This window comes from Lissotriton vulgaris, chromosome 3_1 (genome assembly GCF_964263255.1).
Source record: "Lissotriton vulgaris chromosome 3_1, aLisVul1.2, whole genome shotgun sequence".
NCBI classification, from domain to species: Eukaryota; Metazoa; Chordata; class Amphibia; order Caudata; family Salamandridae; genus Lissotriton; species Lissotriton vulgaris.
This window is the reverse complement of record NC_141689.1, coordinates 262,256,423-262,400,601: the sequence shown is the minus strand read 5'-3', so window position 1 is coordinate 262,400,601 and position 144,179 is coordinate 262,256,423.

Sequence of the window (144,179 nt, the reverse complement as noted above, 5' to 3'; positions counted from 1 at the left end):
TGTATCAATCAAAAACTTTCTATCTTTTCCTAATACTTGGCTATGTACGTAAGGACCTTCTTGATCTACAGGAACCTCAATAAGAGGCAAGCCAACTTCCCTCTCTAGGCTGTTTCATGTGTATCGCTGGTAATCGGGATAATATGTTTGCGCATACTGGTACATCTGTTGTGTTGCATGTTGTGTTGCGGCAATGGGCTGTGGCTGTGGTACTGCTACGGTCTGTACTGTCTGTTGTGAAGCTTGCATAGGCTGGATATTCTGTGATACTTGTTGTTGGGCCTGGTCCTGTCTAGGAGGACGCGGCCTTTCTTTAGTTTTACCTGTAGCTATATTATGTTTCAATACTGCACAATCGTTGATATAGTGACCTGGCTGTTTACAATAGTTGCATATCCCTTTAACAGGAGCTGCTGAATTATTGGACTGTGTCATACCCTTTTTCTGACCGTCAGCTGGAACTGACTGAGCAACTAACATTTTCGTTTTCGTGTCTTTCATACGTCTTTGTTCGTGATCATGTTCTTCCCTAATTCTGTTCTGGTGGTACTGTAACATTTGTAACATTTGTGAAGGCGTGTTTGCTTGCCATGTGCTCTCGACTTTCAGAACACGATTCTTAACTTGGGGCAGAGAATTTTCGACCAATTTGGATACAAAAAGATGTGGATATGACTCGCTACTTGCTTTCAAGCCACTATTAATAACAAAACATTTCTCAAATCGGGAATAAAAATCACTAGTATCTTCATCTGGTTTCTGTTTGCAGGCTGAGATTGCATCCCAGTCCTCCTTTTTCGTTGCTAACAAACGTGGCAATACTTGTACTAACAATCCTGGTAATGCTTTAGTTTTATCCCCAAGCCCTAAACATGGGGTTCTGGTATTTTCTTCGTTCTCTAATGCAGCCCAATCAATCTTTTGCTCTCCCACCTCCCATTCTTTTTCCTTGAGTTTCTCGTAAATACCGGCAGGCAATAATACTTTCAATATTTTCATGATGTCGGGATAGGTATAATCACCCATGAGTAACATGTCTTTTATTTCACGGTGGAAACCTGCTGGATCTTTGTCATGACTAGGCACTAATTTCTTAATTTCTAACAGTTCCATTTTAGTTATGGGTGTGTACACAAACACACGTCTAAAGGTATTATCATCATTCCTAACTGGATGTACTTCTCGCAAGGGATTCTGTCTGTCTATGTAATACATTTTTCTTTCTGGAGGTGGAGCTGGAACAAACTGTGTATTCAGAAAAACACTATACCTGTGTTGATGTTCTAGAATTACTTTAATTAAGTCGGTACCTAGACCTCTCCATCTATTCGAGAGTAGCTCCATTAAAATATCAGGTAGGGGACCTGGATCAGAATGTTGGCTTTTATACAATATAAGGAGATGCTGAATCATGTATATTCCAGTTAATTTCTGTTCATCAGGGGAAAGGTTCAAAAAGGTCTGCGCTAAGCCGTCATCACTATATTTATCGGAACTGTCAGCCCATTGGACTGCTGATCTGGCTAATTCTTGTTCATCCATGGAATCGAGTACATGATACCCCATTCGTTCTTGAAGTATTTTATCGGTAGCCTGAAATAGGTGTTCTGGCGTCTTCGTGTTTGACATGGCTGCTTGAAAAAGTCTCTTACTTTCTGGGCGTACCGGACGCATTGAATTATTAAAAGGTCTTCCCTTGCCTACATATGCTATCGTTTCTCTAGCTGGTAATTGCAATGTTCCTGTTGTCGTTTCTGGTTGCTCTTCCTCCCCCGAGGACTCAGTCTTGTCTGTATCTATTTCTCTTTCAGGCTGTCTTCTTTCATGTATTTGTTCTACTGCTTTTCGGATCCTTCGGTACATATTTTCTATACTACTCTGTTTATCATGTTTTCCGTCTGCTATATTCTGACCCCATTTGTTAAGTGCTTTAATTTCTTCCTGGTCTACACCAGGCCTATCTTGGTCTCTCATCAAGCAGTTTATGAAGAAACGTAATATCATTTTTTGAGTGTCAACTTTCTGGTATGCCATGGCCTTGCCAATACTTTCAGGACCTTCCCCCGTTTGGACAAAATGATATATTCTGTCTAGATGATCAATCATTCCAGGTAGTAACATTAAATAATTTGCAACTCGTCGTAGACGTACTGATGATAGCATCATTCTGTCGTCTTTACCGGGTACTGGATCATATCTACAATCTGTAAGAGGCTCTTTGAGTATGTCGTAACTCGCTGTTTGAGGTGTACGTTGTTGAGCTAAATCCCTATAAGTCAATCGATGTGTTTGTGGTGGTGTTTGAAAACCTCCTGCTGCCCCTCCCGAAGTGCCAGGTCCAAAAGGATTTAGTGGGTTAATGGTAGGGAGAATAGGTGCCGGAAGGGCAGGGAGAATAGGCGCAGGATGTGGAACGGGAGGAGGAGTTTGTTGTTGCGGAAGTGGGTGAAGATTATCTCGGGGTGGAGTGCCATCAGCAGGTGGTGTGCGTGGTGGCGGAACATTAACACATTCGGGGGCTACATCGTCTAAATAGGAAGAAAGGAATATGTCTTTTGTGGCCTTGTGACGTACTTTAGTCGGGAGCAATGGAGGGGGCAGATTCTTCGGTATTTCCGGAGTGGCCTTAGGTAAACCCTCGGCCAGAAGAGGATACATACCATTCATAAGAGCGTTTCGTTGTCGGTCTACTTGTTCTGTTTTTACTCGTATCCCCTCTTCAACTAATACATTTTCGCGGGCTTTGTCTGAATCCTCTCTACTTTTCTCTGCTTTTCTGAGTGCTTTTTCTGTCCGTCTGTGTGATTCTTTACGCCATAATTCAATGGCATCTTTCTGTGACTGTCTGGCTTTCTTTTTCCATAACGCTTCTTCTACTCTCATGATGCACTCGGCATCCCATGTCCCAGTAGCGGGCCATCTCTGATTCTCTGCTAGATCTTTGGTGTAATCCACCCACAAATCGAGATATAATACAGCATCTAGGCCGTGTTTGTGGTACATAAAATACCCTGGAGTGTCCCTGGGTGGAATGGGAACAGCTTCCTCTAGTATCCCTTTTCTAGTTCCTATCTGTCTTAGTTTAGAGAATAGCGGCATGTTTCAGCCGTATTACTTGGTACTTGATACTTACTTGGATTTGGACACAATTAATACAATAAACACAATAATGTAGATCGAACAATCACTCATACCACGACATTAAAACACATTTAAACATTTTGAAAACGAACAACAATAATTAAAATGAAACTATCTACCTGCATACTCGATATACTGCTAAACAGTACAGATACACTGCTAAACAGTGCAGACCGTGGCTGTGTACCCAACCCCGTCTTGACCGAGCACAAACGAATGCACTCGTCTAGATGCGTCCCCAGCAACGGTACTCACCGGGAAGCACAGAACAGAAGGCCTCGGAAACTTGATACTGGACTGGACTCTGGACTCGACTGGACTGGACTCGACTCGATTCGTGACGTAGGTACTTCGGAACTTCGGAACTGGTGGGCCTCTGAATACCTCGGACTTTGCTCTCTCAGCTAGGCTCTGGTCGGGATCCTCCGCACTCCTCACCGCCTCGTCTGGGTGTCGATCGCAGCCTCAGTCACCTCCGTTGGCCTGAGGGAGATACAGGAAATCCTGCGGGTACGCGTAGTTGTCCTTCACGGCTGTGGCAGGGGACCGGGCCTGCAACGCACCGCCGGCGCGTGGGGTGGGGGAGGGGTCCCTGTTCGGGCGCCAATTATGTGGTAAATTTAAATTACCTATGCGGAATTTATGCGGTAAAGTTCAATAAGAATAACTCAGTCAAAAATAAGAGACAGAATCCGTGGTATTTGAGGTTTTAAAAGGGGTTTTATTCTTTGAAAAGGAATTGGTTATTGGTTCGAACCAGGTATCATGTTCCATCACCACAAGGGTTCAGGAAGGGAATGGATATGGACATGTACAATGATTTATTAACGGAACATCATATATATAGTCAATGCATTTACAATAGAGATTGATGCAGAAGGCGTAACAGCTGAGAGAAACGAGATAAGAACATGTGTACGTAACAGAAGGCGTGCACAAGGGCGTACACGGAGGTGTGTGCTAGACCACGTCACTTGAAACGTAACACAGGTGGGTGGATCCCTAGAAGAATCCTGCAGTGTCAGCGGAAATACATGGCAGAGATGCGCGCGCAGCAGCATAACGTGTGATTGACGTGGAACTGACGTGGAACTGGAGGGTGAAGGGGACTTGACATTTAGCCCTACATGAGGAGACAGAAGTCTGGGGTGTCAGAACAACCTAAACCCAAATCATATCTATATCTTGTGTTTAAGGAACTGTATTATCTAGAAGGAAAGGTCTCTCGGGCAGAGGCTATTCTATACTGACTGCTAGTGCGTGCATATGCGACTACGTGTCTACGTGTAAAGCAAGGGGGCCTACCATGGTAACAGGAGCTATGAATTACTTGCATGGAGACAGTGAGGCCGGGCCCTTTGCTCTGCAGCTGGGAAGGATGTTTACCTAAACTACTAGACAGGAATGTATTTTCGAGGAGCGGAACAGATAACTTGAAGGCTGAATACAGTCTTGGCAGGAAGTCAGGCCGAGCCAGGCACCGCTCGCCGCACAGGGAGTAAGGCAGAGGTCAGGAAGCAACTGACTGTAGCTTTCAGAAACAGAAGGCAGAAAGGGCTCGATGGCAGGAATCAGGGCCTAACTCACCAGAGCTAGTAAAACATGAAAAGTGCACCATGTAAAGACGTTGGCAAGGCACACTTAGGAACCGAATATCCGACCCATTCATGGTGGATCTGAAAGAGGACATGTTAACGTTGGACGCAAATGTATTTGCGTCTTCATAGCTGGAAGTGGAGGGAACATACATGTACTCGAAGCATGTACATGGAGCCGTTGGGGTCTACGATAGGGGACACAATTGACCATAAAATTCAAATTACCTCACCCCGGACTACAAGACCTTGTGGGAGAGAGTTTAGCACCCAGGACGAGGAAGGCTTATGAAGGGGCGTTCCGTTCTTATTTGTCCTTTTTGGGTTCAGCTAGGGGGGAGCTGTGGGGCCAAGAGGAGTACGTCCTGAATTTTTTGTTATCATTACATCAGGCAGGCAAATCAGTGGCTACGGCCAGTAGGCACCGGGCCGCCATTTCTTTCATGGCACGGGCCCATGGCATACAGGATCCCACGGCGTCTTTCTTGGTGCAGAAGGCGCTGCGTGGGTGGCAACGCCGTGAGGGTTGCAGAGTGGATGAAAGACATCCGATAGGTCTTGAAAGGTTGGCCCTGTTACTGTCCGTACTCCCTGCGACATGTTCGTCTCAATCAGAGACAGTGCTATTCCGGGCCGCTTTTGCATTAGCATTCCATGGGGCTATGCGGGTAAGCGAGCTGGTAGCGAGGAACAAGCAGGATACGGGGGGAGGTCTGTGCCGTGAGCACATTCAAATTAAGGGGGAGACAATGGTAGTCTCATTTGTCAGGTCCAAGACCGATCAGAAAGCGATCGGGGACAGTGTAGTGGTTCAGCGGATTCCGGGATCTCCCATGTGCCCTGTAGCATGCGTTGAGGAGTATTTGGCGCAGAGGGCGGCATCATGGGAGGGAAACTTGCTGAGGCACGCCGACGCCACCCCGCTGACTAGGTTTCAGTTTCAGCGGGTGCTAACGATGGCGATCGCAGCGGCGGGCTTGAACCCGTGCGAGTTTGGGACCCATTCCTTCAGGATAGGGGCTGCTACAGAGGCTACAGCCAGGGGTCTGAGTGTGGAAAAAGTGAAACAGTTGGGGCGTTGGTCCTCGAATTGTTATAAAAGGTATGTGCGGTTGCACATGTTGTGAAGCCTATGTCTTGTACTCACGCTTCTTGTTTTGTTTGGTTTACAGTGTCGCGAGCTTACGAAGCGGGGCGGACTGTGCAGTCGACCCGACACCTGGGAACCAGCGGTCAAAGATCACCGGCTGAGGAAAGAGTGGTGTGGGTCGTGGGCCACTCATACGTGAGGCGTGCCGCAGACGTATTCAAAGCAGGTGACATGATTCACATGGCTGGGGAATACGGGTACAGGGTGACCTTCTACGGAAGGGGCGGGCTCTGTATTGACCAGTTTCAAAGTTTTATCGAGGGTTTGTTAGGGCGGACAAGGTCACCGCCATCTGTAATCATAGTGCATCTTGGGGGCAATGATTTGGTGACCACTGGTAGACGAATACTTCTCGAGTTGATACTATCCACAGTGAGTTGGTTGGCGAGAAGGGTTCCAGGGTGCACGATTGCATGGTCCCATATGATTCCACGAAAAGTGTGGCGGGGGGCTATTTCGGTGGCTGCTGTAAATCATTCAGTGAAGAAGGTGAATAACAAGCTTGGTAGATTGTTCCGTACTAGTACATTGCATTCTATTCCGCATGGGTGTATCAGGGGGGACCAAATGTATATTGAGGATGGAGTTCATTTGTCCCGGGTGGGGAATGCTTTACTCATAGGAGACTTCGTAGCTTGGTTAAAGAGTTTGCAGCCATGACCTTTTAAGTAGGAGTTTTTGTGGGGGGTCCGGATAGCCGGTCAACTATCCGGCCTGTGGCGGTAAGGTCATGATCGGTGAGCAGGAATTAGAAGATCCCTAGAGGTAGGGCGTCACCCATTATGGATGGGAGCGCCCGGGGGGAGGCGGCCATTGGCCCCTCAAACGGGGAGGCGGTCCCCTCTAAGGATGGGGACGCCAAAAGGGAAGGCGGCCATAGGCCCCTCCCTGGGGAGGAGGGGCTAGGGCCCCTCCTGGGAATTTCCCGGGGCCAGGACATCTGCGACGGCAGATGTGGTAAGTTGTGTGGGGTGGGAGGGGGGTCTACGCTACCTTCTAGACACCTCACACGAGTCCTCGGACGACCACTAAAGATGGCGTCGAGTTATCAAGGGGCCCCCGCTAAGACAAGGGAAATTGGAAGTTGGCACAGAGGTACAGTCCTTTGTGCGACCCCCCTCACAAGTGAGGGGGGAGTTCTGGTAGTGGGGATCTGACACCGGTTACGACCTTGCCGTTGGCCCGTAAATGTTAGGATGTACAATTTCAAAGTTTGAGTAATGCATTTGCAGGATGTTTAGTATCGGCTAGGAGAACCTTTGTATTAGAGATGTGTTAAGGTCAGCCAAGAACATCGTAATGTGTAAATGAAATTGTACATGATATGAAACTGTTATTTTGACGTTTTTAATTTTGTTTCATATTTTAATAAATACGGCCGGGAGGGTAACTCCCTCCCGCCTTCCACAAGTTCAGAACCGTTTCCGTTTTCCCATCCTTGGGGATTGTGTTGAGAGGGGGTGGCGGGTATCTCAGCCATATGGAAAGGGGCGACCACTCGGTCCCCCCGAACGTATGGTGGAGTGCCCCGATCCCCCCGGGAAGCCATTTTGGGCGGGAGGCGAGTCTCGGCTGGTATGCCCGAAGCGGCGTAGCCGGGGCGCGCCTTTTCCCGCCCAAGAGGGGGTTGTCCTAGACACCAGCACCGCTAGCCACGCCCCGGAGGCGGATTGGAGGTGGGTCCACGCCCGCCCGAAGAAGGATAAAAGGAGCGACAAACCAAGGAAGCATCCTCTTGTTCCTGTGCTCTGAAGCTGCACCTCCCCGTTGCACGTGAGCTCGAGACGGAACGAAGAGTCAATTTTGACCCACCCACCAGCCCCTGATGACAGCGATTTGTTGGAATAAAGTCGAGTATCATGATATTGTTTTTCTTACAGGTTGTTTTGAATAAAGTTGGTAATTTGGTGTGTAATAAAGTGATAATTTTTTCCTTTTCAGCATGTTTTATTCAGCAAAGTAGTTGCACCGGATGCTCGGTAGAGATTATACTTCGATTTGCTTAAGTATAAATTGTTTTTTCTCCATTTTAGTCTTAGATTGTCGTATTTATTTTTGGTCGGGCGGTAAGGTCATGATCGGTGAGCAGGAATTAGAAGATCCCTAGAGGTAGGGCGTCACCCATTATGGATGGGAGCGCCCGGGGGGAGGCGGCCATTGGCCCCTCAAACGGGGAGGCGGTCCCCTCTAAGGATGGGGACGCCGAAAGGGAAGGCGGCCATAGGCCCCTCCCTGGGGAGGAGGGGCTAGGGCCCCTCTTGGGAATTTCCCGGGGCCAGGACATCTGCGACGGCAGATGTGGTAAGTTGTGTGGGGTGGGAGGGGGGTCTACGCTACCTTCTAGACACCTCACACGAGTCCTCGGACGACCACTAAAGATGGCGTCGAGTTATCAAGGGGCCCCCGCTAAGACAAGGGAAATTGGAAGTTGGCACAGAGCTACAGTCCTTTGTGCGACCCCCCTCACAAGTGAGGGGGGAGTTCTGGTAGTGGGGATCTGACACCGGTTACGACCTTGCCGTTGGCCCGTAAATGTTAGGATGTACAATTTCAAAGTTTGAGTAATGCATTTGCAGGATGTTTAGTATCGGCTAGGAGAACCTTTGTATTAGAGATGTGTTAAGGTCAGCCAAGAACATCGTAATGTGTAAATGAAATTGTACATGATATGAAACTGTTATTTTGACGTTTTTAATTTTGTTTCATATTTTAATAAATACGGCCGGGAGGGTAACTCCCTCCCGCCTTCCACAAGTTCAGAACCGTTTCCGTTTTCCCATCCTTGGGGATTGTGTTGAGAGGGGGTGGCGGGTATCTCAGCCATATGTTTGTTTGGCATATGCGGTGACTATTCATAAATCTCAAGGTTTAAGTGTAGATTGTGCTTTGGTGAATATTGGAAGTACTGTGTTTAAAGAGGGTATGGCATATGTTGCTTTATCTCGAGTCAGAACTTTATCTGGATATACCTGATTGATTTTGATGACACAAAGATTAGTGCAGATGTAAATTGTGTAAAAGAGTATACTAGGTTAAGAAGAGAACATGCTCCAAATTTACCTCAATATCCAGTATTTGAAAAGCATGTGGTAAGTCGAAAAAGAAGATATGAGAAAAATTGTAGAGAGGTTGCAGAGAAAAGAAAAAAACTAGATGAACCAGTGATAGTAACCAAAAAGAAAAAGGATTTTATTGAAGAGGTTGTTGGTTTTCAGTTTGAAAACAGTTCTGGTGTCAACTGCTATGCTAATGTAGTGGTTAATGTAGTTTTTGTTCTTGAAACTTTACTACAACAAATTGTTGAAAATCAGGACAAAAGATTTTGTTGTTTGTTGAATTCTGTGTTTGAGAAATGTAGTAGTGATAAAACTAAAATAGAAAGTGTTTCTGATATTCGAAATGTTTTAGACATATATTATGTTTTAAATCAATTTTTACAGAATATTAAGCAAGATTGTCAGGAATTTCTGATGTATATGCTTGTTGTATTGCAAGATGAAGGTATAGATATTGAAAATCTTTTTGGCCTTTCTTATAAATGGCAACATGACTGTGACAATTGTTCGTTTTCAAGTAGTACTAAAATAGACACTGAAAGATTTATACATTTGACTTTACCAGACTGCAAAACAGTCTTTTAATAATCTAGTTAGAGTAGCCAATCAAAACATGGTGTGTACCCAATGTAACTCACAAATGTTATCAACATTATTTATACAAAAATATGGACAGTATGTAATTTTAATGCTGCAACGATGCAGATATGATGGAAGAAAACTGACAACTTTAATAAGAAAAATTGTGGCTTCTCAACTATCAATATCAAAGAGAACTTTTGTAACTGTAGCCATTATTTTCAATGATGGTCCTTTTACAACATCAGGACATTACACAGCTAATTTAAAATGTTCCAAAGGCTGGACTCATTGTAATGATACTCAATTGATTTTTAAACAACATTTGCCTTATGACTTACCAATTCTTACCTAGTGTTTTTACAACCCACATTTTAGGGAAAATATTTCGCCTGGGAAAATTACTGCTGCTAAGAAAGGGTAGTCTGGTGTTGAAAAGTACTTTGTGAATGAGGGTGATCAAGTTCAAAATATTCTTGTAGTTGACGTAGAGGTAAATGTAAATGTAAATGTAAATGTCAAGGTATTTGCAGAGCGCACTTCCACCAAGCGGTTTCCTGGCGCTATTACTCATAACGCTGTGGAACCCTTCCTGGCTTTCCCTGTGAGGTGTCCACTCCTGGGCACCCCCAGGGTGAAGCCAGGCATCCTAGCGCTGTTGGGGACGGTGTGTAGGTTAAGCAGGCTATAATAGGTAGTGTTAGTGTATCAGATAGTGGGTGATGTGGCTATCACAGATGTTGATCATCAGTGAGGCAGAGATGTTTTAGATTTGTTGTAGTTGTTGGAGATGTTGGTGACATGTTTTATTCCCTTGTAGAGGTTTCTTTTAATGGTATACAGCTCCCTGCTAAGATAAAGGATGAGCAGAGTATCATCGGCATATCAGATGATGCTGAGATTCTGATAGCATGCAAGTTGTTTAGGGTTCTATGTACATGATAAATAGCTTCGGGTGGAGGTATAACCTTTGTTAGATGGTACAAAAGATGTTGGTGCTTTTGATTCAGAAGGTTGGTTAACGGACGCTTAAGAGTACTGTTAAGTATCTTCCAAACTAAGGATTTCACATATACTATTTGGCCATGAGGAATGGTATTTGAAACAAAAAATGACTATTTCAGGTAAATGTTGTTAGCATATGTTTGTACATAACTTTATTTAGAGTCTATAAAAAAGAAGTAATAACATTTTGTTACTTTGTGATTGTTGGAAATATCCCATACTTACGTAAGAAATTGCTGTTAAAAAAACATTTAAGATATGTTTTTTCTAATTTTTACATTCTTAATGAAAATGTTGAATGGGTTTTTTAAAGACAATCTTATTGATTGTCTTTTTTTTTTTGCCCGCTGTCAAATGATGAATACTATTGAACTCACTGTTTTGAGTGGAAATCAATATATTCTGAGAACAGGAAAATAAAATACATAACATATTGTAAACATTATTTTGTATTGTGAAATACATATTATAAATCAATTTTGTCTTCTCTTCCACAGATATTATATTTATAAAAAATATATTATTAACTTTTCATTGCTTATAAGGTAAGTATGACAAACAAAAAATACTTTCACATCACTCTCTTAATTGTCTTTCCCTTTTTTCACTTTCTTCACTCTGTCTCTTACTCCACTTCCTTTGCTCATGTTACTCCCCTTCCCTCACTCTGTTTACTCCCCTTAATTCACCTTTACACTCCTACTCTCACCATCAGTACCCTTCCCTCACCCTCACTTACCTTCTCCTGCTCCCTCTTTCTCTCTGTGTCCCTCACTTCTCTTTTCTTTCTTCCTCCATCACTACCCTTCATTTGCTCTATCCCACACTCTTTTCTCTCTCTCCTCACTCTCTTTCCTTCACACAATCCCTCACTCACTTTCAGTCACTCCCCTTCTCTTATTCCCTCACTTCCTTTTGCTTACCCCCTTCCTTTATTCCTTCCCTCACTCCCCTTTCCTCCATCCGTCTCTAAGGGGCAGATGTATCAAGAAATCATTTTGCACTTCTCTAATAGCGATTGTTAAGGAATCGCTATTTGAGAAGTGCAAAATGGTATGTATGTAGAATTTTGCTATTTTTTAGCGATTCCTTAAAATTCCTTAATTGCGATTAGCAAATTGCTAATCGCAATTAAGGAATAATTTTCCCATTCATTTCTATGGGCCAGGAGGCCCATAGGAATGATTGTGCAGTAATTCTCAAATTGCGAATTCGCAATTTGCTAATCGCAATTTGAGAATTATTTCAAAGGTGCAGGGGTGTCTCAAAGACACCCTGCTGCACCCCTCAAATCTACATGTGTGTGCATGTGGCACACATACATGCCCTATGGGCATGTATGAGTGTCACATGCCACCCGTACAAATGCCAATTAGGGCATTTTTGAAAAAAATCCAATTTACCACCAACTACAAGTTGATGGTAAAATGCGATTTTTTAACACAAATTCGCACACCAAAAATGTGTCATACATATCATTTAAGGAATCGCAAAATTTGTGATTCCTTAAATGCTATGCAAAAGAAGGAATCGCAAATAATTGCGATTAAATAAATTGCGATTATTTCATACATGTGAAATATCGCAAAACGGCCGTTTGCGAGTCGCAAAGGCCGACATTCTGTGATTTTCAGCCTTTGCGAGTCGCAAAAGCCTTGATACATCTGGCCCTAAGTCTCTTCCTCTGTCTCAGTCACTATAACTGCCTCACCCCCTCACAGTCCCTCACTCGCCATCTTTTTCTCTCTCTCACTGTCTCCCTCTCTCTCCAATCTTCCTTTTCTTTCCTCTCTCTTTCCATAAATCCTTCTCTCTCATCACTACTTTTTCCTCTATCTTAATATGCCTCTTTTTCCCTCACTCCTTTTCCCTTACCCTCATATCCCTTCCCTCACTGTCACTGCCCTTCACTCAATCTCACTCCTCTTCTCCTACTTCATATTCTCCTCTCTGTGCATCACTCCCATTCCCTTTCTCCTGCTCCCATTCCCTCACTCCCCCTCACTCTCTTTCCATCACTCCATCTGTCAGTACCCTTCCCTTACTCCCCTTTCCTCATCTACTTTTGCTAACTCCTATTCTTTTAGTCCCTCACTCCCCTTCACTCCATTTCTCTCTTCCTCTCTCCCTCTGTCTCACTTAGTCTTACCGCCTCACTCCCTCGGTCACTCGCTCTCCCTCTCTTTCTCTCTCACTCTCTCCCTTACTCTCTCTCCCTCACCCTTCCTCTCTTTCCCTTTCTGTTTCCTTCACTCCTACTTTATCCCTCAGTCCCCTTTCCTGTCTCTTAATCTTCTTCCTTCTCTCTCATTCCCCTTTCGTCACCCTCATACCCCTTCTCTCACTGTTACTGCCTTTCACTCACCCTTAGTACTTTTCCCTCACTCCCCTTCCCTCACTCCCCTTCCTTCACTCCTCTTTCCTCACTCCCTCACTCCATCTCACTTACTCCTCTTCGTTCACTCCCTCCCTCACTTTTCTTTCCTCCATGTTTCTCTCCCTGTCTCCCTCACTCTAACTGCCTCACTCCATCTCAGTTCCTTGCACTTCCTCTCTCTCACTCTCTCCCTCTCTCTCCCTTATCCTTAATCTCCTTTCCTCTCTCTTTCTATCTCTCCTCCTCTCTTCCTTACTCACTTTGCCTCTCTCTTAATTTTCTTCCTTCTCGTTCATTCCCCCTTCCTTCACCCTCATACCCTCTATAACTGTCACTGCCCTTCACTCACCTTCATTCCCCTTACGCCTCTCCACTTCCTCCTATCTGTATCTCCCACCCCTTCCCTTTCCCGCTCCCTTTCCCTCACTTCCCGTCGCTCTGCTTCTCTCACTCCATTCCTTACTCCCCTTCCCTCATTCCCCTTCCTTAACTCCCTCCATCCCCTCACTCCCCTTCTCTCTCTCTCACTCCCATTCCCTCACTTTCCCTTACCCCCCTTTTGTCATCCTCGTACCCCTTCTCTCACCGTTAATCCACCTCCCTTACCTTTACTCCCCTTACCCTGCTCTACTTCCCTTATTCCCGTTCCCTGTCTCCATCCCCCACTCCCCTTCTCTCACTCCTCCTCTCACACTCTCCTTTCCTTACTGCCCTTCCCTTACTATTTCACTCCTCTTACCTCACTCCTCTACCCTTAGTCCACTTCTTTCAGTCACTCTCTGACTTCCCTTTCCTCACTCACCATACTCCCCTTTCCTCACTCATTCCCTAAGTCTCTTCCTCCCCTTCACTCAATCATTTCAGTCATTCATTTATATACTACACATTCATTAAAAAAAATTATGATACAGTATATTAGAAATATAGCTCTTCTTGGAGAAGTGAAGTTAGTTCTGGAAAGAACTGTTTTTTTGTCTTTTTTGATTTGTATTTTTTTTGTAGTTTTATAACAAATTTACATTTTTTAAATTTTTTTTAAACAAAAAAGTAAACAGGTAACGAAAAACTACTCAACAGAAACAGGAACAAAATTAATAAAAGAAAAAAAAATAACGACAAGAGCATCTGTGCTGCCTCTCCTTTTGCACAGTTAAATCAATACTCTGTTCACCATAACATAATATTTCATTGCAAAATTTGCAATGAATTGTAAGATTTCCGAATTCTGGACGGATGTCTGGCCCAGCAGTTGATGTAGATACACCCGGTGCAGATGAAGATGTGCTGGGGACAGCAGCTGCAGGATTTTCTCTCATATGCTGAGTTGATGCCCAAGCATAGTTGTTACGGTAAACGTTTTTTGACATGACGGACCATAGTGTGTATACTAAACGAATTATGTTTAGTGGGATCTCCTCTTGACAGAATTGAGCTACAGATTTTATATGTAACTTTTGGGGCATTTACTTTGTTTTGCCCTTCTGGATATGAAAAGAATTTCCAAATAAGAGTCTTTGGTCTTCTTCACTTTAGGTTCCTCGGGTACAAACTCCACATCACTATCTGAAGATTCCTGTGGCTGCTGCTGTTCTGCCATGTTGAAATCTTGAAGAAAATACTGAAGATCCTTCTCCAAAGAAAGTGAAACAGATTATGAGGGAAGTGGGTGGGGTTTTTGAACCAATCAAAAGTGTTGTTTTCAAGTCACATGACTTTCACGTGCGGGCAAGGTGTGCGCACGCATGCGCGCACGGGTTTCGCACGTCACATATGAATGACGCACCCTTGAGGCAATAGTGGAGAACCTGAAAAGGGGGCAGGGTGGAGACTCCCTGATTCCCTAGGTCTTCTCAGGGGTCCCTGAAGGACCCCGAAGGCCCAAAAAAAATGTAAATAAATAAATAGAAATCGCGAGGTGCGCCACGTTGCACGCACCCTCGAGGCAGAAGTGAGTCAAAAACAAAAGTGGAGAGCAAGAAAAGGGGGCAGGGTATACACTTCCTGACCCCCTAGGCCTTCTCAGGGGGTCCCTAAAGGACCCCGAAGGGCAAAAAAACCATTTAAAAGAAAAAAAATTACGAGGTGCGCGCACGTTGCACGCACCCTCGAGGCAGAAGTGAGTCAAAAACAAAAAAAGTGGAGAATGTGAAAATGGGGCAGGGTAGAGACTCCCTGACCCCCTAGGCCTTCACCAAAAAAAAAAATAATAAGGCCAGAATTATTTAAAAAATAAAAAAAATGTACATAATAATACAAAAATCAAAATTAAAATTTTAATATTGTTAAAAATATAGAACATTTGTATAATAAAACAAAAAAGACAAATATTGATACATTTTAAAATTTGCATTTAAAAAACCTTTCAAATTGACTGAAAAAACCAGCTGGACATTTCTCTCATACAAAACCTTTCAAATTCCCCCGTTATAGTTAGTTCAGCTAACTATAACTCGTGCGCCCGCAATGCATTTCTGATGACGTCACATATTACATCACTCACGACATGGTCAATGACATCACTCATGACATTACTGATGACATCTCAAATGACATCCCTGATGACATCACTGATGACATCATCCAGTGAATGTGCGTCTTTCTGAAAAATAAATATTTTTTATATATGTATATCTAAAGGTCGATGGAAGAATAAATGGGTAAATAAGTGTCTAAATTGATGTTTTTGTGTGAAATTGATTGGTTAACTGACTAATTAAGTGTATCTTAGTGAATTCATATATTAGCCAGTAATGTTTAAATATTTAAATATATGCATCAGTGTCTCACTTTGTGTATAAGTGACTGCATGGGTTGGTGAGTAGCTACATGAGTGTGTATATGGGTTATGAGGTTTTTTTTGAGTATCAGCATGAGTGTCTGTATGGTTTGGTGGGGGGTATTACTTAGTGCATAGATGCATGAATGTCTGACTCACGGTTTGTATGTGTTTTGAAGACAGCATGTGTGCAGCACTGTATGGGTGGATGAGTGTGTGTATGGGTGTGTTAGTGAGTGAATGACTGTCTCAATAGTATCTTTATGAGTAACTACATATGTTTTAATCTAGTATATGTGAGTATTGATGTATATAATTGAGTATATGTGAGAGTGAGAGATTGGAAGAGTTCCTGTTTAAATAAGTATGTGTTTGTATAAGTGATTGTTTAAGAGAGTATGCGTAATTTTCCGTAGAAGTAAGTGTGGTAGTGTGTGTATAGATGTATATGCAAATAAATGGATGTTTGAGCATGTGTGTGAGTAACTCTATGGATGACTGTCGGTATGTAACAGGATGTATAGGTGTATCAGTACATATAATGAGTGAGTACATGTATGAGTGACTATATAAAACTGTTAGTGAATGAGTGGATGTGTATATAGATGGTGGAATTACTGAATAGATTGTTGTAACTGGTATTGGTATCTCAATTTTTTGGAAAATGTTAGTTTCTATTTTTGAATGTGTGTATCAAAGGTCATATTACGCTGAGAGGCCACTCTTTCACAAGGAGGATGTCCAGATGATAGTGTCCAGATCCGAGCCCCTCCAGGTAAACATCAACTGGGTGTTGTCCGCATATGCTATAATTTTTGCTCCTAACTCTTCTGCCAGATAAATCAAAGGGGTCAGATATATATTAAAAAGCAGGGGGCTCAATGTAGAGCCCGTAGAGAGTTTCCTGACAGAGGATGACAAAGGAGCAAATGCAGACCTGCTGCATATGACCATCCAGGAAAGATTTGACCCACTCCATGCCGGACCGGCAACGCCGATAGGAGATAGCCGGGCAAAGAGCAGCTGGTGAGGCACTGTATCGAAGGCGGCAGAGAGGTCAAGTAAAATCAAGGCCACCCTGATGCTACCATCCAGGCACTCTCTGATCGCTCCCGACATCCCCACCAGATTGGTCTCCATGCTATACATGCAGATTGGGCCGGGTGTAAAGCACCCGATGTTTCAACAAAGGTTTCAAGCTGCCGGAAAACCACCTTCTCACAAACTTTGGCCAGGGCTGGTAAGAGAGAAATAGGCCGATAGATAGCTGGAACCACAGGGTCCTGCGAATGTTTCTTGAGACAGGGTAACAGCTTAGCCTGTTTCCATTGCACGGGAACCATGGCGGTCTGAAGGGAGAGATTAACAATCATCACTACTTGAGGGCAGACCTCCTGGGCCACCCCAGCTAATACTCGAGCGGGGCAAGGATCAGTAGGGGAGCCCGAGGCTCCTAGCAGGGAGAGATGGAAGTAATAGGCAATCTGTTATATTTAGGCATAGTGATAGGGAAGGTCACAGTCACGGTACTAGCCCGTAGTTTAAAACACTGAAGGAGTAGGCAGACAGGATTAGAGGCCGTCCACAAGCAACCCCACCCAAGAGAAGCTCCCACCTGGTGAGCAGTGAGAGGCGCGGCGTGACCCCCCCAAAAGCCGCATGAGCTGCAATGGCACTTCCGAAGAAACCAAAATGCCAAGCCAGTAACACGGTACCTGGGTGAGCAAAAACCGCACCCCAAGCAGCTACAAATGCCGGTGTTGATACAACCCAGTACACAGTTCATTCACCTCCCAGTGTGATCAGGAACATATAATTATCAAGCGGTCAATCACTCACCGGCGTGTATAACCCCCGACACCGGGATGGTAGAAGGTTGTCGGTGGCGGGTCTAGATGTAGTCAGTGAGACCGCAGTGCCCGGGGGTCACGTGGGCAGAAAGTGTCACAAAGGCACTGTGATCGAAACGCTAGCAATGGGATAGCGGGCTGGCGGCCATCTTGGAGTGAGGTAATTGTACTGCAAGGTGTAATTTGGGTTTTGATTAAACTGCATGGACCTGATGTCACAGGTTGATTAATGTGGGCATCTGTGCGCCTCGGAGTGCTGATAAAAGTACTCACTGATACTCAGACCAGATGTATAGGTTATGGCGTGAGAGTTATATATATATCGCATCCATAAACCAAGCCGCATCGCTGTGGGCATCACAGCGTGCTGCCACAAGTAATCAGTATCAGGGACCAATACTACACACCGATGGTGAGTAGAGAGCGGGTATAAGAATGGTGTCAGTGGTCCATCATTCATACCACTGGGGATGTAGTCCCCCATAGGCAGTCAAGAGATCGGCTCAGCGGCCATCTGTGTGTAGTCTGTGCACACACACTGTGCAGGAACCACAAGGGTAGTGGCCAGTCACTGTCAGGAGACCCCACAGAGTCCTCTGTGTGTTGGTGTTGTGTTTCTTAGGTCTGGTGTGTACCAAAGTGTCTTTTAGGTGCAAGTTCTTTTATATGCAAACCTAGGCTTTGGAAGTTGTAGATCACCTGTGTTCAAGATGTGCCAGTGTTTTAAGATGATCTTCTTAATCGTGGCAGAATCGGGGGTAAATGAAGTAAAATAGGTGAGATTGTCTGTGGTCGGTTTTTGATGGACCTCAAGTAATGTCTCCCACGGGTTATTCCTAGCTCTTTTCAAGGAGTATCTTACTTGTTTCTCAGGGTAGCCTCTAGCCTTGAGGTCAGACAGATGCCAGAGTGTTTGCTTCTGTTCTGTAGTCAGAGATCAATGTGCAATTACCTCTGATTCGCAAAAATTGACCAACAAGCAGGATATTCCTCAGTATGGCCGGGATGCCTATCACCCCCTCCCAACACAATCCCCAAGGATGGGAAGACGGACGCAGTTCTGAACTTTTGGAAGGCGGGAGGGAGTTACCCTCCCGGCCGTATTTATTAAAAATATGAAACAAAATTAAAACATTAAAATAACAGTTTCATATCATGTACAATTTTTAATTTATACATTTCACTGCAGTCACGTTTATTGGCTAACCTTAACAAATCTCTAATACAAAGGTTCTCCTAGCCGAGTCTAAATATCCTGCAAATGCATACTTTCTAAATAAAAATTGTACATCCTAACATTACGGGCCAACGGCAAGGTCGTAACCGGTGTCAGATCCCTACCACCAGAACTCCCCCCTCACGGTGTGAGGGGCGGTCGCACAGAGGACTGTACCTCTGTGCCAACTTCCAATTTCCCTTGTCTTAGCGGGGGCCCCTTATTTAACTCGACGCCATCTTAGTGGTCGTCCGAGGACTTGTGTGAGGTGTCTAGAAGGTAGCGTGGAAACCCCTCCCACCACACACTGTTCACCACATCCGCCGTCGCGGATATCCTGGCCTCGGGAAATTCCTAGGAGGGGCATCGAGCCGCCTCCTCCCCTGGGAGGGGCCTATGACCACCTTCCCTTCGGCGACCCCATACTTAGTGGGTGCCGCCTCCCCTTGTGAGGGGCCAATGGCTGCCTCCCACCGGGTGCTCCAATCCATAATGGGTGACGCCCCCTCTAGGGATCTTGAAATTACTGCTCACCGATCATGACCTTACCGCCCGACCAAAATAAATACGACGTTTTTGAACCTAATGAAGAGAGCGATAAAAGCGGTTACCTGGACATTGTCCTATTCATCCACTTATCTACACATGCTAAACATTCGATTAGACTGTGATACTCCGCTCAACTGGATGAGAAAAAATTGTTATGAAGCAAATTACTTTATTGCAGTTCAAACAATTCACATCTTTATTACACACTAAAAAACCTTGGAAAAAAGATACTATCAACGCAAATCCACTTCATTGCATTACTAACGTGCCATAAGGGGCTGGTGGGTGGGTCAAAATTGCTCCTTGTTCCGTCTAGGGCTCACGTGCAACGAGAGGGTGCAGCTTCCAAGCACAGGAACAAGAGGATGCCTCTCTGGATTGTTGCTCCTTTTATTCCTCTTCGGGAGGGCGTGTACCCTCCTCTGGTACGCCTACGGGGCGTGACCAACGGTGTAGGTGTCTAGGACAACCCCTTCTTGGGCGGGAAAAGGCGCGCCCCGGCTACGCCGCTTCGGGCATACCAGCCGAGACACGCCCCCCGCCCAAAATGGTTTCCCGGGGGGATCCGGGCACCCTGCCATACGTTCGGGGGGACCGAGTGGTCGCCCCTTTCCATATGGCCGGGATGCCTATCACCCCCTCCCAACACAATCCCCAAGGATGGGAAGACGGACGCAGTTCTGAACTTTTGGAAGGCGGGAGGGAGTTACCCTCCCGGCCGTATTTATTAAAAATATGAAACAAAATTAAAACATTAAAATAACAGTTTCATATCATGTACAATTTTTAATTTATACATTTCACTGCAGTCACGTTTATTGGCTAACCTTAACAAATCTCTAATACAAAGGTTCTCCTAGCCGAGTCTAAACATCCTGCAAATGCATACTTTCTAAATAAAAATTGTACATCCTAACATTACGGGCCAACGGCAAGGTCGTAACCGGTGTCAGATCCCTACCACCAGAACTCCCCCCTCACGGTGTGAGGGGCGGTCGCACAGAGGACTGTACCTCTGTGCCAACTTCCAATTTCCCTTGTCTTAGCGGGGGCCCCTTATTTAACTCGACGCCATCTTAGTGGTAGTCCGAGGACTTGTGTGAGGTGTCTAGAAGGTAGCGTGGACCCCCCTCCCACCCCACACTGTTCACCACATCCGCCGTCGCGGATATCCTGGCCCCGGGAAATTCCTAGGAGGGGCATCGAGCCGCCTCCTCCCCTGGGAGGGGCCTATGGCCGTCTTCCCTTCGGCGACCCCATACTTAGTGGGTGCCGCCTCCCTTTGTGAGGGGCCAATGGCCGCCTCCCCCCGGGCGCTCCAATCCATAATGGGTGACGCCCCCTCTAGGGATCTTGAAATTACTGCTCACCAATCATGACCTTACCGCCACAGGCCGGATAGTTGACCGGCTATCCGGACCCCCCACACTCCTACTAAAGGTCATGACTATACAAACCCCGTAACCATGCTATGAAGTCTCCTATGAGTAAGACATTCCCCTCCCGGGACAAATGAACCCCGTCTTCGAGATACTTGTTATCCCCCCGGATACATCCATGCGGAATACAGTGCAACTGTCCTGACCGAAACAATCTACCCAGCTTGTTATTAACTTTCTTGACTGAATGATTCAAAGCTGACACAGAGAGGGCCCCCCGCCACACCTTCCTTGGAATCATGTGTGACCACGCTATCGTGCACCCCGGAATCCTCTTTGCCAACCAGCTAACAGTGGATAGGACCCCCTCGAGGAGTACTCGCCGACCGAGCGCCACCAAGTCATTGCCCCCCAGGTGCACTATGATTATAGAAGGCGGTGACCTTTTCCGCCCTAACAGTTCCTCGACAAAAGACTGAAACCGGTCAATACAGAGCCCGCCCCTTCCATGGAAGGTCACCCTGTACCCGTATTCCCCAGCTGCGTGAATCATGTCACCTGCTTTGATTACGTCCGCGGCACGCCTCACGTATGAGTGGCCCACGACCCACACCACTCTTTCCTCAGCCAGTGATCTTTGACCGCTGGTTCCCAGGTGTCGGGTCGACTGCACAGTCCGCCCCGCCTCGCAAGCTCGCGAAACTGTAAACCAAACAAAAGACAAGAAGCGTGAGTGCATGACATTAGCTTCACAACATGTGCAACCGCACATACCTTTTATAACAGTTCGAGGACCATCGTCCCAATTGTTTCACCATTTCCACACTTTGACCCCTGGCTGTAGCCTCTGTAGCAGCCCCTATCCTGAAGGAATGGGTCCCAAAATCGCTCGGGTCCAAGCCCGCTGCCGCGATTGCCAAAGTTAACACCCGCTGAAACTGAAACCTTGTCAGTGGGGTGGCGTCAGTGTGTCTCAGCAAGCTTCCCCCCCATGCTACCGCCCTTTGCGCCAGGTATTGCTCAACGCACTGCACTGGGCACATGGGGGATCCTCGCACGCGCTGGACCACAATACTGTCCCCCATCGCACCCTGGTCAGTTTTAGACCTGGCTATTGTGATTACCATTGAATCACCCTTGATCTGAACGTGCTCCCGACATAGACCTCCCCCCACATCCTTCTTATTTCTTGCCACCAGCTCGCTCACCCGCATAGCCCCATGGAATGCTAATGCGAAAGCGGCCCGGAACAGCACTACTTCGGACTGGGAGGAACATGTCGCGGGGAGCACTGACATCAACAGGGACAATCTTTCTAACCCAATCGGGCGCCTCTCGTCTACTCTATGACCCTTGAGGCGTTGCCACCCTCGTAGTGCCTTCTTAACCAAAAAGGACGATGTAGGGTCCTTGATGCCGTAAGCCTGCGCCATGAATGCAATGGCGGCCCGGTGCCTATTGGCCGTCGCAGCTGATCGGCCTGCCTTGTGCAGTGCTACTAAAAACTTCAGTACATACTCCTCCTGTCCCCACTTATCCCCTCCTGCTGGAACCAAAAATGCACAATAGGAACGAAACGCTCCTTTGTACGCCTTCCATGTCCTGGGGGCTAAGCTGGCTCCCACGAGGTCCTGTAATCCGGGGCACCGAGTGACCAGAGAGCTTCGGGAAATGGTGCCAACACTAGATCCGCAGAAGGTAGATAACCCCTGAAGGCCTGCATGTGGGAACGAGAGAGTGCATCAGCCGCCTGGTTCAATATACCCGGCACATGCCTTGCCCTAAACTGAACGTTCAATCTCATGCACAGTAGGACAATTTCCTTTAATAATCTCAAAAGCAACTTGCAGCGTGCTGCCTGGTTATTTATGCATTCAACAACGGTCATGTTATCGGACCAAAATACCACTGAGCGGTCACGGAAATCGTCCGGCCATGCCTTCAGGGCCACCAAAATGGGGAACAACTCAAGAAACCCAATGTTACCTGTAGCCCACTGGTGTGCCACCACGTCGGCCATGTTTGCGCCGACCATCGATTACCAAAGATGGCGCCAAATCCCACGCTCCCTGCCGAGTCGGTCCACAAACCCAGCTCGTCCGAGGATGCTGATGGCTTGCTCCATACCACTCGACCGTTGAAATCCGCCAGAAATGCCAACCATATGCGCATATCCTGGCGAACCTCTGCAGACAGTCTCGTGCGGTGGTGTCCTTCTTTGAGACCGACCATGGCTTGTGCAATAGAGCAGGAAAAGGGACCGGGCCATTGGTATCAATCTGAGGGCGAAGTTAAGCTGGCCCACCGCTTGCTGCAACTGATGGAGAGTTACCTTCTCTGTGCTAATGCACAATTCTAGCGAGGCCCTACATGTTGTTACGTTGTCCCTGGGCAAACGGAAGCATCCCTCCACTGAATCGAGCTCAATTCCAAGAAACTCGAGTGAAGTAGATGGCCCCACTGTTTTCCCCGGTGCCAATGGCACGCCGAACCGTTTCATGAGATTGCAAAATTCCAGTAAAGCCTGTGCACATTCTGTGTCACCGGCAGGCCCCAAGAACAAAAAATCATCTAGGTAGTGCATAACCTGTGTATAGCCCGTAGCTCTGGTGAACACTCATTGCAGAAAACAGCTGAATTTCTCAAAATAAGCACAAGAGATGGAGCAGCCCATTGGCATACATCTATCCATGTAATAGCGTCCTTGAAACACAAAACCTAACAGACGCTGATCTTGAGGATGTACCGGGAGCAACCGGAATGCTGACTCAATATCTGATTTAGCCATCAGCGCTCCGGGCCCCAGGCGATTCAACATGGCGACGGCCTCATCAAAGGATGCGTACCGCACCGAACAGACTCCAGGATCCATCGCATCGTTTACCGAAAGACCCCTAGGAGCCGACAAGTTATGAATTAACCGAAACTCACCTGGGTCCTTCTTGGGGACTACTCCCAACGGTGAACAAATGAAATTAGGAACAGGTGGGTGCCTATATGGGCCGGCAACCCGGCCCCGGGCAACTTCCTTTGCAATCTTGTTTTCTACCACCATCGGGTGCTGCTGAACGGACAGTTGATTTCTGCACAGTGAGTCCCCACGAAAATCCCCCGCCGGGATGTGGAAGCCATATGAAAAGCCGTCTCGTAACACCCCAGCGGAGACATGATCAGGGTATTCGTTTAGCCAGGGGATCATTGCCATGATATCTACGGGGGTAGGTAGTGGTACCCCTTGGCCGATATTAGACCTGTTTGGTACCTCCTCTACCCCCGGTATCCCCATCCTTGGCTCTGCACGAACTCTCCGGGTGTGAAGAATGTCCGCAACCTGCACACTCATGCCTGAACTTACATGTCCCATGTGGCCTTGTGCACTTGCCTCTAGTAAAATTCCAACAAACCCCTTTTCTACCCCCATTCCCACTACTCCTGGGTTGGTGATCACCTGCGGGGTTTGCTCGAAAGGGCGCCGCCGCTTGATGGCGGGAAGGCGCCGACCCATACTCGCCAAGCGAGGACGACTTCGTCGTGCCCGGCAAGAGCTGTTTCTGCCAAGAGACGGAGTCGAGACAGTCCCACGTCAGAGACGAATCGTGCTCCTTGGCCTTACGAAACTTACTATCATAACCCCTCCATAGATCGCCCTCATACGTTTCATAGAAATCCATTATACGTGTCTGGTAACAGGCTAATTCAGTCATAATCTCTGGCTTGCGTTCACCCATAATAGCAGTTAACATCCCAAAGACCTTGGCCCAATTCGAGATCGTCTCATCCACCCTAAAGCCCGCCATTTTTGCGCGCCACACACTGGGATGCAACAAATCCTTCTGAGCCTTAACATACTCTATCTCGTGATGATCAGTCAGGAGCGAAAACATATTTACATATTTATCAGCCCAAATCATCTCTTTCGTGGCCAGAGGAATATGCTGAACTACTTTCTCCCTCCTTGAGGGCAAAGACCCCCCATTTGCCATTGGCAATGGCTGCTTACCAGACTCCATAGCCGGTCCTGCTGATTTTCCACCGCTAGCCGCTGGTTCTTCCGAGGGAATCTGTGAGGGGACAAGAGGGACATTCGCCTTCGCAGCATCTCGCGATTGCCGCAACTGCTTCATTAGCAACCTAGCCTCTTTGGCTGTGTCTCCGGGCGCCGCTGCACCCTCGGTATTCTTTCCAAGCCATGCGGCCAACTGGGCGGCCAACTCCGGAGGCATTTCCTCCTCGCTGGTGGGAGTAACTACTACCGGAATCGGCTGGCCCTCATCCGGGATCGGTATAGGTACCGGGGCCTCGACTGGACTAACCGGGCTTACCGGGGGTGACTCGGGAACTGGGGACTCCCCCCCTGCCGCCCTATTCCTGGCCCTTTTACCTCTCCCTGCGGGGACTACTCCCGGCAATGCTGGTCCGATTACCTTCTTTGGTCTGCCCGTATTATTCATTGCCGCCATTTTCTTTTTCATGTCCGCCATGTCTTTCATCAGCATGCGGAGCATCTGTTCCGTCCCTGCCTTCTTTCCGACCTTCTTGCCAGGCATCGTTGTCAGAAACTCGACCCTTGCTGCTTAGCTGCTCGACGAGGTCCTGGATCCGGTGGAGAAGGCTCCTGGAAGAGAAACACAAAAATTACAAGTTCTCAAAATTGCTCCTTGTTCCGTCTAGGGCTCACGTGCAGCGAGAGGGTGCAGCTTCCAAGCACAGGAACAAGAGGATGCTTCTCTGGATTGTTGCTCCTTTTATTCCTCTTCGGGAGGGCGTGTACCCTCCTCTGGTACGCCTACGGGGCGTGACCAACGGTGTAGGTGTCTAGGACAACCCCTTCTTGGGCGGGAAAAGGCGCGCCCCGGCTACGCCGCTTCGGGCATACCAGCCGAGACACGCCCCCCGCCCAAAATGGTTTCCCGGGGGGATCCGGGCACCCTGCCATACGTTCGGGGGGACTGAGTGGTCGCCCCTTTCCATGCTTTGGGGTGGTGACTAGTGTACAAAAGTAAACTGTATCGATCAGTTGTTTTTTTGTACAGCGAGGTGCTGAGATTACCTGACGTGAGTGTGATATTGATGTCAATTAATGGTATACAGGTATCAGAAATGGTGTGGGAGAATTTGAGGTAGTCATTCTGATCATTGATCCACCTCATGAATTTGTCGCAGACGGACCGTGTCCCATGCCAGAAAATCAGGATGTAGTCAATAAAGCGTTCCCATAATTTCAAGTTATTATGGGATGGGTTGGTGGTACTCAGGATAGCATCTTTTTCAAAAGCTGCCATTTAGATACATGTTAAGCTTGGAGCAAACGTGCTCCCCATAGATGAGTCCTGGCTCAGATTGAATAGTTGTTGTTTGAACTCAAAAAGGTTTTCTGTCAGAGCCAGTGTCGCGTATTCCATATTGAAGGGAATGGGTATGGATGATGACCATTCCCGGGCGTTGAGAGCGGTTTCTACGAGCACTAGGGTGGGTCTCTGGGTAATATTCGTGTAGAGATCGTCTACGTCAAGGGTGACGAGGAGGTCAATCTCTCCTGCGTTCGGTGTTTCATCAATGATCTTTAAAATGTCGGTGGTGTCTCTCACAAACAACAATGTTTCTTTAACTATTGGTTGTAGGAAGCTGTCACAGAAAATGGAAAGTGGCTCAAGGATGGAGCCAATTACGGAGACGATAAGATGGCCAGGAACCTGGGAAACACTTTTTTGATTTTTAGTAAAGGTGTAAAAGTAGGGTAGAAAAAAACAACGATATAAAAAGAGGGCCGAGAGAATTATTTTTAATGACCAAATGAACTCCAAACCCCCATAAAATGAACAAATAAGAAAACTAGGAGAACACTGGTCAACAAAATGGTGAGACTGTTAAGATAGAAAAACCCCAATGGACTCAGTTCCACTATACTGAGACACGTCCCATCAGCCCACCTCACTGGCGGAGCATCATCATTTGGGACTGAGATATATAGATACAGAGAAGAGCAACCCTCAATGACGGGGACTTTGCTCACACTACATCTAGAGGACACTAAACTGTCCAAGTTCTTAGTAGAGTGGTGCTGAAAAATGTTGAAAAGTGCAGTGCATGAAAAAGTGTGGGTTAAAAATAGCTACCGGAAAACACCACCATCTTTTATTTAGTGTTTGCCAAGTGCCAAGATTAAAAAGAAGTGAAAAAACCACATAAATTGAAATAATAACTATCTCAAGGCAATAGAATCAGGGTCGACATGTTTCAGCCTTAATGGTTAATGGTAACCTGGCTTTCTTCAGGACCTAGTTTGAAAAATGCTACTGCTGGGCGAGGTGAGGTCTACTCCCACATAAAACTGGGTGAGTACTTACATTTGGTCAATGGAACTATGCATTCAGCACCCTATATGCATTTATCTTTCAAGGTTTTTGCTTCTGTATAACTTCAATACAGTATAGCTTTTTTTGAGACAGTTAGCTAGTTTTCTAACCTTCAATGTTTTTATGATTATCACTATTTTGGTTACAGGAATGGATGAGCACCCTACATATTCTGGATACTGAAACAGTCACTTGTAATCCAGGTCTTTGGTAGGGTTATCGTACCAGTTCTTATTAATTACATTTACACTGAAATTCTTCTTCATTGCAGTAGCATTTTTCAAACTAGGTCCTGAAGAAAGCCAGGTTAACATTAACCATTATGGCTGAAACATGTTACTTGTAAAAGTAGGGTATCCTCGCTTCCTTGGCAATCAAAAAATCTGCTTCTTTGCAGCTGATCCAACCATTGGACTCTGCCTCATAGACCAATGTGGAGATCTTGGTAGCCAGGCGTGGGGTGGGATCGGTCATGATCCGGGTGTAGTGTCTCGCGTTAGAGAGTTGGCGGTTGCATTTTGCATCGTAGTCAATGGTGGATTTCACCACCGTGGCCCCACCTTTGTCAGCTTGTTTTATTGTAATGGTTTCATTCTCTGCTAGGCCCCTAACTGTAGTCTCCTCCAAGTTGGAGAGATTATGTAAAGGTGCCTGTCTGTGCGGTAAGTCTAGCTCTTTAGGAACAGCTTGTTCGAAGGCTAGAACTTCTACCGGGACCATATTGTTGTGTGGTGTAAAAGATGACGGATTCCTCAGTCCTGAGTCATCCTGTTCTCTGGGGGTTGCATCCTTAAAGAAGGCTTTAAGTTGTACAGTCTGACACCAGTTGTATATCTCGCACTGTTCTTTAAATATGTCTATTTTGGGCGTAGGAACAAAGCCTAAGCCCATCTGTAGTATCGCTTTCTCAGAATCAGTGAGGGTATGATGAGAAAGATTCACCACTAATTTCTTCTGTCTCGGGTTTTGCTCCGAGTGTCCATGACACTGGTCGGTTGGGCTTGCCGATGGACTTGTTTTTGTGAGCCTCTTCTGTTACGCCCTCTTCCTCTACCCCATCCTCTGTCTAAAAAAGGTGGATTACTGTTGTTGAAGAATTGGGGTGGACCCAGTTGGTATTGGGGGAACTGGCAGTTCGGTGGTGGTGGCCTGTGATACAACGGAGACCTTTGGTATGGAGGTCCATTGTAATATTGGTTGGGGCATTAGGGCATTGGTTCCTTCTGGGCTTATTGCTCCCCAACTCCCTGTACTGGAATTGCTGTCACTCGAGTCTCTTCTCTCTGAATTGACATCAGAAGAGTAACTCATTTTAGCTGATGTGTATACACCTTTTCTTTAGAAAATCTCTGAATATCTTTTTGAAGTTTGTTAATTTTTTGCTTCATTAGATAATCTTTGTTGTCCACAATTTCTGCATTAATTTCCGCAACCTTGGTTTTGCAAGCTGTAATTTGGATGGTGGTTTTGAGGGCTCCTTCGGCAATCTGGATCCTGACCAGAAAGACATCTGCCAGTCTTTTGGCCCTGTTGATAATCAATACCAACCAGTCCCTAGTGCATTTCCACGCGACTAGGGACCATTCTTTTTTGAAGATGACATCAAGAAACAATCTCGGAAAATGGTTAACTATCAAGCCTGTTGGAGGGATGTTTGCTCGCAGGTATTGAGTCATGAGGGCACCGTGGAGAGGGATCTTGAGCCATTCACTTTTCAAGGAAGTTAATGAGTTCCAATCATCTGAATTGGAGCCAGATGCTGAACTTCCATTAGTCCCCAACAGTGAGGGGGTCCTATCTAGGATGTCCGTGACTACATCATCACGAAGCTCAATCCTTTGGTGAAGATCCATAGTTGCTTAGTGTAGTCGAATGGGCCAGTAAGGACTACCACGATTTTTCTACTACCTGCACACTGGTTCTTTTTCATCAATGCTATGAGTTTTTAAGAACTTGAGCACAGAATACATTGAGTACACTATATTGGTACCTGTCCGGAGGTGGTTGGGACGTTGGGGTTTGAACTGGGTGCTGTTGGTTCTACAGGTGGAGCTGATGAAAAGAGGAACACAGGCGCCTTCAGTAGCGGTTTTAACGAAGGCTTTATTGGGACGTAAGTTTTTTTCATGAAACACAGTCTTGTGAAATGGGACAAAGAAAAGTATTCCTCTTGCGATGACTCTTTGGCTTCGGGATGTCAGGTGGTCGTGGTCCACACCGGGATTCGTCTTTTGGTTCCGCTCCGGTACCGGCAATGGAAAGGAAACGAGGGTCAGGACAAAATAATAATGTGATACTTTCTCAAGGGACCGGGAGTGAGGGAATAACCGTCGTGAGCTCGTGCACTACTTAAATCTACCCCTAACAGGTGGGGAAAGGAAATGCTCGTGCAGGGGTGGAGGATAGAGGGCTTTTCTACAGAAACATTCACTGCTGCTTCTTCCGCCCGACCCAACCCGCTACCCGGCCCGTACCTCTTGGAGCCACGCTCCTCCCGTGGGAACGTGGCGGGGCGAAGCGTGAAACCGTTGGCCTCCTGGCGTGTCGTTCTCCTTCTGCTCCGAGTCCTGGAAACTCCCGTCGCGTTCCACGTGTGCCTCCGCTCCTTGGGAAACGCCGTCCGATGAGGATTCTGTCTTTCCGGCTTTTGACGCCGTTACGCTCTCAGGGGGTGGAGACTCGTTACCTTGGTCAGAAGTTTTAAAGGGACCTTCCGAATTACTGATTGGAATCCAGACTGAGTCGTCCTCTTCGGTCCACGACGCTGGTGTATTCTGTGGGGACAAGGGGCACGGTAAAAGAGGTGTGGCTGTCCACTATTCGGCAGTAGTCTGAGGTTCCGGCCCCTGTGCCCCGTCACAGTACCATTGTTTATTCCACTGTAATTAATTGTGTGACACAGCGTCCTTGATATGGTTTTTTCACGAGCACGTTCGCCGTGCCGGACATTGAGAGTTGGTTCACAGAGACAATGTATGTTTGTAAAAATGTGATTTAAACATGTCATCCTCACCCACTTTTTTGTCCTACTTACAAGTCGACAACCAGAGAACTGGGTATGTAGATTCAGTTTACTTTTTAAGTGCAGATTGTGTTCATTTGGTCCTGAGGAAGTGTCCTGATCATAATGACATCCGAGACACGAAACATGTTGATCACCTGAGACACATCGCGATTCGTTTTTTGCCCCTCTCTTCTTTTACATTAGGCAGCTTACCTTCAGAATACAATCTTGGTAAGGACTAACTGACCTCTTTTAATTTACATATTGTCCTACATCTACACACACTAAGACCCCTCACCCCCACTGCACCGACCGGCAGAAACAAAAGATCCCCGATAAAGAGCCCCGGGCCCGGGTGCCCGTCAGGTATCGCAGCGCCGACCTGATGAGGGGCAGGCTCAAATAATGAAGCATGACACCTAGCTTGCTGGGTGTGTGAGAGCCCTAGTTCCTACAATGAGAATTCCCTCTCCTACACATACACAATAGTGATCCCCAGTGACCCACTTGTCTCTACCATCTTCAGCCCTCCCTACCGACCACCACAGAGGAACTCCGTACTCTCTTTGTACACAGCCTTGCTGGGGCATATAAACTGGACCTCAGTAAACTAGCCCTCCTTTGTTTGATATAACTAGGAAGTGTTGGCAATCATTTTGTGATTCCGTTGAAATGAGTAAGGGGAAAAAAGGCCGAAAAGAGTCGGAAAAAAGAGGATAGGAGCACTGTAACCTCTGTGGGGGAGTGCAAAGCAAAGTAGTCACTACTACCGGTCTGAAAGTGCGGTGTAGCTCAGAGTGACATGGTGTTGAGATGCTGCTACACTCAGGTATGAAACTGAGAGCCTAAACTGTGAGCTCATTGCTGTAAAGTGATGTGCTCTGGTCTTTATAGCATAGCTGTGCAAGTAGTGTTAGCAGGCGTTTACACCATACAGAGAGTGGAAAGCGAACTACTGACCCCTACCGTGCATTTATCTATACTATACTGGAAGTGGGAAGCGAAGTACTCACCCCTACCGGTGTGAAGACTCAGGAATCAAACCAAGCTGATTGCTGTAAAGTGATGGGCTCTGGGCGGTGTAGCATACTGGCCGCTGTAGTATAACTGTAAGTAGTGCTAGTATGCGTTTATACAATAGAGGGAGGGAGAAGCAAACTACTCACCCCTACTGGTTTGAAGACTCAGGGATTAAACCTTGAGCCTAAACCGTGAGCTCATTGCTGTCAAGTGATGTGCTCTGGGCGCTGTAGCATACCTATGAAAGTAATGTTAGTTTGCGTTTATACAATACAGGGAGTGGGAAGCGAACTACTCACCCCTACCGGTCTCAAGCCTCCTGGATAAAACCATGAGCTCATTGCTGTAAAGTCATGTGCTCTGTGTAGTATTCCAAGGTAAGTCATAGTAGAATGTTAGTATGTAATGCTACTAGAATGTAAGTATGTAATGTTAAAATGTAGGGCTGTCATGAGGGGAATCTTGGGGAGTTTGTACACGGTGCTGGAGAAGATGGCTGATTTGCTGTATGGGGTACAAAAGGGGGTGGTGATGGACGGAGCATCTGAATCAATCAAACACTCACACCCAGTCAAAAGATCTGGGTATAATCCATCACCGTTCTTTAGCCCACTCGGCCACCCTAGTTCAGACATGGCTATATGCAAATCAGTCTGACCCTAAGCCTCATGGGAACAGTCCAGCCAGAACTGCCAAGCCATGTCTTCCCTGGACCGGAAACAAGCTTCGAAGAACCGGTTTCTGGCATTCCAGCCGTCTTCAGCCCGGCTTGCTTGAATCCAGTGGCAAAGTGAGCAAGGGACTCACGCCTGAGCATGCCCTGCCACACTTGCAGTATGCTCCTGTTGGTGGCTGTTTGATAGGATATATATTTTTTGATTTTGGGCTTCCTCTGCCTCTTCACTACACTCTGGTTGCTGTACTACACGTGTGCAAGTAGTGTTATTATGTGTTTATTCTAATTATGTAGTTATGCAGTAACCAATGCATCATGGCCCTATAGGAGCGTCACCTCCCAGGCGCAGCTCATGCAATGTCCCGGGGTGTGCATCCGCTGGACATTTATGTTTGCCATTACAGGAGCATGACTTCCACCCTGTGATAGTAAATCCTTGTTTGGCTCTTTGAAGCGAGAAGAGGAAAACCTCGTATTGTTTCAATAAAGCGGATCTGGATGGTAAAAAAAAAATGAAGCGGTGTCTCACCTGTTCATTGAAGCCCCCTGGTGGGTACTGTTCCGGGCCCAATCCTATTATTATATTGTGGGGTCTCTGCAGCACTCGGGACCTTAGTTTCACATGAAAATTAGGTGCGGGAGGGCACAGAGACATTTCACAGCCTAGGGGATCGCTACGTCCCCAGGTATTGTTTACTCATTGTTCGGGGGGCATCGAGGCCAACTCAAGTCCGGGGATCATCACCCTCTGGGGCTTTATTTAAATATGCAGGGTGGGTCTCACCAGTCTCTGAATCCTCTCTGGCCCCAGGCAGTGCCTTATTGGTTAAGTAATCACACGGGCAGTACTCATGATGTTATAAAGTGATACACTCATAGAACCCTTGCAGTTGTAGAATTACCCAGGCTTTATTTATGTAATAGTCTGATGGTTTATATTTGGTAGGTGCACTGCAAAATTACACATGTTTTCCCTCATAACCTCCTATCAATCGCCAATTTTCACAATAAACTACAGACAAGTGTTGTCAGGAAAAGAAGACCTATACACTCATTTATTTCTTGGTAAAAATAATAACCTTTATTAAAAGACACCAATAAATGGAAACGCAACTTTATTCGAACAAACAGCAGTATAACATGAAATAAATGGGTGAGGCTCCTCCGGAAGCAGCCTAAGAAACCTGCAAGGCAAAAAAAGAAACATAAGTATGTGTGCCATGTCCAAGAGAAAAAGAAAGGTAGTCAGAATGAAAGGAATAAAGTGAGAATGGGACAGAGAGCAAGTGGGTGGAAGGGAGAATGGGTGTGAGAGTCAAAAGAACAGAGGGAGGAGAAGACAGAGCGTCAGCCTACTGCACCCAGCCCCCACTGTTCACCTCCTGTCACCCATGTGTCTGGGATGCTGGGGTCTGCGAGAAAGAGTGTGATCCAGAAAGTCCTTAAAATGAAAGAGCAATATGGATGAGGCCAGAGATTACATTATTATCTACGGCAACATCGCTTGCCTGCACCTGTGCCACCAGGCTGTTGCACCACAGCCCCTTCCACCGCACTCTGCTCAATTGCAGCTCCTGTTCACCGAGGCTTCACTGCTCACCTGCCACCACCGGTGTGTCCAACGACGTGCCGGTGCGAGCTCCGACTCCGGGGTGCCTCTCTCAGGGTGGCACAGCAGGTATCCGGTCGGGGACGATGTCTTGATACCACGATGGAAGGCGTCAGAATGTTCAGGGCATAATCGCGGCCTGAGCACCCACTCCACCCATTTTGGCGCAACCAACTCAGTATCTGAAAAGGGAGAAATAATATAATGCTGGAAACGTCTTGAGGTAAATAAGCATTTATTTCAATCTTATTAGAGAACACTAGTTGAGTGCATCCTTCCTTCATGAAGTGGGATCTACCAACTGTTAGTAGCAATTGTGGTTCAATATCCACAATTAATGTTGGAGGACTGAATGATAGGGATAAAAGAAACAGGGCTGAGGAAATGCTCCAAGCATTTAGGGCTGACATTATATGTCAGGAAGAGACACACATTCCCTGGCAGAAAAGAGGGGTTAATATTATACTGGGGTACTCTCAAGTTATTTGCTCATCTCAAACCACCAACACTAGAGGCGTGGCTATACATGTCTCTTCATGACTTTTACCAATTAATTGAGTTAAGACAGATAAATGAGGCCGGTGGACCATGGCTCTCATACCTAATCAATGCACTGTTTGTACAGTATATGGCTCCAACATCGATGATGCAGAATTGTGGGTAAAACTGGAGACGGAATTAGCATCTTGGCCAATGCCTCTAATTATATTTGGGGATCTGAATATACATGTGGATACTAGGGAGTAATGTAATGTAATGTAATGTAAAAATGTAAAAAATATTTATAGAGCGCAACATACACCGGACGGTTTCTTGGCGCTGAGTGGGGTATGGGAGGGTATACAGGGAGGAAGCCTCAGGTCTATAAAGCCCCAAACTCTCTTACTGAAAGCCATGGCCTGGTAGATATGTGGGCATGTAAAAGAATGGGGGATTCAGGATTTACTTACTTTTCATGCCTGCATAGGAACTATGTAAGCCTTGATTACTTTTAGGCTTCAGCCCCTCTCGCAGAGGGAGCACAGATTAAAAGACTCCCTAAGGTTCTTTCGGACCATAATCTACTGGTTATGAGCATAGAGGTCCCTACAGACATAAAGGACTATACAAAATGGACATTCAACAAAAAACTATCAGCTATAGAAGGATTTTTGGAGCACATCAGGGGCTGGACTACACAGTTTTATGATATGAATAGATATAGTGCATCTAGAGAAATGGTTTGGGATGCATATAAGGCAGGGCTCAGGGGCGAAATAAAAAGCTTTGAGGTATTCCATCAAAAGCAACAAAGGGGAGAAATACGGGCATTGACAGAAGAATTGAGCTTGAATGAGAGACAACATATGGCTGCCATAATACAGAGGCAGACAGATCTACAAACTAGCCTAGAGCTAAAAATAATTAAGGTTAAGGCCAAAATTAATGGAATTTATAACAAAAAGTGGCTGAAAGATTTCAAACGGCAACACCGGATAACTATGAGTATGGGGAGATGATGGGGAAACATCTGGAATTGCGAATGAAACAAAAGGGCAGTGGAAAATAATATTTTACAATTAAGAGGGAAGGATGGAAAAATAGCTACAGATCTATCAGGAATATTAAAAATACTTACTGACTTTTATCAGAATCTCTACCGCTCCAGGGATTCCATATCTGATGGAATGGGGGAAGCAGTGGAGAATGAGACTCCTAAGCTCCCAGAGCTAGAAGCAGATATTACTATGAATGAGGAGGTCCTTGAAGTGTTAGGGACAATGGCTTCAGGTGAGGCATCAGGCCCGGACGGAATCCCATTGGAGACAGAACTAATTCCAATATTGTTGGATCTGTTTTTGTCGGTACAATATAAGGGGATCCCACCACGGTCTTGGCATGAAACTAATATTGTGATATTTTTGAAGAAGGGAAAGGAGCCAGAAAATCCTGCTGCATATAGACCAATATCCTTAATTATTACGGATGAGAAACTGTACTCCAAGATATTAGCTCTGAGATTACCCAAGGTAATCAGGACTCTAGTGAGCCCATGGCAGCATGGCTTTATCCCTGGCAGAAGTACAACGGATCACGTTAGAAGGCTTATTTCTTTATTTGATATTGCCGCAGGCACAGGGTCACAGATGTCTCTGATATTGCTGGATGCACAAACAGCATTCTATAAAGTAGAGTGTGCATACCTGTGGCAAAATTTAAGATTTAAGGGATTTGGTATAAGAATAATAACTGCTATTTATGCGATGTATGTCGAGGCACATGCTAAAATTCAACTAATGGGAAAGGAGTCAGGCAGCATTAAGATCACGCGGGGGACGAGGCAGGGGTGCCCATGCTCCCTTATTTTCTTTGCCCTCTACATAGACCCTTTGATAGAACCTTGTTGGCAGATCATGCTATTAAACCAATAATGACCCTGGGCTATAATACAAAAGTACTAGCCTATGCAGACGACATCGCAGTTGTAACCCCAGACCTGCAAAGTGCCATGGACAAGATTGAAAGGCTTGCAGTAGAATTTGGTAAACAATCAGGCTATAGCCTCAACACTGATAAGACACTAATTGTATGCACTAGAAATACGCAATTCCAGGTTCCACGTAGGACAGATGCCGCCATCTATTTAGCAATAGCTATAACCTCGGAGGTGGGCTTGACCTGGGAAATAAATTCGGCTCCGCTCTTTAAAAAAATGGAGGGGGACCTCAAGAGACTGGATAATTTACACCTATCTTTTATTGGTAGAGCAAATGTCATTAAAATGACGATGTTTCCTAAGGTGTTTTATTTATGTAGGTGCATACCCGTGGAGCCGGAAAATTCAATATTTAAAAAGATAGAGGGAGTGTTTTTTCTATTTATATGGGGCTATAAGAAAATTAGGAGATCATTAAAACTTATGACCTTACCGCAACACTGGGGGGGGGGGCTGGCAGTCCCTAATCTTATATATTATTTCTGGGCAGTAACGCTGCAACACATGAGTATATTATTTAGGCCTCAAAGCTGGGATCCGGGCGGGGTAGTTAAGGTGGATAAGGAGACTCCGCCATCTATCTATGAGCTTGCAGTTGGTAAACTCGCTCCAGGGCTAGTGTTAAGGCAGCTGGAAGGCAGATATTATAAGAAAACACGTCTCAAGATTATAAGAGCTGCCTGGAATATATGGCAAAAGATTGGCAAAAACATGGAAATACCTAAAATTCATGGATATACGTTGCTGTGGCGCTCATCGGCCTTTCCGGCCCCATTTTATGATAATACAAGTAAAATATGAGAAAAGGCAGGAATTAAACAGATAGTAGATATTGCCGACCAGAATGGGGTTGCGTCATTAGAGGAACTCCAGATATGATATGGGCTAAACTCGAGTACTTTTTTTAAGTATATACAAGCGAGGGAGTTCATAAATAAGCTGGCCTCGCAATTCACTAACTTGGCTCGAATCTCGTTAGAACTTTTAACAAAAAAACTGATTTGTATCAAGGATGTGTATACAAAATTGTTGGAGGCCACCCCGGATGACAGCTGTAAAGAAGAAGGTGCATGGGCTGTTGAATTGCACAACCCGGACATAGATATTTGTAGCTCATTAGAGCTCTCCAAGGAAACCTTTTTAAGTGCAAATCTCAAAGCACAACCCTTTAAAACACTGTTCAGGATGTACTTTACCCCAGTTAAACTTTGGGTGTGGGGGAAATGGGATAACGATAAATGTCCAAGATATGATCAGGGCCCAGCTGATATAATTCATTTGTTTGCCGATTGTTGTAAATTTTTAGGCCTGAAGTAGGGTTTTGGACAGTTTCTATGTCAAATTCTGGGGCGGTCAGTATCTTTAACACTAACCATGCTGATATTTGGCTTTGATGAAAGATTACAGCTAGAACCTCCTCAAGGCTACTTATGCTCAATGGTGACAGCTGTCTATCGTATATTGATTGCTACTATGTGGAAGGAGGTAGACCCACCAACATATTAGGCATGGTATGCTAGATTGTATCATATATTTAATTTAGAGATTGCGCTGTATAAATGTAAAGGTCAGAGGGGGAGGGCAAGGGGCCGACAGATATAAGGTTTATTGATGGAAGAGTAATAGAAGGGCAGGAGAATGTTTGGATATTTAGTATGTTTTTTCGACAATAGTATATGCCCTTATTGTCTGGTTCACCCTTTTGGTATTCTTTGTTCTTTTCCTTGTTTTTCTCTCTTTTCGGGTTCTGTTGCTTTCCCTTTTGTTTTTTTTCTGGCAAATGTGGTTTGATTTACTTTGTTCTGTTTTTTGGGAATATGTAACTACTGGTATGACGTATATCAACAATTTGTAACTACTACTTCCTGGAAATAAATAATAAAACATTTTTTTTTAAAAGGAAGGCGTCAGAATGCCCAGGGCATAATCACGGCCTGAGCACCCACTCCGCCAATTTTGGCTCAACCAACTCAGTGTCTGAAAAGGGAGAAATAATATAATTCTGGAAACGTCTTGAGGTAAATAAAGGTTTATTTCAAGCTTAATAGAGAACAACAGTTGAGTGCATCCTTCCTTCATGAAATACGATCTACCAACTGTTAGTAGCAATTGTGGTTCAATGAGAAGTTGGAGTGCACGAGAATACACAAGGTTAAATAATATTATCTTATGCTAACGTTCACATACAAAGGAACAGAGTGCAGGGTAGAAGCATACTGTGCATGTGTAATGCAGTGGCGCAAGCCTCTGTGCATGTACACTTAGTAATCAGCTCACTACAGTGCCCGAAAAACCAACGCCACGTGTCTGTAGGGCAGTGCTGACCGCTGGCTCAGGCATACAGTACAGTCCAGCAGGTCCTTAAAATGAAACAGAGATGTGACAGAATGAGGTCAGAGATCACATCATTACGCACAGCAATATCGCTTTTTCGCACATGCGCACCCAGGCTGATGCACCCTACCCCTCCCGCTGCACCATGCTCAATTGCAGTCCCTGGGCACCCAGGCCCCACTGCTCAGCTGCTGTCATTATTGTGTGTCCAGACACGACGGCCAGCAGAGTCCACAATTCAAATAAAGTTTTGATTGCCAGGATGGTGTATACGTCATGGATCCCTTTTTTTATTGCGCATTGTTATTTGCGAGGTGGATGCGGCCATATCACCTGAGGCAGTGTGGAAGAACTGGGACATGTGGCGTCATAGTTATTCTATTTATCCGTACGCAAAGTGGGCTGGGCTTGCGTATGCCAGGCCAGCGTAGGAGTATAAATAATTGTACCGGGGACCTGGGCATTTTTCAGTTCCTGCCTGGCTATGAAGTGTAGTTATGTGAGTGTCCTTGTTGCAGTTTTGACATCGCACAATCCGCAATTTACATTCATGTAGCATGTACCAGGAGGGCAGCAACTATCGCTAAGGAGATACTGTGCAAAAACATTGTCGTTGTCAAGCTTTTGGATCTGTGCAAACACGCATGTCAATGATGTGCGGTATTATTGAAAGTGTTACTATCGCGAAGCGCACACATGTGAATGTACTCGGAAGGAGGGAGGATTAGCAGTGAGGCTACGTCATACACAGTGATAATGCTCATTACAGTCAAGCAATGCATGTTAACTATGAATCTGAAAGTCTCATTTGACACACTACTATACTGGTAAAGACTGACAACAAAGCATACTGCAACACAAATCTACACATTACTCTTTACTGTTCGTCACATTTGATCTAGGATGTGAACTCTGCCCATGGCTGATTATACCCCTTCGAGCTACCATTACCCAGGCCGAAAGGCAGCACAATAATGCACACACAAAAACACACACACTAGGGCCATCGTGTAACACACATTTGTTTTTTGATTTAACGTTTCAGATGCATGGCCATCACACATTGACGGCTACTGTACAGACCATGAATATTGATCAAGATGATTGTTGCATGTTGTGTGTAGTATAAGATATGTGTACACAGCAAAAAACCTTTCAAAAAAGCTCTCTAAGCAGAAGAAGTGTCTCATCAAATGCTGTAGAGAGAAGAATTAAAATGTGTTACAATGGGAAATGTTATGAACCAATCAAATGCTTTTTTTAAGCTCACATGGCAATTGCGCACTGAGCGCACAAAGAGGCCGTACCCGACGCGATTTTGAGACAATATATTTACCGTAATATAAGTTTATAACAGTTAGAAATATATACATGTTTAAAATATTTTAAATTATCGCTTGCTCTCATATACACTGTAAACTTATTTAGATATAGTTTCGAGACATAAAAAAAAATGGGGGAATGGGGTACCCGTCATGACCAAAGGATGGGGAGCTCGCACAGCTAATATAATCCAAGTTGTAGGATTGTGATGGATTGTGGTGTGCTACTCGGGGAAAACACTGTCTGGCCAGGCAGTGTGGAGTGAATAACTGGAGGATAGCTCCCCCGCCTAGGGAGAGAACGCGTCTCACGCACCGTTCCTTTATATAGTGCATGTTCACGAGTGAATCTTCTTAAAACACGGACTGATTTTCCGATTGTTTTTCCGTATTTCTCTTGTTGGGAACCTCGCTCAGTTATTCGTTTTTATCACCACGTGGCATCTTTAATCTTCCCCACTTTGGGGTCTCACCTTGTTTTTTCATCTACCTTCTCTTTACTTCCTGCCGTATTATTATGCTTACTTCACATGATATATTTTTGTTTGAGGTATTACTGTATACATAAGACATTACAGCTTGGTCTTTTGCTTTTTGTTGTAGAGTAATCCCCTGACGATGGGCCCCGCCCGAAATGCATTGGGATGTGTGATAATGAATATATCTTAATTCATGAACCTGATATGGATTACAATCACTGTCACTTGTTACAAACAGTGATACACCTTTAACACGTTCAAATAAATATGGAAAGCTGGACATTTTCAATCTGAATATGAAATTTTGATGATTTATTGCTTATTGAACTAGACCTTTTGGTCCCACTCATGTGCTCAGGGGCGTTCTCTCCCTAGGCGGGGGAGCTATTCTCCAGTACCCGTCATGACACCATACGTCTATAAAGTAACACAGGGTCTGGCAGCGTGCTCTTGTCGCATACGCAACGCGCAGCAGGCGCGACCCCGTATGTACATGACGTAATGTGCGGCTTGGTACGCGTACCCGTCGCATACCAAAGTAGCAGCTGGTGCGACCTTATATGTATATGATGTTACGTGGGACACAGTGCCACGAACCCGTCAGATATGAAATGCGCATAATTTACAAGTTTAGCAATATGGCAGATAGGATTTGCGTGCTGATGGAGCTTGGTACCCTCCCGGAACGTGACTCCAGTTAAAAAAAATATATATATATATTCCTTTTTTTTGGGAATATATAAAACATTACATAATTTTTAAAGTTAAAGAAAAAGGATAATAGAGTTCCAAAATATTACAAAAATATAGGTTTTATAAATATTAAAATATGAAATTAACATTTAAAAAACTTGTGAAATTCACTGAAAAATCCATAGGTTTTACAGACGTTATAGTTAGGAATTAGAATTTCAAAAACCTTTCAAATTCACTGAAAAACCAAAGGTTTCAGGGACGTTATAGTTAGTTGGACATTTGACTCATAGAACCAGAGAAATTCGCCTGTTATTGTTAGTTGAGCTAACTATAACTTGCGCACCCGCAATGCACTGCTGATGACGTTACATATTACATCACTCATGACATGGTCAGTGACATCACTGACGACATCTCAAATTACATCACTGAAGACATCATCTACGTGATAATCTGATGCACATACTGATGTCCTAATATAAACTTTGATGCACTCACTCTAAAATACATTTTTGAAACCATACACACAACAATGCCAGATACTACATACCACTCACTATTTCCTGTGTGTACACACACATCCAGTCACTTATACATGCAGTTATTCATCAATACAGTACTATAATATGCACTAATACACCTATACATAGTCGCACTCCACCACTCATCCATAGAGTTACTCACACACCTAGTCAGTCATTCAAAGAATCAATCACATACCCATTTACTCATGTATACAGTTATACACACCAAGTCAGTTATTTATACACACACCACATCACTTATTTATGCAGATACTAACACATACTTACTGTCTTATACAATGACTGATACAAGCAGACACTCATTAATACACCCACTCTTCAAATAACTTACTCTCACGTATAGTCATTTATACGCTCCTACACGCACATATACTGCCTTAAAACATATGTAGTTAATCACACATATACAACTGAGACATTCATTCACTCACCAACACACCCCTACATACACTAACTCACTCATACAGCCCTTCCCAGATGCACTTTTGAATCCATACAACCAGTGAATCACCCACTCAGACATCTATGCACAGTCACACACCCCCCACCCATCCACACAGAAACTCAGGCACCAATACAGATACTCAGGCAACAAATCAATAACCCATATTGACTCGCATGTAGCTACTCACCAACCCATGCAACCTCTTACACACCAACTGAGAGACTAATACAGACTTTCACACAGTTTAGTTACTAACCCATGCATTAAGACACCTTCTATCACTCACTTTTACAGTCAGGCATTCGCCTATTAAATAATCCCTTCAGGCATTTGTAAATCCACTCATTCTTCAATATACATTGGCATAGATATATATGAAAAATATTTAAACTTTACAGAAACACACATTCACTGGATGATGTCATCAGTAAGGTCATTTGAGATGTCATCAGTGATGTTAGTGACCATGTCCTGAGTGATGTAATGTGTGACGTTATCAGCAGTGCATTGTGGGCGCAGAAGTTATAGTTAGCTGAACTAACTATAACGGGCGAATTTTTCTGGTTTTATATGAGTCAAATGTCCAACTAACTATAACGTCCCTGAAACCTATGTTTTTTTACTGAATTTCAAAGGCTTTTTAAATGCTAATTCCTAACTATAGCGTCTCTAAAACCTATGATTTTTTTCTGTGAATATCTATATATTCATATCCAAAAAGGTACTGTGCTCAGTGTCATCCTTTTTAATCCTATTAGGTAGACACCACAGCTACGTGCGTTCCAAGCTAACTGGGTCTTTTTCGCGGCAGGTGAGTCCTTCTTCACTCGTGAATTTTTATTCTCTCCCCCCATCTCCAGCCTATTATGTGGCATGATGGGAGTTGTAGTTGACATGGTGATATTATAAAATTACACAGGATTTGAGAAATGTTCACATTTGGCTTGTAAAACATTATTTTTTCAAATATTAATTATTCTTATGCCAGCTCAATAATATGCCATTCAATACAAGTAAGTCGAGACATTCATTGATATGTGATGATTTTGGTACAGTACCTATATACAAACAATGATGTTATTGGTCTATCCAATTATAAACATTTTACCCATCCTGTGAAGAGTCAATTATGTGCTTAATGTATACACTATTTAATGAATTAGTTCAGATAATGGTGTGTATAAGGTAGACCAATACATTTTCTACATTGATGCCTATTCATCGTACATTTTCAGTGTATACCAATAAATTAACAAATTCAAGTTATAGGACCATATTTCATTAATTCAGATATAGTATTCTTATATAGTTATTATTGTAACAGGCATGTGTTAATTTCTTCAAAGATGTATAAAAAGTTCCTCGTCATTATTCAGGCCCATCCGTGTCTTTGTTTTGAGTGTTATTATATATCGTGACTCTAGCTGTCTTGATTTTTTTGTTCTTTCGCCGCCACTTTCGTTAGATGGTACCATGTCTAGGCCAAAAAATGTCATTGCTTTTCAATTGGCATTCTGGCCCAGTATCAGATGTTTCGCTGTGGCATAATTGGTGTCCTTATTTTTCACTGCTCATATGTGCTCCAGAATTTGCTTTTTCAACAAACATGTTGTACTCCCAATATATTGGAGACCACAGTCACATTCCATTACATAGATGACAAAAGTTAATTTTACATGTAATGCGTTGATTGATATAAATAGTTTTTCCTTCTCTGTCAATTATGTGTTTCTTGTTTGTTCCTATTTTGAACGCCTTGCAATTGTTACTTTGCAAATCCATTCTGTGCATCTGATAACCAGTTCTTTGTTCTGATCTCTTGTAAATGGCTCTTTATCAGTTGATCTTTAAGAGATTTACTTTTCCTATAAGTTACTGAAGGTTTGGTTTGCAGAAGTTTACCTATGCCTGGGTCTTTAGAGATCATATGCTAATGTTTATGCATTGCGTTAACTATTTTCTTAGCCTCCTCACTATAGGTGATTATTAGTCGTGGGGCTTCTTTTTGAGAATGTTCAGGATCTTGATGTTGTTTCTCCTTTTTTTTCAATTGTGATATATTTTCTCAAAATTTCTCTTCTGCATCTTTTGAACACTTTCGCCTCATTCTTATCATCTCCACATAGGGGATAATTTTTTTATTAATGACAGGGGTATAATCATCCACCAGCTGTTGGCTTCCTAAATAAGGTGGATTGGATTTCTTATTGACCTATCTAGAGGTGTTTGTCCAGGAAGTCAATGTCTGTCTTACTTGTGGCACATGTGAAGGAAAGTCCGATATTGTTCTGATTTAGTTTGTTAAAGTATCTCATGAAGTCATCCTCAGTGCCATTCCAAATTAGAAATAGGTCATCTATGTATCAGACCCACAGAACAGTGTTCTCAAGTTCCTCTTGATTATCCAAGCCCCATGCTATTTCTTCCTCCCACCATCTCATTACAATATTCGCATAGTTGAGTGAAAAGGAAATTCCCATCTCATTGCCACACTGTTGATGATAAAATTCACAATTGAATACAAATACATTGTTTTTCAGACACAATTCAATCATCTGTAAATGCATTTGTGAATGTTGTAGTTCTTTGATGTTCCTCTGTTTAAAAAAGTATGCACAGGCTAATAGTCCTATATCGTGATCAATGCAGTGTAAAGTGAGACTACATCTATAGTTGCTATTATGTATTAATTATTCCAATTGGTTTCTGCCAGTACATATAGAAACTGCCTAGTGTGTCTGATGTAAGAGCTCAAACTCTGTGCTTTAGGTCGCAGATAGGTGTCCACATAAGTTGACAAGTTCTCGTATAGTGAATCGCAAGAGAAAACAATTGGTCTATCTAGTGTATTTATGAGGGTCTTATGAATCTTAGGAAAGAAGTATATAGATGGTATAGTCGGTTGTTCTTTTAATAAGAATGTTGATTCTCATAGATTAAATGCATAGAGAATTATGACTTTATTAAAGACAAGGAGGTTAGCCTTATGACTATTACTTGTATTCACCACTTCTGCAGCACTTTAAAGAATTTTAGAATAGAACATTAACATCAAACAATTTAATAGAACACTAATGTCCCTTAAGATCCTGACATCCGCCATCTTCTTCCTCTTTTGTTTCTTCTTCTCCAAATAAACCCATTTAAAACAACAGAAACATCTTCTTTAAACAAGCAAGTAGAGTGTTGCTTATTATGGTTCACAGTAACAAAAATCCAACGTAGGTTCATTGATGTGTATCTCCTTTATTTGATCGTCACATCGGTGGAAATTCACAGCCAGCCGACACGTGTTTCGGTATAGGTCTATACAAATCTAGACACTATAACTCTTCAGGGCTGGAAAATACAGAAAAACGAGTGACCTGTAATCACTGTACTACCAGAGTAGTTTGTAGTTAATGTGTCAACATCAATGTGACATACCCTCATACCAAAAGATAACACCCGTCGTGTAGAACCCAAAGGTGAAACTGTAATCGAGTTTTTGAACAAAGTATTACTTCTGTTGCATCAAGTCCTAATAAATACATGGTAATTAGTACAATAATAGATGTAATCATAAATGAGATCACACAAACAGTAGAGAGACACCCGTGTTGACCAATAAAAAGAGACATATTTTAGGTAAATTTCCCATGAATAGCTACAATATTATATTCAAAAGAGGAATACGTTGATCGTACATGAGCAAGGTCAGCTGGTATTAATATACTGCGCTTTAGGCAATTTAGAGACAAACAAAGGCGTGATAACTCCACCGCATGCAACCCCATCAGTGCAATGCGTAAACCGGATGATACAAAGAGTATGAAAAAGCTACCTCAATGGCTGGATCTTTATCAGTAAGGGCTGCGTATACAGAGATAAGTAAGCAAGAGAAAAGGGAAGAAAACGAAAGAGTCGTGGTTAAAAAAGGAAACAGAGAACTAAAGTAAGAGAGATCCCAAAAGAAGGGGAAAAGTCTAAGTAAGAATTCTTTCCCCATGTCCGGTGATAATTCCAACCCGGCAGGGTGACCTATTCGTAGGCCAAAAAGAGAATTGGGCGTGTCAAGAGGGGAGAAACTCTCAAACCTAAACCAATTAATAATGGGGACCAAAAAGATAATATCCGCATGGTCACTGATTTTAATGAACTAAGTCATGTCCTACGGAGGAGCCTTAAGAGACACTGGAGCATCCTTACTGCGGATAAGACTCTCACCAATTATGTTACTAGACAACCTCAGATTACATTCAGGAGAGGTAGGACTTTGCGCAACAGACTCAGCCCTACAGTTCCTAGAACACTAAAAACCAACTCATGGCTAACTGCTCAGAATAAAGGTTTTTTCAAATGTGGATTCTGTGGAATATGCAGGTGGGCTAAACATAAGACGAAAAACTTCAAAGGTTGTGACAATAAATCCTATGACATTCGCATGAACATTAATTGCTTAACCAAATTCGTGGTATATATCATCGAATGCAAGTGTGGACTTCAGTATGTGGGTTGCACCATTAGGAGCTTGAAAGAGAGAATTGGGGAACATGTTAGAGCACTACTACAACAGGATGCTAGATATCCAGTGGCAATTCACGCTGGTATTTGCCAAGCTCAAGGCCCCAAAAAAGAATTTGCCTTTTTCGGAATTGATCACATTCCTATGGATACTAGAGGGGGAAACAGAGAGCTTCGCCTTAGACGAGCTGAAGCTTTTTGGATCATGAGACTTCATACAGTGGGACGGGGACTTAACTGTGACCCTGAGATGCAATTCTTCTTGGGTGACTGATGGACCCGGATAGGTCTAAAATATGGTCATTTGGGGTAGTTTACAGTACTCTATCTCGCCTTGTTCCTCCAACTTTGATTCATATTCTGCAACTATACGGGGTGAGAACTAAGAGTAAAAATATTAATAAAAATATTTGCTGCTTGACTTATTCCCCTATTATAAGGAACTACTCGCCTCTTTACCTATTGTACTCTCGATTCTCTCTCTGTATTCATTGAATATCCTGGGCGTTGAGTGGATGTTGTAACACTCATACGTTTTGTGATCAGAAGTACAACTAATTTTATGGGTTTCGTTATAACTTACCGTTTTTAATGTGATCAGAATTTTTGATGTATCATATATAACACGCGGTTACTCACTGTCACGGTTTGATTTCACAAAGTATTGTCACATCCAATATTATTCATTGTGTTTTTCTCTTAACTTTTTCTTTAGATTCCCTTTACTTTGCTTGCACTATTGTGCTTCAATACTGTCTTTTCTTTATACATTTTTTGCAATACTCTCTATGTCCTCTCTGTCTTCCATTCCTCGTTTGCACTGGGACTCTATGGAGGCTGCTATTGGTGGCCTTCCTGTAAGTACATGAGCACTCTGGATTGTATAGTCGTATGATGACTTATCATTCAACGTGAACCTTTCTATTTTTATACCCTTCCTTTTTAATCTTTAATCGGGACTCCATATTTCTCCTTTTTAAACTCGTGGGACGCCGGACTCCTCTAACACTGCGACAGTCTTTTTTCTATTGTGCCATACCCTAACGGAGGTTCTCAGTCTAGGCTTTTCTCACATATGGAGAGTATATTTCGATCCTTCCGGGGTAGGGATTACTACTTCCGGGTCGTGGGACGCGAACAGTATCGAGGGTGATTCTACCCAGGTACGGGCTACTTCCCTCCCCTTTTCTCATGGTTACTTGGCGGACTTTGAAGTTTAAATCCTTGGGATATTGCTGTTTTGACACAAACAGCATTTCACTAGTGGGACCGATCCACTAACAGATCGTGCTCTTTGTTTTATTTCCAGAACCTGGACTTCACACGTACCCGTGTGTTGAACTGGAAATATTTTCCTTCTTTTCATGATTTGCAACTTGGATTGGTTCTTTACGACATACTTACTGAAGTTGGGCGTCCCTACATTACTTACTGATTGGAACTACTTTTTCGGGTAAGAGACGACCTTCAGACTTTAGGGTAGAACTAAGAACAGCTTAGTGCATGTAACCCATTACTGTTTACCTTAATGTAATAAATGGGGCTGTGTCAGCAACGACTGCTGTTTGTTTTTTAGTGCTTTGACACACCATTATAGTTCTTTTGAGATTCGGTGTCTTATTGGATACATTGTGTTTCTTACTGGACTGGATATGTCTTTGTTTAATTTGTGTATTTGGCGGTAATTCAGCTTTTAGATAATTTGCGACCCTTAACTCCCCATGTACAAGGTCCTATGCCTAATTTGGGGCATCTAAATTAATCTTACAGATTGTCTACGCCGCCATTCTCCTACGAATAGGTCACCCTGCCGGGTTGGAATTATCACCGGACCAGGGGTAAGAATTCTTACTTAGACTTTTCCCCTTCTTTTGGGATCTCTCTTACTTTAGTTCTCTGTTTCCTTTTTTAACCACGACTCTTTCGTTTTCTTCCCTTTTCTCTTGCTTACTTATCTCTGTATACGCAGCCCTTACTGATAAAGATCCAGCCATTGAGGTAGCTTTTTCATACTCTTTGTATCATCCGGTTTACGCATTGCACTGATGGGGTTGCATGCGGTGGAGTTATCACGCCTTTGTTTGTCTCTAAATTGCCTAAAGCGCAGTATATTAATACCAGCTGACCTTGCTCATGTACGATCAACGTATTCCTCTTTTGAATATAATATTGTAGCTATTCATGGGAAATTTACCTAAAATATGTCTCTTTTTATTGGTCAACACGGGTGTCTCTCTACTGTTTGTGTGATCTCATTTATGATTACATCTATTATTGTACTAATTACCATGTATTTATTAGGACTTGATGCAACAGAAGTAATACTTTGTTCAAAAACTCGATTACAGTTTCACCTTTGGGTTCTACACGACGGGTGTTATCTTTTGGTATGAGGGTATGTCACATTGATGTTGACACATTAACTACAAACTACTCTGGTAGTACAGTGATTACAGGTCACTCGTTTTTCTGTATTTTCCAGCCCTGAAGAGTTATAGTGTCTAGATTTGTATAGACCTATAACGAAACACGTGTCGGCTGGCTGTGAATTTCCACCGATGTGACGATCAAATAAAGGAGATACACATCAATGAACCTACGTTGGATTTTTGTTACTGTGAACCATAATAAGCAACACTCTACTTGCTTGTACCTTATCTGTGTGCGCGGGATTTTGTTTCTTAACTCTTGAATGTGAACTCTCACATTTAAATTGAGGGGTTCTTGGGGTCTCCCCTCCCTGCTAGCACCAGTGACTTTTGTAAATTGTATTTGACATATACGCTAATTTTGTTTGAGCGCCAATTTTTTCCTGTATACTCAATACCCTTCAGCTGTTGTGTAATCTTCTTTAAACAACTTCTCAAATCCTCATAGATCCACAGACGAATTTCAGTTTTCTGCAAATAATACAAAAAAAATGAAATATTCATCCTAGTTAAAAAAAACTCACCTCCTTTCCTGAAAATAATTAATAGTTAAATTCAAATCTAACAAACATCATGAAACTCTGTAACCTCTTATCCAAACCCAAAACATAGGGAGGGAGGGAGGGAGGGATAATGCTAGCCTCCTTGTCTTTAATAAAATCACGATTCTCTATGCAATTAATCTATGAGAATCAACATTTTATGACAAGACAGGAGGCTAGCATTATGCATGTTCAAAGCCAACTAAAACTTTATTTGCATAATGCTCTATAGGTTTAAAATAAAATTTCCTACAGACCTCTGACCAATCATCAGCTTTTAGTATGTCATTCAAACTACCTCCACTTAAGAAAGCCTTCACTAGCCATACCACCCCTCATTTAATGAGCAGAAAAAAGCTCAACTTCACACCAGCCTCTTTCATAACTGACCCACCCCACCTGGCAATAGTTGCTAAAGAAACTGCCTTAAAAGGTTTAATGTAGGAAATCAATAATTGATCTACACCATCCACGATAAACTCCAAAACTCTACACTTGTATTCCTTCAAACACCTTAAAATACAAATCCTTGAGAACGCATCCATCATTGGTTAAAAAACTGAACTTAACATGGTCTTAATTCTTTTCCAAATCGCAAACATCACTCCCTGAGATTGGAAAAACCTAGAACTGAGTCTAAAACCTTTACTCTTATGGAAACAAAGCAAAGTAAACTTGCCAATTTCCAAGATCATTCTCTCAACCCCAGATACCTATTTGCAGGCCAATATTCAAATAACTTAAAAATCAAATTCACATCTCAAACTGAACCATACTTAGACTTAGGAGGTCTCTTCAACCTTATACCATTCATAATTCTACACACTACCGGACTCCTACCTATCGCTTCACCTTGGATTAAGGCGTGACCAGCCGAAATAGCCGACCGGTAACAATTAATAGTCCTGTAAGACAACCCTTTCTCAAATAAGTCTTCTAAAAAATTTGAGAACATCATCTCATCAGTCTCCATGGGATCCAAATCCCTCCCCATGTACCAATGTAACCATACTGACCAATCACCCTTGTATCTCTTTCTAGTCCCTGGAGCCCAAGATTCCTTTAGTAAAGCTGAAGCTGTTCCCAAAAGATCAGAGAATCCTTCAGATCTCCTGAGCTCCTCCATACTAGAAGGTTGAGCGAATCCTCGTATACCAAAGAATGATCTACTCCTTCCTGACCTATCAACTATCACTGTATGCTCGAATCAAGAAAGGCTCCTCCATTGCTATTTCCAAAACCGATGGAAACCAAGCCTGTGTTATCGAAAAAGGAGCTGTTGAAAAGAAGATTCTTGAGACAGGAGAAGGTAAGAACTGTCTTTAACCTCATCCGTGCGGTGCAGATTTACCCCCTGGTGCTGGGCCCTAATGGAAATGGGTGTGGTCATGACAGAACGGTTCTGTCATGAGCACAGCTCGACCGATGCCGTCATGAGCATCGAAAGGGTTATTGTCACCCAACTCTCCAGACTGCCTGGTGAATCACAACATTCCAAAGCAGAGTCCCGAGGAACACATCAACATGCAGGAGTCCGGTGGGGGCGGAATGTGCCACTATTAACTACATAACAATATAAGCAGATTGCAACACATCTCCCTTCGCTAATAATGACGAAGTTGTGGGGAAGGGAGAGGGGGGATAAACATGGGAGAGAGAAAAACCGGAAGCGGACGTCTGGTAATAGTACATGCGAACACAGGGCAATATGACAAGGATGCAAAATACAACCTCCCTGGAAGTACAACAGCACCAGGGGTAGGAGCGGGCGAGTCCAAGGACTCAAGGGACAGAGGGGGAAGAGGGAATAACTAGCATGTGCAAGAAAACACTTTATGATGTAGCAGTTCAAAGTTACACATGCACCACAGCTATTGAAAATCTTGCGGTGAAAACAGAAGCTATCTTGCTATTCCCTAGAACACAATATTTGGAGTCTGTACATCTTCGCTGTGTATCATCTTTACCTGATTCACCTCCCCTTACTTGCACACTCTAGCAAAATGGCCCCTTCTGTTGCACTTAATGCAAGTGGAATTACGTGCAGTACAATGGACAATGTTGGCTAGGTGATTGCAGCTCCCACAACTGAAGCATTTCAACCCTTCTTTAATACTTATAGGTTTCTCACCTTTAATATCCTTAGACCTGATCTTGAGCACTTCCCCATCTCCATTATCCTCAAGGGCAAGACCTTTAATTTTGTTCACACCACCGATGGGCTCTTTAGGTTGGTTCATTTCCAGAATACACTTCGCAGTGTGTTCGATGGATTGAGCCATGGAGACAGCTTCTCTCAAAGAGGGATTCTTGGCAAGTAACTTCTCTTTGATTCCAGGGTTGTGTGTACACCTCACCAGCTGATCCCTAATGAGGGAGTCGTTCAATTCCCCAAATTCGCACAACTGGGTGATACCTCGGAGAGCGGCTATATAATTGGTAATTTACTCATTCTTAGCCTGAACTTGCAAAAAAACTTATGTCGCTCAAGAACTACATTAACTTTGTCCCCGAAGTGGGTTTTTAGTTTTAGCATGGTAATTTTAAACACATCTAAGTCTATCTCATCATCCTCCAATACTGGGTCAGGAAGGGTGTCATAAATTCTTCTTCCCTGATTTCCTAGATTATGGAGCAACACATGTTGCTTATGTACAGCCGAAAATGTCTCCCCCCAATGGCAATGAGGTATGAATCAAATAAATTGATCCAGTGGATATCTGGATCCCGATATCGTTTAAAAAGGAGGGGGCGGGTTCATGGATGATGCCGCCATGAGAAAGGAAATACAGCTGTGCACAAATTACAATAGGGTAGGAGGCTGAGAAAGTAAAGAATAACTATAGCCTTAAAAACTCGTTAATCTTGCAACTGTGTATAAGCCTGGCCAAGTAAATGCAATGGTGTGCGATGGCACAAGTAACTGTCAATTACTGTAAATAGAAAATAAACTCAGTGCAGAGTGGACCATGCACCCATAACAGTACCAAAACACTGTATGTGAAGTACAGGGACAACTCAATTACTATCTGGGTAGACGTCCCAGCTGTACAGTTACAGGGTAATAGAGAAATTTCACTTAACCTGAATCTTTTTCAATTACTAGTGAACCATGTGAATATGGCTGGATAAAGTTATGCAGCCTGTACCCTATCATTGCAAGTTTAACATTATGTTATCCCCCGACACACCACACCACCCACCTTAAGCACAAGAGGTGAGATATAGGATAGCAGAGGAATAGGGAGGAAAAAAGAATGAAAATTGATAGAATAACTTTTGCTGCAAAACTAGCTAATCTTACAACTGATATATAAGCTTTACAAGGTACATGTAATAGTGCGTGAAAATGTACACTCTGCCCAACGGAAAGAAGAATATTACCCTAAAGGTGCTAAATATCTATAAAATATACGAGACATACCAACTGGACTGTTAGGAGGATACAGGGTACTCACACTTATGGCAAGAAAGCACTAACACACTGTACGGACACTGTACAATGTATCTAGTGTACTCAAAATGTCACACTATCCACCATGAATAAATTAGGCACACCTGCCCAACACCACGTAAAATTGTGACAGTTGTAAGAAAATACAGTAGTTTTCGGTGAACGAATCACTGTGGATGATGTAGTGACTACTTGCTAGGGCAGCAGTTCAAAAGAAGGGGAAAAATCTAATTAGGCAATTACAATAAGCATAGCAACAGGTGTGCATATCACCACTAAGACACAACCAGCAAAAATAAGAATGTGGCAATTTTCTTAATAATTACAATTCTTATGAGCCCGTAGGGTTTCTCCAAAAAAGTGTCAAAGGACGATAAACATAAACAGTGCTTCAGGACGTCGGGATCAACAACCAAAGTCTTACTGTCTTGACTGATTTGACAGCTCTGCTCAACCTTCTCACTAATGCGCGCTCCACCAGATCTAATAAAATACGTGAAGGAGCGGCCCTGAGGAGCTGGAGCGCCGGGTGTGCTTGATTGAAATCGGTGGAATCCCGGTGAAGAGCGAGGAACACACTCCTGATGTCTGAATAAGCTAATGACAGCTTGTGAGGGGATGCTCGTCTGAAGAGATACTTGTGCAGCGGTAGCGTGGGAAATACTATCCAGGGGCGGCTGGGGCGGCCGATCTTCACATGGACAGGAACACCCGGGATAGCACCTGTGCTCCGGAACTCACAAGAGGTCAAGGCCCGCCTTCCCCACCAGAACTTCAAACGGGGAAATCAACAAGCACCGAAGGGGTTCTTCAAAATCCTCTGTGAGGAAAATATTTCCCTCAGCTCCGCCAGGCACCGAACGAATAAGGAGCGCGAGGCAGTTGGCACAAATCACTAGACTAGCACTCCGCAGTTCGCCCTCCTCAGGTGGCTGACTCGATCTTGAGAGTCGCCACCAGAACCAGGCATGTCAGCAACGTTGAGTAAATAATTTCACTGCAGGACCTGATACAAGGAGACCGCACCTTTGTATGCTGCACAACTGCACAATCAGCTGACAGGACCCAACTCTGTCGGTATAGCACAATCAACGTGAACTCTTGATGCACCTGAAAAGTACTGTAGCTTCCTTTTGAGCTGTCCACTGGGCACAATTCACAACAGTCACTCCTCAGCAATTACCTCCACAGGATAGCACAGTGTAAACAAAACCCTGAATCCACCATCAGACAAAGGAATGTCGAACTAGCTGGGAACACCGTGAAGGAATCTGGTGTGGGTAACCAGCATAAGTCGCACTCACGCTTCCAATGATTCCAGGGCAGAAGATGTCCAGCACTGAGTTCTCCAATACAATTCACGCTCTCGGCCTTAGTATATCCTCACCAAGGTACGTGGCACCGATGACCAGGCAAGAGGTACTTCGCCTCTCACAAAGATGGATACCTACTCGCAAAACACTCCAGCACCACCTCAAACTGCATCAGATGGAGAGAGCACTGAAAGGGGAGGTGACAGGTTGGCCCCCTGCCCCGGTTTCATCGCCAGTGTTGAAAAGAAGATTCTTGAGACAGGAGAAGATAAGAACTGTCTTTATTGTCACCCAACTCTTCAGATTGCCTGGTGAATCACAACATTCCAAAGCAGACTCTCGTGGAACACACCAACAGGTAGGAGCCCGCGGGGTGAGGGCAGAATGTGCCACTATTAATTACATAACAATATAAGCAGATTGCAACAGGAGTCACCAACACAATCTGAGTTACCTGTCTCCTTACCTCCAACAACACCCTCTGAATCATAGCTGAGGGGGGAAAGCATACCCCCTTCTTTCCTTCCAACTCTGACTGAAGGCATCCACCGCTAAAGCCCCTGGATCCAGTCTCTGACAGAAATAATCCTTCAACTAAAAGGTCAGTCTGGAAGCAAACAGATCTACATCCAGTGGGCGCAACTGTCTTTAAATCTCTAGAAAAACCTTGTCCAACATCCAATCGCAGAAATCTATCAAATTTCTCGAATACTAATCCACAACTATGTACTGTTGCTGCAGGTGCCTGCAGCTTCGTGCACGCAAAGGAAAACATGGTTTATTTAACATTGCGGCGGTCACATCCTAATCTGCACGGAGGGACCACCGCTGCCCCTGCGGATGGTCCCTCCTACTCTGCGTCTGTCCGCCATCCTAATGAGGACCTTGGTTAGGTCGTAAATAAAAAAGAATACATAAATTATTCACTACCAAATCTTACATAGCAGTTAATCAAAATAGGATACCAATATTTTTTAAAATTTTCTGACCCCTCCAATTCTTTGAGCATAAATTTGTTCACATTTTCTGACTCTTTCCATTTTATGAAGCAATTCCTGTACCGAGGGGCAATGCTGTGAACGCCAATTCTGCAATACCAGCCATCTAGCCACCGCAATCGCTATATAAATCAGTTTTACTAGTTGTTCGGAAAGCGTAAGCTCTAGATCAAAACCATTCAGTATTAACTTGACATTCAAAGAAATCATAATATTATACTGATTTTGAAAAAAATTCCATCCCAGAATACCGTAATTTGTGAAAAAACTAACTATAACTGGTGAATTTCTGTGTTTTTTCAGTTCAAATGTTATGTTGGTACTGACTTATTCACCTAACTTTAATGTCACTTTATCCTTTGTCTTTTTCAATGAATATAAATATATTTATATAAGCATCAAGGTAGGTAGATGTGGACTTAGCAATAATAAATCTGTACTGATCTACATCTTTCGATAATTTGTCCCATGATATTTTTGTACTGCAATAGTCTGGGGGGTCGATATTCATTAGTACGACTGTGACTTTGAGATTCTTCACGTGGATACTATCTCGGTTTTTCAAGTTTTACCCTCATACATCTGTTTGAAACGCAAGCTAACATTTGGGCTGAACTCTTCATTTTCCCCACTCCCCTGCTGGACAGCACAAAGTTCAATGAGAAAGCTGAGTGTCCTGGCAAATCTGTAAAAATTAAATCTGTGAGAGTGAAAAGGAGGTTGATGCAGACTAATTAACCTTCACTTATCTTTTTCTTGATTCATTGTCCTGCAGCAGCTTTGTATTCAGCTTGGCTGGTGCAGCAGGTGATTTATTTATGTGGCTTCCTCCTTGCTTTTAATTCTCAAGGGGGTGATGGTGCATGCATAGTGGAACTGACCATGTTATTGTTTAATGTGGAATGGGCCAGATGCATGTGACGGGAGTGCGATTTAGGTGCCCAGAGAGGTCCAGCTCCTGCCCTGCTATGTTTAGCAAATGATTTGTAGCACAAGATATACATAATTGTGATAGTTATCCGGACTCTCGGAGTCTTTGGTACCCAGCTGTGTGCCCGCACCGCCTTGCAGCATCCATCATTATTAGAGTGCCTGGCAAAGTTACAACAAAAAATGAGCTGCAGGAACATCATCTCAAGGACCATAAATAACACCACCAAAACGCGCGCCTTGAGGGGGTGATGTGACAGGCTGTGAACCTTGGAATATGGATCGCCGAGCTTCGCATCCCGGTCATTAAATCACACAAATAACTAATGAACTGCAGACCAGGGCGAGAAATAAACTTGATGTATGCGCATCAATGAAATTAGCAAAGGCAAATGGATCTCACGTATTCATTTATTTTACAAAAATGCAGCCAATCAATCGTCACGCTGTCTTACGACATATTCAAGGTCTCTACTAAGGGTGTGGGGAGCTGGAAAGTTTTTTTCTCGTGAATTTTCAGTAATTTTAGTGAATACTACAAAAGGTTACTGATGGCCAAGGCATTCTCCTCAAAAGGTTTGAGTGAAAATCTCGTCCTAACAGTTAGGTGGTCTTTCATGGGGAAGGAAGATAGGGGCATATTATCAAGCACGGAGTTAACATTATCTCCGCTTTGGTGGCAGAAAACTGCAGCTAAAGCGGCGATGATGGGCTTGATAATATGCCCTTGAGAATTCCACTAAAAGCCCATGTTGACACCAAAACATGTTCTTCTAAGGGAACTCTCAAGGGCATATATCAAGCCCATTATCGCCGCTTTAGCAGCAGTTTTCTGGCGCAAAAGCGATGATAATTTTAACTCAGTTTCTTGATAATATGCCCCATAATGTCTAGCATAACCCAAAAGCGTCCGTTCTCAATTATTGCAAGAACAGCAAGCATTGGCAAAGCCAATATGTCTTATCTTTAAAGATCACTTGGTTTTGCCAGTGCTTTGTTACTGGCTTCATGTGCATGCATACACCTTTATGACTGGCACTGTTGCAAAGGAATTACCATTTTCGACCAGTATCTCTGCCTATGCTGATTCAGATTGCAAGTTAAACCGCACAGAATGGGGAATACCTATGCAGACCTGTATTTACTGGGATTAAACATGTAAGGAATTCCCAGTACTGTGGGTTTTTACCTCTCTTTTACCAGCACCCCAATGGGAGGAATGGGGGTGATAGTCCTTTAGACCCTAAATGAGTGTGCAGCGCTATGTAGGATGTCCTTCACTGAGCCAGTGTGAAGTCTGAGACCCCATGGATCAATGCAATTCCACTACCCAGGTGCAAGAGTAAATGTGCTTGAACAACAGTTCTGAAGTCACTTTCTAGAAAAAATGATTTTATTCTTTTTAGAAGAGAGAGCTGGTACCTAGATATCTTTGTTTTTCTGGAAATATGTTCCTTCTTTATGAGATTAGTGTCAACGGTAAATCCCATTAACTTCGCATTCTGTAAAAGTTGTGGTTCAAATCCATCAGGGTTCACGTCATTGAGCCTGGTTTGCACCATTTCATGCTTGTTGTTCTTGGCAGATACTAGGATTTCTCTCTTAATGTGGGTGAGTTTCAGGTAGTCACTGGATGCCCAGGTCTGGATAAGGTGCAGGCAATGTTTGAGGTGTTGGAAGTCTGAAGCAAAGGAGACTTCCAAGTAGATTAGTGTATTTTTTTGCATACTGTTGAATTTTGGTAAAACTATTCTTGACTAGAGCCCCAAGGGGCTCCACATAGACTTTCAAGATAACAGGAACATTATATAACTCTGAGGGACTCTATAGGTGATAAGGACTTTTCTGGAGCTGCAGGTGGCCATGTGAACAAACTGGCCGCAGTTGGAAAGATAGAAGAACCACCGGAGGACAATGGTGAGTGAATCCCATTAGAGTCCCCAAGGAGGGAATGATCAGTTGTGTCAAAGGCACTTGAGGGATACCCTAACATCAGCAATCAGGTGTCTCCTTCATCTGTGGTCAGGAGGCCATGGTATATGAAGTGAAAGGTATACATATGCTTTGAGAGGCTGACAGTCTGTCATTAGAACTTAGAACATGACAACTTTCATACTATTGCTTTCTTGTTTTTTACAATAATTGTGTTATCTGTTCCAAATAAGTAGATAAGTCCATAATGCAAAGACTTGGAAATTCGTTCTTATTTCAGAGGCTGAACCCTTGTACTCAATTCAAAGACAGAATGACTTCTGAAATAAATGCAGGAACGTTATACATTCAGAGGTACTGAATACACTATTGCTTTATAAAATATTTTCAAAGTGGACTTCAGTGTGTAGGAACTTTACTCGTGCTATTGAAAAAGCTGGACAAATATTGTCTGTAGCAATATGAATCCAGATCCAGCAATCACACATGAGGCTCTTTCCATCAAGATTCATAGATCTTGTATGTCAATCCACCCTTCTCCTCAGTGGTTCTGCTAGTACTCCTGGAATACTTATAACAAATCTAAACGCTGTAGAGAAGGGGGAATGGGAGCTAGAGAGAGTGCGTATCTGTCTTGTTAAGAGTGTTTCTTTTGGACTTCCGAACACTAATCACAGAGGGCCTCATTTATGAGGCCGTGCGTCATTTTTAATCCGCCGGTGCGTCACTTTCTGTGATGAACCAGCAACGTAAAAAATGTGCCTTGTTGCACCATATTTACAAAGAGAGGCATCTAGGTAGATGTGTCACTTTGTAAACCCCTGCGCCACATTATACCTGCGCCAGGTATAATGTATGCAAGGGGGGCGTATTGACGCAAGAAACGGTCGTAGAAGTGACGCAGTGAAATCTATGAGATTTCACTGCGTCACTTCTAGGACGCCGTTGCATCAAAATCTTGCGCCTGCCTAACAGCAGGCGTAAGACTGACGTAGGCCCTTTCACATGAAGCTTGGCCCATGTGAAAGGACACACTGCCGGAGTTGCGTCACTTTTGTGACACACTCCAGCAATGTGTCACTTTTGCGCTTACAGATACGTTAGAAATACTGACGTATCTGTAACTCCTTGCCAATGATTTGTCATAATGTAAATATGACGCATCATTGGTGTTGCAAGAAGGGCGCAATGAAATGTGACGCATCACTGTTTTCATGCAGCGATGCGTCACTTTTCATAAATGAGGCCCAGAGTTCTCACAGACTGGCATTTCCTGATACTTTAAACGTACATTACATATATATATAGAACACAGAGACATTTAGAACAATTCACAGACATCAGTAAATGACAGTGCAATGTACTGGCTTCAGAATGGGAGGCCACTGTGAAGCTAAGCCAGAGTCACAAGAAATACAGGTCGCTAGCATTATTGGAAATAGGGGTGTATAGAAGACTGGCACAGTTGAGACAACAAGCCAAAATGTAATTCATAATCAAGTCAATAACAGACAAAAGGTTAAGGAATCAAGCAAAGCAAACAAGGTGACAAAACAACAAACATGAGGGAAAGAATTCCCAGGTCTGGTGGCTCAGTTTACTAATGCGTCCGGTTTAGGGGCCTGAGTTCAACCTCATGGTTACAGGTTAAAATCATTGCAGTTCCACTCAGCCTTTCATCATTCTAAGGTCGATAAAATGAGTACCATTGCGTTGGATAACAATAAACATCTGTTCTTCAGTGCCAAGGTACCCTTTGGTGAATGTGCAGTTTACAAATACATCTTATGTTAACAAAAGAGGTCGAACTGCAACTCTAAGTGGATTCAATGCAATGCAGCTGTTGTGAGAGACATTCTGGATGACCATTCCCAGTTTAAAGAGCACTTGTGTTCAAAGTGATCCTGATGCCCCACCTTTTGACCATTTCCCACCTAGAACTGTCAATGTCCCAGTTTCCACACTCCAGTTTACCACAATCTTACAAGGATGCATCTTAAAAATCTCTTATGTTTCATCAACAGGGCAGTCTAAGGTCTTTAAGCATCTTTCTCATCTACTACCACTTTTGGCCCCTACATCTGGACTGATGGTTTGGTTGGAAACTTCTGGTGAAAGGAAGTCATTAACCCAAGGGTATGAAATATGTTGCAGTTGCCATTCTGCTGATAAGTGCCCCTTGTTGGCCACTGTCCTGAAGCCTAATATGGCCTCTAATTCAAAGCCTGTAGGCCGACCTTTGATGACTGGTGAGGGAGGAATGGTAGGTTCAGATGCGCAGGGTTGGATGTGTGAAATAACAGATGCACCTTCCACCCCTTGAGAAATGGTTAGGTCACTGCTCTCTGACCCGCCAATGTACCACTGGAAAAAAAACAGCTAACATGTATATTTAGGATGGAATCCAGGCAAAGACAAGTTAATCCTCTTTTTGTAGACGGTGACATTTTGATGGTGAAGGTTAGAGAACCATTTGTAATCATCTCTACTTTAATGTAAGTGGAGTAATATGTAAGTTTGTACTGTAAAAAATAGATAGTACGTCTGTGACTGTCAAAACAGGTATGGTGTGTAATGTCGTGGAGAATTTCAGGTGAATTGAAAAAGAACAGAAAAAGGGGAGTGTCCTAAGGATGCATGGAAGGAGCTGTGCACTACTTTGTGTCAAGAGGTCTTCCATGGGTGGTACAAGGGTGTTCCCATGCAACATCCATGGGGTTTGATGCAAATTCCTCTCTACTAACATTGTTTTTTTTTGTGTTTAAGAAATTTTTATTAGGCATTAAAAAGTAATACAAAAGACATGTCATGAAAAGTTAGAAAAAAGTACATATGAATATAATATTAAATGACATCAGTCCAGAGGAGTTTTATGAGGAAAAGGGGGAGAAAGAAGGAGAGAAAGAAAAGAAGGAAAGAGAAAGAAAGAAGAAAACGAAAGAGAAGGAAAGAGTAGAGGGGAGAGAGAAGAGAAAAAGAAGGTAACCAGAGGAATCATGTGGGAAGAATAGCACGTGGTAAGGGAGAGGGATTAGAGGAAAGATATGAAGTGAAGGGAAGCCATAACAGATCAGATTTCATTTACAGAGGTGGAGGAAGCAATAGAAATTCTGTGTTCATCACAAATGTAGTTCCACCATGTGTGGACAGACAGTTTAGAATTTTCTTTCCAACACGATAAAATAACTTTAAATGCAAGAGCAATAAATAGGTCTAATAATTTAGCAGAAGAGGGTGCAATAATATCAATATCATCAGATAATGAACCTAAAAATATGTGTAAAAAAGATAATGGGGAAGAGAGAGATAACATTTTCATGCAAATATTCCAAACATTGGTCCAAAAAGATAAAACAGGGGAACAATCGTATAGTTGGTGTTTTAGAGTGCCTGGAACTTTGGAACAAGACCAACATAAAGGAGAAGAGGCATGAGAAAATTTATGAATACTAACCGGGGTAATAACAACTCTATGATATATAAAGAGTAAGGATTGGGTAATGCGTGCAGCAATGGAAACTTTAAAAATCTTGGACCATAACCGATCCCACATTGCAGTATCAAGGGAGACATCAAGATCAGTCTCCCAAGCAGTCTCCACATTAGATTTGGAGCAATCAGAGGTATTGGATAATAAAATTGAATATACAAGAGCAGCTTTAGGGAGTTGGTTAGAAAATAAAGGATAAAGTGGAGTGACAGGAGTGAAGGAAGAGAAAGACTCAGAAGAAGAAAATAGGGAAGACAAGTGAGATTGAATGGCAGATGTTATAATAGTATATTCAGAGAGAAATGTTGAAGGTAAATGAAACATGTTTTGCAAAACTGGAAAGGAAATAAGAAAGGAGTCAAGAAAAAATTGATGTACAAACAGTATATCCTTTTCCTTCCAGTGTTTGAAATAGAACGATTTTCCTTTATATCTAAGAAATTTGTTGTACCAAACCACAGAGGATAAAAAACATTGAAGAGGGGAAAGGGTAGAGGAAAAAACAGTTTGTAATAGAGATTGGGAATATTTCAAAATGGGATATTTGGATAAAAAGGTACAATTTGACATAAAGGTGATATGTTGAAAGGAGAAATCTTTCAGAAGGGAGCGTTCCAGGAGAACCCACTTAGGGACAGGAGTATCAATGAAGTCATATGCCAAGGAGAAGGATTGTTTGATCAAAAAGGCAGAGTGGTATGAGTTAAAGTCAGGGAATCGAACACAACCTTCATTTTTAGGTCGGATCAACTTATGCAAACCAATGCGGGATGTTTATTATTCCACAGGAATTTTGTACATAGAGAATTAATACGAGAAAAATAGGATTTGGGAATTTTGAAAGGAAGCATAGAAACTGTGTACAAAACATGTGGGGTGATCATCATTTTGATGGTGTCCAGTCTACCCCACCAGGATAGAAATAAGGGGGACCAAATTTGAAGAAGAGATTGAATTTTACTAGTCAGTGAATCAAAGGTTAATTTAAGGGTATCCTTTAGAGAGGAAGAAAACCATATACCAAGGTACTTAATTTCAGATGGGCACCATGCAAAATCAGTGTTATTAAACATGTATTGAAAATATATTGAGTTAAGGGGGAGGACTTCCGTTTTGGATAGATTAAGCTTATAGCCTGATATGGAGGAATACAACTGAACTTCATTTAAAAAAAAGTGGGAGGGAGGATTCTGGATTAGACATGTAAATGAGGACATCAGCAGCATACGCAGATAGTTTAGTATCAACAGAGGAAAGTTTTATACCAGTAATAGTAGGATTGGAACTAATGCGTTCTAGAAAGGGCTCAAGACATAAAATAAATAACAAAGGGGAAAGGAGACAACCTTGTCTTGTGCCTCTGGTCAAAGAAAAGAATCTGGAAAATTGGTTGTTAACAAAAATACTGGCACGGGGTAGGAGTAAAGGAGCTTAACAAAGGATATAAAAGTTGGACCAAAACCAAACCATTGGAGGGTACGGAACATAAATTGCCAATTAATACGATCGAAGGCTTTCTCAGCATCTAGGGAAAGGGCTGCCAAGGGGACTTTGACATTCGTACTATGAGCAATGATATTAGAAAAAAGGCGAGCATTATCAGCAGCAAGTCTGCCCTTAACAAAACCCACCTGGTCTGTTTTGATTAAGCGAGGGATAATGGAATCAAGGCGAGAGGCAAGGATTTTAGCAAAAATCTTACAATCATAATTAATCAAAGATATGGGGCGGTAGTTTTTGCATTGTGAGTGATCCTTGTCAGGTTTGGGGATAATGACAATGAGAGCATCCAAAAAGGACCCAGAGGCCTTAGCATCTAAAATAAAAGAATTAAACAACTGAAGGAGTTTAGGGGCAAAAAAGGAATGGAAAGAGGAATAAAACTCGACAGGCAGACTGTCGGGGCCAGGGGCTGTGGTAATTTCCTGGAGAGTAATTTCACGTTCCAAGTGAGAGAAGTCCACCGGGAGGGAAAGAGGGGAAGGAAGGCCTTCAAAAAATGTTGTTAAGTTTGCATCAGAGGGGTGTGTATCATCGGAGTATAGGGCTTGGTAATAGTTGTGAAATACTTCAGCAATGTCTTCATCAGAGGTAACCACTTTATTAAGAGAATCATTAAAGATTGGGCCAACAGCTTTGCGTTCTGACTTTATTTTCAAATAATTGGCCAGCATTTTCCCTGCTTTGTTCTGGCCACCATGGAATTTAGATTTTATTTTAAGGAGGGTGTGACAAGCTTCATTAGTGATAATTTTGTTAAGGTCTGTTTTGGCGAGAATCAAGTCCTGGAGGGCAGAGGAGGATTTAGAAGTAAAATATATGTGTTCAAGGTTTTTAATCTGTTTAAGCTGATCTTCATACTTTTGTCTATTAAGCTTCTTTTTTGTAGAAACATATGAAATCGTAAAGGCTCGAAAAGAAGCTTTAAAAGCACCCCAGGTGATGGAAATTGAGGTGTCTGAGGGCCTATTAAAAGAAAAGTATTCATTGAAAAACTCGGTACATTTTTTCATGAAAGTGGCATCAGATAAAAGAAAAGAATTAAATTTCCAGTGACTAAATTTAGAGGAGGTAAGGGAGAGATCTAGGGTAGTGTAAACAGGAGCATGGTTGGAGATAAAAATAGAGCCAATAACAGATTTTTGAATGGAGGGTAGAAGAGACTTACTAATCATAATATAATCAATTCTCGAGCGTGTGTGATGAACATTAGAAAAAAAAGAATATTCCAATAAATCAGGATTACACATTTTCCAGGAATCATATAAAGGACGCGAGGCAATGGCAGATTGAAAACTCTTATGAGATTTCTCAGGCTGAAATTTACTAGAGGACAATCGGTCTGAAAAAGGGTCTAACCATTGGTTAAAATCGCCAGCCACAATAAAATCAGGGCAATCTATGGATGCAATGAGAACTTTGATATCTTTCCAAAATTTTGGGTCTGGGCGAACAGGGCCATATATGTTCAGCAAAACCATCGTTTTGTTATGTATAACAACCATAGCCATTGCCCAACGTCCTTCACCGTCATTTTGAGAGGAAATAATCTGAACATTCAAAGCTTTGTGAAACAATATGGCAACCCCTCCCTTTTTGTGAACAGCAGGTGAAAACACAACCTGACCCACCCAATGTCTCTTAAGCTTAAGGGATTCTACATCCGAGCAATGTGTTTCTTGAAGGAAAACAACCTGTGAATGAAATTTGGTTAAATGAGACAATACCTTCTGACGCTTGACAGGATGACCAAGACCTCGCACATTCCAAGAGACAAAATTACACATGTTGGGAGGAGGGGAGGATGGGCGACAAATGGAAGCGACACATGGTAAGGAGATCACTACAAAAGGGAAGACAAAAAATACCAGTTAGACAGTGGATTCTGAAGACGCTCACAATAACAGAACCAGCAAGAGTCAAAAAACGAGGAAGCAATAATTGTAAGAATAGAGGTAAAAGTTGAGACCACTTAGGAAAAAGATAGCACAGAGAAAGAAAGAAGAGAGAAAAAGAAGAAAGATAGGTAAGGACAGAAGACAGATCAAGGCACAAAGGCCTGATCAGAGAAGGAGAGAGTAACCAAGACATCTGAGGCAAAGATGCGCCAGAGAAAGAACTCAGCCCATGAGCAACCAAGAAACAGGACGTATACAAAAAGGAAACACACAAGGATGTGAGGACAAAACCTCAAGGAGTAGATCCAGAATAAAGGAGAAAAAGCAAAAGAGGCGAGGAAGAATCGAAGAACAGCAGTTAGCAAAGGAAAGAAAAGAAAAACACTAATGAGCAGTGTCCATATTGGACGGAGAGACACTCAGAAGATATTCGTGAAGTTTTTGCGGATCATCATAGGATCTGGTGCGGCCATTATGCGTGATCTTGCAGAAACAGGGATGCAGTATTCCATATTGAATGTTCAGTTGTCGCATTAAAGGTCGAAGATTCAAGAACTCCTTTCGTCGTGCATTCGTGGCCGAGGAAAGATCCTGTGAGATAAAAATGTTATGACCAGACCACTGGAGACGTCGTTTGATCCTGGCAGCTTTCAGGACAGACATTAATTCTGTGAATTCGAGGAACAGCAGAATGATGCCACGTGGTTTGGAGGAGTTGGAATTAATACGACCAAGCCTCTGGATTTTAAGAGGGTGGGAAGCTGGTTGAAGATCCAAAAGTTCCTGAAGAAATTTACGAATAAAGGAGACCATATCAGGGCCCTCCAAATTTTCCGGAACACCATAAACGCGTAGGTTATTCCTACGGTTACGATTTTCCAAATCCTCAGTGTGGAGTTTGAGTTTGAGGATCTCCTGTTCCAACAATGGAATTTTAGTTGAGACATCATGAATAATGCTCACACGCTGTTCCAGATTCAAAACTCTGCCCTCCATAACAACCCAGCGCTCTTCAATTTGTTGAAGTTTTGCATTAGTAGCGGACATAAAAGGTTGTAGACCACGCACCTCTTCAAGAATGGAATCCAAAACAGGATTAGAAGAAGATGCAATAGGAGAAGGGGGGTCATTATTAGGCCTCTTAGGTTTGGTTCCAGTTTGTGACACTTTAGGAGAGGTGGAATTATTTGCCATAATGATGGACGCCTGACAATTTGCCGTATGCAGGTAGGTACCAACAGAGATCAGCAGGGTCCAATGAACTGGCTCAGAGATGCTTAGGCAGTAAGAGGGACATACAGAGCGTGGCTTAAAATGAAGCAACCTGAAAGAGGAGCCAAAAAAACGCACTACTCTTGAGTGCTGATACCCTCACTGGATGAAAAGCAAGAGAAAACCAGCAATACTGTATGATAAGAACCACAGCATAAATAGAGAGCATCAATGAAAGCCAGCACAAGTATAAAACAGTAGTTCATAAAGGCAAAGTCACTTCGAAGATGGTGTCACCAAATGAAGAAAGTAGAGGCACACTGGAGAATAAGCCTAGTAACTCCTAAAATGGCGGCCGTGGTTTCTCCACACAAGAAGGAAAAAACATGTCCAATATAAAAAACAGAGCGCTAGGAAGACACAGGAGGCAAAGGACGTGAGCTCAATCAAAAAGAAAATAAGAGCCAAGAAATTCAGATACAAGGTCTCAAAAGCAGGCACAGGAGAGACCCTCAAAAAGACATGCAGCAGTGCATATGTACTGGTCTTAAAATGGCGGCCATATCTCGTCAGAGAAAATGTAAGAACAGCAAAAATCAGAGGCAAAATGCATTGGGCACCCAGCAAGGGTTAAAACGCTGATAAAATGATGAGGCCACGCTGTAATAATCATTCAGAATCATCAGCATTAATGTAGGAACAAGCGCAGCAGGAAAAACAAGTGCAGGGAGGCATTCGCGGTAAACAGGAGACAAAATGGCGGCCACCCGATTTGAAGAGAGAGTTCAGATTACCGGATCAAATATCTGCCTTTCCACCGCTGGGAGACACCGCACAGTTGCATCTCCATACTCTATATACCTTCCGACGCCACTGCCGTTGAGAAAAGCCGTTCGAGAAAAGGCTGGAAAGGACCTCACGGCATCCGCGTTTTCGTCCGAAGCGGAGCTCACGGGAAGTCCGTCCTCTGCAGCTGGCGCGCAAGCCACGCCCCCTTCTACTAACATTGGTGAACAAGAATTTGTATCAAAAGATCGCAGAGGCAAGCATAATGATGGAGAACATTTTAAAACTCTCTGCAGTTTCCTACTTTGCATTTTGCTGCAGTGTACGGGACACATACCAAGTGGGAAAAATGTTAAAGTATAGTGTTTCTACTTTGAGGGTACACTTCCAAGAAACAAACAATGCATGGCAGAAGACACACACTCTTCCACTACAATGCAATGGTGTGTGTCGGCAAAAGGCAGCACTGAGATACCCTGTTGGGATGATTCATGTGTGATATCAAACTAAAATTACCTAACAATATAACATAACAAAAGTGCACCAGCACACCAGCACAGAAGGATTAAAAACAGCGACATATCTTGGAAGATATGGTGCTGTTTTTCTCTCTCTCTTTGATGCAATGAAGCACAGAATCTTTGGGGCATATTTACAGAGAGCTAACTGGTTTTTTTTTACCACCACATTTACAAAGTGACGCTAGAGCCCCTTAGCATCACTTTTCCACTGTTAGCACCTATTTTTTTTTACACCAGATCTGCTAGCGGCATTTTCCAGTAATGATATGCTAGGTTGGCATTCCCTTGGAAAAACCATCACAAAACTAACACTGCCATATATGCAAGGATTTTCCGAAACTGTGCTACTTTTCAAAAACAGGCACTACGTCCCATTCTTGGTCGTTTTTTACCACTAAGAAAAAGCAGGTCTTAAAAAGAATGCTAGCACGCTGGTATTAAAGCAGAACATACCCAAATCAATTTGTCAATCTGAACTATTCCATGGATCTACTGCTATTGCAACTCGGAGCACCAAGGAGACAACCACCACAGAGGCAGCACAGGAGAAGGGAATGGACATACCGCCAGAGGATAACCTCCATTGACCTCAGGGAGGAGGTCATTGCTCATTACAGGCTCAGGAGGAAGTCCATTCTTTGCCTACTGCACCAGCTTGTGCCAAGGCTGCAGCCAATATCGCAGCACTGTACCAACATCCCTCCTCAGGTCAAGCTGCTGGCTGTACTCCACATGCTGGCGTCTGGAGCCTTCCAACCCACCGCAACCAGAGTGGCAAGAGTATTCCAGGCATCTTTCTCCAAGTTCCTCCCCACCATCCTATATGCCATCATGACTCATTGCTAGATCTGGGGGTCTCTAGTTGGCAATGGTATTCATCTTTGTCCAAATAGGGACCCTTACTTCTAAGTCAGAATAAATGGGGATTACACTCCTTAATAACCCCTGCTCTCCCCCTTGGTAGCTTGGCACAAGCAGACAGGCTTATCTCAGTGGCAGTGTGTTAAGCATTTGTGAATATACACAGTAATACAGTGAAAATACTACAGATGGACACAACACAGGTTTTATAAAAATACGTTTTCTTTATATAGACTTAACACAAGACCACAAACGACAAAAATCCACAATACTACACTTAAGATTGCTTTAAAGATGATAAAAGTGACTTAGTTCAAGTTGATGATAGATGCAACAAAGTTCTCAACAAAGTACCTGGATGCGTAACGCAAAGTAAACAAAAGGCTCGCAAAAGGGGAGATGCGGCGGTTCCGTGATCCGGGGGAGATGATACGTAACGTAGTGCCTCAATGATTGTGCAGAGTAGGGGATGCGTCGTAATCCTTACCGGTGCGGAGGTGATACGTAGATTCTCGGCCTGCGGGCCCATTGTGGCACGCAAGATGGCGCCTTGATGCAATGCGATGATCCAGTTGCGATGCGAGAAGATGGTGCCCTTGATGAGGCGATGCAATGACGATGCATAGACGCCCTGGCAGCCTTGCGACAACTTTGTACTTTAGAGCAGGGATAGGCCCTGCGACACCCTTCTCCGGTGAAGCGAAGGTGACTCTCTCGATGGCGTCACACTTCTCCGGTGATGCAACCGCAGGCAGCTTCGATAAACACACGCTTCCGGGGAGATGTGACAAAGTCTTACTTTTCCGGCGATGCGACAATTTCAGCTGCGGTGGCGACATGCTTCCTCTCGATGCGTCGCACTTCCAGCTCCCAGCGATATGCAAATGTCTGTAGATAGAATTCCCAGCAAGGAAATTCACTGGGGGAACTGGAGATGAAGGCTTTAGTCCCTGAGACTGCAGCAGGAGGCAAGCACAGTTCAAGCCCTTAGAGAATATTCTGTAGATTATGAAAGTCCTTAAAAAGTTCCTTCTCCTTTTCTTGGCAATGAAGCAACCACTGCAGGCCACCCTAACAAACAGCACAATGGCAGAGGGGCAGTCAAACTCCTGCAGCTTCCTTGATTCTTCTCCTTGGCAAAAGGTTTCATGTTCCAGAAATTATCTAATTTCTTGGGATCAGGGTCCCAATATTTATATCCCAAATCCTTTGTTCTCTTCAGGCAGAGAGGCCTCTGCCTAGTCCAAACCAGTTCCTGAGCACTTTGTTTACATGACTCTCTTCTTCCTTTCACTGTGCAGGGCAGAGACATCAGCTGCCCCACAGGAGGTGGAGCCAGCACAGGGGAGAGAAGATACAGCTCTGGAGCACTCTGTTTACATGATTCATCCTCTCCTTTCACAGTGCAGGACAGAGACATCAGACAAGCCACTGGAGCTGAAGACAGCATTGTAGAGGGAAGGCCCAGCCCTATTCAGGTCCCAGGTGCAACTCCTCCCTCCCATCTAGATGCAGATCTCTCTATTCACCACCGAGCTGCCCAAGCCTATCTCCTGGAATCCCCCAGCCCTGTTACTCACAAACCCAGACAAGGAATACACAATTTAGCAGAGGCAGGCCTGGTCAGTTAGGCAAGGAAATACCTACTTTCTAAAAGTGGTATTTTCAAACACAGAATATTAAAACCAACTTTACTAAAATATGTATTTTATCATTCTGAGTTCAGGCATTCTAAATTCGAATTTCTACCATGTTCCCTGGGTCAGTTAGGATTATAAGAATGTAATAATCTAACTGCCCATTCCAGCCTATGGAGAACAGGTAGCCTATAATAGTGAAAAAATTGCTGTAGTTCACTGTTAGGACATGCTATACACATCAGAGCATGTCCTACCTTATACTTACAATGCACCCTGCCCTTGGGTCTACCATAGGGGTGACTAATATTAGGCAAAGGGAAGGTTTAGGGACTGGCAAGTGGGTGCACTTGGCCAAGTCGACATGGCAGTGCTAGACTGCACCCAGACCTTGCAATGGCAGGCCTGAGACACACTTTACAAGCTGCTTCTGTGGGTGGCACAACCAGTGCTGCAAGCCCAACAGCAGTATTTGATTTACAAGCCCTGGGCACACATGGTGCAATGTACTAGGGGCTGACAGATAAATCAAATAACCCTATCATGGAATAACCAATTAATACATTCATTAAACATAGGGAGCACCTGCACTGTGGCACGGATTAACAGTGGCACCATGCCCAAAGCACAAAACCAGCAAAACATATCAAAACAGAGGAGGCAATCCGTCAAAAATGGAAGGGAGACTCACACCAATGATGCCAGGTCTAGCAGTCGTACTCCCCAGTACCTCTAATTGCCCAAAATAGTGCAGCAACAACAGGAGAACAAATAAGGCTTTTATGCAATTGCAGGATTCCCACATGTGTTGGGGCAATGTACTTCACACTTGTGTAACTCATGCCTCCGGCAGCTACATCCCACTTGCACCACAATAGGAAGCACACATATTCCATCATCATGCAGGGAATAGTTGACCATTTGGGGCTCTTCATCAAAGTACCCTGGCAGTGCTAATGACTCATTCATCAGTCTGGCATTCTACCGTCAATGAGCACTTCCATACTGGGACCTATGGGAATGGCCTACTAGTTAGTAACACCTCAAGCACACGAAAGACCACAAGCAAGTCAATTATGTAGGAATACATAGACATATCAGTCTTGAGTTGAATGAGACAATGCAAATGTACTTGGTGTAGGCCTATATACTTGTGCCATGCTACATGCAGTGCTTAATTTGTGCTTCTGGTTTCCGGTGCTTAGCACCAGCACTTATTTCTTAGGTTCAGGTCTACATGTAATATGTATTTGTGCATAAAATATTTAAATTTGGACACCGCATCCGCCCGCCTTAAAATGCCTGGATGAGGTCCCTGCTTCAGCTTAACAGCAATAATTGCAGCTCTGGTGCAAAACCAATCACAACTGAAAAATGTATTTTTTGCTTGGCTCCTGTCCACTCCACCATGGTGCTGTATTTTCTTTCCCCTTGATGAGTCAGACAAATGCAGATCAGACCAGTGTCCCCGCTTTTACCACCCCAGTGTACTGTGCAACTGCAGCAGCACTAGTCAGTCAAGTTGACTCAAGAAGCAAGCAGCGTGTGTTGTGCAGACTCTTACAGCAGCAGACCTCTAAAACCAAAAGTCAAAGGCAAAGTAAGTAATCATTTGAGTTTAATGTGTGCTAGTACTGTAGTGTGAAACAAGTATGTTTTTTAATGGTTGAGGTACGTGCAAGGAAAAGTGCACCTCTCATCTGTCGTGCGCGCATGTTTTTATGTACATGACCTGTCTTACAATTCCAATTGCCGGGCTACCTAGTAATAAATAATGTGTCTGCGACATCACACTAAAAAGACCTTGCTGCCAAAGGTTCCTGTCAACCGCAACAGTGGTGTTCCTATTCTTTGTTGGGTGATAGCAAAAATATCTTACTTATGATTTGCATCATCAACTTCCCAAAAGATTACCAGCGATCAGTATTAAATACAAGTGTGGCTTCACTAGGCTTAGCTTTAGACATTTATTTAAGGCCACTCAAAGCAGAGCAGAGCAGGAGTTTGGGGCATTACTGTGGCTGGTCAGCTATTACCTGACAAACATGTCAGCCTGTGGGGGCCGTGTCATCCATGGTCAGCCCGTGAAGGTCCAGAGGCATCACTGGGATTGCTTACGCCTAAAGATGCAGAGGATTTATGGAGTGGACCTTGACACCCTGCAGCTGAAATATTGCTGGACTGATGTGGTTGGCAGAGGGTCGCACCTCCTCGACTATGTGGGCATAGAAGTTGGTGGAGCAACATGTAAGTACACATGATTTGTCTGCTATTCTGTATGTCTCATGTACTCATTGATGCTTTGTGGTCACATTAAGTATGTCATCCATTAATTTTTTGCTCTAATTAGCCATGCCACATAGCAAAGGTGGCAAATGCCGTGGCTGTAGTGCTGGCACAATATGTGCACTAGTGCTATCTGTGTGGCCCACACAAGTATTAAGGTCCCCGTAGGTGATACATATGAGTCCTAGGGAAGCATACAGTGGATGTACATTGCCATAGCCCGTCCAGACAACTCATATGATGACAGAGCAGGTAGTGCAGATGTGCTCCAGAGCTGCTTATTTCACAGAAGGCATTTGTCGGGTACATTTGGGATGGGCCATTACAGAACATATGTTACACATAAAGGGGCTTATTTAAAAGGCCCTTGCACTTCTGGCATGTCACTTCTTTCATTATCAGTGATTAATTGGCTGTGCAAGTGCCTTTTAATGTAGCACAATAGTGATATGCCAATGGTCTTCCTTGGCATACCTCCCCTGAGTTGTCAAGCAACATGGAGGTCTGCGATGGCTTACACTGCTTAGCTCACCTCTAAATGTGGTAATACACATAACACTGATCTTGAACAGCATTTCTTATGTACTTGTGTAGCCTCTTGATGTCCATTATGGGTATGCTGTGTTTACCACTGGTTGGCAGACTACATGCCTCTGACTACGCAGTTTCATGGCCTCGTTGAGGTGTTTCTTAGGCCAGAGCCACTGGAGATGTCCTTACATATGAAACTTGCATAGTATATGCCTCAATTATGAGAGGCCCTATGTATGTCAGAAGGGAGCCCATTTATTTGCTACTGTATCCAAGAGTAAGATAGCCTCAATTAGACACATTCAGCCTATACCATATGTAATAAAGTGAAAAAAATTAACATTTTCCCTTAGGGATGCATGGGACATGTCTGAACATTATCATACACTCAGCCAAACTGACAGGTACAGTAAGCTCGTTTAAGGTAGGAGAGAGTGGCCAAAGTAACCACTTGCCACTAGAAGTGAAACTAGGCGTGTCCAGCGGGAACAAAGCGGATGTGAGGAGAAACATCGGAACAGAGCAGCTCCGTAAAGAACCAAATAATGAATCTCCGCAAAAGGAGCTGTGAATCCTAAAGGCACAGCTAAAGAAGAAGACCTGGGAAAGGAAAAGGCAACTGAACAACGAACTCTGGGCAAAAATTGTGTATGCCTCGAAACAGAAGAACAGGGCTAGATTTTGGAAATCAATCTACAGCCTCCAACTTACAGGCCACAAAGGCATCAACTCTAACATATCTGAACCTGAATGGGTACACTACTTTAATTTTAAAAACTCAGTGGGGGATCCGCTCAGAGGCAGGACCCCGACTATTGGACCGCATCTAAGCACCAACAAAACTGGTGAATACAAACATGAAGCAAACAACGACTACATAACAAAATTACCCCTGGGCAATACCGCTAATATGGACGTGGAAGTAAAAACATGCCTGACACCAATTGCAAGCAGAGAGGAAAAAACACATGCAGCAATAGCGGCTAGAATCAGGTCACAAATTTCAAAAGGCAAACTCGAGGGTGCCCCCGGCCCCAATGGAGTCCTGCCAATAATATACAAGTAAGACGCCGATTTTTGGTGCAACACACTGGCGCCAGTCTTCCAGGAAATTAGGGAAACGGCAACAAGTCCAACATCCTAGCAAGGCTCTATAATAAGTCCAATTTACAAACAAGGTGAAAGGAGCAATCCAAGCAGCTATCGACTTATAGCCCTAATCGACACAGAGGAGAAGTACTACGCGGGCCTTATCCTGGAGGAACTAACAGCCGGGGCAACCCTAAAGCACATCATCCCAGCTAACCAAACCAGATTCCGCAGAGGCCAGGGCACAACGACCAACATCATAGCGCTAACTCTTTTGATAGATTCTGTAAAAACTACCAAGAGCTCGCTATTTCTCTGCTTCATAGATTATAGCGCCGCGTTTGACCATGTAAAACGGAGTAAACTCTGGCAGAAGATGAAAAAATGGGGCATTCCCGGGCCACTCTTACAGCAGCTGATGATATTACACACCAACACCTGTGTCAAGATCAAGCTGGGCTCTGGAACGCACCTCTCAAGGGAAATCAAGACCACCAAAGGCTTGAAGCAAGGTTTCGTCCCATGCTCCCATGCTGTTTAATCTCTTTCTCGCAGATCTCCCCGGTGATTTGGAGAAAACCAAATCACATGCTCCGCGGCTGGGCGACACCTTACTTTCAAATCTCTGATACGCTGACGACCTGGTCCTTATTAGTCGGTCCCCAATCAGACTCCGACATCTTGTGGACACCACCAACACTTTTTCCATAAACAATGCACTAAAGATCAATTTAAATAAATTAAAAGTCAATGTCAATGAACTAAAACAAAACAAAGAAACTCGCATGGTTTCTGGACGTCAGAGGCTAGACCAGGTAGCCACTTACAAATATTTAGGCGTTCTTTTAGACAGTAGAGGCTAGTTTAAACATTAACTAGAGGCAATCCGTCAGAAGGGCACGACATTCTACCTCTCAATAAAGCCCTTGATGAAAGCTATCCCTGACCGGTCACTGGACCCCCTTCTGCAGGTGATTAGAGCAAGGTTACAGCCCATGCTTACACACAGCAGCGAATCCAAACGAGGAAAATATGCCGCAACACTAGATAAAGCCATAAGTGGAGCATTCAGGGCAATCTTCCATCTGCATACTTATGTCTCGCCTGCTCAAATCCGCCTTGAATTTGGTCTACAGAGACAAACGGTGAAGAGAAGAGGCGCTTATATAAAAAGCTGGCGGAAAATCAGAGACGCCGACCAAGGATCTTTAAACGCCCAACTCTGGACTGAACTCTCAACCCGAGAGAACTCACCCGCAAGGAAGTACCTAAAATAATCACTGGAGACCTTGGGACTAACAAACCTATGGGAGTCATCCACAGACATCCAACGTTTAAAAAAAGTGGTCACAAAAGTAACCAAAATGATATCATCTATAGAGGACAAAGAAACCCTGCCCAAGAGTGCACATGGATGGACAGTGCTGAAAGACTACAACACTCTGAAGCCGCAAGAATATCTAAAAACGGGCCTAACGCAGACAACAAAAAACACATTTTTAAACCTGCGCCTCGGAATCATACCAATACTACCCCACTTGGCAACTCGGAGACGGGAAGGCTTCGAAAATCGTTGCCGACTTTGCAGAGCAGGAAAAGAGGACCTAATACTCATTATTTGTATTTGCCCAAACCTCATGGACACAAGGCGCTCCAAACTTCGAGTTTTTTGGAACCAAAAGTGCATAATGAGTTGCAGGCAGGCTGTGATGTTTTAATCCTGAAGAGACTCAGTTAAATTTCAGATTAACACATTTTTTGATATAGCGGCTAAAAGACGCATGTAACAGCCGCATGGCTCCCCTAAATGCGTCTGTCAAGCCTCTACCATGCCAGACCGCATGAGTATATTGACCCTACAATTTTTTTGGTCTTTACCTAAATGGAATCAAGATTTTTATGATCTTACAGAGTGTGACCACCCTCTTTTCACAAAATGTAAATAAGGCTTTTCTTAAAAATGTAAGGGGCATATTTACGTCTTCTGGCGTATCTCTGCAAACCACCAGGGATGCGCCAGAACAGATGCGTCACATAATCCCCCCCTTGCGCCACCACAGATGCGTTGCATTTACAATGCGCCTCACCATGGTGCAAGGAGGGGCAGATGCGTAACGCATCTTAAGGCGCACGGGCGGCGCATTGCCGAAATCGCGTGGCAAGCGCAACACAACTCCTGCAATGCACAGTGGCCGCCCATACTCAACATGGTGCTTCAAGCAGGCGTAAGGATTTGATGCAGCAGCGTCGTAAAACTGACTCAGTGAAATCTTGTAGATTTCACTGCATCAGTTTTACGTGGCTTTTCTGCGAGGGAACGCCCACCCTGAAACAGACGCAGGTTTCATGTGGAGCAGGGCTTTACAAGGTGACGCATCTGCCTAGCTGCGTCACGTTGTAAATAAGTTGCAATGTGGTGCATGGTTTACGCCGACGCTGCATCACAAAAGTGATGCAACGGCGGCGTAAAAGTGTTGCAAGGGGCTTGTAAATCTGCCCCTTAGTTTTTTAACATTGTGAGTTTTTATTAACTGTACAATAAACAAATTACAAATTACAAATTACAGGTACAGTACTCACCTTACTTAGAGAACAAGTACGCATGAAGTGAGATGTAGGTAGCATACTCATTTTCTGATGTCAGGATTTAAGAGGGTCTCCATATAGCAACACATAACTGAATTTGAAATGTGAATTATGTAGGTGCAGAGCATCATCCAAATTGGTTACCATAGTGAAATTTGGTAGTGATGAGATTCATGACCTGGTTCTGCAAATTGGTCAACAGGTACATGTTAAAGTTCCTTATATGTATGTTTTACTCAGTCAGCCCTACTGATGTGTATCATTCAGGCACGTCAACTGTGTCATTTGAACACTTAAAACCTGAAGGGTTACATAGCCAATAATCATTCACTATATGTACTGTGCTTTTGTTGCATTTCAAATATGTGTAGTAAGTTCACTAATGTGATTTACATTTTATGACTTGTAGTTGGACCCCCATCATACAGGTCAACTAAGGTGGAAAAATACAAGAACCCCTACTTCACTGGTGAGTTCTTTCATGAATGCTAACTGCACAGTGCAAGGACTGAGTCTCATGTCAGATGTTGTGGGAATTGGCAGATTAAATGTGCATCCCTATCGCAAATTAACTTTTGGAAGTAGATACATAGGTAATAAAAAGTTGAGATAATGTGCTGCATGTCTATCAGCCTCTAACTACTGTCTAGGAAAACATTTTGCCAATCTGGGATGGACCACACAATAGTGGCTTGGCAGGGGAGCCGTGATCCTAGTGGCAGACTAGGCAAATTTATGTGGTAGTCTATACATATCTGAAAATGGATGTGGCTGTGAAGAGTTCAGAATGCATGCCAGTTGCAGATGCTATGATATTGGGAGCGTGTAATGAGTGGTGGCATGGTCCAACATGGGCTTGATATAGGTAAAATATGAGAGGTATCATATGCCTCTGTATGATGTGAGGTTCTTATCCTGCGTCCATTGTTACGTTATACCTGCCAAGTTTACTGTATAGGTAGCAATGTGTCCTGATATGCCTCTTTGCTTTATGAGTTACACTATGTTGTGAGACAATGCATGAGCTGTCAAGACGTAGCACATCTTACTGTGGCAAATGGCAATGGCACAAAGGCCATTGCAGGATGCAGAAGACACAGTAATATACAGTGAAAGTGGAATATGTACCATTCCATGGGTACCAAAAAGCTTTGTTCCCAAGCATACTCAGTACTGACATAGATGTGCCAATGGTGTAGCTATTGCATTGTGAATCAATTGGCCTGCCTTCGCAATTACGGCCGAGGATATCTCACCCCTTAACCGCTGCGGCAATTCTGCCGGGGTGCGGTGGATTAGTGGAGTGGGCGTGCTGCGGCGGCCAATTGACGTGCACAGCACTACAGAGGTAGTGCTCGCGACGGCCATTGGCCGACAAATGCAGCGAAGGGGCTAATATTATAGATAATATGAATGTGTATGTTCACTCTAAACTGCACAATGAATTTAGGCTGATGGGGCTGCTACATTAGATATTATGTAAATAATATTTCATGATGTCGATACCTGTTCCTAGTCACCCTTTGACTGACATTCATCCTCATTGCTTCAACAGACAACATGACACCAGAGGAGCTGAGGCAACACAATAAGCACAAGGAGCGCTTCAACCACCTCCGACAGGTCGCCAAGGCACACAGGGCCATGATGAGGAGGTATGAAGAGGAGAAGGTCCACAGGAAGTGGTCAAGCTTTCCAGTGGGATTACCAACCACTGCCAAAGGGAGTTCTGCTTTCCAGTGGGACTACCAACCACTGCCAAGGGGAGTTCTGCCAGTCATGGACAATCTGCTACAGGCCTACGACCTGCCCATACCAGGTAACTCCAGCAGTGGCCTCTCTATCCCACCTGGACACAGGGCACAGGAGAGCTCACCAGTTTTGACATGGACATAAGAAAGGAAATATCGGACCTTAAACTATATGTGGAAGTCCTCGAAAATAAAATGGACCAGGCTTTATCCATGCTGCAGGAGATTAAGCAGTCAGGGGCTTGAAAAAATACAAAAACCCAAAGGGACCCTTTCTATCCTTCCCCCTGCATTTTATGTTCATTGGTTTATATAAGGTTTTTATTGCGTAGTTTAGGTTAAAATAGCTATAGTGATAGTGTAGGGATAGTGATTTTAAGGTTATTTAGAATGTAAGTTAGTAGGAGTTCTTTGGGTTATTTGGGTTAGTTGGGTTATTTGGAGGTGTTTGCGTGTTTTATATGTATACAAAAAAGCAACATTTAGAAAAAACTACAAAAATATATGATTGTTTAGGTTTTTATGTGTAGGTAGTTGATGTTTAGGTGTGTTTCTGTTGTCCTTGTGTGAAGATGTGTTTTAGGGGATATGGGGGCTGATGTTTATAATGTCATGCTAAATGTGTAGCATAAGCTAAGCCAAGTTTGGGTAGTTTTGAATAGTAGGTTGGCTAAGCTAGTGTAGAATAGGTTAGGAGAGGTAGTTAGTATAGAGTAGGTATGTTTTCTTATTCTACTTTTCAATTGACATTAAGGGGCCCATTAGGATGGTGGGCGGACTCCCCCACCAGGATGGCGGTAGCCACCGCCGGCCTGGTGGGGGCAATCCACCCGCCCTATACACTGAAATGATGCCCCTGCCACATTAGGATGGCTGGGGGATCCGCTGCAGACGGAAAGACTGTCCGCCACTTTCCCGCCTCGGTCGCCTTGCGGCCGGGGCAGAAAAGGTGTAATATGGTGGTGGTGTCTATTAGACAGCCCCAGTCATATTATGATGGGCCAAAACAGATGCCTTTCCGTGGCGGCCATGGAAATGCATGCGGTCTTCAATTTGGGGGCCCCTGAGGACCCCCGGAGTGAATGAGAGGTGGGAGGTGCACACGGGTGGTACCTGTGGTACCCCCTGCATTTGCATAAACAAAGCAGCAGGCACCGTGTGGTGCCTGCCTCTTTGTTAATGCTAAAATTGCTGGATGCTCCCGCCACAGTAGCGGGCGCATCCTACTACCCCCCACGGGACCTCTGCCCTTATTGTGGGTGGTCCAAATCACTGATAGGATGGCAGCCTAATTACCCCCTAAATGTCATTGTTTGCAATATAAAGGTGTATGTATGATTTACCGTGTGGTAGTTAGCATGTGTGCTTAGGTGAAGTTTTTTACATGCATATATCTTTGCTAGCAGTGTTTGGCAACATATGTGAGTAGGTGTCTTAACTATGGACATGGATCTTTCAGGCTGCCCATGACTTGACATTATCTTATGATCAGACATTATTGAGGAGTGGACCTCGCAAGCATGATAGAATTATGACACTGTGATCAGCCTATGTTCACATACAAGCTCTATGCGTGGGTTGTTAATGCAACATGCCTTGGAGGGATCTTGTGGACAAATCATTTGCCCATTTAGTATGTTTTTGTACTCACACACTGATGGCTGCCTCATACCCTCTCACACTTGTAGCATTTACTTGTCAGCCCAATGTTGTATGCTTGTTAGCAACCATGGATCAACCCGGCACTTGTGGGGTGACCTTACTCACCATTTACGTTGACTACAGGACACCAGTCGAACTTAATGTTTGCTACCTTGAATAAGCACTTACTAGTCATCACAAAAATAGTGATTACAAACTTTGTTACACTCTCAATGCCTAACATTGTCCCTGACTCCACAAAACACATGTTCCTTTGGCTAGTAGTTGGTGTAGTTGTCTCCCAGAATGGCCAATGGTCAACCTGAGTCTTAGAGACAGATAACACACAGGTACTTCTAAGTGCATTTATTTACATGTGCAAATGTTGAATGGGCAACAACCCCAAAGGATGTCCAGACAGAGTCCATGTGGGAAACGTGTCATGGGACATGTTGAGGAGAGGAGTGCTTCAGTCCGGATGATGACCACACTGTAATCAGGGAGAATATGCCACATTGAGAGTCCACAATTGGTCAAGGTGAACAGGGAGAAGTCAAAATGAGGACAGTGACAGCAAATGTTCTCTGGCATGTTAATCAGCACAGGGCTAAGGAGAAAATGGGAATGTGGCACAAATGCATGTGAACAAAGACTTCTTCATTGGAAAGAGGCACTGTCCACATCTTCCTCCTCTGATGTGTGCAGTGTTTCCCGTGAGGGTGGTGTTGTCGATGCAGCAGCCGAGGGAGGCTCACACTTGTCAGGGGCAGAAAATGTGGATCTCATACCTGCAGAAGCGCTCATCCATACCTGCACCTGCTCTGCCAACTTCAGCTGGACTCCTACCACAGTATGTCAGAAGGTAATCTATGGGTCTTTGGAGTCCAGGGCTCTGGGTGGAGTGGGAACTGGTGCCTCTAGGTTGGTAAGTAGGGAATATGCCACAACTTTTCTGACCCTCTCCTTGTCCAGAGATGGTGTTACAGTGGAGTCCAGGAGTTCTTAGAGGGTGTCCTGATTTATGGTTGGCAGATTTTTATTTTTTTAGCTGTATATAGACCAAAGGTATCAGAGCGATTTGCATGAGCACAAGTTGCATTACACATTCATGTTGTTAGGCACAGGGAGATTACGTGATTTGCCTAAACTCACAGAATACTGAGCATTCCTGCCGAGACTCAAACCTTGTTCCCCAGCTTCGAGGCTAACAGCTCTTGCTGTTAATTTTGTCATCATCCCCATCATCACTGATGTCTGAGTCAGGGTCCTGGCCAGGCGGTTAGGCTTAATGCTCTGCAATGGCTGAAATGCTATTGGTGATGTCTTCTACATGTTGGGTAAAGCAGTTGACAAATAAAATGCCAATACATTACACTTTCAGTTCCTCGTTGATGCATAGGACAGCTCTTAAGCAAGGGTATAGATTGCAAATCGTACTCTATTTCCCTTTCTGATGATGGATCTCAGCATTGTTGTCACTACCACTGTGTGCCTACTCTGAGTGGATGAGCCCAGTCATAGTCATCAGATTCCAATCACTGACGTTCATACCATTTCATCATGGCCAGAGATGGTTATCGGTAGTGTGTCACACATTGTTTTGATCAGACACATGCACTTGTATGTGTGCATGGCTCAGTTGGCTATCCCAAATTTGGCCCTGGCAGCCAACTTACTGCCACACAGTGATCGCACCCTGATCATACATTGACTCTCATGTACCTACATTATGTGGGACCATCTCCAATGGACAGAGATGTCAGGCTGTTATAGAGTGACATGTGTCAGGCAGCACCCCACATTGTAGTAGTGCTAGGAAAGGTGATATGTAACTACCAAGGGGCATGTTCACATACAAATGGCACAACACAGTGCTACAAGCATGTTAGCTGCACCACACTGTGTCATTCCACCAACACAGGAAAGTACAGCATTCACAAGAAACAGTGCACTTCATGTCTTTTCCCTTGAGCTGGACCTATAAAAACAGCCAAGCACCAACATTGATACCCTTGTGCCATGGTGCAAGGGTGCTTGCGTTGGTGCATAGCTGTTCTTTTCAAAGCAGCACAGGGGTAGCCCATATTCCAGTAGATACAGCCCTTCCATGCATTTGTGACATGATGCAGCATGGCAGTGTAGATTTGTTTGCATTGATGCACATTTTCACTTTAAATATGACCCATGGTCCACTGGTGTACATAACTTGCATTCACCTCCATATCCAGCCATGTATATGTAGATGAAAGGAGGTCAGTTGGTCCCTACCATGGCAGCTGACACCTGTATGATCTGAGTTTGCAATCCAGGACAACTGTGCACCATGTGGTTTGATCTAGGGGAGTATGGACGTGACTCTTGAAATGTCCCTGTGTAGTTACAAGCCATGGCCACATATCCCCCACCCTCAGGTGTGTTGTTTCTCCTTTGAGATACCATATGTGTGCTTGGGATGTTAAGGCTTAGTCAATGTGCATGGGCCCAGGTGAGACTGAGGTACATCTTTCATAGACATGTGGTGCAGCAATCACACAAAACCATCTTGCTGCGCCAAGCTGTGTGAATAGGAAAGTGCAAGCTTGCACTGTGTATAGGACAATACAACACATCCCTGTGCTTTCATTTAAGCTAAGTAAAGTTGCTCTAAACGTCTGAAACTTTTTCCTGAAGTTTCTTTCGTGAGTTTGAAATCTCCAAAAAACCAATCCAAGAGTCTAGAAGCTTCTCTGAGACGGTCCTTGGGATGTTAGGATTACACATCCCACAATGCACCTTGCCAATTCATTAAAAGTCTACTGGACGCCCTCCAGATTAGTCCTTCTTGGTTGAGATGATTCAGGTGGAGCTCTGTTAACCTGTTGCTTTCAGGGAGTCTACTTCTTAATCCTTATGAAGCCAAGCAAAGTCCATAGGGCTGTAGTTACAGATTGTACAGCAGATGCAGTCCTTCAGAATGCAATCCTTGGGGTGCTGATAAGGATTCCAGCATTGCAGTCTTTCTTCTCCTTTTGTTTCAGGCAGGGATCTAAGTTGTTGGGCAAATCTCCCATATCTATTCTCAGTTTCTGGGTGACAAGCAGGGGACACCCCTGACCCATAGGGTGCAGGGTGCCACCCTCAGGTATGACCACTTCCTCCAAAGGCATATTCTTAACCAAGAACACATTATTGTTTTAAAATCCAAAACAGAGAAACTCTCCCCTAGGGGATAAGATCTGGCTAAGCCATCCCACTGGCTTGGCTAAGTTTCTCTAACATTTTCCTTCCAGCACCTCTGCTAATCTAATTACAGGGGCTCTTGTCTGGCTGCAGTCCTCCTCCCACAGGATGTCCTTTATTTATGGTCAGGCTACTTCACACCTCATCAAGGCATATTGGCTCAGCCTGGCCAGTCAGAGAAAGAGCTGCTGGAAGACAGAATTTTGGTTCATTAGAAAAGCATGTTCTTCAACTAATTTTCTATGATATGTTGGATTTATTCTAATTATCATTTTGATACTTTGAAGTATATTTGTAGCACCTTTCTTTTAATATTTATACTTTATTAAAGTATTCACATGTTAACCTGTGGAGCCATTGTGCTACATCGGGGAAACACAAAATGGGCAGTTTTTCCCTCACCTATAAAACATATTTTATAATGTCCATGCTTACAGAAATAAGGCACCCTAGCCATGGGCACCTAGGAAAGATCTTGGGGTGACATATGTAAACATGAGGTTGTTTGAGACCTTGGGAGTACCTTTAATTCCATAGACAAATTTGCATTTAACTTTATTTTAAAAGCAGCCTGCAAGGCAGTGCTGACTTTTAAAATGACACCAGGCACCACAGTAGTGCACACTTAAGTGAATTCAATCTATTGAGCCATTACACCTACATGCCCTACCATATATTAGGGGATTAGAGGTAGGTTGGCATGCCAATTGTAAATACACCTAAATACCATATACCTTTTAAACAGAGCACTGGCCCCGGGACTGGTTAGCAGAGACCGAGCCATAATTAGAGTCAGTACCCACCAGTATCATTCAAAATATGGGGTTGCGCAGCGCAAAAAGGATGACTTTCTCACAGTTAAATTCCAAAGAAAGGGCCTCTTGGAGATTCTTCCTCATTCCATGATAGAATGCAGTGCTGAGTAACCCTGGGGGTAGGACTATGCTACGCTCACGTAGTTTGCGCAACTACACGCTATGCAAATTGCATGTAGCACAGTGCAAAAACATATATTATAGCGGGCATTTTTTGCTTGCTCATTGCCCTCAACGTCAAGTTGGCGACCCTGAGCGAGGAACATAATATTCCGGCAAGACTTTTTTCCTCGTTCACGATCAGCAACATCAAGTTGCCGATTGCGAGCGTGGAAAATAAACCTCCCAGCGAGATTCCCTATGAGGTGGTCAGGTTTCTCATTGCGAGTGGTCGCGAATGCTCGCGACCGCTTGCGATGAGAAACTACTAGTCACTGTTGAGAAAGCTGCCGCTTGAGTACAAATCTACTCGAGCTGCAGAAAACGACAGCTTGCACTGTGAAAGAAGCTGTTTGCAATGATTGCACAGTGCAGACAAGCATCCGGCGCTGTGCAATTAGTGCGAACAGCATTTTGCACAGTGCACTACGCAGTTCGTGTAGCTTCGCGTAGCTTGCCTAGTGTGAAGTGCACTTCGCATAGCTATGAATAGTGCTACTATGCGAACTACGCCCAGGGTTAGTGCTGAGGATTCATCAGTCTATGCTACTTCTGATTGTACATGGATAAAATGACTGATGTAAGTGATGATTTTCTTTTTATCCTTGTTGTAGAAACACAAAACCAGTGTGAGCTGCTTGTGTAGTCTGTCTGCTAACATATACCACTTAACATGTATTAAGGAAGCTGTTATACTGCTGAAGCCAAGAACTTTTATTTAAAATGAATGCTCTAAATAAGAGTTTTCTTGGTCAAATAGGATAAAATGAATGCAACTTTAGCAGTATCAGTTGAAAACCGCATTGCTTAAAAGAAACAATGCATATTACATTTGGCTCCAAAAGACTGAAAAAACAAGAGTTTCCAAAGAATTTCTCTTGTGGTGCCGGGAAACAGCATTTACCACGCTGTCATCACATCGTGCTGCCATTACAATGCAGTTGTTCCAACAACTGCATTGTTAGTATGCAATGCATTTACATCGCAAGTCATTACAATGACTTGCATTAGAGGGCACTCAGGTATTGGAAATAAATTCCAACACCTTCCCTACTGTTGTGCAAACTGGAGTAGGAATAGAAATTAATACTATTCCTAAGTCCAGCACGCCCCCTAGTGCAAGTCGTTGTAATAACTTGAGATGTAAATGCATTGTGTACAAACAACGCGGTCATTGTAATAACCACGTTGAAATAGTACGCCTTACAAACATAGGAACAACCATGCCTCGGAGACGATATAGAGATTCTCACACTTGACACTAACAGATATACTATGGGCAAAGTTACTAGTTGGAGTTACTGTTAAGGGAAACATATGATTCAAATAGGTTAGTAAATAAGCACATTCTACGAGAGCGTTCTTCAAATTTCTTCTCAAAATGATGGTTTAATCCTTCTTACAGAAATATTGCAGAGGGTTCATGTTAGAGAGTCATACTACGTCAAAAAAGAAAATATGTCTCACAAGGAGGCATGTATGAAAAACAGCAGGTCTGGTGGCAAGATTATAGATAGATTTTAGAGAAATACCAACAAGTAATGGAGTAAGGTCTATTCTATTGACTATTTGTCTGCTTTCATGGTGGATTGATGCATACCCAACAAGGAGGGTGATGCACTAACTACTGTCAAACTATTATTGATTGAGTTGATCCCCAGGTTTCAAATGCCAACTTCAGTTGAGAAAGAAAAGCGAGGGCATTTCAAGAATGACATAAGAAGTGTGTGTGCTGCATTAAGCATTGATCAGAAGTTCTATTGTTGTTATCATACTCAAGCATCGGGCATGGTTGAAAGGTACATTAAAGTTTTGAATGGCAAGCTGGTGAGAGTATGTCCTTTGACTTCTCTGAAATGACCAGATGCAGTTCCTTCTTACATTTTAAAAATTTCAGAAATAAGAAAATTATAAAAAATACTTTTATAACTAAAAAAAATAATATTAGAATTCAAACATTAACAAAAGATTTTGACCTTTCCAATTAAAATTTTTAATTTCAAACTTTTTAAATTACTACATTAACATTTTAAAAATAAATAAAAATATTATTTACAGAAGGATACTTTAAAAATCACCTTCTCTTTCTCTATAAATCCAACATCCTTACAAAAAAATGTAATAAACATATACTCATTTAAAAATTGTAAAATAAATGTATTCACATGAAATACAATAAAAATTACAATAACTTTTTATAATACATATACTTACCATTTCACAACTACCACAACTATTTAACAAAAATATCACAAATTATATTGTGTAAACTGATATTTTAGTATTTGATGTATTTTAAAACAATATTAAAAAGACTAAAAACAATAGACTTACCTTCAATATTTATGTCCACAATATTTTTGTATCACAATATTTTTTTCGGTATTCTATTCGAACACCATGTAGATAGACTAAATATGAGCAACTGGTATTGGCAGCTCAAAATGTTTCAACCAAAAGATCCAGGTACTCTTCATCCAGGGTATGAAGGTGACGACGGGGTGATTGATCATGATTTGACTGATGTAAGAGATTTATGCACAAAGTCAAAAACAATTTGTGCAGCGATAAACATGGTGGTAACATGATTACAATTGCTAATAACTTCACTGAAGAGGTTGCTAAATATTGTACAACCAGTTACTACATTGCCAATGGAAAGAAATGAACATTCTGAATCTGTAGAAAAGGATAGTACCTTCACTTGAATACCAATGCAAACATTAGATGAGATAAGAAATGCACACAATGAGATGTCAGAAGATGAGAAGAAAAAATGGGAAAAAGGCAAGATGCAAAGTAGACCGAAACAATTTGTGGAAATACCCTGATGGGATATTTGTCTTTCCAGATTCACTGCTAGTCCAGCTGGTGAAATTGATGCATGGACCTACTACAACATGTAATGGTCTGTGTCATAATCTGCAATGGTTTGGGATCAGAACCTATGCTGATGGATAGGGAGACTAGATAGAACCTAGAAAACTGTCAAGAGTTATAGATATTGTACGGCAGATTCTGTTGTCAGTCTGCTCATCCCCAGAATGTGGTTCTGTTAGAAAGAGGTGACATACTAAGACCAGAATTAAAAACTGAAGCTAAGGGAGAGTAAGAGGAAAAAGGGAAGAGTCAGCCTGATTGCTGCAGGGTGAAAAAACCAAATGACAAGGATAAGAGTAAGTCTGACTTTTTCAGCACATACACAAACGGGGCAGGGACAGTATACATCTATTTTTGCCCTGACAGACCTGAGACCCTGTGGGGGCATAGTTAAGGGTTCAAATAATTTGGTAAGACAAAAAATGAAGGATGAATGAGACCTAATTTTTCTCTCCTCATCCACACACTTTTTTTAACACTGCCCTGTTTACCTTCTGAATAAGGAAAGCTCCCTTTAGTTCACATGGAGTCAGTTTTAACAACACCCTGGATCCTACACGTATCCAGCACCATTTATTTTGAACTTTGCCCTGATGTTATCGTCCTATCAGGTTGGGAAGGATTACCTCATGATAATGTGGGTGCAACCTTAGCATCCAAAGTTTGATGGCACAACCCTCAAAAGGCCCTAATGCATCTCAAACACTTTAACTGTCGATCTCACTATTGGGCCTGCAGTGTGTGAGAGACAGATGATAGCAGTCACAAGGAAGATCAGAGCACTTGTAAAGATTTTAATTAATCATACAATAAAGCCTTTATTCTAGAAAGCTGTTAAATACCTCATTGTTGAAATTGTTGATGTTGGGTGAGCTGTAATAAAGCTCGTGGGGAAAGTTGTTTTTTTAAATTGCCTATTGCACTAGCAATTTTTCGAGCTGCAATTTTGGGTCAGCGCGCTATTGGCTGGACCCTGCTCTATTCTGGGCTACATAAGTGCCAGATGACGTGACGCTGCAGCAAACACCTGCAGTGGCTGTGCCGCTGGGGTGCGGAAGGCGCGCCAAAGGCAAGCTCATTTGCCCCCATCCGCGTCCAGGTGGGGCCAGGGGCAAGAACCTCTGCTTCTCCTCCCCCATAAAACTATTGCTTTAACAGTGAGCAGCTCAGACAGCTAAATATAGCCTTAGGGGCCAACTGTGCTCATTCCATCTCTCTCAGTAACTCTGTCCCTGGCTGCTCACACTGTTCCTTTATGCTCATGCCGTCCCCTCCTACCTCCCTGCCTTCCCTGAAACTATATAAAATGTTTCTGCTAAACTGCAGATCGCTGCCAGTTTTCTTTCTCACATAAACTTGGCTTAACTCAGCCTCAGAGCCCGATATTGTCCAATACTCCCTCCTGGCTATTTAATTCAGAGGTTGGATAGAATGACAGGCAAAGGTGGCTGTATCGCCATTATCTATAAAAACCACTTCAGCTGCCGCATGTTCAGCAGCCCATTAGCATACTGTGAGAACTTTCACTGTTCAACAGGATTCACTCCCATGCTCACACTCTCAGGTATCCCTATTTATCGCCCGCCCAGTCCTATTGGCCAATTTTGTAAATCACTATGGGAGACAGCCACGAATTTTGCTTGTACGGCTGCTAGTTTTACTCTCTTGGGGGATTTTTAACCTGCTTCGTCAGTAGCGGTTGCTCCCCTCACTCTCCTCGCACACTGGCTCCTACTGAGTTCGTAGCGCTTCATCTGTGACACGGATTGGTGGTGGTATCGTAGCGCTTCATTCATGCTATTGTCCTTTAATATTGTAGCGCTTACTGGTGCTGGTATCGTAGCGCTTCATAGACGCTACTGCATTTGCATATTGTAACGCTTGTGTGCCGCGTAGCGCTTTTACTGGTCGCATTGTGTTGCAAGTGTGCTGTAACTTTGTTGGAACTGTGCCTGATTGTGCCTGCGCCCCTGCCCACCTCGTCCGGTCTCCACTCATTATTGCTGCCATCTTGTTGTTGTTGTGCCTTCCAGCCCGCCCCTCCGCCCCGCTTCCGCCTCCCAGCTGACCCTCCCTCCCCCAGGAAAGGTTAGGTCGATCCCTTTGACCACAGCGCTGTGACCGTCCTGACTCCGTCAGTAGCGGTCGCTCACCTCGCTCCCTGGCTCCTACTGAGTTCGTAGCGCTTCATCTGTCACATCTGTAACACGGATTGGTGCTGGTATCATAGCGCTTCATTTACGCTATTGTCCTTTAATATTGTAGCGCTTACTGGTGCTGGTATCGTAGCGCTTCATAGACGCTACTGCATTTGCATATTGTAACGCTTGTGTGCCGCGTAGCGCTTTTACTAGTCGCATTGTGTTGCAAGTGTGCTGTAACTTTGTTGGAACTGTGCCTGATTGTGCCTGCGCCCCTGCCCACCTCGTCCGGTCTCCACTCATTATTGCTGCCATCTTGTTGTTGTTGTGCCTTCCAGCCCGCCCCTCCGCCCCAATCCCGCCTCCCAGCTGACCCTCCCTCGCCCCACCCCCCCACTATCCATTTATGACAGATGCTTTTGCGCGCAGCGGTCACGCGCAGCGGATGCGCCCTATGCCTGCCGAAGGTGCGCCAAAGGTAAGCCCGTCTACGCCTGTCCGCGCCTGGACCGCGCCCAGCGCCAGACCCCCTGGCCCCGCAAACCGCACTCCTCCCGCGAAACGTATGACGCTGCCACCCTCCTAGCCCTTAACCCCAGACGCACACCACAATGCTACGAACCTGCCCCAGGACGTACCCACGGTCCCTTCGCCTGCCACTCCTGCAAGTTCGCCTGCACCAAGACCCACACCAATTCCACTTACTCCAAACACAGCTCAGACTCTAACCACCTGAAGTGCATCCTGCTGAACACCCGCTCGGTCCACAGACACGCCACTGAACTCTGGGACCTACTCGACACTGCTTCACCTGACATCGCATTCCTTACAGAAACCTGGATTAACGCATCATCAGCACCCAACATCGCCATAGTCATCCCGGACGCTTACAAGATCATCCGAAAAGACTGCACCAACCAAACAGGAGGAGGCATCGTCCATAAGAACACCATCAGAATCACGCTCAGCTTCGACGATAACCTTGCAACCGCCGAACACCTCCACTTCCAGATCCACACGGACCCCAGGACCACACTTAGAGGCACCCTCATCTACAGACCACCAGGAACCCGTAAACAATTCTGCGAAGACATCACTGACTTCATCAGCCCACATGCCCTCACCTCCGAGAACTACATTCTACTGGGAGACCTCAACTTCCACCTTGAAAAGAAAAACGACAGCAACACCACCACCCTTCTGGACAACCTGGCCAATCTCGGACTCAAACAACTTGTTGACACCCCCACCCATGTAGCCAGACATACGCTCGACCCAATCTTCACCTACAGCAAGCACATCTCCTTCGATCACACCACAGCTCTCCAATGGACGGACCACAGCTGTGTTCACTTCAGCTACAAAACTACCTCGACCCACAACCCCGCACAACCTATTCCGCGAAGAAACTGGAACAAAATCACCACCGACCAACTCCTCACATCGCTCAACCAAAAGCCTCCCGCCCTCTCATCGGACCCAAACAAAGCTGCCACCAAACTCAAACAATGGATCACTCACAGCGTTGATGAATTAGCACCATTGAAAAACCACCAAACCAAACAGGGTAGCAAAAAGGCCCCCTGGTTCAATGATGACCTTAAGAAATCCAAGAAACTATGCCGTACTCTTGAGAAAACATGGAGAAAAAACCAACCACTGACAACCTGACCACCTTCAAGACAGCCACCCGGAAACACCACCAATTGATCCGATCCACCAAAAAATCAGCATTCAAGGATCGACTCGACAACAATGTCCATAACAGCAAGGAACTATTCAACATCGTCAAAGAATTTACCAACCCCACTGCAGCTTCAAACGACATTACTCCCTCCCAAGACCTCTGCGATTCATTATCCTCTTGCTTCTACAACAAAATCACCGACATACATAACAGCTTTGAGAACATTTGCAAAAAACAGTCCACTCCACCCACCTCCGAACCTAAACCGCCCTCTAACAACCTTAGCACCTAGAACCCAATCACCACTGAAGACACCATCCGCCTAATGAACTCCATCCATTCAGGTTCGCCAACCGACCCCTGTCCCCACCACATCTTCAACAAAGCAGACTCCATCATCGCACCCCATCTCCGTGATTTCATCAACTGCTCCTTAAACTCCGCTACCTTCCCAGAAAGCTGGAAACACTCCAAACCCAGCGCCCTCCTGAAGAAACCCACAGCAGACCCCTTTGAACTTAAGAACTACCGCCCGATCTCCCTCCTCCCATTCCCTGCCAAAGTCATTGAGAAAGCCGTCAATAGCCAGCTCGCCGCCTTCCTTGAATCCAACAACTCCCTCGACACCTCACAGTCCGGATTTCGAGCCAAACACAGCACCGAAACCGCCCTCATTGCAGCGACAGACGACATCCGAACGCTACTGGACAACGGAGAAACAGTTGCCCTCATCCTACTCTGCCTCTCTGCCGCCTTCGACACAGTCTGTCATAGCACCCTCATACAACGCCTCAGCAACATCGGCATACAAGGAAAAGCCTTGGACTGAATCATCTCGTTCCTCGCCGGGAGAACCCAGAGAGTCTGACTACCCCCATTCAAATCAGAGGCCACCGAAGTCATCTGCGGAGTACCACAAGGATCATCACTTAGTCCCACCCTCTTCAACGTTTACATGAGCCCCCTCGCATCCATCGCGCGACAACACAACCTCAACATCATCTCCTACGCTGACGACACCCAACTGATCCTTTCCCTCACCAAAGACCCTAACACTGCCAAAACCAATCTTCACGAAGGCATGAAAGAAGTTGCCAAATGGATGAAAAACAGCCGCCTAAAACTTAACTCAGACAAAACTGAAGTCCTCATCCTAGGATCATCCCCCTCTGCCTGGGACGACTCATGGTGGCCATCGGCCCTGGGCACAGCACCCATACCCACAGACCAGGCACGTAACCTAGGCTTCATCCTAGACTCCTCCCTCTCGATGACCAGACAAGTCAACGCCGTCTCATCCTCTTGCTTCAACGTACTTCGTATGCTCAAATAAATCTTCCGTTGGATCCCCACCGAAACAAGAAAGACTGTCACCCTTGCACTGGTCACCAGCCGACTGGACTATGGAAACACCCTCTATGCCGGAACCACAGCCAAATTACAGAAAAAACTCTGACGCATCCAAAACGCATCAGCCAGACTCATATTGGACATCCCTCGCCAAGCTCACATTACCGGTCACCTGAAAGACCTCCACTAGCTTCCCGTTAACAAGAGAATAACGTTCTGTCTCCTCACCCACGCTCACGAGGCCCTCTACAAACTAGGACCAGAATGCCTCAACACACGACTGTCCTTCTACACACCCACCCGCCTATTAAGATCCTCCAATCAAGCCCTCGCCGCAGTTCCGCGCATCCACAGATCCACCATGGGAGGAAGATCCTTCTACTACCTGGTGGCAAAGACCTTGAATTCTCTCCCCTCTCACCTCTGCCTTACACAGAACCACATTTCCTTCAGAAAGGAACTTAAAACCTGGCTATTCGATAAATAATGCACCCCTCCCCCAAGCACCTTGAGACCCTCTGGGTGAGTAGTGCGCTATACAAATTCCTGAACTTGAACTTGAACTTGATCCTGCATCAATGGCCGCAACAGAAATGTCTCATGATCTTGCAGCCTATCAGCCTACCCAGCAGGTTCTGCTTGCGACCCACGCCAAAGGACACCTCCTTGACCCCATATTCTCTAACTTGTAGGAAATAATTATAAAGGAACCCATTCCTTTACCCTACACAGATCATTTGTTGATACCTCTTTCCTGGACCCCTACAAGTGCTACCCCTCCTGCTAGGCCAACACAAACTCAGTCCCGTCTCTGGCTGAAACTCCCCTTAGATAAGGTGGTCCTGGAATTGGAAAGGTCCAAGCCACCCCCTGACATCAATCCAGTTGTCACTAACGAAAGATTCAAAAACTGGATCGAGGGCACGCTTCACCAGGTCCTTCCAAAGAAACTGATCCAGATGAAAGGAGGGTCTAATAAGACGACTTGGTATTCCCCAAGCTTCGGGAACTAAAACAGATTGGTAAAGAAATCGAAAGAGTCTGGAAAAAGATTTTCCCCCCTGTAAGAAATTGTATTACAGAGAGACCATTAGAACATGAAAGGCAGAAATTAAAAGGGCCAAGGCCACCATTTGTGAGGTGAGGATTTCCCTGGCCGCCACTTCTCCATGGGAAACCTTTCGCATCGCGAAAAAAATATTTAAAGCCCCTCTACCCCCAGACGTACCTGATGTATCAGGCCGTTGCTGAAATGAACTTGCAGATTATTTTGTAATAAGAATTAAAGTACTTGTTCATCTTTCCCCTCTGTTGACAGCCACATCAATCCCCACCCTAAGGACACTGGCCTCCTTTACAGGGAATACTTCTTGGAGGTCTTTCCCAGTTGAACTGGGAATCGTTCCAGGCCATTTCAGCACTCGTTAAGAGTGGGTCGCCAAAAGACCCAGCTCCACCCAAAATTCTGAAGCAGGCAGCTAATCTAGTTGTCCCAATCAACTTGGATCTGATCAATACCTTGCTCTCCACGCGTGTTGTTCCTCCCCTGTGGAAAAGAGTAATTGTGAAATCCTAACTTAGACCTGGATTCTCTGGGCAACTATCATACCATTTTGCTCCTCACAGGGATCAGCAAAATAGCAGAGAAACATGTCAACCTCACACTCTCCGTGTTCCTGGAAACCCATAACCTTCTCCATTCCTCTCAAACTAGCTTTCATCTGTACAGGGGCACTGAAACTGCTCTTTTAGCGGTTGTTGACCGGAACAGTCTTAACACGACTGCAATCCTTCCTGGAAGAAAGATCCTCCCTGATATTTGATGGTGAGGGCATCTCAAAATCCTTGCCCTTACATTGGGAGTCCCCCTGGGATCATCCCTGAGCCCCGCTATTTTTAATGTTTATATGGCCCCGCTTGCGGATTTTGTGCTTCCCTTTGGGGTTCAGATAGTGACATACGCTGATGACACCCAACTGGTCATAGCATTAAAAGACTCTGACCAGGCCTCTACTGGCCTTCGTCCCTACCTTGAGGAAGTCGCCAAGTGGATGAATCATATGTATTTAAAATTGAATGGCGACAAGCCAGACCTTATGGTTCTTGGCAACCCGTTCTGCTTTAAAGCTGAGACATTGTGGCCTGCTTGTATGGGCCCTGCTCCTTCTCCTAAGACTGAGATAACAAGTTTGGGCATTTGGCTTTATCAGGACATCAGCTTTAAGGTCCAGGTCAGGAAAGTTGCAGCCTCCTGTTATGGCATCCTCAGGATGCTTCAAAAAGTGGCCCCCCCTTTTCCCTTCTAGGCCAAAAAGCTGATGACCTAGGCATTTATCTTATCAAGGCTGGATTACTGCAATGCCTTATATCTACGTGCGCCGAGCTTGTTACTTGCGAAACTCCAGACAGTGCAGAACTGTGCAGCAAGGATGCTCATGGAGATTCCGAATAGGCTCTCTGCGGGGCCTGCCCCGAAGTCCCTTCACTGGCTTCCTGTTCAGGAGATAATCAGCTTTAAGGCTCTGTGCATTACTCACAAGAGTCTTGGAGGGAATTGTCCACCAATCAATCACTCTATGGTTCAGCCCTACCGGGCGAACAGGCAGCTGCGCTCAGGTGAGCTACACCTGGCAGTTGTTCTCAGGATCAAGAAGGCCAGAAATGGTGGCCGGCTTTTCTCTCATAATGCTGCCAGATTATGGAACCCCCACCCTCTGTACTTTCGAAAGTCAAGTCAAGTCAAGTCAGAGAATTTATATAGCGCACTACATACCCAGAGGGTCTCAAGGCGCTTAGGAAGGGGGGAGGATTACTTGTCGAATATCCACGTTTTAAGTTGCTTTCTGAATGCTAGGTGGTTCTGGGTAAGGCGAAGGTAAGCGGGGAGTGAGTTCCATGTTTTAGCAGCCAGGTATGAGAAGGATCTGCCTCCCAGGGTGGTCTTGTTGATGCGAGGTACAGTGGCGAGGGCTTGGCTGGAAGAACGTAGTTGGCGGGAGGGGGTGTAGAAGGACAGTCGTGAGTTGAGGCATTGTGGTCCGATGTCGTAGAGTGATTTGTGTGCGTGGGTTAGCAGTCGGAAAGTGATCCTCTTATTGACGGGTAGCCAGTGGAGGTCTTTAAGGTGACCAGAGATGTGTTCGTTGCGCGGGATGTCTAATATGATCCTGGCTGAGGCGTTTTGGATTCGTTGGAGTTTCTTCTGGAGTTTGGCGGTAGTGCCTGCGTAGAGGGTGTTTCCGTAGTCCAGTCGGCTCGTGACCAGAGCATGGGTGACTGTTTTCCTTGTTTCGGTGGGGATCCAGCGAAATGTTTTTCTGAGCATGCGAAGAATGTTGAAGCAGGAAGAGGATACGGCGCTGACTTGTCTGTTCATTGAGAGTGAAGAATCCAGGATGACGCCTAGGTTCCGTGCGTGGTCTGTCGGGATGGGTGCTTTTCCGAGGGCTTCCGGCCACCAGGAGTCGTCCCATGCAGAGGGGGATGTACCTAAGATGAGGACTTCAGTTTTGTCTGAGTTCAGTTTCAGACGGCTTTGTTTCATCCATTCGGCAACTTCTTTCATTCCTTCGTGTAGGTTAGTTTTGGCGGTGCTGGGGTCATTGGTGAGAGAAAGGATTAGTTGAGTGTCATCCGCGTAAGAGATGATGTTGAGGTTGTGTTGGCGGGTGATGGCCGCGAGGGGGCTCATGTATACGTTGAAGAGGGTGGGGCTGAGTGAGGATCCTTGTGGTACGCCACAGATGACTTCAGTGGCCTCGGATTTGAATGGTGGAAGGCGGACTCTCTGGGTTCTTCCGGTAAGGAACGAGGTGATCCATTCAAGTGCTTTTCCTTGGATTCTGATGTTATTGAGGCGTTGTAAAAGAGTGCTGTTTCAGACTGTGTCGAATGCTGCAGAGAGGTCGAGGAGGATGAGGGCGACTGTGTCTCCATTGTCCAGTAGAGTTCGAATGTCGTCTGTTGCTGCGATGAGGGCGGTCTCAGTGCTGTGTTTTGCTCGGAAGCCAGATTGTGAGGAGTCAAGGGATTTGTTGGCTTCGAGGAAGGCGGCGAGCTGGTTGTTGACAGCTTTCTCGATGACCTTGGCCGGGAATGGAAGGAGCGAGATGGGGCGGTAGTTTTTGAGTTCGGTGGGGTCCGCTGTGGGTTTTTTCAGAAGGGCGGTGAGTTCAGCGTGTTTCCAGTCTTCCGGGAAGGTGGCGGAGTTGAAGGGGCAGTTGATGACGTCTCGGAGGTGCGGTGCTATGACGGAGTCTGCTTTGTTGAAGATGTGGTGAGGGCATGGGTCTGTGGGGGATCCTGAGTGGATGGAATTCATCAGGCGGATGGTGTCCTCAGTGGAGATTGGGTTCCAGTCGTTAAGGGTGTTCACGGGGGGAGAATGTTCAGCAAATGGTAGGGTGGGTTGGTTTCCGGGTTGGTTGTCGAAGCTGTTGTGGATGTCTGCAATCTTGTTGTGGAAGAATGAGGCTAGGGAGTCGCAGAGGGCTTGAGAGGGGGTGATGTCGTTGGAGTTGGCCGAGGGATTGGAAAATTCCTTGACGATGTTGAAAAGTTCCTTGCTGTTGTGGGCGTTGTTGTCAAGTCGATCCTTGAATGCTGTTTTCTTGGCCTTTTGGATTAGTTGGTGGTGAGTGCGGGTGGCGTTTTTGAAGGCGTCCTTGGTGCTAGTGGTTGGGTCTTTTTTCCAGGCCTTTTCAAGGGAACGGCATAGTTTCTTGGACTTCTTGAGATCATCGTTGAACCATGAGGCCTTTTTGCTGCCAGGTTTGCTTTGACGTTTCTTCAGTGGGGCTAAGGTGTCGGCGGTGTTGGATAACCATAGGGTGAGGTTGGCGGCGGCTTCGTTTGCGTTAGAAGAGTGGGCTGGGGTGTTTAGAAGGAGCCATGCGGAGATTTGGTCCGTGGTGATTTTGTTCCAGTTTCTTTGCAGAGTTGGTTGGATGTGATTGGTGGGTTTTGGTTTGTTGTAGGTGAAGTGAACGCAACTGTGGTCAGTCCAGAGGAGATCCGTAGTGTGGCTGAAGGAGACATGATTGCTGGAGGTGAAGATGGGGTCGAGTGTGTGACCTGCGATGTGGGTGGGGGAAGTGACCAGTTGTTTAAGTCCGAGGTTGGCGAGGTTGTCCAAGAGGGTGGTGGTGTTGCGGTCGTTGATCTTTTCAAGGTGAAAGTTGAGGTCTCCCAGAAGGATGTAGTCTTTGGAGGGGAGCGCGTGTGGAGTGATGAAGTCCGTGATGTCTTCACTGAATTTTGCGCGGGGTCCTGGTGGTCTGTAGAGGAGGGTGCCTCTGAGTGTGGTCTTGGGGTCGATGTGGATCTGGAAGTGAAGGTGTTCGGAGTTAGCGAGGTTGGCGTCAGAGCTGGTTGAGATGCGGATTGATTTCTTATGGACGATAGCGATTCCTCCTCCTGTGTGGCCGGTACGGTCCTTGCGTATGATCTTATAATCTTCAGGGATGGCAATGGTGATGTCAGGGGCGGAGGAGGCGTTCATCCATGTTTCTGTTAGGAAGGCAACGTCTGGAGAGATGGTGTCTAGTAGATTCCATAGGTCAATGGCGTGTCTGTGGACCGAACGAGTGTTGAGAAGGATGCACTGTAGGTGGTTGGGGTCAGGAATCTGCGTTGTGGTCGTAGCGGAGATGTTGTCGGTGCCGATGAATTTGCAGGAGTAGCAAGAGAAAGGTCCATGGGTGTGTCCAGGAGCGGCTTGGACGCAGTTGGGGGCGTGACCGGGGTTAAGGGCTAGGAGGGTGGCGGCATCGTAGGTAATGCGGGGGGGCTGGGAGGGTCGGGGGCCAGGGGGTATGGCGCTGGGCGCGGTCCAGGCGCGGACGGGCGTAGACGGGCTTACCTTTGGCGCACCTTCGGCGCGGGTTGGGCACGGTCGCTGCGCGTGAACGCTGCACGCGGGAACTACTGTCATATATGGATAGTGGAGGGGGAGGGGCGAGGGCGGCTCAGCTGGGAGGCGGGGCGGGCTCAGGGAGTACGACAACAACAACACCGGAGACAAAATGGAGGGGGGAGCAGAGCAGGGCGCCGGGGGATATCGCGCAAATAATGCTAATGCAGGCACAAATGTTCCAACCTAGCGATGATTACACAAATACGTTTTCAGGTAAAATTGCAATGCTACAGTTACTTGCTATGCAGCGCTGATCACCAATACCGCGTTTCGGCAGACAGGCAGACCAGGGAGCGACCACTCGGGGCAGGAGCGACGAGGAGTCACAGCGCTACGAGGTCAGGGGGCGCTGAAATAGGTAGTGGGAGGGCGGCTCAGCTGGGAGGCGGGGCGGGCTCAGGGAGTACGACAACAACAACACCGGAGACAAAATGGAGGGGGGAGCAGAGCAGGGCGCCGGGGGATATCGCGCAAATAATGCTAATGCAGGCACAAATGTTCCAACCTAGCGATGATAACACAAATACGTTTTCAGGTAAAATTGCAATGCTACAGTTACTTGCTATGCAGCGCTGATCACCAATACCGCGTTTCGGCAGACAGGCAGACCAGGGAGCGACCACTCGGGGCAGGAGCGACGAGGAGTCACAGCGCTACGAGGTCAGGGGGCGCTGAAATAGGTAGTGGGAGGGCGGCTCAGCTGGGAGGCGGGGCGGGCTCAGGGAGTACGACAACAACAACACCGGAGACAAAATGGAGGAGGGAGCAGAGCAGGGCGCCGGGGGATATCGCGCAAATAATGCTAATGCAGGCACACATGTTCCAACCTAGCGATGATAACACAAATACGTTTTCAGGTAAAATTGCAATGCTACAGTTACTTGCTATGCAGCGCTGATCACCAATACCGCGTTTCGGCAGACAGGCAGACCAGGGAGCGACCACTCGGGGCAGGAGCGACGAGGAGCCTAACCATCTGGCTTTCCATAAACAGTTAAAAAAGTAGCTCTTCCCCTAGTTCTCTTCTGCCTCAGTCATCCGCCTCAGCGCTGGGATGCCTCCGGGTAGCTACATGCTTAATAAGTGTTGCTTCATTCATTCATTCATTCAAATTTTGCTGTGTACTAGAAGATTATTTTTTGGGAAACATTCTACAAATGAAAACCATGGATAGGGTCTAAAGAAATTGTCATGAATATTTGTACCCCCTTTTGTACCGTGATGAAAATTTGAGGACTTAATGTCAAAGTAGCATTGTAACTGGTACATTTTCATAAAAGCTTAGAGTTTTATCTCTTGATTACGGTTCCTTTAACGCAGCCCTACCTATAGTAGAGGCAACTTCAGCAACTTTGTCTTAATAGTTTTCCTGCTCAGAGAGTTTTGGAAAGAGAATTGAGGCTACAGTATAGATCACTACACTAATGTATTTGAAATTACACAGCCCTTATTGGTTGGAGCTTTCATGCTTGCCGCCAACTGAATATTTACAACCTTTAAAAAGCTATTGCAATCTGAAGAAATCCCCTTGCTGCAGAATAATTACCTGTCTTTTGCTGGTATGAAGTCCTTTTAGTATGGCACAGAGACTAGGTAACTTATATTAATTAAGTCACTCTGTCTTTGTCCACAATTTTACAGTATCAAAAAAGTCTAACATTGAGGAACTTTTTTCTAATGTTGTTCTATGAGGAATATTGTCTTTTCATTATATACATATATATATATATATAAGATATTGAGCACATAGCACTTTCCTGAGGCGGAAGCCAGGAAAGATTGTTACAGATTGCCTGATTTTTTTACATTCTTTTAACTTTGTGATTTGCACTGATTACCCTCCGCTTACTCACGGCGTTAGACCCTGGTCCCCTGCAGCCGATCAGGCGCTGCCGCGGGATGCACTGGGGGTAAGCACCCAACTTAGAGCTACTTTTTGGGTGCGGACTAGTTGTTTGGAGACTCCCGTTCTCGCTGCTCCTTAAACCGCGCCTCCCTCCCCACGCGCTGGAATGATATTGAGCACATAGCACTTTCCTGAGGCGGATGTCGGGAAAGATTGTTACAGATTGCCTGATTTTTTAAAATTCTTTTAACTTTGTGATTTGGACTTATGACCCTCCGCTTACTCACCGCGTAAGAACCCTGGTCCCCTGCAGCCGATCAGGCACTGCCGCGGGATGCCCTGGGGGTAAGCGTCCATCTTAGAGCTACTTTTTGGGTGCGGACTAGTTGTTTGGAGACTTAAACCGCACGTCCCGCCCCACGCGCTGGAATGATATTGAGCACATAGCACTTTCCTGAGGCGGAAGCCTGGAAAGATTGTTACAGATTGCCTGATTTTTTGTAAATTCTTTTAACTTTGTGATTTTCACTGATTATCCTCCGCTTACTCACCGCGTTAGAACCCTGGTCCTCTGCAGCCAATTAGGCGCTGGCGTGGGATGCACTGGAGGTAAGCGGTCATCTTAGGAGTAGTTGTTTGGAGACTTCCGTCATCAACTTGTATAAATGACACTTGTCATTCGACCGTGCAGTGGACAAGCGCAGCGGGCGCGCCGATGGCGCGCCTAAGGTGCTCCAAACACGAGCCCATCTGCGCCCGTCCGTGCCAGACCGCCACCAGGAACCAGTCACTATGCTAGTCCTCTCCTGGTTAAGGCCTCTGACCCTGCTAGGAGGATTACCTATTCCTGGCAGAAGCTATTACATCTATCTAGCCACCCTGATCCACAGGCCTTCCCTGACTCTTTGATTCACACCTGTAAATATCAGTTCCCTTCTAGCCTGGAAGGCCCCACTTCCTGCCGCTCCCTGCTCTGGATCTGGTATTGTAGCGCTATACTGCCAGACTGCTCTTTACCTCTGAAATTGCTCTTTACCTCTGAAATCAGTTGCGCTTTGCTCGCATTGCTCCTGCATTTATTTGTGCCTGATTGTAATTGTATCGTAGCGCTATACTGCTGAGCTGCGCATTAATTGATACTCAATTGTGCATAGCTGCCTTTACCTGCTTGATTAATCTGTGCCTGATTGTGCCGGTGACGCTTCCCTTTTCATAGCGATTGTTGGGGTCCCAGTCTCGTCCTGTTTGGCCTTTGGCTTGCTGCCATTTTGTTGTTTGTTGTTGTGCCTCCCAGCCCGGCCCTCCTCCCCGCTCCCGCCTCCCAGCTGACCCTTCCTCCCACAGAAAGGTTAGGCTCTACCCTCCAGAGCAAGCGCTGTGACCGTCCTGAGCTCCTCAGAAGCGGTCGCTCCCCACGCTGCTCCCTGCTCTGGATCTGGTATCGTAGCGCTATACTGCCAGACTGCTCTTTACCTCTGAAATTGCTCTTTATCTCTGAAATCAGTTGCGCTTTGCTCGCATTGCTCCTGCATTTATTTTGCCTGATTGTGATTGTATCGTAGCGCTATACTGCTGAGCTGCGCATTAATTGATACCCGATTGTGCATAGCTGCCTTTACCTGCTTGATTAATCTGTGCCTGATTGTGCCGGTGACGCTTCCCTTTTCATAGCGATTGTTGGGGTCCCAGTCTCGTCCTGTTTGGCCTTTGGCTTGCTGCCATTTTGTTGTTTGTTGTTGTGCCTCCCAGCCCGGCCCTCCATCCCGCTCCAGCCTCCCAGCTGACCCTCCCTTCCACAGAAAGGTTAGGCTCTACCCTCCAGAGCAAGCGCTGTGACCGTCCTGAGCTCCTCAGAAGTGGTCGCTCCCCACGCTGCTTCCTGCTCTGGATCTGGTGTCGTAGAGCTATACTGCCAGACTGCTCTTTACCTCTGAAATTGCTCTTTACCTCTGAAATCAGTTGCGCTTTGCTCGCATTGCTCCTGCATTTATTTGTGCCTGATTGTAATTGTATCGTAGCGCTATACTGCTGAGCTGTGCATTAATTGATACTCGATTGTGCATAGCTGCCTTTACCTGCTTGATTAATCTGTGCCTGATTGTGCCGGTGACGCTTCCCTTTTCATAGCGATTGTTGGGGTCCGAGTCTCATCCTGTTTGGCCTTTGGCTTGCTGCCATTTTGTTGTTTGTTGTTGTGCCGCCCGGCCCTTCACCCTGCTCCCGCCTCCCAGCTGACTCTCCCTCGCTCCACCCCCCACTATCCACTTATGTCAGAGCAGCTTACGCGCAGCGTTCACGTGCAGCGGACGGGCCCCATGCGTGCCAAAGGTAAGCCCGTCTACGCCCATCCGCGCCTGGACCGCGCCCAGCGCCAGACCCCCTGGATCCCGCACAATCCACTCCTCCCGCATAACGTACGACGCCGCAACCCTCTCAGCACTTAACCACGGCCGACTCCCAAATTGCTACCAAGCCGCCCCAGGAGTCACCCATGGACCCTTCACCTGCCACTCCTGCAAGTTCGACTGCATCAGAACCCGCACCAAATCCACAAACTCCAAACAGAGCTCCGACACTACCCACCTGAAGTGAATCCTGCTCAACACCCGCTCGGTCCACAGACACACCACTGAACTTTGGAACCAACTCGACACCACTTCGCCGGACGTCGTCTTTCTTACCGAAACCTGGATGAACGCCTCATCAGCACCCGACATCGCCATAGACATCCCAGATGGCTATAACATCATCCGAAAGGACCGCATCAACCAAACAGGAGGAGGCATCACCATCGTCCATAAGAACACCATCCGCATCACAACCAGTTCCGACAATAACCTCGCAGCCACCGAACACCTTCACTTCCAGATCCACACCGACCCCAAGACCACACTCAGAGGCATCCTCATCTACAGGCCACCAGGACCCCGCAAACAATTCAGCGAAGACATCACTGAATTCATCAGCCCACACGCCCTCCCCTCCGAGGACTACATTCTACTGGGAGACCTCAACTTCCAACTGGAAAAGAACAACGACAGCAACACCACCAACCTTCTGGACAACCTCGCCAATCTCGGACTCAAACAACTTGTTGACACCCCCACCCACTATGCAGGCACACGCTCGACCCAATCTTCACCTCCAGCAAGCACATCTCCTTCAATCACACCACAGATCTCCATTGGACGGGCCACAGCTGCGTTCACTTCAACTACAAAAAGACTACGTCTCACAACCACCCACAACCAATTCCCTGCAGAAACTGGAACAAAATTACCACCGACCAGCTCTTCACATCGCTCCACCAAAATCCTCCTGCCAAATCATCGGACCCAAACCAAGCAGCCACCAACCTCACACAATGGATCACCCACAGCGCGGACGAATTAGCACCCTTGAAAAACCATCAAATGAAACAAGGCAGCAAAAAAGCCCCCTGGTTCAATGATGACCTTAAGATATCCAAGAAGATCTGTCCCACCCTCGAAAAAGCCTGGCGTAAAAACCCAACAACTGACAACCTGGCCACCTTCAAGAACGCCACCCACAAACACCACCAACTGATCCGATCCACCAAGAAATCAGCATTCAAGGATCGACTCGAAAACAACGCCCACAACAGCAAGGAACTATTCAACATTGTCAAAGAGTTTACCAACCCCACTGCCGGCACCAACGACATCACTCCCTCCCAAGACCTCTGTGACTCTCTAGCCTCAATCTTCCACAACAAAATCGCAGACATACATAACAGCTTTGGAGACCAGTCCACCCCACCCACCTCCGAACTAAAACCCCCCTCCAACAACCTTTACGCCTGGAACCCAATCACCACTGAAGACACCATCCGCCTGATGAACACCATCCACTCAGGATCGCCAACCGACCCATGTCCCCACCACATTTTCAACAAAGCAAACTCCATTATTGCACCCCATCTCCGAGAAGTCATCAACTGCTCCCTCAACTCCGCTACCTTCCCGGAAAGCTGGAAACATGCCGAACTCAGCACCCTCCTGAAGAAACCCACAGCAGACCCCACTGAACTTAAGAACTACCGCCCCATTTCGCTCCTCCCATTCCCTGCCAAAGTCATTGAGAAAGCCGTCAACAGTCAGCTCGCCGCCTTCCTCAAATCCAACAAATCCCTCGACCCTTCACAGTCTGGCTTCCGAGCCAAACACCCTCATCGCAGCAACAGACGACATTCGAACTCTACTGGACAACGGAGAAACAGCTGCCCTCATTCTACTTGACCACTCTGCAGCCTTCGACACAGTCTGTCATAGCACCCTTATACAACGCCTCAGCAACATCGGCATACAAGGAAAAGCACTGGACTGGACTGGACTAGATCATCTCGTTCCTCACCGGAAGAACCCAGAGAGTCCCCCCTTTTAGATCAGAGGCCACCGAAGTCATCTGCGGCGTACCACAAGGATCATCACTCAGTCCCACCCTCATCAACGTATACATGAGTCCCCTCGCATCCATCGCGCGCCAACACAACCTCAACATCATCTCGTACACAGACGACACCCCGCTGATCCTCTCTCTCACCAAACACCCAAACACTGACTAAAACAACCTACACGAAGGGATGAAAGAAGTAGCCGAGTGGATGAAGAACAGCCGTTTAAAACTGAACTCGGACAAAACGGAAGTCCTCATCTTAGGATCATCCCCCTCCGCATGGGACGACTCATGGTGGCCACCTGCCCTGGGAACCGCAATAAATACCAACGGATCACACACGTAACCTGGGCTTCATCCTGGACTCCTCCCTCTCGATGACCAGACAAGTCAACGCCGTATCATCATCATCATGCTTCAACATCCTACGTATGCTCAAAAAAATCTTCCGTTGGATCCCCACCGAAACAAGAAAGACGGTCACCCATGCACTGGTCACAAGCCGACTGGACTACGGAAACACCCTTTACGCCGGAACCACTGCCAAACTACAGAAAAAACTCCAACGCATCCAAAACGCCTCAGCAAGACTCATCCTAGACGTCCCCCGCCAAGCTCACATTTCCGGTCACCTGAAAGACCTCCACTGGCTCCCCGTCAACAAGAGAATAACGTTCCGTCTACTCACCCACGCACACAAAGTCCTCTACGACCTAGGACCCGAATACCTCAACACACGCCTGTCCTTTTACACCCCCACCCGCCAACTTTGATCGTCCAATCAAGCCCTCGCTGCAATTCCACGCATCCAAAGATCCACCATGGGGGGAAGATCCTTCTCCTACTCAGCAGCCAAGACCTGGAATTCTCTCCCCCCCACCTCCGCCTTACACAGAACCATCTCTCCTTCAGAAAACAACTAAAAACTTGGATATTCGATAAGTAAAGTACCCCCCCCTCCCTCAAGCGCCTTGAGACCCTCTGGGTGAGTAGTGCGCTATACAAATTTTAAACTTGAACTTTTTACTCGAGCGCTCAAGTCGTGGAGAACACCCCCACCGATTCCAACTGGAAAGCCTTCGTGGCCAACGTACGCTCTCTTCCCAAACATGCGACTCACATATGGGACCTACTATCCTCTTCTCGCCCAGATTTAGGCTTTTTGACAGAAACATGGCTAAAGACCACCTACTCCCCTTCCATCACATTAGCCCTTCCTGATGGATACCGGATCCTAAAATTAGATAGACCTAGGAAAGCAGGAGGAGGGACTGCCATTGTTTACAAAGATCCCATAAAATCCAATATACTAGATCAACACCTTAGTAATAAATTAGAAGTGATCATATTTAGAATAGACCTCCATTTCGCAATTAAGTTGGAAAGGCGCTCTGGTTTATCCCCCTCCAGGCCCCATTACCAATTGTATCTCACTTCTTTTAGAGATTATTGCCCCTCACATTATCTCTTCTAACAAATGTATCCTTTTGGGTGATTTCAATCTTCAGAGCGAAAATCCCCATGACCCTGAGACCTTGCATTTCCTTAGAGAATTATCCCCGATTGGTCTGATAAAGAAAGATGATGCACCCTCACACAGAGCTGGCCACAATCTGGACCAAGTGCTCTCCAACTCTCAGGACTTAATCTATAAACAAACGCATCCTCTGACCTGGTCTGACCTTCATATAATTACATTTGATATAGTGGGACCCAGTGAGAACACTGCTAATAAAAAAACAGGTACGCATAGTTTTAGACAATGGCACAAACTTACGCCATCGCTCTTTTTAGAACCATTCCGCTCCCCACTCCGGCTCCTGACATCACAGTTGAGGACTACCTCAAATCTTTCCACGACTCCATCAGCCTCACTCTAGATGCTACTATACCAATAAAAAAGGCTACCACCTTGGCACGACGTTCCCAGGTCCCCTGGTACTCACTAGAACTGAAAGCAGAGAAAAGTAAATGTAAGGTACTGGAACACATCTGGTGCCATTCCAAAGAACAACGAGACAGGGACAATTTTAAAGAGATGTTGGGAAAATATCACAAGAACTTAAGAAACTCCCGCAAAAAGCACATAGCAATGCAACTTGAGCAAGCTGACAACACTTCCAAAACTCTATTTCAGATTCTCAACTCCCTCATCAATCCCAAAGCTTGTAACCCTGAGGACGAACCGTCCCAATTACTTAGTGATAACATTGGCAATCATCTGGCTCAGAAGATTGAGGGGGCCTCATTTATGAAGGCCTTTGGCCACTGGTGCTTCACTTTTTCCCATTTTAAAAGTGACGCACCAGCAGCGCAAGACCTTCATAAATAAGCCCAGGATATCTAAACCAAAATTTCCACCCCAGCACTTCTGATATGGATCTATCATTTGATAGCCCCCATTTACATGCCCAGTGCTTCCTAAAATAATTTCCCCCTCTCACAACAAGAGAAACTGAAACCCTTCTTAAATTGGCCAAGTCAGGGTCCCCTAAAGACCTCATTCCTGCAAAGATTGCAAAAACCCTTGCTGGCAGAACCCCTCAGTGTTATTCTTAATAGATCAATCTCAGAGGGATAAGTTCCAAAAGAATGGAAAGATGCACAAGTAATGCCAATTAGGAAAAACCCCAAACTTCCACCTGATGTCATCACTAAATACCGGCCATCTCTTTGCTCCGTTTATACAGTAAACTTCTGGAAAAACATATCAACAAACACCTTTCAACTTTTGTTGAGACCTACAACTGTCTGGATCATTCCCAGTCAGGCTTTCGCCCCCGTCACAGTACGAAATCTGCTTTGGTTAATGTCCTGGATGATATGAGAATGCAGGCGGATGGGGGCCGAGCAGTAATTCTCATACTGCTCGACCTATCCGCCGCATTTGATACCATTTCACACCAGATCCTCTTATACAAATTACACGCTATAGGCATCCAGGACACTGCCTTGGAATGGCTGACAGACTTCCTTAAGGACAGAACCCAAACGGTCAATCTGGGCCCCTTCAAAGCCAAAACTACCTCTGTTACCAAAGGAGTCCCTCAGGGCTCCTGTCTGAGTCCCACCCTTTTTAATATTTACATCGCACCTCCGGCCGCTCTGCTTAGGAGGATCGGGTTTACCCCTCTCTCCTATGCAGACGACACACAACTGCTTTTGGCCTACGACAATGATACGCCCAATATCCAAGAAATCTTCTCTGAAGGCATGTTTAGGATTACCTCGTGGATGAGTCAGAACTTCCTTCAACTTAACACTGGTAAAACTGAAATCATGCTGTTCAAGGACGCAGTCACCAACTGGTCCCCGAGATGGTGGCCGGAAGAACTAGGAACGGCACCCTCTCCCAAACCAGTGGTAAAAAATGTAAGGGTCCTGGTCGACAACAAGCTGAACACGGACGAGCACATAGCATCCACCAAACGCTCCTGCTTCCACGTCCTCAGCCTACTGCGGAAAGTCTTCCATTTTCTCACCCCCTCTACCCGGAAGACCCTCATACATGCTCTGGTACTTAGTCGCTTGAACTTTAGTAACGCCCTCCTCATCTCCGCCAAAGAATCTGCTCTGCAGACCCTACAAGTGGTACAGAACACGGCAGCCCAGCGCCCCTTACCGTACCCCGTCCCTCCCTCTCCTACACAAACTTCACTGGCTCCCCATCCGTAAAAGAATTCACTTTAAAATATGCTGTATTGTCTTCAAAGGTTTACATCAGTTAGGCCCAACATATTTGGCCAACAAACTGATTACATACACTCCCTCGCGTACGCTCCGATCGGAAGGCAAATGCGTTCTGGTCATTCCTCGCATCAGGAAAACCAGTTGAGGAGGAAAAGCTTTCTCTCACCTGGCGCCCAAAATGTGGAATCAACTGCCTGCGGCACTCTGACTCACGCACAACTACCTCAGTTTTAGAAAAAATCTGAAAGCATTCCTGTTCTAAACACTATGGTCTCATTTCCTTCCAGTTCTCAGTGCAGAGATACCCCATTTGGGGTGAATCAGGCACTTTTTAAGATATATAATAATAGCTCATGATGTCTTTATCTGATTTTTACACTCTGACTTTTCTAAACAATGATTTCTCTTTTAGCTAACTGTATATAGACCATTCACCTTTATTCCGTAATGGCATCATTGCTTTGGTTAGTTGTTTATGTATATGGCATTTCTTTATTAAGTCCATTGCTTCTTGCTCCTAGGCGCCAGGCAGCTCAAAAAAGGATGTTCAATTATTTATCCATGTATTTATTTATTTTTTGTGATTTCAAACAGCATGAACACATCCAAATGTTGTTATCTCACTTTACAATAAAGGAAAAGCTCCAAGTGTAAGCTATACTTGTTATTATATCCCTTTGTTCATCTCATATTAGATAATGAGCGATCCTATGGATTGTAGGGAATGCTGCTTTACTCAACTAGTCAGATCCAGGCTTAAAGCATGCAGCATGTGCCACTTTATGTTTCTGTTCTTTACCAGACAGTCTAATTCCGAAACACCATTGGTTTTGCTGTCCCTACTAGATCTTCCATGGTGTAATTCTAGGATTAATGGTTCACATGTGTTCAAATTTTATTTATATTTATTTAACCTGAGTGTAATATATGTTCATTGTCATTTTGTTGGTTTAATCGATTTGTAACGATTTTAAGTAATCAAACAAATACGTTTCCTATCATACAAAGAGGGAAAGAAAAAGTTAATAGAGTTTTATAAGCAATGTAGCCAAATTCCCAGGAGGATGAGAGAACATCACTTGTACTTGCACTTATGCAATGTCTGTTTCTAAACAGCTCGCACACACATTTGCAGCCCTTTCTGTAGGAAAGGTATAGCCACTTTCATAATTAAAGAGAACATCGTTTTTTCATAAATCATTTTCTTTACAAGATTAGTTTTAAGGCAAGTAAGACGTGCTTACTTTAAAAATAGAAAAAAGAAGGTGAACATAACATTGAAGTGTCTGCGTGCCCCCAATTAAAATTTTGCTGCAAAATATTATGAAGAAAGTAAACAAATGTTACCTCAGGTAGTACACTGCAAAGCATGTTAAATAAGGAAAATAAGCATATTGGGTAATCCAACTCACATTTTTCCCAAATAATTTAATAGATATATATTTATTTTTAAATTAAGTATGATTTTACCACAGTTGATATTGTTATAGCAACAAACACAGAGTTAATTGCTAATCCCGAGGTAACCTATGTACTAATGGGTTGTATCACAAATTGTATATTCAGAGGGGTCGGATAACAATCTGCCAAATCAATATTATTTAGACAGGTTGCACTTTGCAACACTGTGGACCACTGACTGCTTTTCCTGAGACCTCCGAAATAATTCCCAAAAAGGAATCTACCCCAAGGAGATAGCTTACTATTTTCAAATCAGTTACACCACAAACTCTGGGGCGATAACTGATCACTAGTATGCTACCACCATGGTTTAGGAATTCGCTTTCATACCCCTTCCTATTTGCATTTGTACTGGATCACAAAAGCCCTTTGATGAGTTGGAAAGATACATTTTATGCACGTGTTCGAGTTCTGAAGTAACATTGATCTCTCAGTCAGTCAGTCAAAAATAACTTTATTTGGTTTTCACAAACCATAAAACATATAAAACACATTTCATTAAAAAAACTTTTTCAGTTCTTAAAATTCCACTTAGTTCCTTTGCGGCACCAAGCCTTCAGTCTTTGCCCACATTTATAAGTAAGCTTTCTACCACTATCATAAATTTTATCCCCCTGCATATTAAAATGTTTGATGCGGCGCCCAGCCAACTTGTCACCGCTTGTCTGCAGGTGCGGATATTTAAATCATTAAAAACTGTTCTCAGCAGCTTCCTTCTTTCTGATTTCACAGTTTCACAGACGCACAGCAAGTGGTTCAGAGTTTCAATGTGATAGCCACATAAACAACATGCCTTTGTTTGATGCTTGTTTTTCCAGGTGGGCGCCAAGTCTAATGAAAAAAGATCTCCAAATCTGTATGCCATGAACCTCTTTTTTAAAGACAATCAGAAATGAGCTGCTAGATAGGGTTGTGGTCTTAGCCGTGTGTAAGAATTTATTATGACCCATGCGTGGCGGCGTCTTAGTAATCCCCTTTTATCCTCCAGGAAGGATAATGCTTTTGCTTTGCTATTGCAAGCTTTTTTAAATGTGGACTTTTCCATCTTGATGTTCCAAAGCCCATTGATCTCTAATTCATCCAGTGCTATCCGCAGTTGAGCCCCCCACGTATTTGGGTTTCTTTGCTCCATTTGTTGTTTTATTTCCAACCAGCATAAGTTGTTTAAAGTTCCCAACTCTGCTGCTCTGAGTTTCCCGCATAGATTTACCATGGTTGCCTTCCTTTGGAATTCCTGGTTCTGTAATCCGAATTCCAACCGAAATTGTGCTGGTGATGAGCCTTTAGAGAGGTTGAATACCGTTTTATAAACCATAAACATTGATCTCTCAAGCACCAAATTCAACAAGAATAATGTAAATAAATCTAGTTATGTCTATGGCACTTGACTAAAATGTGAGTAAGTAAAAATAATGGCTCTGTATTTCGTGGGTATGCGCCATTATCACCGAGTAATTCAAGCTGACGTGGGGGCTGGCCAGCCACACACACATACTCACTCTCACCTGTGCATTGACATACGCGCACACATTAACCCACCATTCAAAAGCACATACCAATTCACACACACCCTTTCACAGCACATATTCACAAATACACAAGCATAGATAACATATACACAAATTCATGCATGCACCAAACATAAATAAACAACATTTACTGAGCTACGGCGGTGATCTCGAAATTTCCTCCACTCATTGGCTGATCTTGGGTCAGCGAGTGAGTGGAGGTTTCAGTCCCTTACTTGTGACAGAGTGGAATGGGGTCAGTGAGAGTTGCTGACCCACCAACTCTGTGACAAGCGTCCTAATAGATACTCCGCCCCTGGCAGCTAAAATCTTAAAACTGAAGTGCCCAAGTCCAAGGCTATCATTGATGCTCTCCCTCATCATGAGGGGAAGGATCTCTAACCCATGTGCATTAAGAGTAAGAACGGCACCTGGCTGCCTGACCAGAACACAGTGGCGGCTGGCAAGGATCAGGGGTATGAGGGGAGCCAGTAAAAAAAAAAAAACTTCTTGAGGCTGCTGAATTGTCTGTTCTCCTCGTCCCTCCTTGCCCTTGCTGTGGTAAGGCACATAAAGAGGGTGACACGGGCAGTAAAACTACTGGCATGTATGCCTACAATTCTGCACACACATGCCATGCTCACTTCCCTCAGTGATCATCTTGGGCACTCCGGCTACACGTACGTGGATGTTAATGCTGCTTTATCTTTTATTATGTTTTCTATTTGAGGGCTCCTCCTCCCCTGACAAATGCGGCTACCGACTTTTCCAGCCGGTCCTACTGTTAAGCCTGATGCCTGATTGGCAGGATGCCTTGGAAGCGCCTTTCACTGAGCAGATCAGGGGCATCCACTGTGAGTTGTTGACTCGGAAAGTCCCAGGAGCTGATGTGATTCCTTCTGAATTCTATGGGATTTTCTCACCCCAATTGCCAACTAAGCTTGCAGTGCTCTATAACGGTATCTACACCGAGCGTTCTCTGCCTCACTCCACTGACAAAGCCCTTTTACAAGCTCCTTCGTATACTAAATGCAAACTACAAAGTCCTAAGAAAACTTTTGGCTGCCAGAGTTCTTCCAGAGTTCCCGTCTTAGATTCATAAGGACCAAATTGGTTTATCCCTAGGTGCAGCACCTCTTCAAACAACAGGACGCCAGTGGAGGTTGGCCTGATCAGTGGTGGAAGGCTGGAGGTCAGGCAGTAAAAAAATAAAATAAATAGCCTTCCCACCTTGCCTCCACTGAATCATCCCTTCTCTTCATCCCTACTTGTTCTTGCTGTACTCTGGCCGGACGCAGGAAGCACCGAGGCCCTCTTGAGCCAATTACCCTGAGCCAATCATAAAGCTGCAGTGCAGAGTTGTGATTGGTCTGAGCGCCATGCATCGGCGCTCACATGGGAGCTGGGCGCCTGGGCATGTTCTCCATGTAGGCTGTAATATAGCCTGCGTGAAGAACATGCAAAGTGTACATGGCAGTTTGGCTGGCCTGAGACAGCCAGCAAAACCGTCATGCACACTTTAGGTGCAGCCACCACTCCTCATAGGTGCTTGTTATCTCCCTGCCCCCCCCCCCCCCGCCCCCAAGACTCCGGGACACAAAATAAAATGATAACAAACCACGGTTTATTATCGTTTTATTTTCCTTTTCTTGCTGCTGGAAGGGGGGGGTACAAGAACATGAAGAGTGTCCGTCAGGCTGACCTTTACTCAGCCTGACAGATACTCTTGGCATTCAGAAAAAATTGATATGCACTAAAACACCACCCGTATTTCATACATTGCATGGTATATGCAACTGATCAGCTGCATCAGCTCATACAGCCTCTTATTCCATCTTTCTTCTAACAGTGACTCGAAGAGTCTCACAGATTGTCTTCTGCAGTCTTAGTGGTCATATTTATTTGATTTGGAACACCTCTTATAATGTTCCGTTGCATGCCTTATACATTGTTTCAAACCTGCATCCTTTCTCCCGTTTTCTGACAATATTCAAACATTTAATGAGAACAAAAATCATTGTTTGTGCCGTGCAATTATTTACTATAATTGCTATATAAAAAGGAAAGCAAGGGAAAACAATTTTGCAGAGTTTGTAGTCACCAATGCTCTCAATTTATAACACTAAATATATCCACAGTAAATTATAGCACAAGCCGCACATTTCAAGTGAGATGGTGAAGGCGGCAAGGAAGACTAAGTTGGGGGCTTTGGGGAGGAAATTCAAAAACTATGGGCCTGATTTTGATGGCGTTCGGACAAGAATCTGACTGCCATTAATGCGGGCAGGTGACTTTCCAACAATGAGTCAGCGGTCCCACCTTCTCTATTATGAGAAGACCGCCATGCCTTTTATATTGAAGCTTGCACTGCGGTCCAGGAAAAGGGCAGGAGGACAAGCTGCAGCAGTAAAAGTCACTTCCATGCAGTGCCTGGCACATGGTGCATGGATGTGTGAAGGGGCACTACATTTGCCCCCTCCCAGGCCACTTAGCAGTGGCCCTCAGGGGAAGGGCACCATGCTTGGGGCCCCCAAAGTCCCCTTCCGGCTGCATTTCCATGGCATCCGGACTTCCATGAGAAGGCAGTTGTAATGGGACAGCCTAGTCCCTAGGGCGGTGCCTGTGCAGGCACCGCCCTCATGGTAGGAAGAGGAGTCCAACCACTGCCTTGACAGTGACAGGATCCTTGATCATGTTGGAGGTGGCGGTCTGTCCCCAGACCACTGCGGTCTCACCACCCACATCATAATGCAGCAGTCAGTTGAACAACGTAAGCCGGGGAACCAAAATATACAATTAGAAGAAAGGGACACAACAATGATCAAGGAAAGGTTGAAAAGAATGACTGTTTATTGTTCCCATTTCAATTGTCATACGGAACTGTTGCAACATTGCAGTGATAACCGGTTATTCATTTTAGCATGCCCAAGAATATTTGTGACAGTATATTTGCAGGCCTGGCAACTGGGCATATTTATTAAAAGGTCATGCAAGGCAGGGCAGCAAGCAAAGGTGCTGTACTGTGTTGCGTGAACAGATGAGATTTCAAGAGTATATAGCACTCTTCAGCTCTCACACTGTGTTGGTGCACTTGAGGCTGTCTAGTGCCAGCCCAGGCACCTTTGCCCCATGCTGTAAAGGTGCCTGCATTATGGGCAGGGTTGTTTTTTGCAAAAGGTATATCTTTGCACCCAAAAACAATCAATCTTTTTCATCTCTGTATGTGTGATGCAGAATGCAGCACACATGCGAATTAGAAGGTAAAGAGGAGAAATATATTTCCCCTTACTACACCTCTGCTGGGTGGGCACACCATTTTGGCACAAACCCAGGTTTACAAGTCTTTTTATAAATGTGGGTTTATGACAACATGAATGGGTGAATGTATGGGAACCTCATGGTTCCACCCAAGCAACACCTACCTGACGCAAAGTAATGCAAGACAGCTCTGAGTTGTACTACTTCGTATTTACGAAACCATGCAAAGCCATGCATATCGGCTCTGCATGGCTTAGTAAATGCCTAAAGGTATTTAGCATCAGAGATGCGCAACAAAAGTGATGCAACCCCAATGCAAAAGCATAGTAAACCTGGCCCTATTTATCCACAGTATCGTCCTTTAGCAGATTGTGAACTTGGCCAGTGGGGCCAAACCATAATGACAGGGAAGTGTTTAATATTAGGGGCAATGCTGTGAAAAATTGCCAATGAATTGGGGCAAATAGTGTATTGTATATTTCTATATATAACAAATATATTGGCTGTTTTACATATGCATATATTTTTTATATTTTACAGGCTGTTCTGAAAGGGAGGGTATGACGTTTTCTCTGTACGTACAACTAAATCCAACCAAAAATGAAAAGTCTGTTTAAAAAAAAAATCGAATGTCTGACCTACAAAGCTATACATCTATATAGCCCTCCTTACCCCCATCTTCTCAGGAGGTAAAGAGCTATGAGTATTAGAATCGTACCTTCTCAAAACCCCTAATTTTAAATCATCTTATATTGCAAAGAAAACCTTCTACAGTGTAATGCTTCATTCTAGAACTTCTGTGGCACTGACAACACACCATTCGACTTTGAAATCCAAAGCTATTTTTTTATGTCTGGTTTGACCCATTAATATTCACAGTTTTTTGTCACTTGTTCTTTATACTTAAGTTTTTTTAAATGTCTGTATAGCCCACTAATGCCCCGCAGGGAAAAGACACTATAGAAAAATGCTAAATCATACTAAGCAAAATCAATATTTTAATACTCTTAACCAATGACCGAGTGCCACGCAGCACGTTTTCTCCATGCAAGCACAACATCTACGTGCAATTCAGAAAACAATTCGAAACACTGACAATATTCGCTGCACATTTTTGCCTGGTGTAAAACACTGTTATAGCTACAATCTCTGCATTTTATTTTTTATTATCTTGTAGGGCAAACTTGTGGATCGAATTCCTTACCTCTGACATGTGTTCAGTAAAGGTGTGAGAGCGCCCAGCTGACTGTGCTCCCATGACCTACTCCCAGAGCTCGGCTTTGATTAAATGCTTTAGTGATTGCTGATTACAGAGATGATTGGAGCTCTTTTTTTTTCTTCTAAATAATCACTGATCTGATTTACAAATTGAAGCCTGTCTACAGGCTTCAGACAGAGATGAAAGGTAGTTTCAGTTTGGTCTTTAAACAAAATGAGCCTCACACTCTTGGACGCCTCTTCATGTCCCCCTTGGGAGTGGGGGGCGGTAGTGGTACATTTTGCATTTTGAATACCGTTAGATTGGGATGATTTGAGAACAAAACAGCTTGTCTACTCTTGCTTCTTCTTTAGCAAGCAGGAGTGGCGTAGCAAGGGGAGGGCGGGGGAGGTTTCACACTAGGCGGCATGAGCTTTGGTGGTGGCGGCCTCCTCCCGCTCCTACCTGCAACCTTTGTCGGGCAGCCATCAGGGCCGGACTGGCTACAGGGTGTTTTGGCATGCTGCCGAGCTGGGCGCTGATGTCACTGCGGTGGGGGCTAATTTTGTTGCGTGTGCTTAGAAATAAACAAAGCAAAATGAATTTCGGTCAGCACCCGCAGGTCCCCATCAACGAAATCAGCCCCCAGTTCGGCAGCATGCCAAAACGCCCAGTAGCCAGTCTGGCCCTGGCTGCCATTGCAGTATTTGCCAGCACTCTCCCCATCCTCCGCTTTTACATGCAGCAGCCGTGGACGGCAAACGCAGGGACCACCACAGGGCAGCACAAGGTCTAGCTACATCATTGGCAAGCAGAAATACCTCCTCTCTTGCAAATGCAAAGCATAATTTTCACACCAAATGCATGGCTCATGACCTCACCCTGAATGTGACAGATCACAAATGACAAATGAGCTCAAAGGTGACATGACATATAATGTCATTAAATGTATTAGTAACATGCCTACAATGTCATTGTTTGGGTATGAAGTGTAACTTAATGGTGTTGTGCTGCCAGAAGTTCTTTTCTATTTGTATAAATATGGTGAGGTAATAGGCATTGCATTTGGTGCATGAGTTGTGATTTGAATGGCTGGTGGGCATGTTCTGTAAAGTGGAGCTAAATGAAACAGAGAATTTAAAGGAGTTTTTGATTTAATTTGTACCTCGTACTACACTGGGGGCTTTTTAGTGAATTAAAAAAATATATTATATATTATGAGGTTAAAAAACCTTACCATTATTTTAATGTGTATTTCAATTATTTTTGGTGGGGGATTTACTGCATACCTACATAAGGATTGGCTCTGTGCCTGAACTTCAGCCAGACCATTAGCTGAACTGCTGATCATACCTTATTCCCACTGTGAAATTCCATCAGCCTGCTTAGGGGGGGTGGGGGATGATGACAGGGCCTGGATTTGACCCGGTCCTGTGTCCAAATCCCATGCATGCCCACCTTTGGCTACACATGGCCATTGGCAGTACACAGGAGAGGTTGACACAGCCCAAGTACAGCCCTGTACTCAACACCTGCAGGTGCCCAAAATCCACTTTTAAAAATGTATTTTGATATGAAGAGATTCCTATCCCCGGAGATCATGGTATGCTCATATTTCCCTCTGATGTTATCTTGGGTTATGGTATATTGATTTGTATAGAGCACTAATCACCCGAGAGGGTATACAGGATCTTGGGCAGGTGTGTAGGTGTGTAGTCCCCAATATGCTTAAACAAAGAGCCATGTCTTCAGCTTCTTGAGCTCTGATGTGTTGAGGAAGATTGTTCTATGTATTGGTTGCAATGTAGAAGAAAGAGCAACCTCCAGTTTTGCTTTTGAGGATACGGAGATTGTTGGCCGCAACTAAATTTGTCAGTGACAGTCAGTCAATCAGAGAGCTCAGATTTGTGAATGCAAGTCCAACTCTGCAAATCTGCCCTGGATGATGGGACAAAAATCTCACTTGTCCAAATAGTTTATCTTTATTTTAAAAAATTGATTAATGGATCCTCCATTGAATCTGGAAACCGTGGAGGCTCCACAAATGAATGGTAAGATAACTCTAAAAATAATCCTTCTCGGCCTACCCAACATATTAATGGAATGCAAATATCTCAAGAACATCTGAAACGATTTAAACCATAGCGCACAACGAAACAACTCTGAGTAAATTTTCCTGTCAAATTTGGTGAAATTATGGTTGGGAATTTCTGCAGTTGTGGAGGAAAAACATTTCTTATAGGAGTACACCTTTAGGTAAATTTCTAGTTGCCGGAAGAGTTTAGTGTCATTATCTCCAGTGTTGTTTTGCCATAATGAAGGGAAAAGGTTTTTTAGGAGGAAAATGGAAGAAAAAAATGTTCATCTTCCTTCCCAGTATATCCCCAAATGAATTTGGATGAAAATCTATAAGATGACACGTAGACAGAAAGTGTTTCGTGGAAAACCTTTGAGCAGATTGCTAAAAAAATCATAATTAAAGCCAAAGTCCCTTTCCAATGAAACCTTAACTATATGGTATATAACATGATTTGAATATTCATGGAGGTATTTTGCATGATTGAGCTCTCTTATTGCACAACATGAAGTGATGTGAAATCCATACTTCATATGTTTCATGGGTATTGTGAAATATGGGTTAATCATCTTAATGGCAGCCCCCAAATCACCCTACAGGTCATCTCTAAAACCAATTAATGAGGTAATGGAAGACCAGATTAAGAGGAGGAATTATCAAAATTATGCAGCAACAATGTGCAAATAATTAACACATTCTCTGATTTATGGTAACAATCTCTTCTCCCTATAGTCAGAATGTATTTCTGAAATCCTACATTCTTTTTTACATAATTATGCACTGTTCTGTTCTTTTTACCAAATACAAAAATAGTATTGTCTAGTAATTCATGGAATATTTTCAACTTCCCTGTTTGAAAAAAACCCTCCTTTCGCAAGCTAGTCTCCTAAAATGGACAAATAATATGAAAAATGTCACACTGGTCATATAACACCCTACGGCAGATAAGACCCAGTAGAGTTGATGGACCTTTCTTTAGGGTGAGGCTCTGTAGCAGATTTAGAGGGGAAACATGTTTTGATCTAGGTATTTTTTATTTTTTTGGTTTCTGATCACATTTTTGCACAATGGGTTTTTGGGCGTCATGGAAGTGGATCTGTCTACTGTGGTGAGCCTTACTATGGAAGATATGAATGCTCTGTGCATTGTGAGGTGGCTGAAGTTAAGCCACAGAACCAAGAAAAAGGATTATGAGAAGGCATCTCAAGGTCCGGGAGAACATCCACCATGTATGTATGAAAAGAATAAAGAGGAGGAAGATGAACATACAGCAGTGTAAAGGAATGGAACATCATAGTTTTGTTAGACTGGGTGGCAATGCACCAGCAGCAGGCAATATGCATGCAGTTAGCATGCTCTTCTCTGGAAATTACCGACTGCTGCTACCATTGGTTGAGCAGAGATTCTCTTAGAAATGTGTTTTGACGTAACTAGATTGTTTTTATCAATTTGTTGGGGTACCATCCCCCAAATAACCTATTTTCTGACAGTATAGGTTTGAGTTTCAAAATTAATCATTCAGTAATATCCAAGGAACAGATTTTGCAAGGGGTAAGCAAAAATTAAATCGCTTAAGCTGCAATATGTGGTCTTGGTTCTTTGCACAGATAAAAGTGTTTTATAGACTAAAGCTCCTTAAAAGATCTCCTTCAGGGGCCCGCACTCATCATTGATACTCCTACTTGTGGCTGAATAAACTGCATTCATTTCAGTATAAGTTAGGCACAAAAGTTCCAATCCTTCTTATGTCTGGCCCACAACATAGATAGTTCACAAAAACATCTGTAAATGTCAGATCCAAAGAACTTAACCAAGGGAATGGGGATTCTGCTGAACACGCGAAAAAACAAGACCCCTGTCTAAAGAAAAGAAAAAAAAATTCTTGAGTCCCCTCACTCACCCAGGGTTGCCCCTAGGTGACATGCTTCGTCATTGAGGCCATCCCAAAAAGCTGCTGCTTGGGGCGTGCTGTGACTTGCAAAACTATGTAGGAGCCCTTCTTTGTGAAGAAATGTGTAGTGCAGTGTACGTGGAGTGGTGAATGTTAAAAATACCTAACTAGAGAACTAATACTTTATTCTCTCTCCTAGTTGGTATGGATAAAAAGCGGGTTAAATAGTAGGAAAAAGTTATAACTATTATGTATACACAGTCCCTAATATTCCAGAACATAGATAACCATTTGCACAAAGCTGACAAAATGCACATCATATAGTCACATTGCCATTTGGAATGGACAAGAAATAAACGCTACAAATCATCTAGGAGATTCCCATTGTGGCTCATTTGTGTTACATATTTGCATGCCTGGGGGACAAATATATATATTTCACCCCCTTTTCCTCAAGCCTGTTCATTTGGTGCCAAGCTACAAATTAAGATTAAAAGAATATTAACGTGCACCTGATAGAACTGAACTTGAGACCTTCTGTGGCTTCAGATACAGGTAAAAAAATGTGAACAAAAAAAAAGAAAAAAATTATTCAATCAAAATATATTTTCTCTAATTCTTGAAAGAGATTTTTAATTCTCAACTGTTGAAGCTGCATGATAACTGCTAGAAAAACCCTGTTGTGCCATACAAGTACAGATTGTCTCGAAAACCATACTCTTATTTTTAACTTGTATTCTGAAAACAGATGGTGCCGCTCAAACATGGCTATGGTTTTGAAAAGGCAGGTTCCTTTCAGAAGCAGCTAAAGGAATACATTTTTAGGCAAGCTGGAAGAGGCTGGTTGCAATTTTCCTATACATTGAGAATAATTTCGAATCAGTCTTTTGGCTGTTTCCTGTATCCATTCTTTTTTAGAACCCTTCATATGTTTATCATTTGCACCCTCATGCAAAAAGAATAATTCATGTTTTTATTCCCTGTCTAGATTAGTGGTTTAATTCAGAAATGTAGTGGCAGTAAAAGAACCAGTGACAACACAGATTATTAAAAAAACAATAGCTCATTTTATAATATTTCCTTATAGTCAGATATCTACTAAAATACAAACAGACTCTTTAGGTTTCTCCTTCATAGCGCTTGCACTGTGCTTGAGAAATCTACTGTTAATATAAATCTTAAAAGGGCCTTACCCTTGGCATTGCTTTTCATTGGTTGGTGTGCTACCACTTACTTTTCCTTCGTTTCTATTGGTTGTAGCATGCTATTTCCTGTTCTTCATGTGTTCTTGTTATCAGTAACCCAAGGCCCAAGTGCTAATTTTCATCCATGTTGAATTTCTTTCTGAGCCAGCGTGTCAGCACCCCTGCTTCTCCCCTCCTCCAACAACCTTTTCACCAGAAACAGAGCGACAGAGCGATTGAAGTACTATTCCTTTTATTTTGTTGCATTTTTTACCAGCACAAACTCATTTGGATCAAATGGTATGCAATGCTTTACTTGAGCCCCATGTACATTACACAAGTTCACATACATTTTTTTTTTTTAAAGGCAGGGGAGATATGCAAGAAGGCGTACTTCTCTGTTGTGGGTGCACATTCTTTCGAAATGTACTTTTCATTCCTGTATCCCTCGTGCTGGAGCTGGCCCATCACTTAATTTGTAAATTACTCAAACATCACTGGAGTGTTCTTTTTGAACTGTGCTGTGGCGCATTGCTTTGTTGTTATTGTGGTATAATGAGGTTGCATTAATATTTTATTAATATTGTATTTAATATTTAGGAAGAGGAACTATATGCAGAGAAAACAAAACATAGCAGCAAGACCTGAGCATTCGAAAGCAGTGACAGTTACAGCCTATGGTATCAGAAAACCTGCATACATTGAGTCAACATAGTGTCAAAACAAGCTTTATTCGACAATGTCATAAAAGCATTAAAATATAAATTACATTTCATAGTTTAAATGGTTAAAATGGTTTGGTTGAATTCATAAAATGCATCGTAAGCACAGATTACAAAAAGTACATGAATTTTCCTACAGGCTTTAGCTAGGCTTTTAACAAGGTTTCAGTCCCGGTTCCAGTTTGCTTCTGATGACCCATGCCCATCCTATGAATTTGGCCAGAGCTATACAGATGGTAAGATTATTGCTGGTATGGATTATTCTAGCTGCTACTATGCCACTTCTGGTTCCCAGTAACTTAGCGATGGGGCGTAACCACTTCCGACATGGGTCTGCATACGCTGGGCATTAAAAAATTATGTGGTTTATTGATTCCAGAGCAGCAGGACAACCCGGGCAGGCAGCCTTATTTCCCCGGGCCCATTTTGAGGAAAATGCTCTAACTGGTAAGCTGCCTATCCTTAGTTGGAAAAACAGCTTGCGATCCAGAGGTTTGCTGATACTATCCCAAAAAGTTTCGAACATGGGTGTGTCTTTAAAACCCAGAAAGGTCCCTGTGAGTGAGAGGGGGGCAGCCTTCCTGTACACTTCTAGGGTCACAGCCTCCCAGTACAAACCCTTGAGGTCCTTTTTAGAGGGGAACCTGGCATTCGCTGGATCTTCCCAGAGCGCTCTTAGTCCCAATTCTAGCAAGGTTTTTCCAATCCTGGATAACCATATGATTTTGTGGTGGATGTCACTTCTGATTACATCCTTCAGTCCCTCAGCGTAGGTTTTCAGTTCAGGTGTTGTCCATAGGCGCCTCCAATATAGAACTGGTCGGAGGGCAGCTATGTGAGCAATAGGTCTCATGGCCATATCAAGGAACAGGGGGCACATTGGGGTACTCTGGGGTAGGCTTACAAGATTCCTCAAAAATCAATTCTCTGATGCTGTTAGTTTCCCCAGGTTTTCAAATCCCCATATCTCTACGCCGTATAGGGCTGAGCTGATCACCTTACCATTGTAGACAGAAAGGGCAGGAGCAATTGGTTTAGTGTGTGACCTAGCGTGTTCCCTGTTTAATGCTCCTGCTAGTTGACGGTGCTTGAGAGTTCCCAATTCCACCTGCTGTTTCCAGGATAAATCTTGTTGAATGCATACCCCAAGGTAAGTAAATGCTTGGACCTTCTCAAGGGGAAGATTGTTCATAAGCATTTTGCCCTTGAAAGATTTGTGCTGATTAAAGGCCATGTATTTTGATTTGGAGACATTTACTTCCAAACCACGAGCGGTACAGAAGCTTTCGAAGATTTCTAATGCCTTTTGTAATACACTTGGGGTTTTGGCTATGATTAAACAGTCATCAGCAAACATTAGTATGCGTACTTTGACTCCCGCTAGAGTTGGGGCATCAACATTAGCTGTGATCAATATGTTTGCCACACATTAGCTGTGATCAATATGTTTGCCACATAGTGATCTCAGGCATGTCTAGTACAAATCTACAAACAAACAACTTTCGTGATGGATCCTCTCACATAACAAAGTGGCATATTGTCTGAGGCTAAATGACATTATATAATTAAGGGCCAGATGTAGGTAGGCTATTACCGGTCAGTAACGGCCGAATTCGACCTTTACCGACCGGTAATAGACTTTTCCTATATAGGAGGCTTTTTTACCGATTCGGTAAATAACGAATCAGCATTTACCGATTCGGTATTTACCGAATCATCATTTACCGATTCGGTATTTACCTAATCATCATTTACCGAATCGGTATTTACCGAATCATCATTTACCGATTCGGTACGGTAAAGGAGATGTAGGAAGCACTGTAAACAGTTCTTCTGGGCTTTAAGGATTTGTTACTTACCACCAACTATTGGTTGGTGGTAAATAACAAATTCTTATGTAAATGCAAATATGTGCATTTACACCTGTGCCATGTGACAGACATACATGCCCCTAGGGCATGTTTGTGTGCCACATGTGCACACAAGCAATAATCAGGGGTGCAACAGGGTGTCAAAGTGACACCCTGCCACCCTTGACTTTTTCACAATTTTACTGAATGGGTAATTGCCGATTTGGTAATTGACATTAATTCCTATGGGCCTGCAGGCCCATAGGAATGAATGGCAAATACCGAATTGGTAAATACCGATTCGGTAAATACAGAATCTTACCGATTCGGTATTTTTTACCAAATAATTACCTACATTGCATTTACCGATTCGAAAATACCGAATCAGTAAAATTCGGTATTTTTGAATCGGTAAATCTAAATTACCTACATCTAGCCCCAAAAGACTGGCAATGCATTCAGTTATTGTTAAGGGCAGACAACTAAGTTTGCAGTGGTTCCCAAAAGTCTCTAGGCCTCGCAGCACAGGGAAAGGGTACCAAAGTACGTTTCAGACTATTCTTCACTTGGGCCATGTCTATGACTCAGCCCTGAAAAAGGGGGGCTTTGCTGCCTCAACTACATACAAAGTAACCCTCTAGACCTATATTTCTTAGTTACTGGCTTTTCAAAGCGCTATATTGGGGCATTCAAAACAAGATTTTCCACACAGACCAAGTAGTCCTTCGTACAAATGTTATTTGATTTATTACTTTTTTATTTTATTTTACTTTTTTGTCAAGACTTTCACATTATAAAAAGTATACAAATTGTTACACTTGATATCATACTGATTTATCTTCATGATTCAGCTAATGTTATATATGTGATGACAGCTTAAAAATCACAACTATCTACAAACAATAAATAGGCTAAATACACCCTCACACATACTCTCACCTCTTACTATTCTACAACCATACCCTTGCACACTACACTCTCACACTCTACACCCCAGAGAACAACACTACATGCACAGATGAAAGAAATCCGGGTGAAAACATCAACCTTCGGTTGCTGTGCTGGTAAATGGGGTGTCACTCTTGCTGGTCAACGCACGTTCGGAACCGACTTATACAGGTCTACTGACCACGTTTCCTCCCGAATGATAATGATGTCGGATTTGGACATTTGAATTGGTTGTTCTGACACAGATCAGCTGTCAGAATCTGAATTTGGGGGCCCGTAGCAGATCCCCCTTCACCTGGAGCCTTCCGGATTGGGCTCTTTCCAACTATGCACAGTGTGGCAGGCACCATAGGTGGCAGCCACAGGTGCACAATTTTCCCCAATCACCCCTTTCTTCAACGGGAGCCTGTGAATTTGTTCAGAAGACAGGCTTCCATTGAAGTCATTGGGAGACAGACCAAATCATATTCAGGAACATCATAATCGCTCGGTCGGACTCCTCAAATCTGATTCAGTCAGAAACCATTCCGAGACTTATTCGGTCAGAATGCTTTCCGAACAACATCGTAATTGACCCCTTAGTCATCTGTGAGATCGTACTTGACCAGGACCATCAGGGCAAGGTATGCACCTTGCAGGAATTTGTGACATACTAATCTGTATCTACCATTAGGGGAGACTTCTCTGGTTTGTTAAGAACCGCCGAACATTTTACCTGTGCTTTGCAGGGGTGGCCTTGCTCCCTCAATTCGTTCCATAACTGCAGTGCACAATCTGGTAATAAGCTTAATTTGGTAGGTAATGGACAGTAATATGGACAGCACAGGCCACTCTAGTGGTTCTTTAGGAAATGCTGTGTAGATTTGGTGGTTTTCATGATCGAGTTTACCAAGGAGTTTGCTATTTATCCTCAATATTTCTGTTTTTTATTATTTTTTTATTATTTTTATTCAAAATTTTCACAACATTTATTCCCTCCCTCCTCCCCGCACAAGACAACTTGAACCATACAAAACCAAAGAAAGATAGAAGAAAAGAAAAAGAAAGAGTAAAAAAAAAGAAGTATACCTATTATATACACAATTCATCCTGTATATCTATACCAGTAGAAATTGACAAATGACAATATGATACATGGGTGAAAAGCATTCAAGAAATCATAGCGGTCCCAACATTTAACAGACTGCAAATGAAAAAAAAAAAACCTAAATGGGATGATCAATTTTGCCCCTTCCATTATACCTTTGGTCCTTCAGTTCTGCATTTCCAATCTGCAATTGGTTTCCATATACGTAACCCTAATGTTCTTCCCTTTTTCCCTTTTCTAGCATATATCTCTTTTTCCAAGTTATAGATATGTAGTAGTCTTGCTATCCACTGCTACATAGTGGGTGGTGATCTATCCCCCCACACAGAGGATATACACAATCGTAGCACCGCCATGGCGACGAACAGGAGATATTCATGCTGCGGTTGTATTGCACCACTCCCTACTCCTAATAAAATCACATCTGCTGTCAATTTAACTCTGCAATTTAATGATCTGTCAAAAAAGGCTTCAATAGCTCCCAGCAAGGGGATCAGGTTAGGACATTCTGCAAAAATATGTGCCATATCCCCATCTATACTGTCACAACGTGGACATGTAATCCCCTGTGTACCCCCCCCCCCCACTGTGCAATTCTTGCTGGCGTATAGTACAACCTATACAATGTTTTATAGTGTTGAGCTTGTAGTGCTGCCAAGTGTAATATTTCCTGTACAAGCTGTAATGATTTTTCGAAAGAACCCTTTAGTATCCCTACCTTATTCACCCATTCCAGTTCAAATTTTTCTATGTCGTCCTCTCTATTTTCTATAGGTTCCGCATATATCCTTTTAATCGTACAACCATATCCCTGCTCAATAATCTTCATTATTGCATTATCCATAAAGCCCCGCAGTCCTCCTGTTTTACTAGCTAGAAAACTTCTCACTTGCAAATACTTAAAAAAGCTCCTTGAGCTGACACCAAAATCCTGTTGTATATCTGAGAACTGGCGTACCCCCGTTGGTCCTAACAGGTCTCCCACTTTTTTCACTCCCATCCGGTTCCAATCCTTAAAGGTTGATTCCGCAAAGATTTCTTGCGGTAGTGTAGAGTTATTATCTAATCTAGTATACTGGTTAAACCTCCCGAGTCCGGCGTTTTTTTTAAAGCCTTCCATATCCGGAATGCCGCGTCTTCTGTCTTGAATCTCGTTCTCTCAAAATAGCTTGGTTCCGTAAACTTCAAGAGAACATTCTGAACATCTTCCCCAAAGACCAAACCATATACTGTTAATGAGCCCAATTGTGTCTCCAAGTCCATCTCTGCCCCCCCCTGTGAGACCTATCATTTGCTGAAGTGCTGCAGCCCAGTAATATAATCTCATATCTGGAAGCGACCATCCCCCCCTATCCCTTGGTAGTGACATAAATCTTAACGCTCTCCTTGTCTTACCCTGTGACCAAACAAATCGATTAATCATTGACTCTATTAAGCTTAACCATATACAGTTAAAGAAGAGAGCAATCGTTCTAAATAAATATAGAAACTTTGGGAGTAAGTTCATTTTTATAAAATGTACCCTGCCTACTATTGACATATGTAGGTTATGTATCCTATCTAGATCTTTCTTTGCTTTGTTTATTATTGGTCTTATGTTAATTCCTACCAAATTGTCTAGATCGGAAGTAATGACCACCCCTAGATACACCCCCTTAGTGCTCACCCGTGCGTCTGTGAAAACTGCATACTCATTCTTTATAATCTGTGTCTTGGCCTTATTCAATGCGTATCCAGCCACTTAACTAAACTGTGCTGCCTCCTGCTCTATTGCTATAATGGCTTCAGTGGGTCAAGATGTGATGACCGCGATGTCATCCGCATATGCCAAAACTTTGTACCCATTTTTGTATCTAGGGATTTAATTAGATTATTTTGCTCTAGTTTGGAGATCAGAGGGTCTATATACATTGCAAAAAGAAAGGGGGAGCACGGACACCCTTGCCGGGTTCCCCTGGTGATTGTAAAGGGCACCTTGCGTCCAGCATTGACCCTAACGCATGCAGTCGGATCCTTATATAACGACTGCATTGCTGTCATAAATCCTGCCCCTACCTCACTTCTTCTAAGTACAGCCCAGAGAAATTCCCAAGCCACTCGATCAAATGCCTTTTCGGCGTCCAACAGCAAGGCTGCCATGGGATACCCCATTACCCCTTGTAAATCAAAAAATTTAATCATCTTCCTAATATGTTGCGAGGTGCCCCTTTGTGGCATGAACCCATGTTGATTTTCACTAACCAAACTCTCTATTTCCTTAGATAATCTTACAGCTAGCGTTTTGGAAAAGATTTTTAAAGCTGAATTAATAAGCGTTATTGGGCGGTATGATCCTGGCTCTGTCGGGGGTTTTCCTTTCTTTAAAATTAATACGATATCAGCCCCTCCCCAGCTGGATTGAATGGATACTCCTGATTGTGCCTCTCTAATTGTTCTTATTAGATCCGCCTTGATGGACGTAAAGAAAACCTTGTAAAATTCGCCTGGAATTAGATCTGGACCTGCTGCCTTGCCTGAAGGTAGACTCAACATTGCCGAGCTGTCTTCCTCCTGTATTAATGTACTGGGTATACCCTGCAGATATCTCTGAATATCTAAATAGTCTCTATCTTGGTCTTCCATGTACAATTTGCTATAAAAATCCCTGAAAACGTCCGTAACTCCCCCAGTGTCTGTGATCAGATTGCCCTTGCAGTCCCTTATTTCTTTAATTGCCCCTTTAGCCACCCTCTGTCTAGTTCTTGCTGCTAATGTATGTCCTACTTTCTCGCTGTATTCATAGCACTGCTCTCTATGTACAGTAAATATTTTAGCCGCCTTTTCTGCTATGCTTTCCTCTGCCGCAGCTTTGGCCATTATCACTTCCAAAAGCCGTTGCTCCACGTCTCGCCCACCTAGAGTGGCTTGCTCTAGCTTATACTCCGCTTCCGATAGGGCATTACTTAATTGATCCGTCCTGGCCTACTCTTTTTTTTGTTTCAAAATACTAAAACTGAGTGTCTCTCCCCGTACCCCCGCCGTAAAAGCATCCCATTCATTCCCTACTGTAGTACTCCCCCTGTTAATGTCCCAATATTCCTTTATCCATGAGTGCATGTAATTAAGATATTCCTAATCTACCAAAAACTCCCTTTCAAATGTCCATGATCTCACCTGTCTTTTAAGACCTCCAAACATAATTGTTAAGATGAGTGGGTTGTGATCTGACAGAATACGTGGTAGCCTCTCCACCTTTAGATTACCTATCATTGATCTTGTAGTAAAAAAGTAATTTAATCGGACGCATTTTTTATGTGGTGCTGAGTAATAAGTAAAGCCAGCTTCTTCTGTTCTCAATATCCCCCATACGTCCCCCAGTGCATTGTTATCTGGCATATTCAGTTTTGCTCTGCAAACCCTTTTTTTTCTCCCTTGATATTGCCTCAAAGTTTCCGTACCTAAACCTGTAGCGCCATCTATATTTAGGTCCCCAGCTAGAATAATCCTCGGTGCCCAATTGGCTAATTCTAAGTCTAAAAAATCAAACAGTTCTGGATCATCCTCCGTTGAACCATAGATCGAGCCCAGTGTAATGCATTCATCACCCATTAAACATTCTATTAAAACCCATCTTCCCCATTGATCCTCCAGCCTTTTCCTTGTACTAATATTGTGCAGTTTAGTTAAGATAGCAACCCTCTTGTTTTGGCTCCTTGTCTTGAATATGCCAATAGTCGCAGCCCTAGTTGTTCTAAGAGGAACGGTTTATTCCCTTCTATGTGGGTCTCTTGGAGACATATAAAATCAGCTTGTGTTTTTTTCAGTAGTAATGCCACCCTCTGTCTTTTTAATCGGTAATTGAGCCCAGATACATTTAATGTTAAAATCTTAATATCAAGTCCATGTTTCTTTCTTTCTGCATAGCAACACCCATCTCCCATATGTGTCCCTTATCCCAACACCATTTTGCTTTTCCTCCTAAATATTTCTGATATCGATTCAATGTATGCTCTATGAATAAGTTCTCCAATGTGTTAATATGTTTCCTACTAAGGTGTGTCATCACCACAGAGGTGCGGTCTATCTGGAGCAGGCAATAATGTGTAATGGGGCTGACGGGATATCGCACAGTGAAGCCAATCTGGACAGTGCCCATACAGTGCATCTTATGGTATGTTTTAATAATTGATAAGGGGCACAAATTCACATTGGGGTCCTTTCTTCAGTAAAGCATTGTCTGCGTACATCGGCAAAAGAGTGTTACAAAATCCCATGTTTAACCCACGTCAGCTATGGAACTCCCGAAGGACCAGGTCAGAGACTCTACTGTAAGAGCAAACACAATTGAGAATAAGGCACAACACTGATGTGTTCCTCTACTGAACTGGACCGCAGATGTCACCCTTCTATTTACCCTAACCTGGGCTACAGAAACTAATAGATGAGCTTAACTCAAGTTCAATAGAGCCCTGCCATGTACCATTCTGTTAATAACTTCCGACTGAAATTACCATCCAACACTGTTAAATGCCTCCAAGAAGATGGACACTACTTTTAGGTCAGTCTTTAATTGATGGGTGAGAGCAAATGGTGATCTCAGGTTGTCAGCGGTGGGTCCACCTGACATGAAGCTGGATTGATCTAGCCTGACCATTTGGGGCCTCAAATGGAGCAGCCTATTCGCGAGTATTTTGTCCAGGATCATGCTTTCCATATTAATGAGGACGAGGGGTAAGAATCACATCTGTCTGTAGGCTTGTCTGCCTTAAGGAGAGGTATGCCTATAGCTGCCACCATGGTTTTTGAAAGTGTCCCTGCTCTATACACCTCCAAGAGCAACGGAGACAGTTTCTCTGTGTATTCCTTATAAAATTCAGTGGGGAGGCACTCCCATTTCTAAGCTGTTTAATCCCTGATTTAATCGCTTCTAAAGTTATGACTTGACATGAGGAAATGTGCTCCTCAATCCCAAACCACTCTAAGGTCACATTGTCCAGATATTTGTGGTTGTCAGAAAGTTCAATTTTCAAGGAAAAGGAATATGCTCCAATAGGCGCATGGTCCCTCACACACCCAACTGGGTGTCATGCTCCAACATTGGGGTAGCTCCTCATGAGGCCGGCACTGCAATGCTCAATGGGCACGACAAGGGGGCTCTTTGCTGGAGATCTTTTGATTAGCCCTCTGGTTAAGTAAGAGTGTGTGGGCTAGACAATTGTAGTTTGGAATAGTGAAAAAATTTGATTTCAAAATAGGTGAAGTGCATCAAGATAACCAGTCACACAACCTTAAACGTTGATGACTTTTTTTTACCTTAACACAAGTAAAAGCTTCCCAATTAGTGTATTCAATCAAGCCCTATAAGGAAAAGCATTTAAATATCACGGTTTTCTGAATAGGTTAGCCTTGAAAGCGGCTGGATAGGCCATTTATGTTTTGTATGTATATATTGCACACTACCCTTACTTTCACACAACCTTCACTCACGCACATTGCTGCACTTCCCCTCCTCACCCACTGGAGCACATTTTAAACGCTATTTTAGACAATTGTGCTGCTCTTGAACATGAATATTATGTGCTCAACATGAATAAATGTGGTTAATATGAAGAAATGCTGTTTATGATTTATTCGAAGGTGATGATACATTTCATGTTGTAATCATTTTTCACTGCAACCACTTCTTTTCAGTACAAACCAGGAGCGCAAAGCAGAAGCTCCCAGAACCCTTTGAGACTTGTTGCTGGGTGACTGCCCCCTAGACACCTCTAACCACTCTGCTTGCTGGCCAAGAATTCAAGGGATGAGATAGAAACGGTGGTAGTGAGACGGACAGAAAATTACCAGCACCTAACGAGATGGTAAAGCCTAAGGGGCAGGGACCTCAGCAGACCAACATAACGAACAAGTACGCAGACCCCAGACAACACCTAGAAGAGGCAAGTCAGCATGTGGACCCAGTGTACCCCCGGAACCTTCCCTCGGGGAAATCATGGTGTCCAGACAAGACCTCACGGCCTCCCTCAAACCAAACATAGACGCAGTCACACTAGATGTGGGGCTCCTATGGGTGGACTTCTAGAAGATGTCAGACAAAGTCAAAACAGCAGAGACCCACATCCAAGAACTCCAAACCACCTCCAAGTCCCTCGGAGAACAGGGACTCAAGCCGTCAAAGCTGCAAGACCTATTAGAAGTGAGAGCTGAAGACCAAGAAGGGAGGTTGAGATCTAATAATATACCGATTGTGCCATAGGGAGCGGAGGCCAAGAGTGTGGACCTATTCGTGGAAGATATGATAACAACACACCTCTAACCCAAATGCCTATCAAAATTCTTCTCAGTGGAGAGGGCCCACAGAACCCCGATCCCACCGCCAGGACCAGGGGCCCAACCACACACCATAATAGCTAAAATCTTTAATCATAGGGACCGCAACGCTATCCTACAGGCAGTCCGAGTACAGGGACACCTATAGTATAAGAACACAATGGTTTGCTTCTTCCCGGACTTCAATCTACAAGTCGAGAAGCAGAGGAAAAGATTCAAAGAAGTCAAGAGAGTGCTTAGAGAAAAAGACTTGAAATGCATGATGCTATTCCTGGCAATGCTGTGAGTTCTAGCAGACAGAAAGGCCTGGTTCTTCCAATCACCAACAGAAATCTGGGACTGGTTGGTCAGGAGGGGCACGCAGGGATGCCGATCACAATGGAGATTCCCTGAGTGGTGACGACAGTCCAAGAAATGAGGACTTGGCCTCGGCCCATTCATAACCCAGTGAGACTGGGCCCTTGGATCTGGGTTTGATACTGGGAAAGGGAGGCCAGAAGGAAATGAGACTATGAGACATTTAAGGGTAAGATTTGCTCCTCCTACACTGGCCCAGGTCTTGTGGCTGAGCAAACAGCGAGGGGAGACATGACCCCAGGGGTCATGGTTTATGTGACAGAGACTTTCCTGGTCAATGGTGGGTCAAAATGTGGCTGGGGTCACAGGGAAGACAAGGTGGGTCTGCTAACCCCCTAAGATGGTTAGACTTCAGTTGAGGGCGACAGGTGCTCTGCAAGTTGGTATGTTGGCCAGTTTTTTTTACCACAGTGCAGGATAGCAGGGAGGGGGTAGTTGAAGGAAAAGTTCAATGTTGTGTAGTTATAGTAGTTGAAACAGGGAACACGGTGAGTCAGATGCAAACGTACGCTATGGACAGGAGACATGAACATTTTTCAAGCAGGGAGACCCAGACCATCCAAATAGCAGAGATTAAACCAATCCACGATGGGGACACACAACCAGTCTACTCTTAAGATCATGTCCTGGAATACCAATGGACTGGGGTCCAGGATCAAGCTCAAACTAGTTCTGCAATACATAGGAAGGTAAAATCCTGACCTAGTCTTCCTCCAAGAAACCCATCTGAAGGGACGATAGGTGGGGATACACTCTGGTGGCACATGCACTCTACTCTTAAGGATCGTGGGGCATAGGAAGCCTCTCTAGGTCCACCACAGCAGACATCCCAGGCAGGAAATGGAGAGACCCCCTGAGGAGAGTCATTTTCCGGATAGGTAAATGGGAGGGAAAGACCGTGAACTTGGGCTCAATATACACGCAGAGCTACAGGGAGATAAGATCTCCTCCCTGGGGGCGGCACTCCTTGAACTACCCATAGGCTTTTGGATTCTGGGCGGAGACATGAACGACATCATATCCACAGGGACGGACAGATGGCCAGAAAAAAAGAGACTAGAAAAGAAACCCCTGAAGGACAGGAAGCTGAAGGATCAACAGGCTGTGGGCTAAGCATGAGCGAATTTTGCGGATCTCGCGTTCGCGAATTTTTGCGGATTTGCGGATTCGCAATCCGCAAAATCCGCGAATTCCCGCGAATTTGCGGATTTTTTTTTTTTTGTGTTCGCCCGTGTTTCTGCCAGTTCGCGAGGGTTTTGTACACTTTCGCAAATTGCGAACTTACCTGTCGGGTCGCAAGTTTCGCGAACTTGTTGTTTCTAAGTGTCCAGCCTGTTTGGGACACTCTTCTTCATCACTGCCACTCTCTGTCACCACTGCCACTCTCTGACTACTCATGCCACCCTCTGGCCCACCCATGCCACCCTCTGTTTCATCACCACACCCTCTGGTTGTCCAGTGTACATTATTTTCGGCAAAGCAAAGCACACATTCCCTGCCTCAAGTGACCTGAATTAATTTGGGGCTGATTAATGTGTCACAGAATATTTTTTTAGCTGGCACCTGCTTCCTTAGTGCGCCCTGATTAGTGATCTTTTGCACTTGCTAAGTGCTTTCATTGTTGCAAAATTAGTTACAACACCTGCCCTGCCCCAACTGACAATAATGAATTAGGGGCTGATTAATGGATTTTAACTTCCAGCCTGGCTCCTGCTTGTCTCCCTTAGCTGTAATTCAGGACCTTTGTGGCATATGTGTAACTATTCTGAGGTTCAGAGCAGGGTCACATAATAGTTTCAACTGGCAACTGAACTCTGGAGGGGCCCCTCAGGAAGCACTACAGGAAATGGCTACTAATGATGAGCCTGAACTTTTGAACCTGGTAAGTAGTTACTTTCAGTTTTGCTAAGATCGTATTTCTGCAATTTTGCACTTATTCGCGGGGCGCGAACTCACGCGAACAGTGCGAGCAGTGCGAGCAAAATCCGCTGCTCGCGGATTTGCGGATTTTGCGGGAAATTCGCAAATCTCGCGGATTGCGGATTTCCCGAAAATCCGCAAAATCCGCGAGCGGAACGGATTTTCCGCCCATGCCTACTGTGGGCACGTTCTGCTACTTTTTTTTCAAATCTCTATTAATATTTTCACAATCAAATTAAGATCCAATTAAACAGAAAAAGTTCCAGATTAACTCTCACTCCCTCCCCCTACCCTTGCCACCCCCACCCACGGCAAAATACATATGGTATAAATGTCAGATATTTACATCAGTTTGTACAAAAGAGATGAAGAGAAGAGAAGAAAAAAAAGAGAGGAAAACAGAAAAGAAGATACAGACAGAAAATTTATTATTATTCATTCAAAAAAGTACAATTCAAAAAAGGGAGCCCAAATGGCTAGTCCTTTCATTTTTAATGTACGACCTTTTCTAGCATATACAGCTTTTTCAAATCTGTATATTGACAAAAGCCTTCCTAGCCACTGTTGACCAGTTGGAGGGATAGGATCAAGCCAATGAGTGGCTAACACAGCCTATAGACTGTAAAGGCAAAAAATAAAAAAGTGGGATTTAGATCCCGAGAAAGGGGCTCTCCTATACCTAATACAATCAATTGAGGGCTAAGGTCCATTTCCATACCAAGTATGCTTGCTTAAAGACCTCTAGCACTGCATTTCAAGATATCCAGTACAGGACATGTCAGTTCAGTGCGCCTCTGCAAGCTGGCGCGTGTTCCCTTTGAATGGGGGGGGGGGGAATATCTGGTCTTTTGGAAATGTTGTGATGCCTTGCCTGTAGACTGTCTGTTAGGTAAGGACCATGGAAGGATGTAGAACACAGAACTCATTTGGAGATGTTGGGTCTACCTGCGTGGATCTGTGTGACCAGGCGTGCTATGGCAGCCAGTAAGGGTGACTCAGCAGAACTGGAGCCTGAAACAGTGGTCCAGAGACCTGCCAGGAGAGGAAGAGGCAAGGGGCGCGGGAAACCCTCCCCAGCAGTTCCCACGGACCAGAAAGTAGCAGAACCTGAGGGGGATGCCCTGGAACCTACAGGGAACAGGTGGCCGAACTGGGTGACCTACCTGAGCTGACACATTGGCAGCAAAAAGGTGGTCCCTCCATGGAGGAATTCTGCCGGGCGCAGAAAGAATGCCCTTCCCTCATTGGTCTGCGGCAACAGGCGGCAGACCAGGCAGCAGGTGGAGCGTCCAGAGAATACTTTATCTACTGGGAAGATGACCTACTATATAGCGAGCCTAGGTTTGCTGAGCCCGGTGCAGCCCGTGTCCTGGTGGTACCCGAGTGCTTCAGAAACTTCCTAATGGGAGTGGCTCATGACGTGCCTCTTGCAGGATATCTGGGGCAAGACAAGACCCTGAACCGGCTTGTCACCCACTTCCACTGGCCCCAGATGAGAAAGCATGTTGGTTCCTTTTGCAGATCTTGCCAAACCTGTCAAGCCAGTGGCAAGACTGGAATGAAGTTGAAGGCACACCTTCAACCCTTCCCAGTGGTGAGCACCCCTTTCAAGCGGGTGGGCATAGACATAGTAGGGCCTCTGGACCCCAAGACAGCCTTAGGCAACAGGTTCATCCTGGTCTTGGTGGACCATGCCACCCAGTACCCGGAAGCAGTCCCTCTCAGGACAATCACAGCACCCGTGGTGGGCCGTGCATTGATGGGTATCTTTTCCCGTGTGGGGTTCCCCAGAGAGGTGGTCTCCGACCGGGGTACCAACTTCTTCTCTAAGTACATGAAGTCTCTGTGGGATGAGTGTGGGGTAACTTATAAGTTCACCACTCCTTACCACCCTCAAGAAAATGGGTTGGTTGAATGGTTCAACCGGACCCTAAAAGGTATGATTATGGGCCTAGCAGAGCCCATGAGACGGAAGTGGGACGTCTTGTTACCATGCCTGTTGTTTGCCTACAGGGAAGTGCCTCAGAAGTCCTTAGGGTTCAGTCCCTTTGAGCTCCTGTATGGCCACCCTGTTAGAGGACCTCTCACACTGGTGAAGGAGGGGTGGGAGAAATCCCATGGGAAACCCCTCCAGGATGTGTTCAGCTATGTGCTGGCCATTCGCAACCAGACACAATGCTTCAGGAAGCTCGCTCAGGAGAACCTGGAAGCTAGCCAGGAAGAAATGAAAAGATGGTACTACCAGAATACCTGGGCAGAAAGTGTGGGTGATGACGCCAGTGGAGCGTTGTGCGCTCCAAGACAAGTGGACTGGGCCATATGAGGTGGTGGAAAGGAAAAGTGAGGTAACGTACCTGGTTAACCTGAGGACCCCCAGGCAACCCCTGAGAGTCTTGCATGTGAACCGCCTCAAACCACACTTTGAGAAGTCTGAAGTGACAATGCTCATGGCTACAGATGCAGGAAGGGAAGAGGATAGTGATCCTCTCCCTGACCTCCTGGCAGTTAAGGAGCAAGACGGGTCAGTGGATGGTGTGGTCCCCTCGCCCACCCTGACCCCAGAACAGCAAAGAGACTGTCGCCAAGTGTTTGGTCAGTTCTCCTCTCTGTTTTCCCTGACCCTAGGTGTCACCAATTGGTGCGTCCAACTGTTCGTATTCTTTCATCCTAGCATTGCTTCATATACCCATCATTAAAATTTAGGGAAAGAGATTATTCCTGTATAGAGGGGTATATGCATTGTAGCGTCCAAGTCCCAGCTTTTTAATGAACTGAGATCCAGACCTTAAATGCACAGATTAGAATTTTGAACTTCACCCGTTTGTAGTAATTAAAGTCAATGTGTCGTAAAAGACACCCTTTAGCTTCAGTTTCCAAAATCATTTCAAAAATAGAAACAGAGGAGCAATCCCTTGTTAAGTAATTTTTCTCATTAAGCAGTATCTCCCTATTTTGTAGCAACGCTGCCCAGTGATATAATTGGAGATTAGGTACTGCCCACCCACCTCTATCCCTAAGTAGAGTTAATAATCTAAAAGCTCTGCGGGGCGGCAGTTTACCCAAATAAATCTAAGGAAGAGTTGATTCATCGAGTTGAACCAAGTATTATTGATAGACAGAAGTATGGCCATTAAAAAATATAGAATTTTTGGGAAAAAATAATTTTAATAATATTACATCTACCCATCATTGTGAGCTTTAAATTCTCTAGGCGAGCGCAAATTCAGTTTTAAATTTAACAGTTAAGGGGTTTAGGTTATTATCTATAATTTTTGAGACATCTACCGTAATTTTTATCCCCAAATAGACCGCTTTTTGAACCACATGGGTATTGTTTAACTGAAGACAATTACCAATCAGGATCTGTGTTTTATTTTGATTTAATCAATAGCCGGAGAGTTTCCCAAAGAAATCGGCTTCTTTCTTGATTTCCTTTACAGCCATCACGGATTGGAAGTGATTATGGCAAGATCATCAGTGTAAGCCAATATTTTGGTGTTTCTCCCGATGCTTTGCATTCCAACAATCGAATTATTGACTTTTATCATTCTAATCAAAGGGTCTATATAGACCGCGAACAATAAGTGTGAGCAGGGGCATCCCTGCCGTGTCCCTCTGCTAATAAGAATTGGTTCTGTCATCTCCCCCATGAAAGAAATACGGGATGGGCCTATGATACATTGATCTTAAAGCTGTAATATATTTCTCATCTATTCCTCTATCCTTTATTGTTGCCCATAAAAAAGGCCAGGAGACCCTATATAACGCTTTTTCCGCATGAAGCAGAATCAGTCCGATAGGGTCTCCTGTAATGCCTGCAGCATCAAACAAAGTAATGACCTGCTGGATATGTTCTATTGTACTTCGTCCGGGTACAAACCCAAGTTGTGTTGGTGACACTAATCGCTAAATTATAGCTGCCAAACGGACTGACAATATCTTGGCATATATTTTTATCACTATTTGTCAAAGAAATAGGCCAATAAAACCCCATTTCATTAGGTGGTTTCCCTTTTATGGGAAATATAACTATATTGGCTGTTTCCCACATTCTGGGCATTCAAGAACACTTGCTTCATTATTTCTAATAACGATGGAGTGAATATTTATAGAACTCTCCAGGTATAGCATCTGGCCCAGCTGCCTAACTACTGACAAGTGAGCTAATGGCATCCTGAATTTCTTCAGTTGTTATAGGAGACTCTAGGGCTATTCATTCTTCTTGAGTGAATTTTTCCCTTGTGATTCCATCCAAGTATTTGACAATTGCCCCCTCACAGTTATCATTATCTTCGTGGTAAAGTTTCTGATAGTAGCCGTGAAAAGCAGCACAAATTTCACTGAATTCATTAACCGGCCTTTTCCCTGGGTTTTCTATTAGTAAGATGTTTCCCTGAGTAGTACGTTGTCGCAACACGCATTGCCAGTAAATGGCCCACTTTTTCCCCACATTCATATAAACTTGAACGCCAAAAAGTATATTTCCCTGCCGCTTTAATTGCTGATGTTTCTGTGATAGTAGATTTAGTGGTAGCAACTCTATTTTGAGCCTGTTCTATTCCTTGATTTCTAGAGATAGCTTGAATCAATTGGGTTTCGGCTATACTCAGTTTTTGATATTACTCTCATAAAAGTTTTTTCTCTTTTAATTGTGCATTCCACCCATAACTAGTTGTTTCCCCTCTAATCCCGCCTTTCAGTGTATCCCAAATGATCCCGACCGACGCGCTTCCTTTATTTTCTTCTAAAAAGCAAGGAATCCACTCCCTAATATATTGCAGATATTCATCTTCTTATACCAATGCTCTGTTAAACATCCAGCGAGAAAGGGGGAGTCTTCTTATCTGTACAGAAATCTCTAAAACTAGTGGGTTGTGATCGGACAGTACCCTGGTTATTTCTGAGTATTTGATTTTATTAATAGTTCTTGAGATACAAAAAAGTAATTGAGTCTGGCATGAGTCTGATGTGGGGCAGAGAAAAAAGTATATCCCACATCCTGAGTATTCAGTTTAGACCACGTATCTGGAAGATCGTGGATCTTACAAAGGTTCGAAATTACTTTAAAAACTTTAGGTTTACGACCCGTGTACGAGCTTCCACCATTTACCCCAATTCGATCACTTAAGTTTATATTAGCATCCCCACAGATGATAACGTGAAGAGGCCAACCTACTAATTCAATGTTTAACCAATCAAATAGAGTTGGATCGTCTAATACCGATCCATATATAGAGCATAATGTTAAAGCATAGCTCTCAACACAACATTGAGTAATAACCCATATGCCATATGGATCGGATTCAGAGCGTAAAAACCTTAGGCCTAGATTCTTCTTTGCCATAATTGCTACCCCTCTAGTACAAGTTCCTTGTGTGGTAGCAGAAACTAAATGATACCCTTCTAGTTCATTGATCTTAGTTCTACTAGCCTCAATGTGGGTCTCTGGGAGATACAATATATATGCTTTCAAGTAATATACTTCTATATTTATCCTGCATTTTTTCAAGGGATTATTCAAACTGCAGATATTGATTGAGGCAATCCTTAATTTATTTAGCCCCTTTTTAAATAGGCAAATATATGGCTTATCTATTCTGCTTTCCTTTCCATTTATCATCGTAACCGATACATAAACTAATAATTATGACATCTTCAACATCACACATAAAAGGGCCCCCGGGTACCCCAACACGGGGGCTCGTGATTCCTCCTGAATGAAGTTGCTTCCCCCGCCACCCATCCAGTTGGTCCCTTCAAGGGAGGGCCAAAAATAAAAAATAAAAAATAAAAATCTCCCGCCATCCCCCACATAAATCCCCACAACAGTGCTAAGTACCAAAAACCTTTTTACTGGATCCTGTTCAATCCCATAAAGAAACCCATTGTGTGAGAAAAAAAGAGAAGAAAAGAAATTTCTATCTAATCAAAAGAATCAGGATCATCCATTAATCATCCATTACTCCATCACCCCTCAGGTCCTGTAGAGACTTTTGTTACGGAAATGTCATTCAAATAATCTTGAGCTTTGATTTTTTGAAGTGAAAATTCTTATGGTGCCTTTATAGATAATTTTGAGTCTTGCTGGACTGAGAAGGAAGGCATCTGCTCCCGTTTTTTGAAAAGGAGAGTTTAACTGGCGGAGCTTCCACCTTCTCTCTACAGTACTATAGCAAAAGTCTGGTCTTACAAGAAAGGAAAATCCTTCTACTGAGCATTGTGATTCAGGCCTAGCTTTATCAAACACTGCCTGACACAGTAAGATGTTGCCAAAAAAGATAAAATGGCTCTAGGTTTATCAGTAGAGTTGTTAGAGTCATATTTCTTTTTAAGCATAAAAAGGGAAGCAATGGACCCACTGAATTTCCTTCTCCCAATCCCATTGTCCGAGTTCAGGAAAGCCCTCTTTCATCAGACATAGGACAAAACTTCTGATGCCATTCCCCTCAGCATATTCAGGAATACCAAGAAGTCTTAAATTGTTGCGACACAGGAGATTTTCGAAATCTTCTAGTTTTAACATAACGTCAGACATTCGTGATTTGTTTGAGAGGATTTGCAAGTTGATATCTCTGCGCTAGTTTCTAGAGCCACCACACATTCCTCCAAAATGGTTGTCCTCTCTGCAATCTCAGTACAGGATTTGTTGACTTTACCTATTGCACCCTGTAGTTTTTTTATTTCAAGATGGGCACGTTTATGTTCTACTCTTGCCTCCCCTTGTATTTGTTTTAGGGTAGTGTAAATCAAAGTCATTGAAGGTGGAGACTCATTTACATTGTCAAGCTTTTCAATTGTTTTCATATTCCCAGTACGATTGTCGCATTTGTGAGATCCACTTTTTTCACCCATTAACTCAGTAGTTGAGTAATCCCATTTAAGCTGGCTATGATGGGGTCCTAATTGACCAGACTCATTAATTGTTCCACTATTTTTAAATTTTTTCCTTCGTTTAGTTAAACAGGGGAGTCGTTTTTGTGTACTGGGACCAGAATTCTCAAGTTATGAAATGTCACTCATATTAGATAATTCTGAATCTTCATTAAGAGAGAAGAATTGTTCTCCATATTCGTGTGTACCTAAGCATTCTTCTAATGTGTCAGTTGGCAATAACTTGGAGGATATGGCTGTGTTGTCTGTCATGTGCATCGCACCAGCCAAAGACCATGTTTTTTCATATCCTTGTCAATATCAAAAAAAGTCGTTCACCCCGTATTAACTAAAACTTCAGCATCTCCCCAGTCTACTTGTGTTGATTCGGGATCAATAAGTTCTACCACATTAGAAAGATTACCATTGGTATTATTGTTAATACTCACAGTACTCTCTATGTGATCACATTTATTTCAGGTGTCACAGCATCTCCAGGTTGTTTTTTAACAAGTGCTGGGGGTGTCTCCTTCCCAGTATTGTTCGATTTGATGGAGGGTTTTCCTAGTCCTGAAAAAATTCCGGGAATTAACCGTTGTTTGACAGCGCCGGTGCTTGCACCGGGTATTTTCTGCTCCCGCATCTTAGGTTTCAGAATTTCCACATCTTTTGATCCAGCCACAGGAGTGGCCTCCCCGGTTTTTGCTCCATTCACTGTTTGTCTCAGAGCAGCCTGCCCAGCTGCTGTCTCTGCTATGCTGCCGATCGTGGCAGTTTTCTCAGGTTTGTCCCACTTGAACTGTTTGGATAGCATACTGCTTCCCTCATCAGCTGATCCAGTTTGAGCGAAGACCGCCGCCATGAGCACCCTCAGAGCCGCTTTCAGCAGCTTGCCAGGTGAGACAGGAGAAATTTTGCTTTTTCAAAGTCCCAAACAAGTTGCATCTTCACATCGCTTACAGGAGGATCCAGTAACCACTATCCATCGAGAGTAGGGATTGATTTGTTGGAGGGTTTATTGGACGATTTTAAGTCGTAGCAGAACGCTGGACAAGCAGCACCGGCAGCTCTCACACAGCCACCATCTTGCCTTACATGACAGTATGCTACTTTCAACACAACTAGGGGTTGGTGTCATCTCGCTGCACCCTCAGGGAGAAGTATAAAGTGGTGACACAGACAGAGTTTCAGGCTTTTGTTAGAGTGAAGATGAAGGAAAACAGACTGCGATACCAAACACTAAATGGGAAAAGATCGGGAGACAGAAATACTAAAGGGAGCTGACCAGGTTTGGGACCTAACACACCATCTGTGTCTTCGGCAACAATAATTGAGCGATATAGCAGAAAAGACAGCTAGAGCACATGCCCTGGCAGTCCAAAGAAGGCTGTATAAGGTGGGAGACAAAGCCAATAAGCTAATTGCCTGGCTAGACAAAAGAGATTGGGCAGAAGCTGGGTGTCGGAACTCCATGACGCAGAAGGGGGAGTGCACATGGAGTGCACATGGAAAGTAAGGCTTTAGCAAAGACATTTGCAATTCACTACGAACATACATATGCACCTAAATCCAGCACGTCAAGGGTGGACTGCACAGAACTCCTATAAACAATGGCACAATGCCCTGTCAAGGGAGAACAGGGAGACCCTGAACGGTGACTTGTCGGTGGCAGAAATAGAGGTGACACTCCGAACTCTGCAGTAGGGAAAAGCCCAGGTGCCTGACCCTCAAGCTATTCAAATATGTAGCCCATTAGATAGCCCCGACCTTCTTAACATTGTTCCTTGCCGCTAGAGATGCAGGAGTCCTCCCAGAATATTAGAGGATAGCCACAATAGTTGTAATCCCAAAAAAAGTTAAACTGGCGATAGACTGTTGGTCATATCACCCCATTTTACTGCTAAACATGGAACCTAAAGTACTGGCTAAGGTCCTGGCGAGCCGACTATCTGGAGGCATATTATAGGTGATCCATTTCAATCAATCCAGCTTTATGACGAGGTGTAGCATCCGCTTGAACCTGCGACGCCTATACGGGCTCCTACATAGGGCCGGCACTAGGCATGAGCAGCGTGGGCAGCTGCCCAGGGCCTCGCACTCAGCCCACCAGCATGGGGCCCACACCAATCATGTGCCCTGTTGTTTCCCTGTCTCCTTGCAATTAGGGTGCATGGGAGGGGTCCCCTCCCTGGGCTTCTCAGGGACGGTGTCTGGAGGCCTGGGGGAGGGAGATGCTTCCTCTTGTCCCAATTGCAAGGAGACCCATTCAGAGACACTGTGAGGGGCCCATTGTACAGGATTTTAGTGCCCCCACAGTGTTAACTCTCGGCCCACAAGCAATTCTTACACCTATCCAACTGAAGGTGTGAGAATTGCTTGTGGCCTGAAAGTTAAAAATGTGGGGGCGCTAAAATCCTTTACAATGGGCCTCTCGCAGTGTCTCTGAATGGTTTCCTTGCAAGGGGTCACTTAATTAATTTAGAGGGGCCTCGCACATTCCCTTTTGGTGCAGGGCCCCGCAAATTATAGAACCGGCCCTGGTCCTACACCTCACAGCGAAGCAGGGTATGGATGATGCGGCTGTCATCTCTCTAGATACAAAAAATGGCATTCAACAGTGTGGAATGGAATTAAAAATTTGTGGTCTTGCCCCAATTGGGATTTTGTCCCAACTTCTGCTCTTGTGTTCGCAGAGACTCCTTGAATAGCTGAATTAGGGTAGGGGAGGATTGAGAGGAAAAAATATAATTATACACTGATGACATCGTGTTCCATGTGACAAAGACACCCTTCTGGATACTGAGAATCCTCTATATTTTCAACCTCTTCGGGAGCTACGCAGGATATCAAATATTCCCGCTCTCAACGGGGGAGCTGTCCCTGCCTCATAGATGCTCAGCCCCGGTGGAAAGGGAGGGATATACATACTTTGGGATTCATGTGACTAGAACTGAGAAAGACTTTTTGGAGTGAAACTTGCTCCCCCAGATAGATTGCTTCCAGGCAGACTTGGCCCACTGGCACAAACTACCGCTAGTTTACGCCTATTGCTAATAGGAAGTGCTGTGCTCTTCAAAATTATTACCCTCCTGCGCATGCTCTACATACTCCAAAATACCCTGTACAGAATTCCTGACACTTATTTTCATAGAAATCAACAATACACTGAGATCACTCCTATGGGATGGAGGCGAGGCAGAATCTCCCTAGTTAAATTGCAGTGTGGAGTCTTTGAAAGAGGTATAGTGATCCCAGACCTGCAGGCGTACTATTGAGCATCTCAATTAGTTGTGGTGAATGACTGTGTGTTTGGAGGGAGGGGCGATCCAGCATACAGAGTAGATCATCGGGCCATGTGTAGAGGGGGCTACCCAGCGCTATTCTACAGGAGGGCAAAGAAAGGATCTCTCCCGGTCCAAACCTACACAGAATTGCAGGCCTGGGTGGCAAATAACCCAAACGTAGGGTGGAAAGACAAGCTAACTGTGGAAACACCCCTGTGGGATAGTGACAGATTAGGAGGACTGAAAAAATGTGTAACCACACAAGATGGTACACAACAGGATTTGAAAAGTTGGGTGATGTCTGGAGAAGGGGTACACTGCTGTTGTTTAAAGCGCTGCAGTCTGAGTATGACTAGGGCCTGGGGGAGGTGTTTCACTACATGCAACTGCAACATGTGCTAAAATGCCATATGCCCGAGGGGAAACAACTTCCAGAATGCTCCCCTATGGAAGACAGACTATTTCTTGATCTGATGCCCTCCAAGGCGGTTTAGTTGATCTACAAAAAGATAATGAGCAATTCTCCAGATGTCCCTACTCAGCTGAAGAGGTCTGGGCAGTAGACCTAGGCCCCCTGGAGGATGGCGAGTGGGCCGAGGCACTGCAATGCCCT